The sequence below is a fragment of the Rhipicephalus microplus genome, chromosome 5 (assembly GCF_043290135.1).
Source record: "Rhipicephalus microplus isolate Deutch F79 chromosome 5, USDA_Rmic, whole genome shotgun sequence".
Lineage (NCBI taxonomy): Eukaryota > Metazoa > Arthropoda > Arachnida > Ixodida > Ixodidae > Rhipicephalus > Rhipicephalus microplus.
In genome coordinates, this window is record NC_134704.1 from 92,582,698 (window position 1) to 92,726,876 (window position 144,179).

General features: G+C 46.1%; 1 protein-coding gene across 1 annotated transcript; it reads left to right on the forward strand.

The window, feature by feature from the left end:
- Positions 1-11,507: 11,507 nt before the first annotated feature.
- Positions 11,508-59,456, forward strand: LOC119173796 (uncharacterized). The gene is made up of 7 exons (XM_075894537.1): positions 11,508-11,665; positions 13,078-14,007; positions 14,584-14,640; positions 26,622-26,799; positions 51,911-52,050; positions 56,615-58,819; positions 59,306-59,456. The coding sequence occupies exons 1-7, from the start codon at positions 11,629-11,631 to the stop codon at positions 59,359-59,361; spliced, it is 3,603 nt and encodes a 1,200-aa protein (XP_075750652.1). The 5' UTR covers positions 11,508-11,628; the 3' UTR covers positions 59,362-59,456.
- The last annotated feature ends 84,723 nt before the right edge of the window (positions 59,457-144,179 follow it).

The following is a 144,179-nucleotide window of genomic DNA, read 5'->3' on the forward strand; positions in this document are numbered from 1 at the left end:
ATCGTGGCGGCCACGCAGAATCATCGGTCGTTATAACTTTCATGAACACTATATTGCTGTCAGCACTACTTACAGAGCGTGTAAAACATCAAGTGCGTCTAGCGCGAGATGCAAATGCTGCAAAGGCAGTCGCTGTCAAATACTACTGAGGAAACTGAAGCTTGGAGATGTGCTATTGTGCAGCTGCCCAGCCCATTTATATCTCGTTCAGTGCTTTGTTTTTGGTTGTTTTCAGAAAAGCTGTGACTTCTACATTTCATTTTTCTCAGTGGAGTAACACAGATTAGTTCTTTTCTCTTTTCGTCAACGTTATAATAATGTGTCTGTGCTGAAAACTTATACATGACTTCTAGCACTTTTCTAACAAAAAGCTTGATGATTTTTATAATTTTCCTAGTAGCCATAATATGAATGTTTTATATACAAAATTTTGCTTCCTTGGTGCGATAATGTTGCTACAGTTCGTGCTATAGAGAAAGAGGAGCAATGCGAAATGGTTTTCATCTAAGCATTCATTTCCCCTTTAGCCCTTGCCCTTTAAGAAATTTACAGGCGGGTGCAGCCGAAATTTATCGCTATGACTACAGCAGGCCATTTTTCACTTGCGATTTGGATGGTTACGCATGGAGGATTGAAACGTGAAACTTCCTCCATTCCCCTTTTATAACGTCATCTCAACCAAAGGTCATAATCACACTTACAGTTACCTCCACTAACTTTAGATACGTCATAAGATAAGGCATGACATATAGATCATCTTTTTTCAGCCTGGCAACCTGGGGTTTCACTAGCCTTCTGTATTTTATGTGTACTGCATGTGCGTATGTACACCCGCACGTCTGTCTTCATGAATACATGAAAATATTTAACGCGTTTGGTATTATTGCGAAATCATCTCTTTTAAAATGAGTTAATTACTCTGCCACTATCGCGAACTTCTCAATGTTCTAAGCCTGTGGAAGTTTGAATTCATGCCATTCTATGACCGGCGTGCCTTATTATTTTGTCAAGTGTGTCTGCGAAACAGGTCTGGCAACGTTATCGCGTTTAGGCGAAACCGTTACTTCATTTTTTTTCAGGCAAAGCCTCCCGTTAGGAACGTGGAAGCCTCAAACAGTTTCACGTTAAAAGCTGCCACTTTATCGGCCTGTGAGAAAGCACTGCTTGTGCAATGTGGCGTCACTAACTACTTCGCACTTGAACAAAACGTTAACACTTTTTTCTTCGTGTATAAATCTGATGCCAATGTTTGAGTGAACCTTTTTTGCATTCTGAAACCACAGTGATCATCGGTACACAGGAGTAGCAAGCCGAGTGATAAACCTGTCTGACATCTCTGAGGAACATCTCCAGTGTTATATGCGAAAAAGCGACCCTCTGCGTTGCACTTGCCTAGCTGGACAACCAGCCCCTCATTGGCCTCCAACACGAGCCGCTCTCAGGACGTTGTTGCTGTTTGTGCAAGCAACTGGACTGAGTGACAAACTGAGACTGTTCGCGGACTGGGCTGTTATGAGTACTAGGGCAATGCCCCATTCTCTTCGATGCCATTTTTTTACTAGTGTGACAAACTTTTTTATCTCATCTTTTTGCACCCCCCTCTTCTATTGCTCACGTACAGAGTAGCAAATCGGAGTCTTCATCTGGTCAAGTTTCCCGTCTTTCCTTCATCTTTCTACCTATCTCCGTGGATATAATTAAAAATTTGGAACCCTTCTCCTTTCCCTTTAAGAGTTGAACGCGATAGCGATACTCTCTCTCTCTCTAGTGCGCACTTCAAACGCTTAATGCATGAAATCTTTCCAAGCTTCATATTACGAGGCTTGAAGGGGGAATTAGGGTGCGTGCCTTGTGTAATGGCTGACTGGCTTTTAACGATGAAGCCATTGGGTAACCTAATGTTCTGACGACCGATGTAAATGCACGCTTGTAGCACACTTTATTACGGGAGTACTTTACGTTGTATTGTGAGGCATCTATGCAGCGCGCGAGTGTTTGTAAAGCATGAAAGTTTCTTTCACTGCAGCTCTAAGCGAAGAAAGTTATTTTCACTGTACTGACTCGCAGAGGCGTGACTGTGTACCGGTTAAACTTCACACACGGGATCACGAGGTAAATATATTACAATTACCACACAACAAACATCGCATAGAAGTTACTACAGCCGTTAAGCACTGCTAAAGCACATCACTCCTGAAAATACCTTCTTAATAATCAGGGTTTCCACACTTCCTAACCATGAAGAGAACACATTCTCGTGTGTGAAGTTTAACCAGAAATAAAGAGAAAAGAAAGAGGCGTCGTGTTGTGGTAGATTACGAGCTTGTGACGCAACCGACCCAAGTTTGAATCCCACTACGACCCAGAAGTTTTTATTGTTTATTTTATTCGCATCTTTGTCACTATTTCAGTAATGAAAAGATGACAATTTTTCGCTCACAACCAACACCGGAATCTCTGTAAAACTATCTCTTTATAGCTATCGCGTTATTATTCGTGTTTATCTGCCACGCCGCAAACTTAGGGACGCCAGTGGAAATAACGGGAAGTGCTGAATTAAGAAGCAGTAACATTAATATTACAATGTTTTTTACTGCTGTAGATGTACCAGATATTGTGCTATAACATAATTCTCGAAACACGGTAGGCGTAAGCGTGCAATTCCTTCCCACTTTTACAACTTCTTTGGGGATAGTTTCTTTGTTTAACCAATTTCTTACCCCTCTTTTACTCTCTTGTAGGTGCACTACATTTGCACTATTGAATGCATTGCATTGAATAATGCTGTAATCAATGACTTAAGTTGAATATGTGTTGTTTTTCATTCACTGCTGCCCGAAATTATGCAGTTACGGTGAAATCACGCCGGCCTTCGTGAATGCTTGACTGACGTCTCAAAGCGGCGCTCTGAACAATATTGAACGTCATCTATGAGCTCACTTGTTCTAGATTCTCTCCGAATGATCGAGTGTGCGTGTGGGGAAGTGAAGCTACTCTAGGCCGCTGGCTTCTGTTGGACACCCCGAATAGCATTGTGTGTGAGAGCTCTTCGCTTTGTGTGCGCCTGTGCCGTGCGCACATATGGGTCTTTCAAACATGCCATCCACGGAGAACATACTGGGTGGGTGTTTGAATAAGCCCTCAGCAACATCGCGCAGTTTTCATGATCCCATAAATATCTGCAGCTGTACACGTCATAATGTATAATACACCCATGACAACAAACGTTTCAAGCATAGCGCCTCAACCTGACCTTAGATTCTTGGTGTGCTCAAAAGGTAGGCCGTCTAAACACGAGCATTTTAGGATAATAAGACTATACTCATGGCCACCTTCAAAACCACGGGAACTATAACAAGCATTTAATTACAGCTCCCATTGGTTCACAGAACATCCACAAGTACATGTTATTTTATTTTTGATAATAATATTCACCCAGGTAGAAATGAGCTTCTTTTATTTAGCTAAACTTGGGCACAACGTAAGAAGACATGAGAAGCCCCACTTAGAAAACGTAAACGCGCCAGCTGATCGTGTTCGTGATTGAAGAAGTAATACGGCTTCTTTCTCTCATATTACAAGTATTGCACTATGAAGTGTGAGGCCCGCGGGACGGCTTTATGCTCTCCCATAGTAGAGTACCTAGTACTTCAAATCGTTAGCAATTTTTTTCTAAACACACATATGTTTCGAATGGAATCATCATTCGCCCGGCTCGCCACGTCTCTCCAGAGTAGGCACCCTATGGGCGTAGCCAAGAGTGCTGTTGAAGTGTCCAAACCACCCGAAAGAGTACTAAAGAGAAAAGAGAAAGTGTGCAATGGGGACACCCACCATCGGGAACTAGGTTGCGTTTTTAACACCCGACGTTCGTAGTTAGAAAAAAATCATTTGGCTGCGTTTACTAACTACAAGCACTGAAAAATGTCATTTCGGTACTCATGATCACGCTCGACTACCAACGTACTTGTTTGAATGTCATACGGCATGCATTCCTAAAGTATGTGACCCAACAAAAAGTTGTAAAAAAAGTGGAAAAGGTAGCTTAAAACAAACGCCCGTATTCAAAAAATTAAACAAAGGCTCTCCACAAAGGAGACCTCCTCTCGCCCGCCTCACTTTGCACCTCAATGGCAGAAGTAGCTGAACAGGTAGCGGTGGCTGTGGCGCTACTAGATCCTAAATGCACCCTTGTTCACACAGACTCCAGAGCTGCCATTACAGCCTTTCAGTCGAGTCGAGTCTCAAAATAGGCCGCGAGAGTCTTTAAGGGCAGGTTTCTACAAGATGAACTTCACCGCATCATCTGCTTCCCGGCTCACTTAAGTCCAGACGTTATACAGGGCCATCCGTTTCTCAATGAGTCCTTTCATAATCGTGTGTGACGATTCATACGCCGCAGCTATTGGAGCGTCAATGTTCTTTATTGGTTCGGTACAGCTCGAGTTCGGCGATCCGCTCGTCACCCTTCACGAGATAACCTCGCACTAAAGGGGCACCAGCCGAGTATTTCCATCCCCATACTGTAAACTTAATAGAGCACAATCTATCATGCTGAGAATGCTCAAACAAATTCATGCATCTCAAAGAGTGTCTTTAGTATGGCGCAGGCATAAAAGAACCCAACATACCCCGAGTGCGGAGAAGTTAGGTCATTGAAACACATGCTCTGGCGCTTCCCTGCATTGCAGGATTGCTGTCAAGGAGCCTGGTGGACCTGTGCTACCAACGACTCCAGCTACGACATCCAGCTCCAGGCTGTCCGGATGGCCCGTGAGAGGGTGGAGAGGCTCGGCCTCTCCGTCCCGACATGGGTCTAGTGACGAGTTGGATGTATACGTACCTTGTTCTCTTCCTTCCAGACCAAATGAGTGTCTTCTCTCTCTTTCTCTCTTGTTCGAATCGTCCATAAAATAAAGTTGTAGCCAATGCTTGCTTTGGAACTACCACCAGCGAATGCGGCTGACTAATGCAAAAAAGACTTACGAAAGAAAGGGTTTCTGAACCTATAAGAGGGCTGTCAATGTTCAGAAAATTCTTAAAATGTTCATTCCGCTCACATATATAGCATAAAATATTGTGTGACGAAATGATTTTTCGCTTTGACCACGCATGAAGTGTTTAGACGCTTTGAAATGCGCCTCCAACTGAGGAACAACAAAGAGGACTGCAAGCAAAAAAGTAAAAAGTCAACATTGTAGCGCTCTCAACAAAAAATACATGCTCATCTTCTCTAAATAACCTCATATATTAGAATGACATGTCCATGATCGGGCAAAAATTACAAAGCTTTTGATTATGGAGTCATTACACTTTTAATGTGTGCTAAGAGATGCTATCACTAAATCGTGACAAATTTTATATGGAGGTAAAATGCTCCAGGTGCGTGTGCTTAGATTTAGGAGCACATCAAAGAGCTCTATGTGGCAGAACTTTCTGAAGACCTTGACTGTGGCGTCTCTCATATTTATATGGTGGTAATGGAACATGAAGCTCCAAAAATTATCATTAAAACGATTATTTTCATAAGAGGTTGTGACAAAGTTTGGCATATAAATTATTCATGTTGTCAGCGCTGTGCAATCTAACATATCATTGTAATCACGCACGTACGGTACTCACGGATGGAAACAGTGGTGCTGGTGGTAACAACTTCATTAATAACTCCGGCAAATTTGTGGCCTGGGCCTAGGCCTCCCCCGAGGAGGATGGAAGACACTGTCTCCTCGTGGGCTCGCGGGATGGCCTACAGTTCATCCTGAAGATTGGAGCTATGCAGCTTAGCCGTCCACCGTGACATATCTTTTTAAAGACGATAGTCTTTCTTGGGAACCTTCGACGGTCTCTCTGTCTGTACATTTGCCTGTTTGTCTACCCTTAACGTGAACCGGGTACTCTAAACAGCACGAGCCTACACCTTAAACGGCCGACCCCATCCGTAGCACCCACCAATGTTGCTCAAGGTTCAGCGTTCATACTTGTGCGATTGTCAATTAAAAAAAATGGCAGCATATCCACTGGAGTGAATGATGGAGAGTGGGGCGAAGCATTCGTCCGTCCATTCGTTCTTGGTTCCGTCCGTCCATGCGTTCATCTGTGTGACCGTCCATACATCCATTCGCCCGTCATTGCGTGCGTCTGTTCGTGCGTCCGTCGCTGCGTTCGTCTATGCATCCGCCCCTGCGTCCGTTCATGCGTCCATCCATGCATCTGTCTGTGTGTCCGTTCGTCCATCTATTCAACACTCCGAGTACCACCATCTCGCAGCTTTTCATCATATATTCCTCATATAGAAGCACTGCCATCCAGCGCACATTCCAAAGACTAAACGAGAGGTGGCATACGCACACTTTATTACGGCTTGCGCTTCAGGTCTACTTCGCACCTTTAACCACCTCGAGTTCATTGTATATGCTAGTTCACTGTATTCATGGCACTGTGGCCCAACGCTCACTAAACCTTTCTAAAACCAATGAGGTTACGCCGAGCGAGTATAACGTAGCAACCTTTTCCTGTCAGATAGTGCTCAATGTACATGCCAATGGCTGCTAATGGGAAATGAGAGACAGGAGAATTCGGCTTTTACTTTCCTACGGCTTGCCCTTCGTATCTACTTCCCACCTTTAACCACCTTGAGTTCATGGTATGTACAGGTTCATTGTATTCATGGCACTGCGGCTCAACGCTCGCTAAACCTTTCTAAAACTAAGGAGGTTACACCCAGCGAGTATAACGTAGCAACCATTTCTTGTCAGGTAGTGCTCAATGCATATGGCAATGGCTGCTAATGGGTATCGCAGCGTGCGCGTCAACTAAAAGCCGAATGCTCCTGTCTCTCATTCCCCTTAGAAGCCATTGGCATGTACATTGAGCACTATCTTTTATTGTTGAATAATGCACAGAAGAAATCTCTCACCGGCACCACCTTGGAGGTAAAAATGCTATACTTGATACACACTACAACGGCTACGAGGGATGAACAGGTGCCGCTATAAAAAGCTTCGCTCCTAAAAGCAATCATTGCGCATATCTGAGGCAACACAACGACACATATATATTCTGCACGTGCGGGTTTTACTGGAAAAGGCATACATAAGTAATTCAAAGGACCGTAGCGTTTATCACGCTGTGCTGACCATGCAACGCTTGCACGAAAAGGCGAGTGTTTCCAACGCTTTGATAAGACGACACAATGATGGCAACTACCTGTCGCCTTGCGTTCTACACCTTATCCCTTCGGAGATGGCCGCGCACGCCCATCTGAGGGCCGTGCGCTTCGTTTTCCGAAAAAAAAAAACAGCCACATGGCGCTCAAGTCTCACGTGTGACGTGACTTGATGCACTCGTTCGCCTTCGCTGCACGCTGGAGGCACTCTAATGCAGTGCCTCCGGAATACCATTCACCGATTTTCTTGCGCAGAACATCAAATAAATGTTTCTCTCCACACGCAAGACCATCGTCTTTCGACATTTGCAGATTAACATGCAGATACGCGGACAATTTTTTCAACTTAACTTCTACAAGCAATTGCTCGTGAAAATCATTTCAAGTGCTGCAAATCTAGTCGCTAAGAGCAACGTTGGCTCTTGTGAATATGCTCCAGTAAAAATTACGGAGATATTGAACGAACTGCACATGCTGAAAACAAACGTGCGTGCCTTATTCAGTGCAAAACTTTAGGGTTTTTATTCGTGAGAGCTCTACATGTATGGGTATAAGATTCAAAATCCATTTTTATAGAATACGAAATCCGACCAAATTCTACTCGATGACAGCTTCGTTCTGATGATGATTTGTGGCGTTTGACGTCCCAAGACCTCCATAATATTTTTTGAGACGCCGTAGTGGAAAGCTCCGGAAATTTCGACCACCTGGGGTTTTTTAACGTGCAGCCAAATCTGAGCACACGGGCCTACTACAGCATTTTCGCCTCCATCGAAAAGGCAACCGCTGCAGCCGGAATTCAATCCAGTAATAATAATAATATTAGTAATAATAATAATAATAATAATAGGAGTGTAATTGTCACAGATAATATTTTAATATATATATATTATTATTATTATTATTATTATTATTATTATTATTATTATTATCATTATTATTATTATTACACAACAACACACAAGGAACCAAAAGAGATATGAAGAGCCAGCTTACAGCTGCCACCTAGAGGAGCACATTCCGCCCCTAATCTTGTGGAGGAGGGATCAGGAGATTAGGTAGCGGGAAAAAAACGAAACTAAGAAATAACGAAGGCTTTTTAAGCAATAGGTAAAAACGCGGACAACATCTATAAACAGGTGGTCCATTTCATTTCGTTCATGAAATCGGGCAAAGCTTGACGGGCTGCGCCGCGCCAACCAGCATGCCATCTCATCTCCGACAATGGTAAACGTCAAGGGTCACACACCTAAATTTAATGAGTCTACATTCCGTAACAAACACTCGCGTCTGCCGAACCACTACTGGTACCGACAAATCTTGTAAGAAAAAAAAGTGCGACAGAAACGAGGAGGAGGAAAAAAGGAACGACAGGCTACAGCGCCGACTCGCAAATAAAATTTTATTCCGCAAACAAGGGGAATAAATGGCACCAAGAAAGAAAAACCATCGTGCATGCACAAGGTAAGTAAAGAAGCAACAAAAACCTACGTGCCTGATTAGACACAGACCCGCCGGATGCCCCACCATAGTGGTTTAGTGGCTAAGGTACTCGGCTGCTGACCCGCAGGCCGCGGGATCGAATTCCGGCTGTAGCAGCTGCATTTTAGATGGAGACAATATTGCTGTAGGCCCGTGTGCTAAAACTTCGGTGCTCGTTCAAGAATCCTAGGTGGTCGAAATTTCCAGAGCTCTCCACTATAGCACCTCTCATAATCATATGGTGGTTTTGGGACGTTAAACCCCACATATCAATCAATCATCATACCCGCCGCAAGCCATAATACTTCTTCATCTGATAGTGCCAACGAAGTCTGAATGATACACTTGTCACTTTCCAGGGAACCTCCAGAAATGCAACTCTACCATAAGGTGTTCCAGCGTCTCACAAGAGCCGCCATTTCTACACAAAGGGATGTACTGACGTCCTTGATGACATGGGTGTTCGTGCCCCAACACAGTCATAATGCTCAGGTAAAGCGAGCTGAGCCACGGTCACGAGGAGGAAATGATTCGATTAGACACGCTATTTCGGGCGCTGGTTTAGCGGGTGTCGGTAGATCAGCATAGAAGCGCTGTCTGAGAATCATGAAATTCTTAGGCAGCCACGCTTCGCGATGGGGGCACGAGTTGAAGTAGAGCGGCGAGCCTCCCAGCATTACCTATGTGTGAAGCTTTCCACTGGACAATCAGGGACAACCAAAGAAAACGTTTTGCCAGCAGATTCTATAATACTGCAACAAGTTGGCCTATCACTATTTTTTTTCTCAAGAATATGCTAAAATAAATTCAATCATCTAAGGCTAATAAACTTTAAGGATTTTTGGTTTTTCTTCTATTTTAATTATTTGTTTCCTATTTATTGCACTTATCTCCTATTTATTGCACTTATCTCAGAACATGAGCTATCAAGAATAAATTAGCATATCTGTAATATTTCACTTAACAATTCAATTTATGTGAAACAATAAATTAGCCATGTTGCAGTGAGCAGCGGCTCCTTGACTTGCGAATCCGTTACACAAATTCCACAAGGTGGCAGACGGGTTATTTGAAAGTCAAGCTTGGGATGGTTTTGTGATGCCAAGGCCACTGGTTTTTATTGATGTTTTGCAAGAAGATATGCAGTTTCAAACCACCTACGTTTGTTCACATCCGGATTTTGTTTTCGCTGTACTATGTTTACTGTGGCTGTATTCTGTTTATCATAGTTTTACCACCTGTCATTTCCCCTGCAACCTTCAAGCATAACACAGGGCAGACCACTATATGAGGAAAAAGTTTCAACACAATCTTTGAAAGAAATGGAACACATTCACGCGCTTCTGCAGTTTATACGTTTATTATAGAGTTAAAAAGATACATGCTGCTCAGACCCATTTTTCTTCGAGTTGTCCCACTAACAGATGTTGCTGAAAATGGTTGTGGCACTTAAGTAACCACTAGTTGTGCGTATTTATATTCTTATTTGCAGATCGAAACGTTATAGTACCCAGCCCTTTCCATGCATATCCATGGGGAAAAGAGGTGTGGAAGTTTGAGATTTTTCAACTTTGCATCTGCACGTGTGCACATACAACATGCACGCACGAACGTACACAAAGAGTGGCCGAACCTGCCTCCCCACCCCCTTGACCCCGAAAAACATTTCTGTATACGCCCTCGCACTGCGGATCTGTACAGACTCTGACCAGTTATGAGACTGAAAGCCCCAGCGATTGGCAGTATCTTCCGGCAGTCTATATTTTCATTTTCCTATTTTCCAAAAGGGTAAGTGGAGAAACTGGTGACCGTCAAAATATTCAGCTTCATTTAAACAGGTTGCTCTGTGCTTCGGAAAGTCATTTTCGCAGCACACCTTCCCTTTCAGCACTACAGTACGAAACGTATTAAACAAAGAGGATATGTGGCTTCTGAGGTCACACTTCGCATATCCCCAAACACTTATCTCGCGTAGATGCCAGTCGTCGCAAACGCGAAGCAGAGACAGCCTCAATCGTTCTATCATTTCCCATTCAAAACTCCGCGTTTGCTACGAAGGTCTGTGTGAGCAAGGCACATTGACACGAGGCAACAGAGGAAATTTTTCTAAGGTTCTAACGCTACGAGTAATGATATTTCGGTCCACAGCCAGCCATGACCAAAATTTATTCACCCGTAACTTCCTCAAACACACGGCTAGTGGTATATTAGGGTAGGTGACGTTTCAATCTGAGACTGTATTTACAAAAGCCTTATTGTCTAAGTAGCCTCACTTGCGTACGCGACCCCGTCACTGAGTTATTCTGCTTGGCATCGCAAAGAACATGCAGAGAGACAAGAAAAGCTACTGAGGTCATTTTTACCCCAGTGTATAATATTGCGTGCTTTCGTGCAAGCATTTGTTGGTTTTTTTTTCCTTCGCGATTTTCAATGTGCGACATATTGTTATTTTTGTTTCAAACTATGCCTGCGTTAGTTGGACCAAATATGTGAACAATATTCTTACCTACATGTTTCCGTGCAAGGTTTCTTCTTATCACGCCAAAGAGTCAAGCAAAGAAGAGCACCAAAAAATGCAAAATTTATTTTCCCTTTTGTCTTTCTTTCTACTATTCCAGCATTGTTCAATACGGGAATCATGACCGCTTCACAATGCCTGCAAAGAGCAGAGCAGGCAGCAAACAATTTCATATGCAGTTACCACCTGGTCGACTCGAGACGAGCAAAGCCGAAATCAATAGGTTTCTCAGTTTGTTTTTTCGAGACTTCTTTTCTAGCAGTGCTTTTTGCGCAAGATTGTTCAAGAGAACAATGCCCTGCGATGCTCCGCCCAGCGTCCGATGCTTGACCAACGGGCATCCGTATTGCCGCCAGCCCCAGAGCAGGGGGTACAAAAGGCGCCGGCGCGCTCTTGACAAACCACCTTTCCCGAGCGGCAGCAGTTACACACACCGACAGGAGGTCGCCTCAACAAACCAACCATGAAGGTCTTCGTCGCTCTAGCCCTCATCTCCCTGGGTAAATTTGCTGAGTTCGCTCTTACCGTGCCTTCTGTAGCTCTGCACTACTCTTAAGCGCAAACACTTAGAAGCCTACTCTTGGTTTTTCCGTAACGTCCCAAAACGCATTCCACTTACTCCGAAAGCTGTGAAGCCGCTTTGTACGGCAGATACTCTTCTACTAAGTTGAATGGGATTCAGTAGTTAGTGAGTAAATTCAACCCTCGATAAATTCGTACCAATTTTCTCAATTATTACGCCGAAGAATGTAACTACGTACTGCGGCCGAAGTAAATACGCTCGATATTGCTCTCCACCAGTCACAGCTAGAGCCACGTAAGCAGTAAACCAAATGTTTTTAGCGGCGTTTTCAAATTCCAGCAACTTTAGCTAGAACTTGAAAAATAAATGAAAAAAGCAAGCGGCACTTTTAAGTTCTTTACTTTTTCAACTCGGGAAATCTGTAAGGCAGCTTAAAATGTAAAGTGTTCATGCAGACCTCATGATACGAACGAAGGTGTACTTATACGCTTCTCCTGCCAAAGTAAGCGAGCACAGTGCGAGTACAGTTCAAGCGCTACTGGCACGTTACTGCTGAGTGTTTAGCACTACGTGAAATGTATTTGTGGCTTCCTCTTCTAGTCCCGAATAGCATGGTAAAATCAATGCTCGCTGCGCAAACAGTACATATGCCACTGTGATTAGTTCAAAATCTAGCAGTCGAAGTGAAGTTTATGGAATATTTAATTAATTAAAACCATTTGGTACTTTTGTGTATGTTGCTGCCTATTACAATCACTAATATTCAGCGAAGTTTTCTAAGCGCTGTTTTCTCTTACCGTACCTACATTTACCTAGAACTTGCAGTTCATACCGCCTGATGTTTCCTGCATTTGATGCGATAATTATGAAGTACTGGGTATAGTCTAATCCCGTATGTGACTTTCACATTAACAAGTAACCTTTATTCTCGCTTTTCAAAGCTAATCTTACTGGTGGTTGTTGTGTTTTTTTCACCTCCCCAAGACGTCTTTTTTTTTTTACCAAATGCAGTTATGGTGAGTCAGTGAGATTTAAAAGCTGCGTTAGATATAGAAGAAGGCTATGCGATATGCATCGCTTCTACACAATCAACAGCTTTTCTTGTGAAAAACGATAGAGCATCTGATTTATTGATTTCCATTTGCAAGAATACTTAAGCTCGATACTAACTAGCGTGATATCTACTGCGAACAGCTGCAGAAAGTCGAAAAGGGGCAGTGCTGTTTTTGCCAGAGTCTATCTTACGAACAGTAACTGTTACTGGTCTATCTCATGAGTGCAGTCACTAAATATACTCATCGGGTAAAAGACAAAATCACTTTATTTAACCCTGTTGGACAAATAATTATAGGATTTAATTTGTTTCTACGCCGTATCTATTCACCGCAGGCATCCACGCTGAGGCTTACTATGGCGGAAACTTCTATGGAGGTTTCGGATCCGGCCTCTACGGCGGTGGTCTCTTCGGTTCTGGTCTTTCTGGCTTCTATGGCGGTGGTCTAGGATCTGGTCTCGTCGGTGGTGGTCTCGTCGGTGGTGGTCTCCTCAGCGGTGGTCTCCTCGGCGGTGGTCTCCTCGGCGGTGGTGTCCTCGGCGGTGGCCTTTCTGGTTTCTCTGGGCTATACGGCGGTGGTCTCAGTGGTCTCGGTGGTCTTAGCGGCCTCGGCTATTCTGGTCTCTCTGGCTACCGTGTCGGAGGTGTTCTCGGTGGTTTCGGCAGCCCACTTAGTGGATTCGGTAGCCCACTCAGCGGCTTCGGCAGCCCACTCAGCGGATTCGGCAGCCCACTCAGCGGATTCGGTAGCCCACTCAGCGGATTCGGTAGCCCCCTAAGCGGATTCGGCAGCCCACTAAGCAGATTCGGCAGCCCACTAAGCGGATTCGGCAGCCCACTTAGCGGATTCGGCAGCCCCCTCAGTGGATTTGGCAGCCCACTCAGCGGATTCGGCAGCCCACTCAGCGGATTCGGCAGCCCACTCAGTGGACTCGGCAGCCCATTCGGTAGCTACGGCCCCTTGTCCATGGGTCTCGGAGCCCCCAGGCGATTCCCCGGTGACCTCCGCCTTATCTCTGAGCCCACCTCCCGCCTTCCCCTTAGCGACGCCGTCTACATTGGTGTAGTCCGCCAGCGCCTGGTGCCCGCTCCCTACCGTGTCCCACGCCCAGTCCCAGTTCCACAGCCATTCCCAGTCCCACAGCCATTCCCAGTTGACGTGCCAGTTCCAAAGCCAGTCGAGGTCCCAGTCCCACAGCCACACCCAATCCACACCGTCACTGAGGTGACCAACACCGCTGTCGTCCAGCCCGTCACCCGCACAGGTGCGTCATAACACACGCTACTTGACTCATGCAAAACCATTTGTTGTTAAAAGGACTCGCGACGAGAAAAAAAATAGCGTGTTGAAGTAGTTAAGCACCGTTGTCAACACGACAAGCTGAAAACGTCTAAGCTCGTATGTGCTTTCACCAGCTCATTACGACAAGAGAATCATTTGCCGCCCGCTGCTTAAAGCGGTGTACATTTTTTCTTACATGTCTCATAAGGTTTCCAAGAAAATTAAGAATGTTTGATCACTGTGGGTATTGAGTGAATATGACAGCTGGTGAAAAACTTATTAATGCTGTGGAATTACTTTTAGAGGCAGAGTACTATTTTACTTATAAATGCATAAGTGCATATTAACTTCCCCAATATCATCACATCATACAAGATTCGTTTTTTTTTTACTTAGTTGCAGGAAAGATTTTTCTCGCATTTAACTGTTCATGGACCAATTTTACAATCACTCGCATAGAATTCCTCTTGATGATGTCACCGCATGTCATTTCAACCTGAATAACTTGGCCCACATATCATGGCGTCATATTAATCTGCCCTTTTTTAATTTCTTACAGTGGTCCACGATGCTGGAACCGCAGTCACCGGACAAGTACAGGAACACGTTCAAATCTAAGCCTTTATAAACTCGCGACAACAACACGTCGGACTTCTTAACACAGTCACCTTAAGCAAATGTATCTAAAATAAAATTATACCTGGTTGAATTGAGTATCTGTACTTGTTTTCTTGTTGAATTTGCTCGACGAACAGTAGGCTTAAATCTTTGATTAGCCTATTCCCGAGTTCTCAACAAGAACTTCTAGAGTGTTAAGTTTACGGCTTACTCTTCCACATACTTGCCGCATATGTATTTTGTTTACTTGATCCATTACAGCACATTACCAACAATTGTTATATTAATTGATAACTCATGCTAACTTAACATAAAAATGAGACCTAACTGACAAGGATGTCAAGGAAAGTACTGGGTATGTTAGACGTAAAGGTAACCATGTACAATAACATTACTACTATCAACACACCCTGTACTTTTCTTGTCATTCTTTTCTGTTAGTTCTCATCAGTATTGTCTCTAACAATGAAAAATGAGCCCTTAGGTTTAATTTATTTACTAACTCAACATAGTCAAACGTGTTAAACATGACTACCAATGCATTTCTTTTCGGTCATCCTACTCCTGATAATACCCTATGTTCCTGAGCACACAAAACAGAGAAGTAAACGTAAAATACTTTTTTTGGAATCTCAGTCAGTAAAGTTCTGTAGCGCTCATAGTCAAAACCCTAATTATGGTCAACTATATGTTCATTCTCACAATAATATATACTCGTTAACGATAATAACAAGCACTGTAATATCAAGTGCGGCTACTTTGAACTACAATAAAGGCGTTACGACTCTGAGTTTTCAGTCCTGAGTACTAGCAGCCGGCAGAATGGCTGGGCAACTCTCATAAACTAAGAAAAACCTTTGTTTTCATGATCAAAGGAAAACTATCTGAACGGTCATCCGTGCCTAGGCAGTACTTTGCAAACTAGAAAAATAACCATAACTTTTACCTCCAACATAGCAGAGAGTTCTCTCCAAGGAGCTTGAAGTTTAATAAAATTGAACACTAAGACACTTTCGCTGACTGCATCATGATATGACTACGGTACACGCTGCAGCAAAAGACGGAAAACCAGGACTGACAATCTGGATTTCTGTAACATGCACGTGTGTGTATATGCACCGGTATTTGTAGATTTCACTTCCAACTAACCTACGCCTTCGCACTTAGTCGCGTAACCACATGGCAATTAGACAACCACACTGGCTATACATATGCTGTCGCCCTCTAAATAGAACAGTTTTTCCGCCTTTCTAGTAGCTTGTGTCTAGTGTTCTGTAAGGAGCCTAAACTGGCCCTCGTGGGCCTTGTTAAGCAGTGACAAATTGTCGCCAGGGCCACAAGGTAGTCGACACTTTGATGGGAAGGCAGACCACATCAGGGGATACCAGGCTAAGCTCAGGAGAATGTTTCAGCTGTACCAATGGAATTATAAGTCCCTCACTATATGTTCCGGTCTGCTCTTGAATTCCAGTTGCGCTTCGAGCAATGAACGCAAGTTGGATGCTTTATGTAAAGGCCTGACCCCACGTATCCTTTGCAGCACGCCAGCGCTTGGCGTTTTGACGCCCCGCTGTGCCTGTGTGATGAAGAGAGAGGGCGTGGGGCTACGTGGAGCTGCGCCTCTTTCTCTCTTCATATAGAAGAGGGCTCGATGCTACGTCAAAAGACACGCGCCGAAGCGCTGCAACGGATGGGTCGTGTCAAGTCGTGTGTGTGCGTGTGCGTGTGCGCGTGTGTGCGTGTGCGTGTGTGCGCGTATGTGTGTGTGTGTTCAATGCTCAAAACACACAATAATGAGCTAAAAAGAGTGAAAACTTGGACAAGTTGGTTAGAAATTACCTAACAAAAAAAGTGCAACAGAAGAAGACTGACAAATGTGGCACACAAAGCGCTGTGCGTGTTACCTTAGGCAGTCCTTGTCCGTTGCGCCGTTCTTATATTCAATATTGAGCTATTGTACGTTGCGCGAGACAGAAATAGGAAATTACTATAACAAACATCCGCAAGTATTTTCACATAATGGTCTTCTTCTACCTCTAAAACCCCCTTCTTTCTTTCAATTCCTTTAACCGTGTACCACGAGAGTCAAGCGTGGGGAATTCCAGTGGGGTAAGTTCCGGTTTGCACTAAACGTAGCGTGACTGCCTCAGCCCTGTTCAATCTTGCGTGTGGTAGTGGGAGTTTCCTACATCCCAAGTAATAATATTTTGTCATGTCGTTGTACGTGATTAAATTTTCTTTATAGTCCCCTGAATGGTAGCGGGCGTCGGGTCAGGTCTGACTGGCACGGCAAGTGAGTGCTCGTGCCAAGTCATTCGTCACCTCGTTAAGGTTGACCCGAGTTTCGTCCACTTGTCGCATATGCGCAGGAAACCATCGAATTTCAGTATCAATAAGATTGACTTTGTTCATAACCACAGTCCCAGTGACATAGCCCTAATCGAAGCTCGTAATTGCTGCTTTGAAGTCACTATAGCTGTATGGCCATTTTATGTTCCTGATAACTAAAGCAATCGTGCCTTGCACCGCCACCATGGAATCCTAAGTGAGTATAGTCAGGGCGTCCCGTTCCTCTCCCTGGCTGTCGGCCACCACAGCCGTGTACGCTTCTTTGCCTTTGACCCAGGCTGCGTCTACGACGGCCGCCTGTCGTACTACATGTTAGTTTTCTTTCAATAAAGCTTTCACTCTCGCTTTTCGCTTGCTGACATTGTGTTCCGGATGCATGTTTCTCAGCAGTGGGTGGTTCTGATTACGTCTCTAAGCTCCACGTTCAGTTCCCCCTCAACTTCCTTCAAGTTCTTCGATCTATTGGGGATTGACTCGATCGCTTTGAGTATCAGCCTACCCGGACGTGTCCTCGTTAGTCTTTCCTACAGCATGCACCGTCTTTTGCGCTTCAGCCATTACTTCCATAGTATTGTGAACGCCTAAGCTCATGGGTTTCTCGTTCGACGCACTGTTGGGTATACGTAGGGCATCCTTCACTAACTTTCTGATAACGGTGTTGAGCTTGTTCAGCTCGGCCTGAGACCATTGGAGGATACCTGCCAATAGGTGAAGACAGAGAGCGAAGGCGTGTAGTAGCCTTAGATCGCTGTCTTCACCGAGGCCCTTGTGTCGGTCGGTGATTCTGTTTAGTAGCCTGAGGACTTTGTCAGTTTTTTTATTATGCTGAATGGCGGTAAGGATGCTTCCTCCAGATTTTATGTAGAAGCCTAGAACTTTATTTTTTTCCACCTGCTTGATCGTGGATCCGTCCTGACAGCGCAAGATAATGTTGGGTTCCTTACCTGGGACATCGCTCTTGGGTGTGCTAAGAAAAAAATGTTTAACAATTTCGAGTACTTCATACTCAATTTTGGGAGAGCACTGAGCCATCCCGCTGAAAGCCCTAGGAGGCGAAGTGTGCCCTTCGACTCCTACCTTGATTTTTTATAACCAAAACTTCCGACTTCGCCGCCGAACAATTTAGCCCCATTTCGCCGAGAGTACTTTCCACGATGTCTACACTCTCCTGAAGTCTAGTCTCCGTTCGGCATATGTTTGCGTTGGCGCTCCATATGGTTATATCGTCGGCATATATTTAGAAGCGTATATTTTCTATCCGCTCCAATTTCCTCGCAACTCTGGTCATTGCTAAATTATATAACATGGGTGAGAGCGCAGTTTCTTGTAGGGTGCCTCTGTTTCCCAGTATCCTCACCTTAGATTTTAGTTCTCCTTGTGTAAGGCTCGCTTGTCTACCACAAAGAAACGACTTGACTATGAGGAAAAGCCTCTCGCCCAGACCCAGCGTAGATAGGACCTCGAGGATGGCCTTGTGCTTCTTCGACGTCGAGACCAACTGGGCCAACCTGTATGAGCTGGTAACTTGATCAGGACCATGGCGTCCTGAGTCGACAGCCCGGGACGGAAACCGATCATGTTATTTGGGATTATGTCATGTTGCTCGACGTAGCGCGTGAGTCTGATGAGAATGACGTGTTCCATAGCTTTACCTAGGCATGACGTAAGCGAGATTGGACGGAGGTTACCTAGGCTTATTGGTTTACCAGGTTTGGGTGTGAGAATAGTATTGGCTCACTTCCATTCCTCCGGATATTTTCCCTTTTTCCATAAGTCGGTGAAATGATCCGTCAAGAAAGGGATAAAGTCATCATCTAGATTCATTAACACTTTGTTTGTAATGCCGTCGGGTCCGGCTGCCGATCTGCTAAAATGACCATAGAGGGCAGCTCGTACCTCACCTTCAGTGAAATCATGATTCACTTCCTCGCACAGTGTTCCAGAGTACTTTATGTGTTCATCACTATCCCCCGGTCATTAAAGCGGCAGATATTTTTCCGTGAGCTGCTGCATAATTACCTCTTGAGTCCTGGACTCACTCGCCTGATGTTTTAGTTTCACTATGGCCATTCGCTTGTTAGACATGGTCTCGTTCTCAATCAATAGGTGTTTGAGAAGGTTTCAACTGCTTCTGTGTTTGATTCTATCGTCTGCCTGGTTGCAAGCTTCGTCTTACTGTTGTTTTGTGAGGGTTTGAGAACGCTCCTCTATCTGTCTATTCCTCAACGCTATCTTTCTCCTGAACCTTTGGCTCAGTCTGTGTTTTTCATTTTTGCAGGAGGAATTTCTTAACTTCGGTCGGGTGTGTGAGCCTACTATCTATGCTCCCTATGCCGTCTTGTGTCGTATTATTTCTAGTGGCCTCATGCAGGTCCTCTCCGAGCTTGTTGATTCAGGTCTGAAAGGGCTTTCTGCCCATTTGATGGGTTCAACTCTAGTTTTTTTTTTTGCTCTAGCTTTTCTAAAAACGTCCCAGTTGGTGCACCGAAAGGTTCTAGTCTGTTGTTTTGGCACTCCTATACTAATGTGTATGATATAGTGGTCGCTACTTAAATCTGTGGCTGAGTTTTCCAGCTGGCTTCATTTGAGTTCTTTACAAAAGTGAGGTTTGGGTGTATACTCTGTGCACGTGGACGTACAACAGCGGGTGGGAAAAGCCGGATCGGTGATCAGACTCAGTCCGACATCTGTGCCGAGGTCTCATAGCCCTCTCTTCTTTGAATTCTAAGTGTATCCCCACGCCTGGTAGGGGCATTAAAGTCCCCTCCTAATATAAGCGGGGAGCTCTTGGCCATGGCGAGTGCCTTGTTGAAAAGTGTCCTGAAGTTCTGCTTCTTGGCGCTGGGACTGCAAAGCAAAAGAGGCTGCGCCCCTTCCCCACTGCCTTTTAAGTACGACTTCTACTAGGTAATACTATATTTTAGTCAATCCGAGGGGGATATCATGTTCTATAAAAGGTAGCTTTCTGTCAACGAGGCTTGCCACTCCTCTTCCCCAACGTTTTCCTCTACATACCGATTTGTAGCCGGTTAGGTTGAACTCGTCCGATAAAGTTTCTTGCAGCATAATCACTTTGGGTTTGTCTCCCCATTGACCTGAATAATGGGCGCAGCGATGCCTTTTTGTTGAGGAATCCGTGACAATTCCACTGCCACACGCGAGAACTGTGGGAGCTAGCCATAATTATTGGATGTGTTTAGTCTGCTGTTACCCACTGTCGTTCATCTTGGAGTACTCCCTGAAAGTACAGAGAGAAACTTTCCGAGTCTTACGGCAACAACACGTGATCCACATCACTTTTTCTTTTTGAATGTCTTTAATTTCTTTTCTGCCATATAACTTCATTTCTATGGCTTATCCACTTTAAAGTTACTTTTTCCCTTCATCTTTTTGTTTACTTAATTACCTCTTTCCGTTGAATAAGGACTGAGAAAACCGAATGACTTTTGGGGCTAAATGCTCTCTTTTTAGTAGCAGGGGAGCAGTCCCCCTCAAATGATTCATTATTTTGACTTACTGACCTGACTCATGCCATGCTCGCAGGGCATGGCTGCGCCTTCTTTTTGAGTTTGATTACCTCTTTGGTCAGTTCTTCGTTAGCCTTCCGCAAAGAATTTACCTCCCTAAACAATTGATCTATTCTGGCATCAGTGTTGCGAGTCACCGCTGGCGCGGCAGCGCTACCAGTGATTCTCACGGTACCTTTTACTTTATCGGCCCAGGTGGTTCCAGTAGACGGCGTGGCATCAGGCGCTCTGACTTCTGAGCTCTTCGGCACTCCTCTCTCCTTGAAGCGGCTGTTCTTCTTGGATAGCGAGCGGCGTCTCGATCTCGAGCAGCTCCGAGAACGTGAGCGGTTTCTGGGGCTCTTGTGTAGGCTCGACGTCTCCATGGGTGCCTTTGTGGCCGATCACGACTAGTCGCATTCCCTTACGCGGGCCCATGCCATATAGGGTACTTGAAACCGCTTCCTACACGCTTTGTCTCCATGGGGTGGCTTCCTCCGCAGAACATGCACGTGGGTGTGCAGATGTTCTCTGGCGGGTTTAGGGCTCCACGCCTCCGACACTGAACAGAATCTGGTGTTGGGCACACGCCCAAGTGATGTTTTACACTCCCACAAGTGAAACACACATCAAATTGTTTCCTGTAGAGGTAGCATCTCACCAAGGGCGATCCGTGGCGCACAAACTTTGGCACGTGTAGTCCGTCGAAAAGGACGATGACTGTGCCCGAAGCCTTGATGCGCTTCACAGTCAAAACGAGCGGATTGCGCTCACGCACAATATTGGTTATAGCGGACTGGGAGTCCCTATACTCCGTTTCCACGATCCCACGATCATGAAGGGCTGGATTCTCAAATACTTGCTGCATTATCTGGTTCAGGCGTGCTAACCACGACGATATTTTGCGTGAAGTGGGGGCACACCACGTCTTCATTTGCTTGCTCGGCCGTCAGGCCGGAAGCCTAGATCACTGCAGTTCCAATAGCCGTGGTGCTCACTTTGCTCAACTTCTGTCCTCCCCGTGGTCGGATTATGATCTTGTGATGCTCTTCGGGCAGCTGGGGCATCCTCAAGGCTTTGTAAATACCATTCTTGAACCTCTCTTACCACCGCCGATGGCGGCGTCTCCACTGGACGCTTGCGAGTTGCATGGCATTGCGTTGGCCGCTGCGCTACTCCTCTTCTCAGCATGGGATCAGCGGCCGGCAGACACTTGTCAGCCGAAATCCTCCCCGTTGTTCTCGGATACGTTGGAAGCCTCATCGCCCATACAAGAGTTCGTCATGTCTGAGGGGCACGTAGGCCAGCGAGGCCAAGCGGGCCCTGCTCCTCGGTATGGATTGCTCCGCATGTAGTGGAGTGAACAGGAAAGGTTCAGTAGTATTGTCAAAAACGTTTCCCACCATGACACTTGTTATCAGTCAATTCTCAGCAACTTCACGAATCGGATGGTGTGCTGGAAATGGTCGAACCATGAGAAGGTGGCAAGCGCAACAACGAAAAATACGGAGCCGATGTGAGACACGTCTGCTCCCATTGGCGACTGCAGCACCTCCCTCAATAGGATCCATTATGCCATTTTTTTTATCTGTTTAGGACTAGATGCATTTTGTTACTTTGTACAGGCCATTCCGAAACGACCAATGGTTTTTGTTATCAACGTACATATTTCGTGGGTATTTTTCCCAGTGTTGCACGGACGGACGGACCGACGGACCGATGGACCGACAGACCGACGGACGGACGGACGGACGGACGGACGGACGGACGGACGGACGGACGGACGGACGGACGGATGGATGGATGGATGGATGGATGGATGGATGGATGGATGGATGGATGGATGGATGGATGGATGGATGGATGCATGGATGGATGGATGGATGGTGTCACACAGTCCCGTTAATTAGGGAGGCGATCGCCGGGCTAGTTCCAAGGGCCGAAGTATTGGCCCCCGAACCGCACCACGAAAGCGTGGACAATTTAGATGTGGTCCTTTTTGGCGCGCCAGCGGACGCCGGTTGTGGCCCAAAGAACAACTCAGAGCCGAGAGTTGATAAACAAAATAAATATTATATTCTCAAAAATGGCAGATCGAAAACAATACACAAGAATGCACACTCCACAATAGTTACATACAATACGTCACCAATCAAACAACGTATTACACAGTACAATCAGCCACACTCAAAACAACGGACACAGACAACGATACGCACTACAATGCAGTCGCATGCATTGAACAACCAAGACACTTAAAGACTAAAGAGATAGAAAACCTATCCAGTCCAAAGTTCTTGGAACAAGTCTGGATGATACTCTTCCGAGAATCACTCACTCAAAGTCCAGCGTTGTTGTCGTTCCGCGCCCTCGAAGTTTCTCTTCCAGGAAACCTCGCGTCTTCAATTAGCCACTCTCCAAGCTTCAAACTTCTTCGCCCGAACACGTCGGCTTCACACACGCAGCTGTCGCCACGCGTCTTCGCTCGATAGCGGTAAACACACACACTCTTGCCTGTAGCTCGAGTCGTCACCCCTCAGGTGGAAATCGTCTTCTTCTCCCGCTTTGTCTCTACGGACAAAACCTTCGCCGACTACACGGCGGTATAGCCTACGCGCTCTGGCGCTAACTTTCGTCTTCTCCTACTCTCTCGTCTCGGCTGCTCGATTAAATACCTTCCACGCGAGATTCCAGAAGGTTCTCGTCATTTCGTCGGCGCGATATGCATCGAAGGCTGGGGAGGGGGCGAGACGGTTGGAATGCCCTCCGCGTCGGATGACTCAACTCGGCATGACCACGCCTCTTTCGTTCTAGAAATTTCGCGGGCTTGCTCGGCCGCCGATGTGGAGTGAGGAGGTTCGTCGGCGAAGCCACGCTTCCGAGGGGAGAGCGCGCGCCCGGGGAGCCTTGGATGTTTGTTTTCTTTTTTTTCTTTTGACCTCCCGGCGTCTCTCCCGCGCGTTATCGCAAGAATTTGGCGGCGCGCCCATTTTCAGCGCTCGTTCTGTGACACTGCCCCCCACTTTCAGAATATTATCTCATAATATTCAAAACCACACAAACGAGCGCGAACAGTCACCACACACTCTGAAAGACTGTAACATAGTCCGTCGCTCATGACACGTCACATTCACAATAGATTGCTCAATACAATCGTACATTGTAGTTCAATTCCACAACACATGAAATATAGCCACAGGTACATGACTACAAAACTTCATCACACATTCCAAACAATACAAATGTACAAAGTTCTCTCATTACAACAATTATACAATACTACACATCACATCACCGTAAAAGACATTTTGACTCGCTCGACATCGGATAACACAATAACAACACAGCTTATTGCATTCACTGCTATCAGGCACTTCCAAAACATTCAAACTCGGCTAAGGTAGTCGGCACCAACGTTCTCGCTTCCCTTGATGTGCTCGACTCGGAACTGATACTCTTGCAGAAGCAAGCTCCACCTCAACACTCTGCTGTTGAGCTGTTTAGCCTGTTTTATGTATTGGAGAGGCTGGTGGTCAGTTTGGACCAAGAAAAGCACTCCGTAGAGATAAATATTAAACTTCTGTATCCCCCACACCAGGGCTAGACATTCTTTTTCGATGGTGCTGTAGGATGATTCCCGGGAAAGTAGTTTGCGACTGGCGTATGCTATAGGATGGAGGGTCCCTTCGTGTGACTGCAAGAGCACAGCCCCGAGGCTGGTGTCGGAAGCGTCGGTGCGGAGGATGAATTCCTTGGTTAAGTCTGGGAGGCGAACCACGGGAGGGTTCGAGATGCATTCCTTGAGTTTCGCGAATGCTTTCTCGTGTGTCGTCGTCCATTTTACTAAGTTGCTTTCACCCTTCTTGATCAGTTCTGTGAGAGGGGCGCTGATCTCGGCATAATTTGGAATGAACTCCCGGTAATAGCTGGTCAACCCGAGAAAAGCGCGTACCTGTCGCTTCGTCTTTGGGGCAGGTGCAGCTTGGATTTTGTCGAGAGTCTTTCCCAGTGGAGCAAGCTTGTTTTGTCCATTGTGATGACCTAGGAAATCAATCTCATTCATTCCCAACTCACACTTTCTCGGTCTCACGGTCAACCCGGCAGCCTGAATTCGAGCGAAGAGTTGTCTGAGAGTGGATAGGTGTTCCTCCCAGGTCGTGCTTGTTATGAGTACGTCGTCGTAGTAATGTTCAACGCCCGGGATTCCCTAAGTGACTAGTCGCATCAGCCGGGCGAACACGGCGGGTGCCGTTTTGATCCCGAAAGGCATGTAGCAGAACTGGTAGAGACCGGATTTAGTCGAAAACGCAGTCTTAGGTTTCGACTGCTGGGAGAGTGGATTTGCCAGTAGCCCTTAACAAAATCTAACTTAGAGAAGTATCTTTTGTTTGTGGCACTGGCAAAAACGGCATCTGCTCTAGGCATGGGCTCTGCATCTGCTATTATGAGGTTGTTCAGGCGCCGGAAATCGACTACAAACTGCTTGGTTTTGCCCGGTTTGTCCACAAACAACACGGGGGAATTATAGGGCGATTTCGAGACTTCAATTATGCCCAGTGTTTTCATTTGCTGTACCTCGGCCTCGATGTCTTTAGTCGTAGCAAAAGGTAACGGGTACTGTTTGACGTGGACTGGGGACTCCGTCACTGTTTCGAGGTGGCACTCCACCCAATCTGTCTGGCCCGGGACATTCGAAAATATTTTAGAGTGCGCTGTCATGGTTTTCTCCAACTCCTCCTTTTGTTGGTCCGTCAAACTTGGGCAGATCTTGACGTCAGTAATCCCTTCTGTCTGCACGAACTCCGGCACCGGTAGTTCCTGTTCATCTCCATTGTCAATAACTCCTACGTTGACTTGGCATTGATGCGGCACATCTTGGTTCGTTTCCCGCTCCGCATACTTCTTCAGCAAATTGGCATGGAAAATTTTCGGCCCGCTCGGCGTCTTTATGGAGTAATCTAAGTCCCCAATTGTCGCCTGCACTTCGAAGGGCCCTTTCCAATGCAGCAAGAGTTTATTTTTGTCAGTTGGGAGCAGGATGAGAAACTTATCTCCTGGTTGGAATACTCTATCCCTTGATTTTCGATTGTAGTGCTTAGCGTAGCGTGCTCCCGCCCTTCGGAGTTCTTCGTGAGCTAGGCGGCACGTCTCTTCTAGACGATTTCGGAGATCCAATACGTACTGGTAGGTTGTCTTCAGCTCATCGTCCAGCTCTTGGTTCGTCCAGACTTCCTTTAAGATCTCCAGGGGTCTCCGGACATGTCGGCCGTACAGTAGCTCGAACGGCGAAAAGCCGAGACTTGCCTGGGGAACCTTTCTGTACGCGAACAGCAACGGACCGAGGAATCTGTCCCAGTTTTTTGGTTTCTCCGCACACATTCTTTTGAGCATAGTCTTCAGGGTGCCATTAAATTTTTTCACCATCCCGTTGGTCATCGGGTGGTAAGGGGTGGTATGGAGTTGGCGCACCGATAAAAGTCGTGTCACTTCCTTCATTAACTCCGACGTGAAATTCGAGCCCCGATCACTTAGGATTTCCCTCGGTACACCAAAACGGGAGAACATCTCAACGAGGGCTTCTGCGACTCGTTCGGTCTCTATGCCAGGTAGTGCAACTGCCTCCGGATAGCACGTGGCGCAATCGACGAGAGTCAGGATATATCGGTTTCCTTGACCAGATGGAGGTCGGATAGGGCCTACTATATCAATAGCTACCCTTTTGAAGGGGATGTCTATGACGGGGGACTGGCCGAGTGACACGTGTGGCACCCTTCCTTTTGGCACAGTTCGCTGGCAGATATCGCAAGACGCCACGAACCGTTTCACGTCGGCTGTGACACCGGGCCAGAAGAATTCTTCCTGAATCCTGTCCTTGGTTTTTTCGGCTCCCAGGTGCCCAGCCATTATCCCATCGTGGGCTAGCTTCATAACAGCCTCTCGGCGGTTCTTCGGCACCAACAGCTGTCGTATCCGCCGACCACTCCTCTCCGTATAGTACCTGTAGAGCAGTCCATCTTCCTGCTTGAACATTATCGCGCATTTACTATTACGGCATCTGAGGTCCTTGTCGATTTGCGCAAAGCAGGGTTTTAACGACTCGTCCTGTATTTGTTCCTCGGCATAGCTGAAGCTCGGGTCCACCTCGGAATCGGGTGCAGGGAGGGGCTGGAATGGCTTCGACTGGGCTTTGGTCTGTGCTCGGGTCGCAACTGCGACTACGTCCTCATCGGCTGTGGCTGGTTGGTCGTGAGGGTTTGCAATCGATGGTGGATCAATTTCTGGGCCCTCTTCCAGTGGTTCGGGTTGGTCTGGCGGACGGGTGCCCTCCATGTTCCCCACGATTACGTCATACAATGGATCATCCATGCAGAAGGCAGAAACAATTCCACTGTAGAAGGGTGTCTCGATCTTGACCTTGGCCTCAGGCAGCCTCATGACCAAACGGTCGACGGTGTAAATCAGGCTGGTCTGGCCCGTGAGTTCGTCGTCGCGGACTAGGTCTCTTCGTACTATTACAGTGGAGCACCCAGTGTCTCTTAAGACGTCTACACGCCTTCCCGCCACTTTCCCAGCCATCACAGGCCTTCCCTTCGTAGCACCTGTTTGTTGTTTTGTCAATACCGCACCCACAATAGGGATTTTCTCCCCATTTTTCAACTCTACGAATCCATCAGTGACGTCATCAACGGTTTTTGGTGCCACTTGTGCACAGGATACCTGGTGAGTTTGGCTCGCTCCGTTACGACATGCGTCTGCCTTGTGCCCAGTCTGACCACATTTGAAACATTTTACAACCGTGGGGCTCGTGAAGTTAGTTCGGAAGTGGTTAGCACGATGACCCACTCGGTTACACAGAAAACATCGCGGAATGCTCTCCGGTGCACGCTTCTTTTGTTCGGGTGCCGAATTTTTAGAATCTTCGGGACACTCCTTCTTGACCTTGGCCAAATTAGTTCCACCTTGCGCTTCCAAGAATTGATCAGCCAATTCAAGAATGTCTTCAAGTGACTTAGCTCTCCTCTCTTTCAAGTACAGCGACAGGCTTGGGTGGCAACTAGTAAGAAATTGTTCTCTAATTAGGAGTTCTCTAAGCTCATCGTGCTCCTGCGCTGTCCCTGAAAGTTCAATCCATCTGTCGAAATAGTAGCAAAGTCGGGCAGCATACTGCGTAGCCGTCTCACCATCAGCTGGTTTTCCTGTCCGAAATCTGTCCCGGAATCCTTCCACAGTAAATCTAAATCGCGTCAGCAAAGCAGCTTTCACCTTTGCATAGTTGGCTGCATCGGTCGGCGTCAGCCTACCGTACACACTGAGCGCTTCACCACTCAAGCAAGTACTCAAAGCAGTTGCCCATTGATGCTCCGGCCAATTCTGGCTCCTCGCAATCGTCTCAAATCGGTGAAGGTACGCGTCAAGGTCGTCCTTCCTTTCATCAAACGCTACGAGCAGCTTGCTTGGGTTCAAGCGGAAGCCGTGGTCCTCCCGTTCGCTGCTTTCAACTCTAGCTTGGACGGGAGTTTCACTTCGTTGTTGCAAACGGAGCCGCTCGAGTTCCATCTCATGCTGTCGCTGCCGTTCCCTTTCCTCTCTTTCTTCTTTCGCCCTCTCAGCTGCCAGTCTTTTTTTCTCCAGCTCCAACTTCAATTGCAGCTCTCTTTCTTCTTTCAGCTGTCGCTCCTTTACCTCTCTTTCTTCTCTCGCCCTTTCAGCTGCCAACTTTTCTCTCTCCAATTCCAACTTCAATTGTTGCTCTCTTTCTTCCTTCAGCTGTCGCTCCTTTGCCTCTCTTTCTTCCTTCTCTCTCGCAGCTGCCAACCTCTCTCTCTCCAACTCAGCTTCTTTTTCCGCTTTGGCCCTTTCGACCGCCAGCCTTTCTTTTTCCAGCTCAGCTGCCTTTTCTTCTTTGGCCCTCTCTTTTTCTTCTTTTTCCTACTGGGTGACCCACTTCCGTTGTTCGGCGCCAGAAAGACCCATCTTCTCCCCAAGAGCGACTAACTTTTCGAGATCCATTTTGTCTCGCAACTCGCAAATAAAACCTTGCCACGTGTAAAAGGTATCTGCCTAAATCACTCTATCGGAACACTCCCCTGCACTCGTTAGGAAGAACACTGAACAACACACAAAATCGTTCCGATACCGCTATCAACAACTTGAGGCTCTTTCTCACTACTTTGGACACACTGTGCACCAAAAGGTCCTGTCGCGGACGCCAGATTAATTGTCACACAGTCCCGTTAATTAGGGAGGCGATCGCCGGGCTAATTCCAAGGATCGAAGTATTGACCCCCTGAACCGCACCACGAAAGCGTGGACAATTTAGAAGTGGTCCTTCCTGACGCGCCAGCGGACGCCAGAATAATTGTCACACAGTCCCGTTAATTAGGGAGGCGATCGCCGGGCTAGTTCCAAGGGCCGAAGTATTGGCCCCCGAACCGCACCACGAAAGCGTGGACAATTTAGATGTGGTCCTTTTTGGCGCGCCAGCGGACGCCGGTTGTGGCCCAAAGAACAACTCAGAGCCGAGAGTTGATAAACAAAACAAATATTATATTCTCAAAAATGGCAGATCGAAAACAATACACAAGAATGCACACTCCACAATAGTTACATACAATACGTCACCAATCAAACAACGTATTACACAGTACAATCAGCCACACTCAAAACAACGGACACAGACAACGATACGCACTACAATGCAGTCGCATGCATTGAACAACCAAGACACTTAAAGACTAAAGAGATAGAAAACCTATCCAGTCCAAAGTTCTTGGAACAAGTCTGGATGATACTCTTCCGAGAATCACTCACTCAAAGTCCAGCATTGTTGTCGTTCCGCGCCCTCGAAGTTTCTCTTTCAGGAAACCTCGCGTCTTCAATTGGCCACTCTCCAAGCTTCAAACTTCTTCGCCCGAACATATCGGCTTCACACACGCAGCTGTCGCCACGCGTCTTCGCTCGATAGCGGTAAACACACACACTCTTGCCTGTAGCTCGAGTCATCACCCCTCAGGTGGAAATCGTCTTCTTCTCCCGCTTTGTCTCTACGGACAAAACTTTCGCCGACTACACGGCGGTATAGCCTACGCGCTCTGGCGCTAACTTTCGTCTTCTCCTACTCTCTCGTCTCGGCTGCTCGATTAAATACCTTCCGCGCGAGATTCCAGAAGGTTCTCGTCATTTCGTCGGCGCGATACGCAGCGAAGGCTGGGGAGGGGACGAGATGGTTGGAATGCCCTCCGAGTCGGATGACTCAACTCGGCATGACCACGCCTCTTTTGTTCTAGAAATTTCGCAGGCTTGCTCGGCCGCCGATGTGGGGTGAGGAGGTTAGTCGGCGAAGCCACGCTTCCGAGGGGAGAGCGCGCGCCCGGGGAGCCTTGGATGTTTGTTTTCTTTTTTTTTTCTCTTGACCTCCCGGCATCTCTTCCGCGCGTTATCGCAAGAATTTGGCGGCGCGCCCATTTTTTGCGCTCGTTCTGTGACAGATGGTTGGATGGATGGATGGATGGATGGATGGATGGATGGATGGATGGATGGATGGATGGATGGATGGATGGATGGATGGATGGATGGATGGATGGATGGATGGACATGCGCTTCGCCGCACTTCTCATTATTCATTCTGTGGATATGCTGCGATTTTTTTCTATGACAGAGTCAAGAACATAACCACACTTGAGTAGATGTAGAAAAAAACCTCTGCAATCGAGATGATATATATCATCGGCTGCTTTTGGAGCTATAAACGAACGTTGCTCAATTTTTAGGATTATCAGTTGACCATCTGCGAAGCTTTTGACATTCGGAAGTCGCAGCTATGGCTTCCTTTTCAATCAACATAACGCTCTTCCACATCCGTCAGCAGTTGTGGTGAGTAAAAGAGAGAGGCACAAGGCCCATGCCCAACGCAAAAGCGCGGCGATGGTGCGCAAAGAGAGAAGAGTCACCCGAGTGCACGTGCACCAACCACGTAGATGCAACAGACTCCTCAGAGAAAAGCTCGTGGCCCGCGACCAGAACTGACAAGAAAAATTCCAGAGGATGAATTGGCACTGTGTGTTGGGATGCCGAGCTGCGAAGACGTGGGAAACGAGCGTCACTACGGCGATGAGATCAGCATGACCACCTGAATCTGAGGATGTCTGCGCGAGGAGCTCGGAATGTTGCCATCAACCTCGGAGATGTTCCTGAATGAGGCTGTCCGGACTTTCCGCATCCTGCCCAGCCGTTCCTGGTGGACTTGCAACTTCCCCGCATGGAATAAGGAAGGCAGCAGCCCACACCAGTCAAAATTAAGACAAGGACTGAGACACCGGTAATGCGAAAAGTGTATCGTCAGGTGGACGTGCGCCGACGAAGGCGATGGCGACGCGGTGCCACTTCGTCGTAGCGCCGAGGGTGGAATTAAAACAGTGAGTATGTTCCACTGTTCGCCACCGAGTAGCCACCGAGATAAATTGTGTACGTGCATGTTTACTTTTGTTAATGAATTCTGAGTGTCAGATTACTGCTTGCCCTTTTGTTTGGTGTGAGAAAGTGTTTGTCTTGCCACAAGACCGCCTCTCCCACGTCGCTTTCTCAATGCAACCTTTTGTAAGTGCCCTCGATATACAGTTCCTGACGGCAGTCTTGATATGTACGCCACAAAGCGCCATTCGTTTGCGTGATATACTGTATGAGAGCTAAACCCAAACGATGCATGGATACGTTTGACGTCACTTTCATTCATTTCTGAGGTTGAAGACTACAAGGTAGCAGCTAAGTGGCTCAGCGTGCCAATGAGCCCAGCGAGTTGGCGGAGACGACAACTTTTCATGTGCGGCACACTGGCATAGCCAGAATTTCAGCGGAGCGAGCTACCTGCCCGGTCTTTTTACCTCCTCAGCGAAGCATGCGCTGCGCACGAGCGTGCTAGTGTTTTTCATGCAAAGCCTGTGCTCGATTGACGATAACTTAAACCTGGAGAGACAGTTTTGCGGTTGTCTTCCTGACCCGGCGCGAGACGCCAGCATGCCGCATGAGACGCGAGCATGCGCAGTGGGAGTGTGGACGGGGCCGCCTACGACGAAGCGTCACATCGAGCGAGTAAAAAATGCTTCGCATGCAGTGCGCTCCGCTTAACCTACCTACCAGTGCATCGGTAGGTAGGTTAAGCGGGGCATCGTTCAGCTCTATTACTGGATACATTTAGCTAGATACATTTATTTGGAACGCAACGAGTCGAGTTGAAACTTTATTGCAGAAAAATTTAGGACCTCCCTGGCCCCCTGTGTCCCTGCGCGACCACACCACACTCTAACGTTCATGTGTAATAAGTTCATGACGCTGGCAGCACGGCTGACGGCGATCTTCTGCCTTGCCGGGTCCCAGGAGCGTAGCGAGGTCTCCCAGCCCTCCCAGGTACGGAGTGGCACCGGCCCGCTGGGAAGAGGAGAAGACGAACAGGCCAGGAGAACGTGAGGTAGGTTTGCCCTCGGTGCATTGCACAGAGGGCAGGAAGGTGGGATGGATCGGTAGTGGGAGAGGAGGAAGGCGGTTGGTAAGGCCAACGCGCGTTTTCTGTTTTAGCTAAGCATCATCAATCAACGCAATCACAACGCCACCGGTGTATGAGAATTATTGTAAGGGAAAATAAAAATTGTTCTTATCTTTCAGCAAGATAGTAAATTCTGTTTTAGAAGAGTGTGAATTTATTTACTGTTTGACGCATGAGCATTTATTTAATTTTTTTTGTCACCTTCACTTGTTGCTGGACTACAATCGAAGCCTTCAAGGCAGCCCAAACGCCTTTCAAACGTCCTGTCCTTAGGCAGCGCGTTCACCACGTTTCATTGCGACAAATCAAACTAAAGAACTTTCTGAAAAGATGGATGAGTGGCTACTATTAAATACTAAACTGTTACTATTTTTACATAAAATCGCTTACTATCGAAGATTCGCGAAGTCCCTTTGATGGAACTGCCAAAGAAGCATCTAGAGACGCTCCTCTATGGTCCGAAGTGTCAGCTCTAGATTGTTTCGTAGAACTTCACCTCATATGCGCGGATCCTCGAAGGGATTGCATACGACGACTTTTTGGAGGAGGCACAGATCCTTGTGTGTCATGAAGTGCCGTCGGTGCTTGTGTGCTTGCCGAACAATCACTACGTTTCCCGAGCAGCGCGGACTCACGGCACAAGAGGCTATAATTTTGGTCGTTTCTCCTCATGTCACGCAATCCTTCCCTCGCTTCGACGGTCCACTCACACGCTCAGCGCTTCACCGTCTAGCGCATGCACAGTATTGCAACAACCGACTGGCTTAGCGGAGTGAGAAACAAAATACGGTCAGCTAAACGTGCCTCCTCTTATTTTAGATGCGAAGCATCTTGTGAGCGAGCTTGATCCCGTGGCATCAGCGCTCCTCTGCGAATGCACCTACTCTCTCTCTCTCTCTCTTTCCTCTCGCATGCTCCCCCTTTCTCACCTCGCAATGTCGACGCAGGCAGCGTCCGCTAGCCTACTCTCGCTCCCCCTCTCAGTCCTCTAAGCTTCCCTCTCAGCATTGTTGGTACCGACCGCCAGGGATACCAAGAAAATGAAACACTCACTGAACACATTCAGACGCTGAAGTGCCAATGCCCTTTTTTGGCGTGTTTTCAAAGAAGGCTTCCTGGGTACTTGCATGATCAGCCGTGGCCCCCCTGCTCACAAATAAAAAATTGGCAGACCCCACGTACAGTGGGAATCAATGATATGCGAAGCACAAATAATAAATAATGATATGTCACTTTAAGATCAACACAGCATTACGAGGTGGAAGTAAATGATGCCGTAAATGAGTTCAGTGTCATGATTATCATGTTTGGACGTGTCGTACATACAGTTTCCTACTATACACTAGAGGGAACTCTGGCGCAAGTGTCTATGGGAGCTGCAACGCACGGCGCTTCAGTGAGCATGGGAATGATGGGTAGTACACACACTTGTGTAAACTTCGTACTTTTGGCCCGCTTTTTGCTCGGTGTGTGTTCGTGTGGCTTGAAGCTGTTTTCTCGGCAAAAATCAGCAAATGTTCAGCGATTGCGCTTTACCGCCCTATCTTTTTTTCAAATTACCTTTCCAAATTGGGACAAGAAGTTCAAAAGGATTGAATCTTTCTTTCAAAACAAAATCGAAACACAGCAATAAACGAAGCCACAAGTACGATCCGCCGCCCGCAAGTACGAAGACTAGGAAAATGTGTGTACTACCCATCATTCCCATGGTCTCTGAACGATCGCAGCGCCAGAGTGCCCTCTAGTTATTTGGAGAAACTCTATGGTGTCGTTTACCTTCGTCATTTATTCACACCACGTGATACCGAATTTAGTATATATGGAGCTAGCGAAACTGCCGTGAGCACGTTATGAGCGTAGTATGTTGTCATTTTCATGACGCACGTGTCATGATTATCATGTTTGCACCAGTGATACACCTTCGTCATACATTGACGTCACGTAACACCAAATTTGATAAATGTGGAGCTAGCGAAATGGCCTTGAGTGCATCATGAAGGGCGTCTCTCATAATCGTATGGTGGTTTTGGGGCGTTAAACTTTACATATCAATCAATCAATCAATCAATCAATCAATCATTGCATCAGGAAGGGCCCAATATACAACGTGACGTTGAGGCACACGCATGCTGGGCACAGCGACTCTACCTACGTTAGCAAAACGCGAGCACTCTATAGTCTGGCGCCAAGCGCGACCGGCGCCTGTCGGCGCAGCCCGATGGCATCCGGTGCGACATGCGATGCTGGATTTCACGCCGATGCGTTACCCAGACAGCACTGCGTCTCTCTATTTTCGTGACGGAGGGACGCCAGATGAGCTGAAATGCGCATGCGTCAAAGCAACGCAGCGCAGCGTGCGTCTGCCAGTATATGGCAGGACCGGCGCCTGGCGTGGCAACGCCGGCGTGACGTGATGAAATGAATGCCGGCGAGCACGCGCACCGCGTCACGTCGAAATGTATTGGCGCCTTGACTGTGGCAAGTAGTCATGTTCTCACATGACGTATCTCATGATTATCAGTCACATACCTTCGTCCCCTATTGGTGTCACGTATCACCAAATATTGGCATTGTGAAGCTAGCGAAACGGCCGCGAGCGCATGATCAGTGTGGCATGTAGTCACGTTGTTACATGACACGCATCTCATGTTTATTATGTTTGCACCAGTCACATACCTTCGTCATCCATTCACGTACAAATTTGGTATAAGTGACGCTAGCGAAACGGCCGCGAGCGCATCATGAGCGTGACATGTTAGTCATGTTGTTACATGACACGAATGTCATGGTTTTCATCTTAGGGTCTCCGCATTTCGCGGGTTCCAATCCCGGCTGCGGCGGCTGCCTTTCCGATGGAGGCGGAAATGTTGTAGACCCGTGTGCTCAGATTTGGGAGCACGTTAAAGAACCCCAGGTGGTCGAAATTTCCGGAGCCCTCACTACAGCGTCTCTCGATCATATGGTGGTTTTAGGACGTTGAACCCCACAAATCAATCAATTCATCTTAGGGTCTGTCGCTTGTGTTCTCCATGCAATCGTGCCATACCATACCAGTTTTACAACATGCCATGTGAACGAAACCACCGCAAGAGTTGCAGGACCATGAAATGTAATTATGACATTCATGACATACATGTCATAATTTTCATGTTTTGACTCAATAAATATGTTCTTCATACAGTCATGTTATGCCATACCAAGTTTGCTATCGATACCATTATCGAAACGGCCAGGAAAGCTAAATGTCGTATGTGGATAGATAGATAGATAGATAGATAGATAGATAGATAGATAGATAGATAGATAGATAGATAGATAGATAGATAGATAGATAGATAGATAGATAGATAGATAGATAGATAGATAGATAGATAGATAGATAGATAGATAGATAGAGAGGTAGATAGATAGATAGATAGATAGATATATAGATAGATAAATAGATAGATAAATAGATAGATAGATAAATAGATAGATAGATAAATAGATAGATAGATAAATAGATAGATATATAAATAGATAGATAGATAGATAAATAGATAAATAGATAGATAGATAGATAGATAGATAGATAGATAGATAGATAGATAGATAGATAGATAGATAGATAGATAGATAGATAGATAGATAGATAGATAGATAGATAGATAGATAGATAGATAGATAGATAGATAGATAGATAGATAGATAGATAGATAGATAGATAGATAGATAGATGGATGGATGGATAGATAGATACTCTCCCAGTCGCCGAAGTTCACTGAGAAATGCTTCGCATTTAATAATATGCACAGGCAAGCCTGGTTTTGCTGTGTCTACTCGCTAGGCTGAGCATTGGAAAACTCGGTTTTGCTGCGCCTTCTCGCTAGGCTGTGTATTCTGGTGCTACCATCAGATGTCGTAAACTACATTGCCGGGTGCCTGTAGTGAACTAGAATATCTATATATAGACACTGGATCTTCCACACCAAAGTAGTGCCGGTGGGAAAATTCTTCACTGCGTTGTTGTGACAATGAAGATTCGCAGCGTGTGCGTTAACTAAAAGCAGATGGCGGGTCTCTGTGTCTAATCAGAGTCCTCTGTCTGTCATTGGCGATTGGCTAGTTCCAGTATGAATCGCCGGCCCATCACTGTGTATTTTGCACCTCCCCAAGTTTCTCTCCTGCGCAACGTGACAGTGAGTGCTAGCGTCACTAGAGTAAGCTTTAGCACCCACTGCTTTGTATCTACGCATGGCTCCCTTTAGCGGGAGATGGTATAATTTTTTTGTCTTGTGCTTCACTGCCCCACCCTCCCCTCCACTGCTCCCCTTATCCAATGAGTCACTTAGCTATTACTTATTATTGAAAGCAGTGGCTGCTGGCTGAGGCTACCACAGATACTTCGTCAACCATGCGTCATGCATTAGATCAACGGTCAGTGGGTCTTTGTACACATTTCGAGATAAAGGCCCCGAAAATTCAATTTCGTGAAAAACAACGAGGCGCTTCACTCCTTTCAGACATTCGCTGCAAAGATCACCCTAAACGCCACATGCTTGTCCCAACAACTTCAAAGCTTGGCGCCTACAAACTGCGGAATCTCAACCACCGCCGTGAATACCGATACCCCCGTATTCTACGCGGTCATTGCCCCTGGTTCCTCGGGCTTCTCACTCGACCTGCCAGGGACCTGATGTGGGTGACATCCCTGCTTGCCCAAGAGCTATAGCATTTCACGGCGCCAACTACCGAGTCCTAGCACATTACCATCAACAGTTTGCGTCTAAACTACCAGATTTCCCAAGATTCTAGAATGATGCTGTCCTCTGCATAAAAACGTTAAACGCTCTCAGCACCTGCTGTGCGCGGCTGGACCACCGAAAATGGCTGGTGATCATCTACCACCTTCCCGAGGCTGCCAACGCCCGGCACAACTATAAAGGTGTACAAAACCAATCCTTGCCTCAATGATGTGCCAAACTGACTGCAGTTTTCCGGCCGATTTCTTACGCCAATGCGGCGCTCAACACAGACTCAGTCTATTCCACTGATGGTAGAAAGGAGATACATGACATCGACGGGGCCTCTAGACCCTCTGCCACCCTGCCTCCCCTCGGTGAACAACATCATGAAGGGTATGTTGCAGCTCTCCTCTTTACGAACGAATCCTCTCCGGGACATCAAGTTCACGTGGAGCATCATCCCGATGGTTCATCAGAACCATCCAGCTCCGAGTCTTCTCTGACTGCTGTACAACTGACATCAGATGCAGGTATTGTATCCCGCTGCTGGTCTCAGTCACTCCTCCCCTACCCCATCTCCTGGCACCACCAAGGAGGCTCAGATCATTACTTATTTATTGCAATTGGAGGAACCGGCCCCGTATTAGTCTTCACTTTAGCACATTCAGACACCAGCTCCTCTCTTGTTTCGCACCTACGGCGAATGTGCCAAAAGAGCCGAAGCCATTCCTCTCTGTGCTCGGTGATGAAGATAATGAAGAGCATAACCTCGAAGAACATGAAATAAACTTTATTTGACCCTGTAGAACCGGATTAAATAGCCCCCGGAAAGGTGACCACCGTTGTTTCTGGCAGCACCCATGCCATTAAGGGAAAACCATGGTCCTCTACCTATTCGCAGGCCTCCTGAACTGCGGCGAGCTGTGCTTAGAGCTTAAAACGTTTAGGAGCCATCTCCCAGTCATGTTATGCGCAGAACTTTGCGTTACGTTACGCCGCACAATGCCAGAGCATGTGAGTGAGTGTGCAATTATCTTTTCGCCCGCTAGGCTATTCCGGCCTTCAGCAGTGTGACTCAACGTGCTAAGAGTCGGGAACGAACCTGCGTGCAGCGTCTGAAGAGCTGACGACTTTGCTCTAGTGAGCTTAGAGTTTGGGAGGGGGTACTTCAGCTTCACGGTTGGTAGTGAGAAGTAACCTCTTTAAAAGTACGAAGTGGATCCATGAAGCTTTCTGCAATCTCGTGGCGCATACCCTGCAGGTTATGCGCCGCGAAAGCGGAGTTACGTTTCCCATTCCCGCGGGTACGCAAGCATTTTTCCGGGTCGCTAATAAGTCAAGGATAGTCACGATTTTTTGGATCTATGTTGCTCTTGGTTGTCCCTCCTCTGTGAGTGGAAATTCAAGCAGGGTTTACTTACCGTGATATTCCCGCAACGACGCGTTCGTGCGCCCGTGCGCTGGGGGAAACGAGGTCAACAAACGCTTCCGCGAGCAGACGACACTCCGCACGCACTCCGGGTTCCTATAATACTTTGCAACCGCCACAGGTGGCACGTGCCCATTTCTGGAGAGGTCGATCCGGTCCCCAAGAAGAGCTATCTGACGGAAAATACTTGGAAATTAACCCCCGTATTCAGAAACGCTCCTGGACTCGAATTCCATCCTTCACTTGACTGAGTTGAGCACTGCGCCGCTGCTCAACTGAAATTGACGCTGCGCTTCTCAATAATCACTGCAGAATATTGCCGGTAAGCAGTGACTTGGTCTGCTAAGAGAGGGCGCTCCCATCAGCGTTTTCAAGTTGAGGACAGCTTTTGAGTGAAGGAGCGTTTGTGAATGTTGGGAATAGGGGGGTCATACGCCAAGAAACGGTTGAATTCTTCCATCAATCAGTATGAGGATAGCCGGCGGTAGTTCTTGCGAACGACACGACAATCGAAAAGGAGTACGTTTACAACTTCGCAAATGAAGACACGTCTCGTATTGCTCAGAAGTTCACGTGGTGTGCCGTAAGGGAGTATGAAGTTCCGCAGGAGGAAAGATGATGCGTCGCGGGTCAGGGCAGCAGGCAAGGAAGCAGTTTCGGCGTATCGCGTCAGATGGTCAGCCACGACGACTAATACCCGTGCCACACGGGCAGAAAAAATGGCATTTACCCCCGAATGCCTTCAGATTTATTGACATTCGCGCGGTGCCACACGGGCGAACAAAATGGCATTCATCCGAATGTCATTCGAATGCCATTCGCCACCAACTGCCTTCGCCAGAACTCAGTTGACTGAGAAATGCCTACTCTCGACGACACAGCTCGTGAAGTGCGATTTACCTGAAAGTATATAAAACAAATCATATTGAGCTAAAAATGAAATTTCCCGTCTTTTATTTGCACTAAAGTCCTAAAAAAATGCTTTGAACGTTATACGAAGAAAATAAAGTATTGAAAATGAAACGCTTGTCAATTTTAGTGTCTATGTACGCTGTGGATCTGACTAGTGTTCGCTTAGGTTGATACGGTCGGCTGCAACGTTGTAAAAGAAAGCAAGAAACTAAAACTTAGTACAGCGTAATACGCTTATTTCTACATTTGATGATTATCTGATGTGTATGAAGCTTGTAAATGCTTCTTAATTTTTTTATTGCTATTCACTCAATGCTCACTTGGAAGGTGCTGTGATCGACATCATCAAGTCAAATGTCATTCGCTTTGGACGTGTAGCAGCGCCGGCGAAACGAATGTCATTCGGGAACTGAAGGCCTTCGCCACCAAATGTCGTTTTCTATGCCCGTGTGGCACGGGTATAACCAGTGGTTTCTGGAAGCCGTGCGTTGAAGGGGTCCATACAGGTCAATGCCCGTGTGGTTGAAGGGCCTGGTCGGCCACTAGATTGGCTGGAGCGAACCAGAGGCATGTGGATGAGGAGGTTCTCGTCGTTGGCACAGTTGATAACAAAATGTACTTGCACAAAAAGGTGTACATGCTTCGCCAATAAAACCTTGATGCAAGATAAGAACATGTTTTGAAGACACCCGCATGTGTGCACTGTGGGTAAGCGCAGATGGCTGAACATATTTGAACACGGAGATAGTGGGGTTTTGCTATAGTAACCACTTGCGGCCATAAAACATGTAATTCCGGTGATGGAGGAGGCCATAGCGAATCTCAAATTGATAAGCTTGTCGGCGTAATGCTTGGAGCAGCTCAAGGTAATTTTCATGGATCGAAAAGGAATGCATGCATGCTCAAGGTGTTCTCGCACAGCCGTCAAAGTCCTTTCTTTTCCCGCATCTGATCTTCGTCCTCTAGCTCTCAACATGGCATTGAGATGGCGTCATCATTATAATATTCTCGTAAATCTATTGACGTTATACGGTCGTAGACCAGCACCACTGTTTAAGAAACGTCATTATTTCGGTGTCACCATATCACCTTCGTCGTTACGTTGACGTAATACCTGCCAATTATTTCGTTGTACTGTCGCAAGTCGTGCTTATGCTTATATGCCATCCCATTAACGTCGCGCCATCGGCACGAAGTAATTGTTAATCGTATTCATGTCGTTTTAAGAGTGTTGGTTGCTCTAACGTCGTCATTCCGACATCGTCCACCTGATGTCGCAAGAGCGTCATCACCATATCCCCGTCGTGGACTCATCGTCATCCCATTGTTTCCGTGCATTCGTTGCGAATGCGATTGTTATTCCACCATCACATTCATTTTTACAATCGTAATTCCATTCTTGCTATTCCATGAAGGTTAAGCATGTGGGCTGTGAGTGCGATGCGAGTGTGGTAGCAAAATTGTACCGGCTACTGAGACAATGCATGTCGCATATAGGTCGAAGCAGTAAGTTAAAAATGACTACTATGGATTTTTAACCTAAAAAATGGTGCATTCGGTACACGTTGTGCATTGTCTTTTCTTAACTTTTTTGTTACCGCGTGAAAATAGTTACTTACGCGTTATAGCATGAAAATTATTATTTTTCATATGTTTCGGGAGCATAGAAAGTTTGATTGATATGTGGGACTTAACGTCCCAAAACCACCATATGATCATTACAGACGCTGTAGAGGGCTCCAGAAATTTCGACTATGGGGTGTTTTAACGTGCACCAAAATAAAAGCACATGGGCCTACGGAATTTTCGCCTCTATCTGAATTCTGAATTGCAATCACCGTAGCCGGGATTTGATTCCGCGACCTGGGGGTCAGCAACTGAGTACGTTAGCCACTACACCACCGCGGCAGTTCTTGCAAGTTCAGCTTGAAACGTACTCCAACACGCATTGAAGCATACCAAGTTTTGCACAATGAAACGATCCTTTCAAAAAAATATATGTTGTAAAGCAACAAAAATATTTGGAATGATAATATTGTCAAAAGTGTCTAATTTTTTGTTGCCAACCAGTAAACAGTGCAATAAAAACACAATATAATAAAAATATACAAAACAAAGACAAATCGTAATCTACATTTTAAGAATAAATAACACAGGAACAGTATGAGAAATAGTAATAAATGTTCCACGGTATGTTTCTATTTACATAGACAAAGAAAATCGAAACCAAGGTGCTGCTTCGTGACTCATTCCACGCATCAAAGCATTGCTTATGTTTTTCGTGAGACACAAGTTAACTGCCACACCTTTCTGAGTACATGAACAAGAGGAACTTCTCATTTCCTCACGCTCAGCTGAACATATCTAAAACGGTGACGGTTATTGTTACAGACAAGAACTTACCCAAATTCATACTTCATTAACAAAATATATCCAGACAGAGAGGTCTAAATCAATTGCGAGAAGTGTAATAGCATTATGGCTCTGGACCATATGCTTTGGCAGTGTCCTGTGGCTTTCACAGACATGTGACAAGGAAAGTGACAGGTCACAAAGAGTCGTTCACAGTGAAGCTCTCTAAAATCAAGCATAGGCCTTCCAGAAGGCCTGCAATACACTATTGGAAAAATAGCAGGGGAAGAGTAATATGTGGTGAGACGGTGTGCAAGCTGGTATAGGAAAGCTTGCCGTAAGCGCAAGCATCACACCAGCGTCAACACGCATCACAACTCAGGGAAGCGCTTTTTCGAATGTGCGTCCAAGTCGCCGACGGCGGCAGAAGCAAAAACAAGTGAAGGATGGGATGAGGCGCCACCGATGTGAAAAATATCACAAGGTGTAATGTGGGTATGTCACCATCGTAGTTCCGCACGACGGATACCATGACATAGAGCTGTGGTAGTGCGAAAAAGAGAAATGCTTTTATTTATTGCTGCTTAATTCAATTCGAGGGTCTCACTAACTAGTGTTGGAAGTTAGAAAAACAGCACGTCAGCGAAAATGTACTCTATTTCGGAAAAAAGACGTAATTGTATGCCTATTCTATTCCTTCTATCTGTGTTACCATTCTCTTCCCATTCCATTTCGGGGTCACGAAAATGTGGAATGATTCCGGATTCATTCTGATTCCGGATAGGCAACACCGCAACACCGCTCCCTTCAAGCTTAGCGCCACCAGTGCGAAGCTGACCTTTCAGTTTACTTCCATGCGTTTTATAAAACGCCGCCCAAAGGCATCTCTCCTTCAGAGTAATAATAACGAAGGCACATGCCTTGCAAGAGTTCTACGATACAAATTTGGCAAATTCCAGTTCTTCTGGAAGTCTGTGTAATGCGAAGCAGTCCGCGAGTAGTTTGCCTGTGCTTTACTTTTTGGCATAAATCAAGCTTTAAGAGATGAATCAATGTGTATTGTAAACTAACGGTTGTGCGCTCATCGCGGGCTCACCAGAAATGCTCTATACATATGTGGGGTTTAACGGCCCAAAACCACCATATGATTATAAGAGACGCCGTAGTGGAGGTCTCCGGAAATTTTGACCACCTGGGGCTCTTTAACGTGCACCCAAATCTTAGCACACGGTCCTATAACATTTCCGCCTCCGTCGGAAATGCAGCCGCCGACGACGGGATTCAATCCCACGACCTGTGGGTCAGCAGCCCAGTACCTTAGACACTAGACCACCACGGTGGGGCCACCAGAAAAGCTGACTACACTGGACTTTAAACAGTGTCTTACCACCTGACGCAAAGTCAGCACTCACGTTAGACCCCACACGTCAGTATTACTGAATTGGCGCTACAACCAGAAGATCATACGTAAATTTCATAGGCGTATTCCTCCGCTCCCGTTAGAATAGTTCGAAAAGACAAAATCATCACAGTGGATGCAAAACTGCAAAGGAAGTGATGACGTGCCTTTCACAAACCCGTCTTTGGCCCCGCCTTGCCGGGGGAAAAAAAGATGAAATAAGCAGCTCTTATCATTCAGTATAAGTAGTCCTCGGCTACTGATATTGCTATGCCTGCAACTATCACTCAAAAAGCGTCATGGCCATTATTTTGCACTGTAAACAATAATGGAACCGGTACGTCAAAGCAAACATATGCATCAGACTTAGCGCCCTCTCAAGTTAGTCATCCCCCACTTCCTGCGCATGCTTTGGCCGAGCAGCACCAGCTCCCAGCCACTGCACGCAGTCAAGAGCTGACCCCCTCCAAGACCGTAACCACATGGTGATCAAATTACCCCCAACAAAAGAGGCAATAAGTACGAAACAGTCGTTCACGTTTTATAATGTTTAAGCTTGGCTGACTTTTTGATGCGAAGAAAGAGAAGGAGGGGGGAGGACAAGCACAACAGGAGAGAAGGTAGGAAGGTTAACCAGGCATATACCCGGTTTGCTACCCTACGCCGGGGAAATGGGAAGGGGGAGTATAAAGATGAGACAGAGAGAGGCAAGAGAAGGTGCTCATTCGCAGTATGAGCCGAGGGTGAATAGATATCAACTGTCAAATATGCTTCACTGTCTGACGCCTTAATCAGGGGATACAGATCATGGCATGTCTTTCACACTGGCACGTTGGTCACGCATGTATGTATATACAATATATTTTCTACCCAGCTAATGAAACATATATTAAGGCCTATAAATGCATCAGTTCTCTTTTATGTTCACCATACACTTATGTGAAATCATACTCATTTTCATATAAATCACGTTGATGACACAGCCGAGTGCACCTAAGAGTGAATCGCGTGGCGCACATGACGTAATTGTCATCAAATTCATCTCAGGACATTTCAGTTGTGCTTGTAATACACTCATCATAGCCATAGCTACTTTAGCGTATATGCAGTTGACTCACAAAGCAGCCTCTAGTGCATCAAGACCACGTCATGGAAATCGTACCGTGTGTGTTATGCACATCTGAATTTTCATGCGTGGCACAAACAAATGAATGCAACATACAATTAAGCCAGCGAAGTCTTTGAGACCAACAATTGTTGTCTTCAACGGAAGGGCAGTTAAAATGACGGGTATCAAATTAATTTAGGTGGGCGAAAAATGATCCTTTCTGTCGGTGTAGATGCCCACCCACAATCTTTGCATTACGCCTCCGATGTTTTACCAACTGAACTATGACGGAAGACGCTTCCCCGTCCATCTTGCTGGGTATTTTGGTATCTGTATTCCTGCATGTGATAGCCAGTGACGGTCGTAGCAGCGGTGGCAAATGTGGAACATTTTTTTTCAGAGGACGTCACGGGGCACTTGATCTTTGCAAGAGGTTACAGCTGAACAATAGACATTCGCATGCTAAGTCATTGAATCAGCTGGGGCGAGGACCTCACTATGATTGCCTTTTTCCTTCCTCCATCTTACGACTTGCAGTTTATGTTCGTCTTACAGTCATGTCATGCGATACCAGTATTCATATACATATCGCATTGTTGAGGTGGACACGTTCGCATCATGACCATGCCATTCATATTATGCTGTGTATTAGACGAATATCGTGATTTTCCTCTTACAATCTGTCATTTATGTTAGGCACACACTCAAATCTCGCCCTGATATTCTTCGTATATATCCAGTCATGAACCCTCCGCTTGCCAACCAAGGCTGTGTCATGTAAATCATGCTATACATATAATGCATTTCATGATTTTCAGGTACCAGCGGTAATTCATGTTCGTCATATACTTCATTTCGTCTTACTAATTGCGGCATAAATCCGCTTCAAGAAACGACACGAGGGCACCAACGTAGCGTCATATAAAGCACGCCATACCAGACATCCATGTTAATATTTCCATGCTACACTGCGTAATGTGTGTTTGTCATACAATTACGTGATGCCGTATCAATTGTGGTTATATCAAGTAACTAAAACCAGCGCAAGCACACCAAAACCATGTTATTTAGGTCATGTCGTACATTACATATATGCCATGATTTTCAGGCTACAACATGTGCCCTCTATTCGACATGCACTTCAGTATCACCATTCCAGTTTTGGTATATATTCACCCAACCAAATGTCTGCCACTGCATCAAGACAACGAAATGTAAATCACGCCGTACATGGCATACACCTCACGTTATGCCTGTTAGAGCCTTTATTTATGTTAGACATAAACTAATTTCACAAAATATCAGTTTCATATGCATCCAGTTAACGAAACAGCCATGAGAGCAGAAAGTCGTAGGCACTCCATTCTCCTCAATAACGCTGGCAAAGCGCTCGAGCCCAGCGGTCCCTCTTGAACGTTTCTTTCTCAGTTCTAGGGATTACCACACTCGATCTTTGATAAGGTCCTTTGACGTCTGACTCTTCGCAGGACCACACGGTGACGGTGATGGTGAATGTCTTACTGAAGTTTTCCTATAGCAGACATCGCAAAAAGGAAGTTCTGAACTGTAAGGACTTCGTCATACTCCCCAGACATGATTCGCATGCTAGTATGATTCCACTTGCAGAAATTTTGCTCAATTCATAGTTACCGCGAAGATTCGCTCGTCTCTCTAGTTTACTGAAGCACCGGTGGCTCGCAGACGACTGTGAGAAACTTTGCACGAGGGCAAATATCCCAAATAGCTTTAAGATGCTATGGCTGGATGCAAAGACCAACGAACAATAGAAATAGTCTGGGCAACCGGTCACTCCTCCTTGCACGGCAATGAGGCTGCACACCAGACAGCTCGAGGACTTACAGACCGAGCCTCTGGATTACCCTGGTCGAACGGGGAGGACGATGAGAGATTTGAGCGGACGACCACTTATAGAGATATTACGCAGTATCACAGGCTAAGCAGGGAAATTTATCCTCCCGCACACTCGTCAATAAACAAAGGACAGGTGGTGGCGTGGCGCCTACTCCAGACCCACACGTTTCTTAGTCCGGTAACAATGAACCGCTGCGTGCCGGAACTTCATTCGGACAAGTGTAAATTTTGCCACAACAGGGCGGACTTGCGCCACATTTTATGGGCATGCCCGCAGGCCCCCATGAGAGGCAAATTTCCAGACGGGAGTGGATGGGATACCGCGCTCCTCAGCTCTGACTCTCATTTACAAGCCCATTTAATACGGCAGGTCGAGGACGCCGCCAGGGCATGACCGTCGTCTAGGTTTGGTCCTCCCTTCTCCTCTCGCACCTTAAAGGGGAGGAAGATCTTTCTGCTAATTAAATAAAGTTCGTTCATCATCATCATCTTGTAGAATTGATGAAATGAGCTGATAGGTATTATCGTAAGTCGAATAGTAATTCATAATGAGATGAAAGAAAATCTTACATTTTGTTTACCATAATTAGTACGTATACTGGGTAGAAGAAAATTGTTTATTGCAAACCAGGTATTACTATATATCATAAGACCAGAAGGCGGAAAAATGTAAGGGGAAAGTTCATTATTAAGAAGTCTGCAGGATAGGTGCCAATGTTGTATTTAGTGAGTTCAGTAAGAGCATGGATGTTATTTTTGTCTAGTAGTAACTTATCATTGAAAAGACGTAAGCTGGATGTAATTATTCTAATAGCATGACTCTGAACAAACTGGATAGATCAAATATGAGTATTATAGGTATTACCTCAACCTATCGTACCATAATATGTCACTATTTTATTCTGACGACCAAGCTAGGCGCTGTAAATAAAAGACTAGTGCAAAACAATTTGATATTTAAAGACTGCGTTTTAATTTGTATACTTTTACTTGACCTGTTATTTAGGTAACTTGTTAAGACGCTGAATATTTGAAAAAAAGCGTTAATTTTAGTATTTTCATGTATGTGGAAGATTACATATTTTGTATAGTCTAGTACCTGGTTTTTCATCTCATGTCAGTTTTTGCTATTCGGCATCATGTTTACATGCGCAAAGCTTCACACAGTACTCATACTGTCACAGCCACATTCTTCAACTGCTGTCGAGAGATCAAAGGACGCCTGGTTGTCCTCAAGCTGCGTGATTCAGCTGTTCGTCCTATCCATTTCTTCCCTTTCTACTGTTTAATCATGGGAGAATATTCATGTCGTTTTACTTCATCATTACACTGCCGTCGTAACGACTTCGTGTTCGGTGGTCATAAACCGTTCTCAACAATCTGTTGTCATTATCGAGCGCATCATCTTCATTATCTATCGCAGAAACACTATCGTCCTATAAAGCATTACCCATCGATAATACATTCGATTTGCTCAGGAACTGCACCTAAGCAAATAGGCAGTGAACAAGAAAAGAGCTGTCTGCCGCTATCATTAAAAGTTTCATTGGTCGCAATACAGCCCCGCATGGCACGTAGTTTTTGTTTCATGAGCATGTGGTTATAGATATGACAATAATTATAGAATGAATGCATTTCAGTGAGAATATTTTAGCAATAAAGAGGGCTTTGCTTGCACGCACATAGTACTAATAAAGAGCCCGAATCATTTTACGGGAATGTGTCATATGAATACCGGTCTCACATTGTTTTCAGTGTTGTTCACAAATCACCAATGTGCTTGTGGACCTTAAATTTAAATATTATTTAAGTATTGTTACCGAATGTATTTACTCATTGCTATACTTGTCAAAAAAGATTCACTTGCAAGTACACAACATTTCTAGTGAAGAATTCGATCATTCCAGTAATGAAAGCGCGGCGTTTTCAGCTTGCTTTAAAGAGAAACACCCGTCAAATACGCCTAAGAAGAACATGCCTTTGTGAACACTTGCACACGGTATCGCAGCGCCATCAAACATTCACAATGGGAAAGCAAGCTCTCCACACGGAAATCAAATATGTAGCGGCTCGTTTGAACGGCGCGCGACTTGCCCTAAAGATTTCGGCTAATCGGAGCACCTACGCACAATGCACTTGCTCGGCAACAACCTATTTGAAGCGTGGCCACATAATGCTTGCGATAACGGCAACATATTTGTAACCAGTTCCAAGAGTGCCTGTCTTTCTTGAACTCGAAAAAGAACCTGTGTGGGGTCGAAACAATGTAGAGAAGCAATGGCTTCGTAACATCATACCTCCAGCTGCTTTTGCTTGTTGCATTATCAGGCCCGTGTTGCGTGACTCAAAAGCATATGCTTAAAACTCAGCGGATGATTTCTGGGGCCGGTAAGGTACTTTTCTCCCGCAAAACTAGTGCCAGTCTGTCCTACAGCGATTATTCTCCTTAAGAGGACAGCAGTGGTGCCTTGTTCGCTCAAAAATATTATGCTATGTTTTTCTTATTGATGAGTAACTTGTTCTAAAACAACATACGTTATCCAGAAACTAGAGCAACTTATATTTGGGAAGGAAGATATATTAGTGTTAACGAGACCTCGTGTTTTACGTCCGAATACCATGACTTCATGACGAGGGACGCTGTAGTGGAGGGCTCCGGAAATTTCCACCATCTGGAGTTCTTTAACATCCTCTGAGATCGCGCGGTACGTGGGTCTTCTAATAGGAGTATGTACAATTTTGTCAACACTTGAGGTAAGATCGCACCCAGTTGGTGATCTTACCTCAAGCGTTGGTGTCTTTCATAGCCTTCATCCATACAAAAAAAATCACAGCATATCTATGGAGTGGATGACGAGTGCGGCGACGCATCCGTCCATCCATCTGTCCATTCATGTTTCCATCCGTCCGTGTGTCCGAATTAATCGATGGACGGATAAACGAATGGATGAAAAGAGGCACGGACGTGTGGACAGACTGACGGTTGCATTGACGGACGCATAAACGGACGCACGAACGGAAGCACAAACAGGAGCACGAACAGAAGCACGAACAAATAGACGGACGTAAGAATGGACGGAAGCATGTACGGACAGGCAGATGAATGCACGGACGGATGGACGGACGAATGCATGAACAGACAGACAGATGGATGCACGTCCGGACTCACGGACGGACGGATGGATGTACAGAAGCATGGACGAATTGACAGAAGCATGAACGGATGGACGGAGGGAAGAAGGGATGCACGGACGAATTGACAGAAGCACGAACGGACGGACGGGGGGAGGAAGGGAGCAGAGACGAATTGACAGAAGCACGAACGGACGGACCAAGGGAGGAAGGAAAGCACGAACGGACAGACCGAGAGAGGAAGGGAAGCACGAACTGACGGACGGAGGGAGGAAGGGAAGCACGAACGGACGGATGGAGGGAAGAAGGGAAGCACGAACGGACGGACGGAGGGAGGAAGGGAAGCACGAACGGACGAACGGGGGGAGGAAGGGAAGCACGAACGGACGGACGGGGGGAGGAAGGGAAGCACGAACGGACGGATGGAGGGAGGAAGGGAAGCACGAACGGACGGACGGGGGAGGAAGGGAAGCACGAACGGACGGGGGAGGAAGGGAAGCACGAACGGACGGACGGGGGGAAGAAGGGAAGCACGAACGGACGGACGGGGGGAGGAAGGGAAGCACGATCGGATGGATGGAGGGAGCAAGGGAAGCACGACCGGATGGATGGAGGGAGGAAGGGAAGCACGAACGGACGGACGGGGGAGGAAGGGAAGCACGAACGAACGGACGGGGGGAGGAAGGGAAGCACGAACGGACGGACGGGGGGAGGAAGGGAAGCACGAACGAACGGACGGAGGAAGGAAGGGAAGCACGAACGGACGGACGAAGGGAGGAACGGAAGCACGAACGGACGGACGAAGGGAGGAACGGAAGCACGAACGGACGGACGGGGGGAGGAAGGGAAGCACGAACGGACGGACGGGGGAGGAAGGGAAGCACGAACGGACGGACGGGTGGAAGAAGGGAAGCACGAATGGACGGACGGACGGACGGACGGACGGATGGATGGATGGATGGATGGATGGATGGGTGGATGGATGGATGGATGGATGGATGGATGGATGGATGGATGGATGGATGGATGGATGGATGGATGGATGGATGGATGGATGGATGAAGGGGCGGGTGGGTGGATTGCTGGATGGATGGATGGATGGATGGATGGATGGATGGATGGATGGATGGATGGATGGATGGATGGATGGATGGATGGATCGATGGATGGATGAATGAATGGATGGGCGAAATCGATGGGAGAATTGACGGACGCACGGGCCCTTCGCCCCACTCATCATCATTCACTCCGTGGATATGCTGTGAGAACTACTAACGCCATCTAGTTATAATATTCTCCAAGATCTATAAAGCAACGTTATATATTGAGCAAGCCATATACAAGAGGTGGCTACATACATGCATACGGAGGACAACGACCTATGGCCTAAAGAGCACCGTCCCCAAAAAATACCTCTGGAACACCTAAAGCAACGCGCCCTATTCATTTGTATGTTATAACTCCACGTTCACCGCTTACGCTTGCCGTGTCGAAAAAATGCAGCCGGCCAACAGACAAGACACAACGCTCGTTACGTTTCCCTCTGGTCGAGCCGTGGCATTCAATAACTCCAACGTGACCCGAGTTGGTGACCTTAGCCCAAGGTCGGCGTCCAATCATCGCGTTCTCGCTGCCACATCGCTTCCTCTGGTTCCGCATTCATTTCTTACAAGAGTTTGTGTAATCATTATTGATGGGTGTTTGTCATCGGGATGGAGATGTATGACGAAGCGTTAACGTGGGTGCATCCACGTTAAGCAGTGTTGTACTTGTAGAACACCACCAGACATTGAGCAAGCTCTCTTATATCAATGTACGCAACTATTAAACTACTTCTGTAAGTATATGATTTACTTTCATATTTTACCGGTTCCTATGACGGAAGGATAAATTTGTTTGTTCTTTTCTTCATACTGACTCCCACGCGCTTATACATCCTTTGAGCAGTAAATGAATTGGCAACGATTCCTGGACAATCAAACCTCGATTCTGACTCGGCTCGTTATCGCCTCATGCATGAATTATCTTTTTTTCTATAATGTTTAGACCATTTACTGAAGCTAATAGCCTCTTTAAAATCTTAAGACGATGATCACATTGCATTTATTTTTCTTCTACTTCATATTCCAGGTGACAGGATCTCTTCGCATATCACACGTGAGCAAACACGAATTCTCATTGATTGCCTACCAGCCATTTAGGAAAGGTACAATTTCCGAAGTAGATTGTGTACTAGAATGACCACAGTATTAATACTAAGTCATCTTAGAATAGCTTCCTTCCCAAGTCAATAGAGGACTGGAACACAATTCTAGATTCGGTCATTACGTCGCCACACTTTGTCCAAGCTCTGGAGGAGCATATTTTTTTTGTTATCTGTTTTTTAGTGCTAATGATATTTTATTTCTCTATGTATGAGAATTATTAATTTTATGCACCCATTGTTAATGCATCCTATTTTATGCACCCATGTTCAAAAATGTATCATTGCATGTATTACGCCATCCTTGCATTTTGCTCTTTCATGTGTACTGCCCCTCTTGCCAGTGCCAAGCTAGCTTGCATTATATTGAAATAAATAAATAAATATGAGACCCTTGCGTTCAAGCACGAAAACCCTACTCGCTTTGTGGCATTGTTGCCTTGGTGAATGTTCTACGAAGCACAATGGCATCAGTGCAGTGCGAAGCAAGTGAACAATTTTTCATACACCTGCCATTGTAATATTGAATATAATACCTCAAAAGAATAAAAAGTACGCGCATTCAATGTGAAAAGTGCAACGCAAGAAGAAAATCGCCATCTGTCGTATTTTAACGTTCTTTTTTATGTATTCTTCTTCACTGCCTACGCGAAACCACCAATGGATTATTGGAAAAACAATGCCTATATGTCACCTCTCTTAAGTTGCTTTTCTCAGCCAAAGCTAGTACGATAAAAAATAAGACGACAGCGTATATATAAGCCACAGCTAGGTTCTTACCGACCACCTTTCGTCGGCGACAGACAAAACACATCCAACGGCCGGAGGTCGCCTAACTGCGGCAACATGAAGTTCTTCAGTGCTGTCGCACTACTATCACTGGGTAAGACGACTTTGGTCGACGTTAGCACGAGAGCAACAGTTCATGCGAGAAGTTGAGCATCGCAACGGAGTCACGTGGTGGACGGGTCCTATAGGCGCGGCTATCGGACCGACAGCAGGCGCAACGTGCAGAGCTTGAACAGATTATTGAGCAATTGGGCTAATCTTTATGCGAGTTCAATTGCTGAACAGCTCTACCCTTGTTATTTTCCGCATTCTAAGGGCTACTAGGTAAAGTTTTTTTTTTTAAGTCAGCGAATCATACCGATAACCACCTTCAAAATCCACAAGAGCGAGAGAGGGTCTTTGTTCTAATTTCCCTTTAGTTTTAGTTTATTCATGATCTTATGATTTTAAAAAAGCTTATATGCTGATGCGATAAGCCTTAAGAAAGCGAAAGTAAGGCCTCATTGAGAAAGGGTGAATGCTATACAATGGTTAGGGGCCCCTACAGTTGAGAGGTCGAGTGGTTCGAGTGGCTCGCTTGGCTTGGTCCAGGAATGCCAGCAACCGTCCCTTGGTTAAAGCAGCCCGAAACGAGGGCAACACGTGACCACCAATGGCACATGCAGGCGTTGATCACCGTTGTCCGGTGTCGTTTGTACCACGTTGCCGTCTTTTTCCGCTGCCTTTACCGCGACAATCAACCGGCCATCTCAGTTTCGCACACTATCATTGTCGTGTTCCTTGTCCGCAAGCCTTGCCTCACACTGGTTTATAAAATGTTGCTTTGCAAATTCGTGCGTGCCCTTTCGTGGTGGTTTTCCGGCGCGTGTGAATGTAATTGGTCACATTAGAGGCTTTTCGCTAGACCTCAAACTTTGTCTTACGTTCTCTACAGTAGAGTGTATTATTCGAAGCCAGCCCCTCGCCCACCTGCTGATCATTTTTTAAACTCATTCATTTTCTATCTGGACTGTTCCAAAAGTATAGCATGCAAGCCTTTTAAGATCAGCGCGTGACTTTTCTGACTCTGATATTGAATATATTCGTGTTATTCGAAATACATGAAGCCTTAAAAAACAATTATGCGACAAGCAGACCCACATTAACTCCACTACGGAACTCGGAAAAGGTATGCCAAGCTTTAAAACTTTTATATGCGCCTTCGAGAGTGCAAAAAACTACCTGTTATTGTATTGTGTTCACCAAATTAAAGCATTTTTATTAGCTGAAGAAATTGACAGGAACTAGCTAAAATTATTGAACTCTTATTTTAGCGCTTTTATTGTTTATTAACTAATGGTAGACACTGTCAATTACTGCCGAAACAATTTGCTTCCGTGATAATATCTAGTGTGACTTTACCTACTACTGGATTCCCTGAATCATATTACGAACAGGCAATCAATACTGCCGGCAGACAAAAAGTGTGACTAAGTAACGAGCCAAAACGACATGCGCTGGCCGCACCTTTCATTTAGCGCTATTCAACGACAAAATCTGCTCCCCCTCCACGTTACCCATCTGCATAATGAGGCCAACATAGCTTATAGACTATAAAAGGGCCGCTTATAGCAATAACCATAGCCAAGCTTAGTTGAACGCTTCAAGTTTCAAGAGACAGGCTATCCAAGTAGACTAAAACGGCAAAATCAATACTGTTAAATTCTGAAGTCCCTCGATGCGTTTGGCCCACCTACATAATCGATTATTTCTTCGCATAATGCCTAAGAGCAATACTTTTGCCGAGCCGTAGCACCTGTTCGTCGGGTGCTTTCTCAAGTCTCGAGCGCTTTTTAAAAAAATCTGGAAAAATGAAAATCACTGTAGCCACATTTTCGAAATTAAGTCATGAAATTTAATTATTAAATTGTAAACTTATCCACAGAGGAACCTGAGCTCTAAAGAATAACTTGAAATCTCACTAAATGTTTTCAAGAAAGGGTGTCAGCCATTTCCTAATTGCCTTCAACTGTGTAAAGAAGACAGCAGTCAGTTCTGATTTGTTGACGTTTTCGTAAGGTCCACGTGAAGCTTGGGACGAATTGGTTGAAGGCCCTTGTATATCAAGAGCGGTTCCTGAAGAGTTGAAGAAAGTACTTGAAAGATATCGCACGCGCCATCGAGGCACTTTCAAATGTTTTTTTTTTTGTTTGCAACGAGATCACAAAACGGAATAATTGCGTAGCGCAAATGCTTAGCGATATTTGGCGACAGTGAGGCAGGTGAAGGCCTATCAGAACAATCTTTTGGTATGTATAATGAATAATCAAGTTATGCGTTGAAATCAATCAACCATGTACGCATTATGAAAAGTTTCTTTTTATTTTACCAATCACAGCAACAGTACATAAAGAAACATGTGGGAGTGTAAGTTGATAATGTTATCGTAGCCCTAAATCCCGCGTGTTGCACAATACCAAGAACCACACACTTGCTTACAAATTAGGAAAATGTAAAAGCTTCTTCGATATCTTAATATGTTTGAAATAATGAACGGCCACCTGCGGGAGTTTATACAGAAATAAAAGACAGCAACCTGTACGAATTCTCGCTTGGAGAGCAGGTCAGCAACGGCAATAAAAAAATTTTTCGCAATATGCAATAATTCGCACTAGGCTGGGTAACTACAGAGCTGATGGGGCACTTGAAACTCGCGCTGGCTCGGCTGGGCTTTCAGCCTCTCAACCCTTGCTATACCATACTATTAATGGGTACGTTAGATCACATGTTATTCTCTACGTTTTTTTTTTTTCTTTCCCGGTCTATCTGTTCTTCTGCCCTTTCGTTTTCTTTCTTTCTGTTTCTTATTTTTCCCTTTCTATCTCTCTCTCCAAAGCTGTACTCGCTCTGCCCTCCTCAAGTCGTCCTTCTAACTTTCACTCCCATTTTTTACTTGCTAGCTATACTATCATAAGGGTGTGCTATGCTCTACTAGCGTGTTTGGGTAACCAATGGGTATCACGCTAGCCTCCGTGTCGTGGAGAATCAAGCTCGAATACCGCCTCTAAATGTCTCCCTACACGGTGAAACTCGATTATAACGGCCACGCTGTATAAGTCCTTAGCGCGTATGCGCAAAAAAAAAATATAGGCAAATCTTACGACGCATCACAACGACATACACATAACAAGGGAACATACAGGCGGCTGATACCGATCAAGATTACTGTCGAAGTTAAACCATCGATTAACACAGGAGCGGCACGTTTCAACTCACATTTTTAACCATGTGTACAGAATGCTTGCGTGGTGATTGAGCACTCGCCAGTTCAGGGAATTTTCTATTTACGATAAACGGCAAATATTGATAATGACAGCTCCGCTATAGAAACGTAAAAGTCCGTCAGCCCGAATGGTTACTACGAGAAACTTGCTACGTTTTTTCTCATAAATACATCCTTCCGGGCGCATCTTTCCTTTATAATTCAAAGCTACAAAATATCTACAGCAGCTTTCAGCTGTTGAAGTTTAGCAGAAAATGTTTCCGGTTGAAGAAAACAAAGCTGAGTACAACTAATTTAACATGCGAGGTGTCAGTGCTCTTACCGTACAACTGCCGAGTGACTTTCGATCAAGTGTCTTTCGTTTTTTTTTTACGTTACGTATTATTGTTATTATGCACACGTCATGCTGTCGTTCATATGAAAAATCTAATATTGTCGGAAAATTTTGGTATATTCAAAAGATATTGCGCATTTAGAACAATTAAACATAATGTAAAACTCAAATTCAGGAACTGCGTTTCTAGCCAAATTTGTCTTCTTTTGCATGTACGTCAAATGTCTTAATTTAAATCAATTGAAACAGAGTTTTCCAATATGTAACAAGCCTAAATAGATGAGAATCAGCTCTGCTTAGAAAGACATGACCATTTGTGAATCCTAAAATCTACGACATACGGTAGAAGATACACATATCATTATGAACAGCTTTAATGGGGTAATGGGAAAGTTGCATGTAAGAATCGCTGTTGAGACGTACTTGTTAAAATTATCAGTAACAAAGGCAGCCTAAGGGATGCTAAGGGATGATAAGAAAACTGGCCACTGATCACAGTCTATACAGGCGGTGGCCTGTGGGTCAAATTATTTCCAAATACTAGTCTGTCTGAATCATTCTGATTCATGCAGACTAGTATTTGAAAATAGTTTGACCTGCAGTCTTTGGAAATAATTTGATTTGGAAGCCAAATTTCGCAAAGTTAGAGGTCACCTGATAATAAATAACTTTCCCGCGGCAAGAACACCCAGTTCTGTAGTAGAACTGATGGTAATTTACTTTTTATGCTTGTGGATTGTCGACGTATTTATTGAGATTAGTTGATTATTATATTAGTAAAGTAAACTGAACCTCGCTTCTTCACCTATATTTATGTGCTTATAATCAGTCAAGCATGATGCTATTTTACATAGTAGTTAAAGACATTTTTCTTTTGGTCAGTTCCTGTATTTCTAATAATAAAATTGCACTCATTAAATACGTTTTTTTTTTGTTTCCGTCAGTCTGTGTTGCTTCTCCCGTCTTTCAACCTTTGCTGTGCCACAGTATTGTTAATACAGTGTGAATCAGTTGGCCTAACAATGGGTACTATATTGTTTTTTTTTTTCGTTTTCTCTACAGCCATTCCGGCTTGCCTTGGTGCCGGAATCAAAACAATTGTCAGAGGAGGTGCTGCCCTTCCAGGAACAGTAGCTGCTGCTCCACTAAGCTCACTGCCCGCCATCCCTGCAGTCACCAGTGGGGTCAGTTCTGTAGTTACCCCAAGCGTCACAACTGGGCTCACCGGCACTGGCCTCGGAACCGTGCCCGGATCCGTCACCGGAACTTTGGGTGGTCTTACTGGCTCTTACCCTGGCTCCCTCAACGGGCTCGGCGGTGGCCTGTGGGGAAGCTACCCGGGTTCCTGGGGTGGTTCTCTGGGTGGTCTCTATGGCTCCTACCCTGGCTACCTCGGTGGGTTCGGTCGTGGACTCTATGGTAGCTACCCAGGTTCTTTCGGTGGCTCTCTTGGTGGTCTCTATGGCACCTACCCTGGCTACTTTGGCGGGTTTGGTCGTGGACTCTACGGAAGCTACCCTGGCTCCTTCGGCGGATCTCTGGGTGGCCTGTATGGATCCTATCCCGGTAGCTTTGGTGGATACCTCGGGGGTCTTTCCGGATATTACCCTGGAAGGTTTGGTGGAGCTCTGAGTGGTCTCTATGGATCCTACCCTGGTAGCTTTGGTGGAATCCTTGGTGGCCTCTCCGGATCCTACCCAGGAAGCTTTGGTGGAGTTCTTGGTGGTCTCTACGGATCTTACCCTGGTAGCTATGGTGGATACCTTGGTGGTCTTTCCGGATATTACCCCGGAAGACTTGGTGCAGTTCTCGGTGGTCTCTATGGATCCTACCCAGGTAGCTTTGGTGGAGTACTAGGTCGCCTTTCTGGATCCTACCCAGGTAGCCTTGGCGGAGTTCTTGGTGGCCTCTACGGATCTTATCCCGGTAGCTTTGGTGGAGTCCTTGGTCGCCTTTCCGGATCTTACCCAGGAAGCTTTGGCGGAGTTCTCGGTGGTCTCTACGGTTCCTATCCAGGAAGCCTTAGTGGAGTTCTCGGTGGTCTCTACGGATCCTACCCCGGTAGCTTTGGTGGAGTACTAGGTCGCGTTTCTGGATCCTACCCAGGAAGCTTTGGCGGAGTTCTCGGTGGTCTCTATGGATCCTACCCCGGAAGCTTTGGTGGAGTCCTTGGTCGTCTTTCCGGATCTTACCCAGGAAGCTTTGGGGGAGTTCTCGGTGGTCTCTACGGATCCTACCCAGGTAGCTTTGGTGGAGTCCTAGGTCGCCTTTCTGGATCTTACCCAGGAAGCTTTGGCGGAGTTCTCGGTGGTCTCTACGGATCCTACCCCGGTAGCTTTGGTGGAGTCCTAGGTCGCCTTGCTGGATCCTATCCAGGAAGCCTTGGTGGTGTTTTGGGTGGTCTCTACGGATCCTACCCTGGTAGCTTTGGCGGATACCTTGGTGGTCTTTCCGGATACTATCCCGGAAGATATGGTGGCGCTTTGAGCGGTCTGTATGGATCCTACCCCGGAAGCTTTGGTGGATACCTTGGTGGTCTTTCTGGATACTACCCCGGAAGATTTGGTGGAGCTTTGAGTGGTCTGTACGGATCCTACCCCGGCAGCTTCGGTGGATACCTTGGTGGTCTTTCCGGATACTACCCCGGTAGATTTGGTGGAGCTTTGAGTGGTCTTTATGGATCCTACCCTGGTAGCTTTGGTGGATATCTTGGAGGTCTTTCTGGATACTACCCCGGAAGTTATGGTGGATCACTGAGTGGTCTCTACGGTTCCTACCCCGGAGGCTATGGTGGATTGGGTGGCCTCTTCGGTGGCTTCCCTGGCTACGGCGACCGCAGCCTTGCCAGTCTTTTCGGCCGAGGAGCATATCCTGGCTTCTACGGAGCTACCACCTTGAACCTCATTGGCAACCGCAACTTTGCCCTTCTTGGACGATTCCCCCCTCCACATGGTATTGGGGCCGTCGAGCGCAGGGGGCGATTCCTACCTCATCCCGTTGACATCCGCACTACCACTGACCCCGTAACTGGTCACCCCATGGTTCAGGCTGTCTACTTTGGAAACCTGCGTGAGCGCATCGTGCCTGTGCCAGTCCCAATCCCTACAGATGTCCCATACCCAGTACCAGTCCCCGTGCCACAGCCATATCCAGTTCCCCGCCAAGTTCCCTACCCAGTGCCCGTCCCTGTGGCCCACCCAGTACCAGTCCACACTAACACTGAAGTGCACAAGACCGACGTTGTCGCCGCCACTCCACGAGGCGCAGGTACGTCATGAGTACTTTGATAACGGGATCTATTTGGTAATTCATCTGAGCAACATGAATGTACACTGAAAGTAATTTGTACTTAGGGTACCGTACGTCATAGAACTGCAATAAATCTACACTCAGTGCAGCATCTTAACGATATTACTTTCATGTTTAACTTATACCACACGTACAAAGATATTAGCTTATTTTTTACGTTGATCCAGGCGTATACACACCTAAAATTTGTCCGAAAAGCTTGCATTTAGGCAAAACTAGGGCGTGTCAAGGAAGCTGCGCTGTCAGATAATGATGATTATTGTGTAATGCATTCGCTTGATCAGACTACACCTTCTACCGGTATTTGTACATTCCCAAAGTCTCGGCCTCACAGCTCACGGTAGCTGTGTCTGTCCGCTTTCTATTGGACGCTGTCGCTGTCTTTTCAAATGCTTATCAATGAATGTGTGCTAACTATTTCTTTCAATGTTTCTTCAATTTCAGTTCTCGTCGACAGTGCTGTAACTGGCGTCCAACCAGGCCCAGCCACCGTTGTGTAAAGAACGCCCAAGGACAAAATCAAGTTACTTCAGCTCATTCAACGGATGGACCAATAAATGTGCATTTAAAATAAACAAAATTTTATCTGAAGAAAGTCGACATCTCGATTACAGATTATTAACGTCTTTTATGTGTCACGAAGGTGCTATAATGAATTTTTTCGACACACTTGCGAATATAGATCAATGCACTGGTGAAGAGTACGTTTTTTTCCGCCATTGCAGCAGTACTACTGTCTTGTTCCGACCTTACAATTTTAAATGCAGAAATCCACCTTGCAATTTCAAATGCACAAATATCTTCGTTACATGCTTATGCAATTCATTTTTATTACTAATATCTGGCGTTTTACGTAATGAAGTGACCATGTCATTATGAGGCACACTGTAGTGGAGGGTCTAGTATTTTTTTTATATTAAGTGATTACATCGCACGATACACGAAGCTCTAGCATTTCACCTCCCCACTAATGTGACCACCATGGCCGGGATTGATTTTTCTGGTGGAAAACCGTAACCACCGCACCATTAGGGCGGGCCAGTCGATTGCCCTTGTGCTTAAACTGTTACATTGCCCAAGATTGATGTAAGTAGTTTTCAGTACTAACCCAATATTCAAAAACTGGGCAAGTGCCTAACAACACATTTTTTTCACTTTCAGACGTTTTAAAGGGATACTGAAGAGCAAAACGATTTTTCCGGTATTCGTAAAGTACAATTTCACGCTCACGACAACAACCCTATAACCACAACATGACGCTTAGTGAGCGTGAGAACGCGTGTGACTTAAGAAATTTTCAAGGCATCTACTGGGTTTTACGTAGCTTCCAATCTGTAAAAATGAAGTGCATTATAATCTGTGAGTGTCATAAACTTAGCATAGGAAATTTCACAACATTTCATCGAAACAATGCCCCGAAAATACGAAAAATGCATTTTGAAATTTCTCACGTTACACGCGTAGATTCTGGTGCAAAATTTAAAGTTTAAACTTCAACGTTTTACTTTCTCTTCTAATAATGAACCTATGATAATTAAACATATGACATTAAAGTTCTGATTGATATTCAAGATTTAACATTCCAAAACCACCTTATGATTATAAGAGACGCCATAGTGGAGGGCTTTGGAAATTTTGACCACCCGAAGTTCTTTAACGTGCACCGAAATCTGAGCACACGGGCCGGCAGCGTTTTCGCCTGCATGGAAAATGCAGCCGCTGCCGCTGGAATTCAATCCTGTGACCTACGAGTCAGCAGCTGAGTACATTAGCCACTAGACCACCGTGGCGGGGGGCATTAGAGTTCTCAGTGCAATTCGTCAATCTAAACCAAGTCATGGTTCCTCTTTAATGTCCCTTTAGCATCAAGAAACCTAATGAATAATTGTTTTGCAAAAAAAAATAATGCCTCAATGGTCCCCAGTTTTTCTGTGAAGTAAATTAATTAAAAAAAACATGCGGGCTTGTAAGTTGAAAAGCCCCTGATATATTTCAAAAAGAAAGAACAAACTCAGCGAATTTCAACAGCTGTTTGCTTGGAAATCCTTCGAGTCTGCCAACACCATTTCCAGCAGTGCAACTGTGCCATCTTCTTTTACTTCCTTTTTGTTGTTATTTGAAAAATTACATTTACTTATCACTGGAAACTGGATTATAACTTCGCGGTTATGTGGTGCTTTGAATGGTTGAAGGAGCGTCATCAATAATAACAAGCAAAATCAAATCAAATAATTTTCCCAGAAGAAAACAGGTTCTGGAGAGGTTCACTGGCTCAAAGCTGTTTATGGACAGCTTGACGAGGCCAGTGAACCCTATACAAGGCAAGTAAGACAATGACAAAGATGCGTATAACGATAAAGACCATAAGCTAACATTACCATAACAAATACGGTGTAAGAAATATATATATATATATATATATATATATATATATATATATAAATATATATATATATATATATATATATATATATATATATATATATATATATATATATATATATATATATATATATATATATACACATATATATATATATATAAATATATGTATATATATATATACATATATATATATATATACATATATATATGTATACACACATTAATACGAAACAACCTGATACCAGCATAGCACAGAAGATTGCATGAACGCGAGCCAGAAAACAAAGAAAAAAATACAACAGAAAAATTCAGCAACCATAACACTATTATTGCCAAAAATGAAATAATAAAAATAAAAGACAATGATGAAATCTCGGAGAAGATATATACAAATTTGCTTCTTGTGTATGTCCTGGATCATACAATGTACATCACATGTCGGACAAACAAGATTATACAGACACAGTGTTTGCTATATGTTTTTAATCATATAACCGATTCAGTACAGCATGGATACATACACTGAAAGAAAAATGAAATCGTACTATCGTACAGACAGTACATTTTACAACGTCAAACAGTTAGCCTACATTTACAAAAAAGGGATCGTAGTTTTTTTTAATGAGAAACTGTTTACGTGACTGTATCGATTGAGAATCATTGGTAGATTGTTATGCAATGTTTGAGATTTGTAAATATTGCGAAACCTCAGAACAATCCAAACATCATTGCTTCTTATTTATAACAAAACATTTTTCTGCAGTAAGACATGCGGTATTTTTAATGTATTGTGTAATCAAAATATAGGAAAAATAGTAGGATCTCAGAATGCGAAAGATACACATATATTTCACGTTAATAATACCGTACTCGCGACACACAAGTTGTGTTGATGACAAATATTCTAAATCAGCAACATGTCCAATAACTTTTTCTGCGTAGTCTGAAGTTTCATTATGTTAGTTTTTTGTCGTGTTTGCCCACACCAAACTGCAGTAATTTATGTTGCAAGAAAAAAAGCATGGTATATTTGCAGTTTCACCTTTGAACGTGCTAGCACACCCACTACACTAGTGGCTTTTTTTGCAGTTCGCTTCCCAGAGCACAACATTTAGAACAGGTAAATATGATGACGTATGAGTGCTTAATTGAACGCATTGCTGTCTATTTTGCAAGTGTGACTTTATCAACTGAAGTGACGTGCCACGGATTCCGTATGATTCTAGCTTATGCAGTAAAATGGTACGATTAATGCCATTGAAGGCCTTGATGAAATAATAAAACAGATAACGTGAAAAGATTTCGTTCAAACTTTTCAGGTATCATTTCTTTAAGTATAATAGGGTTGTCTCCGTTGACCTTCCTTTCCTAAAACCAAACTGAAAGTCAGTGGTTATATTTCTGGTGCAGAATATGCGCATAATTTTTTCTAATTCCTTAGGAAACACAGGAATAATAAATATAGGTCTAAAATTAGTCACCAGGTTACTGTCACCACCCTTGAACAACACAGTAATTCTGCTTGTTTTCATATCTTCTGGAAAAACACCCTACTCAAGTATCGAATTAAAAATGTGGCTGAGCGCAGGAGTAATGCAATCTAAGACATATTTTATAGGTTTTATTTGAATGTTGTCAATGTCTAGAGCCTTACTGTTCTTTAGGTTAATAAATGTCTTGTAAATTTCTCGTTCATTCGTTGGTGCTAGAAAAATACTGTCGGGACGTTTATTTCTTGTTGTAGCCTTGAAAGAGACCGCCTGCAAAGGCACATTTGCTGATACACCCACATTGACAAAATGATTATTCAAGTGATCCGCAAGTTATTTACCCGCAAGCTCGACATTGTCAACGATATTCTTAGCTGGTGCGGAGTCCCGCTTACCACGACCAAGCACATCATTAATTAAGCGCCAAACAATGACCGGTGATTGCTGGGCACTTCCAGCAAACATTTTCTCGTAGAAAGTTACCTTAGCTCGCTTAAGCTCCATATTCAGCTTGTTACGCGTTTTTTTCAACTCTGCCAAATCTGTCAGCACTCTTGATTTCAACAATAAGTTGTAAAGTTTATTCTTAAGTCGTATCATACTAGCAGAAGAGGGGGTCACCCATGGTTTATGTATATTTTTATAGTTTACCTTGCTTGAATGGGAAGGGCTTTGCCTATATATGTACAAAGACAGCAAGAAATTTTTGATAGGTTTCGTCTGCACAAGTTAAGTTGAAAGGAAACACCAATCGTGTTCGCTAATATTTTTATTAAAAGATTCTAAACTGTGGTTTGTTGCAGTTTGAATGGTGCACGATTCACGATACATCTCCTAATATTCGGCTTGTGGGAATAACACATAAATACCGGGCAATAATCACTTATATCTGATGAAACTTTTCCAGACTGAAATACAATGGCTTCGATATTTGTTATTAAGTCAAGGCACGAGAGAGATAATGGTGTAACACGTGTTGCTGTGGAAACGACATTCCTAAATCCGGCACATTGAAGCATGTTCGAAAAATCCATGGTAATAGGGTTATCATTCAAGATATTGATATTAAAATTTTCACCACATACCAGTGTAAAATTATTGGACGATACGTAATGCAGAAATTTATCAAAAAAGCTTTGAAAGCTCAAAATATTGCCCCCTGGAGGACGATACACAGCAGCTTTCATGTCTGAATTGTGCCTGAGTGCCAATACCTCATAGTCCTCACACGTGACACAGAAATCTGATACTAAATTATACTTCCAGTGACCGTCCACGGGATTAGCAACGCCTCCACCACGCCTGTTACGAGAGTCAAGGAAAAATGACTCATATTCATTAAACTTCTGCCGGCAGCTTGCACCGTCATACCATGTTTCAGTTATCATGATGACTTGAAACTTGAACTGGAAATCATTGAGAAGGTAGCGTATGACGTCACTCTTAAACTATGCAGATCTGGTATTGAAATGCAACACAGTCGTATGAAATCTGTTTCGAGCACTAAGCAAACGAGGTAATATGAACTCGTGGTATTCCGTCTTTCTTGGAGCAAACAGTGAGACTTTACGAACTCGAAGTCACCTTAAATAAAGAACTTTCATCATGAATCTGAATTACAGCTGAAAGCTCGCTCTGCTTCGCGAAAATCTTGCCATTCGCTGTCCACACGAATTTCCAGTTACATTCATGTTTTTTTTTTCCTTATTGCCTTTCCAAGTAGCCGTTTCAATGTCAGCAAAGGTGCTCATTGATGTAGATCGGGGTCGAGATATCTAGCCCCACGTCTTTGTCTGTTAGTCGAGCCTTCTTTGCCTTCCACAGAGTTGCGTCACGATTGGCTCTTGCTTTGCATTGTACAACGATGTTGGATCGCTCAGGGTTTCGCGTAGGCACTCTGTTGCAAGATTCCGTGTCGGTTTCTCTGATTAGCTCATTAATGGCACTTCCGATCATTGACAAAATATGCGGCACACTTTCATTTTCTTGTCTAGCAACGCCCTGAATTTCCAGATTGACATTGCGAGAGTACTGCTCGGCAAGCAGAAGTCGCCTTTCCATGTCAGCGCCTCTAGACTCCAAAACTGCGCACTTAGCCCGAAGAAGCTCATTTTGTTTTTGTTGTTCAACATTGACTGAGACTGCAGCGCTCAGCTTTTGCTTCAGTACCTCAATGGCTTGGTGAGCATAGTCAATGCTGTTAGTCATATCCCACTGCCCAGTTCTTAATTCTCGAATTTCCGTTCGAAGATCCCGTTCTATTATATATTTATACTTTGCTAGCTCTTGTTTGAATTCAGCCCGTGGTTCTTCCTTGGGCTTTAAGAGTTCTTTTGCCATAGTTCAGCAACAAGAGTGTGCCCTTAGGCGTTTGTTACAATAGAAAGTCACAAATTTCACAAGCTTGGCAGTGACCGTGAAAAAAAAAAAAGAGAAAAGAAAGCTACAATGTTTAATCACTAACCTGCAGTGAAAAGGCAGCAAGGATTAGGCGATATCGAAGCGTGTTCGTCGCCACTGCCAAGTGAAAGCCGTCCGCAGCCGACGTATTCACTTGAGTCGTCAACTGAGCAAAGGAGCAATCGTATAACGTGGCGTATGTGTTGTATACTACCAATAGGAGAAAAAAGCCAGGTGAATAGCGAGATAGAAAGAGAGAAAGGAAAGGCCGGGAGGTTAACTAGATATAGGCATCTGATTTGCTACCGAGCGCTGGGGGCGGGGAAATAGGGGCAAGAAAGAGAGGGTAGATTAAAAAAAAACGCACGCGCACTCATGTGAAACCGAAAACACACACAGGAAAGGCGTCCTAGCTACAACCGTTCAGTAAGGAGAGCAAAGTAAGAAGAGTACTTAGCAGCCTGGTTCTGTCCGGCTCGCCAACCTAGCCTTCTACCAACAAAGACAAAACACTTGCGGTGGACGTAACAATATATTGCACGCAATGTTCAAAGATTGATTGATTGATATGTGAGGTTTAACGTCCCAAAACCACTATATGATTATGAGAGACGCCGTAGTGGAGGGCTCCGGAAATTTCGACCACCTGGGGTTCTTTAACGTGCCCCCAAATCTGAGTACACTGGCCTACAACATTTCCGCCTCCATCGGAAATGCAGCCGCCGCTGCCGGGATTCGAACCCACGACGAGCGGGTCAGCAGCCGAGTACCTTAGCCACTAGACCACCGCGGCGGGGCGCAATGTTCAAAGGGAAAATATAAACGTTAAAAGCGAAAAATGGCCTATCAGCCCAACCATCTCCCTTTTGGAATCGGTCTCGTGCAAAACTTTCGGGGTATATCTAACGGTTCGTTACTGCATTTTGTTAGCTGTGATCCAAGCATTCAAAGGGAGTCGACCCGTTTTTGTAGGTCTGGTAGTTGTGTGTACATCGAGGGTTTACCAGTCACGTCGACTATATACATGGGCGTTTAAAAGAAAACTTATGGTATGACGTAAAGGCAGCACTCACGATAGAGCACATACGTCAGTATTAACTAGGCGAAGGCCACCTAAATGTGCAATGATGTTAATTATCGTTCGTGACTTTCGTTCGTGAATTGCTCTAGTCTCATGCAGTGCTTGAATATAGCTTACTTAATCATAAGAACACAGATGTAGCCCTTATGTTTACTAGGTCGCTATAAAAGCGGAGCCAGCACCTGAAGCACAATTGAAGTTATACCTCCTCGTGACGCCTGTATCGGATGAGTAAGTATGTATTGTTCACTGCCTTCTTATAAAATTACATATCCTGCAGTGGAACCTCAGTTGACGTTGCGCTGATAATACTCCTGCATAAAGTATTTTTCCTAATCAATTTAGATGAACTTATGATTGATTGATATGTGGGGTTCAATGTCCCAAAACTACCATGTGATTATGAGAGACACCGTAGTGGAGAGATTCCTGGATCGAATCGCGGCCGCAGCCGGGATTCGATCTCGCGACGTTCAGCATCTGAGTACCTTAGCCACTAGACCACCACGCCGGCGCTTTCAAAGCAATCTTGAAACCTGGCGTGGCTCTGTGATAGAATACCTGACTTCCACGCAGAATTCTTGGTTTAAGTTCATGGTGTGGCCTTGATTTCTATTCTATCCATCCAACGTGTCACTGCAAGCTTCCAACGTCGGTTTTCCTTAACGGTCTGGCATTCGAATTACCGATGTCTGAAATCGGCATCATTGAGTCGATAAAAAGCATCAATAACTTTTGGCGCACATCTGCATAACACAGCCCTTGGTATACGAGTATGTGCCACACGTGCCTTGAGGAAAGAGTTTGAAAATGTACGCCCCATGCATTGACTTAGTGGCGGGAGGGGTGCTGCGATATAGCTTGCCCTTCATATCCCCTTATGGGGAGCGCTAAGCTCGCCCATCGTCATCCGACTAATATTTGTAAAACCACGGCTATCTTACGCGTATTAAACGTGGCAAGCCTATATTCCAGCGCGAATTCGGTGGAAGTTGTTCATAGAAGGCATCGCGTACCCATCGATTCGGGACATCGCTTTAAATTCACCGTTTTTCACACCACGTGACATAGAGACCGTCACGCTGTACATCATAACGTACATAACATCTTCGGACTTTTTCTGAAGTTTCACCATGATCAACCTCTACTTTCTTATAGATTTACCGACAGGTGATTTTTTTACCCCTGTAATGCTGCTTTCCTGCACAATAGATTTGGAAAAGCTCTTCAAAAAACAATCAACCCAGCGTAATTCCACGATTTTCAAACACAAAGACAGGTTGTCTTTCTGTACCTGCCAATAGAGTGCCATTAGTGAAGAACTTGTTGTGCTACAATTAGCTCTTTAGAAATCACCCCTTACATTTTCAGTAGATACACAAAACTGTCTCGGGAAAAATATACAGCCACCCAATTAAAACTAATCGCATAGAACAGCATACGGATGTTGTCAACATTAAGTGCCTGAAATGCTATTAGCGAAAAATCAGGCATTGCTCGGTAATCATTTTTGGAAGAACGCTCCCCATAGCGTTACGCCCAGCGCTTACCCTTGGGGTCGGCTTTGCCGCACTTGTAGATGTCCAAGATTGCTGGACATGTATGTGCTACAACGACCTGAATGTAAGGGGACCATCACGAAACCTACAATTTCAGTTCCGTCAATTACAGTGGCCTATGAGGACCCATCTTGTGAGGGCGACCGTAGATTCGTACCGGCCACACCGATTTACCTATTCAGCAGCCTCCGCCGAAGTTACTTGCTGGAAGCCGCCGGTTGTTGTATGTGATAACGACGACAGGGAACTCATGAGTCTATGATGCCAGCAACACCACACCATGGCCACTGAGAAACTACGGTAGGCTGGGAATATGTGGAGTTCAGGCAGATTGATGAACACATATGGCTTGATTGTTAAATAAAAATTAAAAAGAGTTCTATCACTTTTTTATCGTGTCTTTCCGTATACGTGACACTCTATAAGACACGTGTGAACTTTCTTGAGAGAATAAAATACTATTTTTGTAGAGAATAGTGGGACCCAAGAGAGTGTTCTGTGTCTCCTTAAGGAGAGTCATATGGGTGGCAAGGCACACAATGAAACTAATATAGTATTTGGTGAGTATTTCGAATCACCTGGCTTGCTCGCAGTTTTCGATCTTGAAAGCCCGGGCACGCCGATTTACTGTCAAGAATGATCTGTCACACTAAAGGGGCGATTGCTGTTCACGACCTGGAAGTGCCGCAGCCGTGATCATGACGCGAGGAAAGTGCGCAAGGTAGACGACAATTACACTCGAAGAAACGACCGACTACAAAGGGTTCATTTTTGTCCCACAACTATCGTCATAAGTCACGTTCCTTTCCTTGCATTATCGCCGCACGTTAAGGACTTTCAGGTCACGAGCTGCATGCGCGTTATCAGCGTGACGTAGCATTTTTGATAGGAAAGAGCCCAGCGCCGACTTTTCAAGAAAGAAAGCGCAAGCAAGCTGGATGACGATTCATGTTGTGGGACAAGACACCCTTTCTACTCGATCAGTTTTCATAGTGTAGTTGTCTGGCATAAATGCTCCCCAAATACTCGACTGTTTTTAGAGTGATGTACTCGCCCAAAAGAGCAACAAATGCTTGTTTTTATTTTTGTTTTTTTTCTTAGAATATACCAACAAAGGGCATAAAACTTGAATAAGAATAGCACCACGCAGGCGCTGCTGACTGTGGAATACACCATAAAAGTTCGAAGAAACCAGAATTACCGGACATAACACAATTTTCGCTGGATCATGGTTTTGGTAAATCATGAAATTTGAGACATCTGTTCGTCCTCAGCTATCATAAGGAATCAATTACATTCAGGCAACACAAACAAAACGTTTTTGCACTCGCTACACTGCGACTTACACCTAAAGAGCGTGGAAACTGATGTCGCGGTAAACGCAATACACGACCGCTTGTTTTCGTCGTTGCTGCCGCTCACGCTCAGGTTAATAACTTGATTCACTTTGTTCAAAAGACAAAGTTCGCGCAACAAATTGCAAACTAGATGATGTCCCTCATGGCCTTGCAATCCTTCATTGTGGTGACAGCTGGAATGCCCTGGATGCTTAAGTGCAGTATTCAATTCACCATCCCACAAGACAGTCGCACATATCGGGGGTATCGATGGACAGAGTATGAGTGATGCTAGACCCAGCTTATTGAAGCGGCATTGCAGTAATTTAGCCCAATTTTCTTGTTTTTATGCGGGTAGGGAGGAAAATATACTCTCTCCCTCTCTGTGTGTGCGTGTGCGTGTGCGTGTGCGTGTGCGTGTGTGTGTGTGTGTGTGTGTGTGTGTGTGTGTGTGTGTGTGTGTGTGTGTGTGTGTGTGTGTGTGTGTGCAAACCTAAATGATGGGTGTGGTTGAACTCTTTCTACCAGCTACGCCACAACATCCTTGTCTCAAGCTAGCCTCCCTTTTCAATTACCCACATCCAAGCCTCCACGTTCCTCAGCACGTCTTTCCTCATTTAAAGAATGTAATACCAATGAAACATGGTGATAAAAGTGGCAACAGACTTATGCCGGTGTTTATCCTTCTTATCCACCCTCACTCGAACCATTTTTATGCAATTTGTGCTTCCCCAGCACTCAATGTGTTAGGGAAATTTTTCGGTAGTAATAAATGCAGAGCAGTTTCAGAGCCCCGCGAGCAGCTTCCAAGATCACAAACGTTCTGCTGGTGTTTCACAGAGGGCGCGGAAGGTGGCGCCCGTTGTCCGCTGATGACTAAAATTGGGTTCGTGTTTGGAAATTACGGTGGTTTTTCTCCATCATTTATGGTATAGGTACTCCTGAAAATGTCATTTCGGACAACAATCTTCAAAATTTCAATTAGGACTCATCCTAATAATACTTAAGAACAATGTCCTTGCTATAATTACGCACAATGCGCATGGCTACATTATTTTCAGTACGAAAAACACCACAGTCACTTTTAGGTTGATTTGGAATAATCTATTGCCGGGCGTTTTTTAGCGCTTTTTTTTTTTCTACAAAGTACGCGATGCACGAGCGCTTCGTGAGGGGGTGGAGGACGCGATGCCGATCAAACACGCGAGCTTCTAAGTACCATATTCCACCCTATCAGCGAAACGGGTGCTCCTAGCATCACGAGGATTTGTTGAGCCTGGGCTTTTTTTGTTTGTTTGTTTGTTGTGTTTCAGTACCCTGTGCTTTTTTGCTTTGTTTTGTTTCAGTATAATACAATTCTTGTACGTTACTTTTATACGGGTGATTCTGCATTACATATCACGTTTACTACCCGTCATCCCGTTTTTTTCTGTTGATGTGTTGGGTCACTTTGTTTAATGATAATATTGTAAAATTTTTGCGCCACAAAAGCCTAATCGATTCACTCTCCTCTACAATGGGCCGGTGATTCAGGGTATGCAAATTAAATAGTTAGGTAAATGAATAAATACATAAAATAAGCTCTCCAAAATAAGGCTTTCTTGCCCAGAAAATATATAGGCGCGTGCAAAGTCCCGTAGGGGGGGGGGGGGGGGTACCTACGAACATGCACCTTAGTGCACTCGTTTGTTTTTTAGGTGATTTTGCGAAACCAACGCGACTCAAACTACAAAAGGCGTTAAAGCACGAAATTTTTAAAGCTGTGTGAATGTCGGCTAACACATTGTAATCTATTAAGCCAGAAATGTGTACAATCACGGAATATAACTGCGAATCAGTGCCCGGGAGGACGCGCACCAGTGCATTCCCTCAACGAACAAAAGTAAAATGGTATACAAAAATTACGAGTCATTCGCGGTCTGCATCTCTTAATCTTGGTTTCACTTTTGACACTTCGCCCGCTGTTAAGAAAATGTGTGAAGAGTTGAATCAATCCCTCTAAATTGCATCGTATGTTCTCATATGTTTTAAGGCTCAACTATAACATCGCAGTCTGACATTTCTCGATCCATCATCTCGTTAAATGAAAGCTCTATAACATTGCTAGCTTTCTTTTTTTCCGCCTCAGGTTATGATTCAGAGATTTCACTGACATAACAGGCTGCCGACAAAGTTAAAATGCTTTTGCCAGGACAAGGATAAATGCGGTGGCGCTTGCAGGGGGGGGGGGGGCAATAGTGGCTATCACTGTCCCTAAAGATTCTGTCAGCACCCCAACCCCCTCTTTTCAGTGCCTATCGTTAACATCTATCTGCTGTTAGGACAAGTGATAGTGACGAATTAACAGTATTTATGCTGCGATAGAGAAAGGAAATGATAGTTACTACAAAACACCAAAGTGTGAGCACCCTGCCTCTCTCCGCTTTTACTTCAAGTGGCTGTACCCCCCCCCCCCCCTAAATTGAGGGGTTGGATCTGCTAATGGCAAGCCCGTAGCGAGCATTTTCTTCGGGGGGGGGGGGGGGGAGGATTGGTTGCAGGCCTTGATTTATTTATTTGTGGGGTTTAACGTCCCAAAACCACCATATGATTATGAGAGACGCCGTAGTGGAAGGCTCCGGAAATTTTGACCACCTGGGGTTCTTTAACGTGCACCCAAAAGGTTGCAGGCCTTAAAAACATCTGTATATACTGTATTTCCCGGTAAAACACCAGCTTGATCCGAACTTCGGGATGGGGCCTCTAGCGCGAATAGCCCCCCCCCCCCCCCCGCCCCCCTGTCTACGGGCTTGCTGGACAGTGGTGGAACAGAAAGGTCCACTAGGCGCGTTCGGTTTGCTACTTTCTTCCGAGGGAACGGGATGCAATGCAAAAAGATAGCAAAGTGCTATTGACGCGGTAGATGTGTTCCTGTTCAGTACGTGTCCACAATTAACCACCAAGACAAGGAAGTGCTATCGATAAGGCCGGCTTAAAAAAACCGAAGCAATGTCCCCGTCAGTTCGCTGGCCATGTGACTGCAGGGCATCGACCGACACACGTGTCCATGTACGCCTACGCACGCAAAGCTAACGCCTCGCTTAGTTGATGACTGTGGTAATCTTCTGCAATGCCACAGCATCTTAGATCCATCTACGTCATATGATCGAATGATACTTCCATCTAAACACTACTCTGGGGTTGAAGCGGCACGCGTCAGCGTCGACCATATAAGAGACAGACGGTCCATGCAACCCAATATTCTTCGTGCTGAGCTTTTCTTGCGTTATATACACTCTGCCCTGCAACCAGTATTTTCGAGCTCCTGAGCATGCCACATGCATCACGTGTTGTTCATGTTATTTTTCTTAGTGTTTTCCATCCGTCATTAATCATTGTGCCATAAGGCACCAGTAACATCACACCACTACCCTTCGTCCTCTAAGCCTTCAATCTAACGCTATAAAAATACAATACAGTCATGTTTCATTTTTCACCGAATTAAAGGAGCCGCCGGCCGAGCGCCGATGGCACTATAGTTCTCCCGTTTCCAGCATTCAATCTACACTTTCTCGGATCGAACACGATCGTCCGCCATCGAATCCCGCCGGTCATTCGGTGGAGACCTAAGGCGTCACCGTACACCTCCAGCGTCTAGAAGGTTGCAAACGCGCAGATGCCCGGCGCCAGACACGCCACGCGCGCAGAAGCGACGCCGGCTGTTGTAACACAAGCGCCGTGTTGTAGATAGATGAAGCACAAGTCGTAAAACACTTGACGCGATGTCAAGAACAAGGGGCCGCTCGTTCGCACCAGGCATTCTGCGGCCCCTCTGCTTCAACGCTTCCATGCTGTCTCGGAGACCACGTGTCATCCGCACGAGAAAACAAGGCACCGTGCATGCCACTATAAAACCCTTCGAACGGGGCGGCATATGGCGATCGGGCGTTCCTGTCCCGCGAGTAGTCAAGCTGCGGATGCGATACGGCCACGTGTTCCCGATCCACTGCATGTACGAACATTTCGTCCGACAGGAGTGGGCCTCGAACGAAGTGAATCGAAGGAAGCAACAGCTGCAGCGGTGATGCTTTGTCAAGAGCGCCAACCATAAGTCATGCCGGCTCACACCGCGAAAATAAGGCAAGTTCCTGTATTGCGTCACCAGGGGCTGAGCGAATCTTGCACTATATGCACCATCGGGTTAATTATGCGTAAAGATCGTAAGCGCGATCACTAGAAGCACGTGACTGCTGGAGGAAAGGGTCATCATGTTGAGATCGTTCGTGACACAAGGTGACTGCATTCTGTAGACAACCGTTAAGCCAATGGCTATGTGGCTAACGCTGACGGACCGTGTTAAAAGGGTAACAAAGCTCCACCAGATGAGCCGAGAACTACAAACTGACGGCTGCTTACCGTATACAGCCACAATTCATCATAAAAGCTCTTGGCCTGGTCATCACCTTAAGCGTCAGCTGGCTCCGAGTATCAAGCTTCAATCGCGAAGTGCTGTGCTTATGTCGCCATTCTAATTTTTGGTGCAGATACTCTAAACAAGCAAATTTTCTTCATTACTGCTAGAGCACCAATTGAGCTTCAACGTCCCAGACGCGCATGGCTCTAAGTGGTCGTTGTTATCGATGAATAAGAAACATATTTGTTCGAGTCAAAACACCGAGAAAGAGCAAATTCTTATAAATTACTACACCTATAGCGTCACGGGTAACATGAGTATTCATGTAAGCATGATGCTCCACCGTCGCATGTGAGCATAGCGGTGCATGGTCAGGGCGAGAGTCAAGCTGGAATGAAAAAGCAAAAGTAAAAGTAAAAGCAGACTCAATTCTCGGATAGAGATTCCTGGTGGTTCATGATTTGGCTAATATACAGTGCACGCGCGGCAGCGGGGGGTAATAACATAAACGTCATATTTTTCGTGGTTGCCCGCACTTCATCGTAAAGGTCACCGCAGGGCGGGAGGTCAGAGCTTCAACTCCGTGGCTGGGCACGAATCGATTAACATTCCGCCGATTTTTCGGTCGGACGCAACATTCTTCGGATGATATGATGCCGATATGAGTCATATATACCCTGCAATTTGTACACCTTGCATGCGGCGTCTTTTGAGTGACAAATGGCACGCGGCAACCGAATGACTGGCATGCCGGCAAAGAGGGAGCATTGCGTTACCTGCAGCGCGATGATCATGGCCTCGGGTCGTCTCGCTGAGAGCAGCATCAAAGCGCATTCCAGGAAGAAGGACGAAAACTCATCGATGAAGCCATAATTCAAGGAGCGAAGTTTGTTCGACAAGTATACGCTGTTTCGGCAACTCGAAAGTATTCACCGTCGTCTTTTCAACAGAACCGACACACGGGGGAAAATGATCCACATTCCAACGCGGCACAGGACGAATCGTGATGGCGGCATACGCCGATGGCGTAAAGGGAAGCGTCCCATCGATGAATGCATGGAACACTGAATGGTTCGATCACGTATAATATGTATTAAACACGCTTCCGTGCCGACTGCAGAGCATCGAACGTTCGCGTAGTGCAATATGGCGGTCAATAAACATTTGCCGCGAAGTGCGGGGCGTATGGAACCGAGAAAGGCGCTTTTCTGACTGAGGCTGACGAAGCAGTGGTGAGCCCGAGGACTGTGACCGCGAAATCAAAAGGTTTGGCCAGTAGGCGTGCAAATACACAAGCAGCCAGAATAAATAATTAAATAAATAAAATAAAAGTAGTGCTTGAAAGTATGAACTTACGAGTTCGTGAGGCGTTTCCACTGCTTAGGCGGTCGTTTGCGCATGCGCATTCTAAGCTGATTGGGTTCCTAACCTTTTTGAGCAACGATTCGCTTCACAATTCATGACAAAAAAAAAATAAACACCTACATGTATTTGTTTAAAGAAAACGGCAGCAAGGGGAAGACGGAAGCTTGCGAGGAAACAAAATTGTGAGCAGGGGGTGTGCACATGTGCTCGAGCCGACGTTTGGACAAGCGGACTCTTCTTTCTCAAGACTTGAACAGAGCAGGGTTGATTGATTTGATTGATTTGTGAGGTTTACCGTCCCAAACCCACCATATGATTATGAGAGACGCCGTAGTGGAGGGCTCCGGAAATTTTGACCACCTGGGGTTCTTTAACGTGCACCCAAATCTGAGCACACGGGCCTACAACATTTCCGCCTCCATCGGAAATGCAGCCGCCGCAGCCAGGATTCGAACCCGTGACCTGCGGGTCAGCAGCCGAGTACCTTATCCACTAGACCACCACGGCAGAGCCAGAGCAGGGTTCTGTTGTAGCCTTGAGGCACTGAACAGGGTTCTGTTGTAGCCTTGAGGAAGACAAGTCTGCTTGTCAAAACGTCGGTTCTAGCACACAAAAATTGTTTACGGATTTTTTTTCATATCTTTACTAAGTGGGACTAGGTAGTTTCTAACGTCTTTGTGCCGAGAGCTCTCGGATTTTACAGAAAAGCTGGTATGCTCGAGATTTGCTGTGTGTCTTAGAAAATTATCGTCATCAGAACCAGAACGCGCTCTCTTGGTCCTTGCTTGCTTGCTTGCTTGCTTGATCATCTTTTGTTTTTCCGGCTCTCACCTACTAAGGGGGATTTGCCATGAAACCGGCGGTTAGTGTAAGTCAATACCTTAAGATTATCCAGGCTAGAGAAATTGGATTACTTTGTTTTGTCTTAACGTGAATATTTTGGCACAATGCAAAAAAGTGAGAGAAAAGAAATAATCAAATTTGTTGAATAACTGAGGTGTAATTTTATATGAAATTCTTCTGAAGGTTAAGTCATTAAAGTGTAATAGTTACATATTAAATATTAGATAGGCTAGCGAAAATTGAGAGGTGATCAATGGCTCAGCAAGGTAATCTTCTTGTGTTACATAGGAATTCACAGAGAGCCCCACCCATGTTCCTGTCGCTGAGACCCAATGAAGCAGCCCCAATGGACAAAATATTAGGAGTAGTAAGTGATATTCCTAGTTTTCTTAATTAAATTTCGAAGCAATTTTTCTTTGAGTTTCAAAACGATGGCATGTGAGAAGAAAATGGTTGATATTTTCGGGTTCATTGCAGCTTGAGCATAGATGAGATCGCAGCAGACCAGACCTGTTTAAGTAGAAATTAAGAGGTGGTACACGGCAACGTAATTTTCTTATGGAGATTTCCCATTTACGCGTGGGACACCATTTATTATTCCATGCGAAGTGCAGGTGCGAGAAATCTGGATTCAGTGTCGTGATTTTTGATGAGTCTTCAAGGAGGGAAAGTTTTCCGAACCTCGCTGTTGTTACATAAGCTGCAAGAGGCATGATTGGTACAATCGGAAGATCAAGGGATGCTCGCGCGAGTGAGTCAGCCATCTCATTTATAAGTATACCGTGATAGCCTGGCACCCATATCATTCACAATGGGCAGATGTTTGCTCGGATTAATTATTTAAAAGTTTCTAGTACTACTGATGCCAATGACGATGATAAAACTCAACACACGGAATACGAGTCGGTCAATATGATAGAGCTGTATAATGAGTCGCAGGAAGTTTACGAAGAGCTAGCATAACGGCCGTTGTTTCTGCTTCATATATTGGTGTATAATCTGGGAGGCATATTAAATGGACTAGAATAAAGAGAGAGAAAAAATACCCACACCAGCTTTCTCGCCACTCATAGATGCATTCGTTGCAATTACTATATTAGTACCTAATTGAGACAGGTGTTCTTCTAATAAACCAATCAAATATTTAGAGTGCAAGTGTTTAGCGTTTGTTGGGAAACTATCATCAAATTCTATTTGCGCTTGGCCGATTGGTTTGTCAGAGGGTGTGATCTCGAATATATTAGCATTTAAAGCATCTAGAAGTGTTTTAACAAATAGCACTTGGGTTTATATACACGTGACCGATGCTCATTGAAAAAGGTACCGGGCTTGGCAAAGAATACGAACTGTCGCCTTCCTAAAGTGGGTTCAGAAAACTTTAAATAGGTTTTAACAGTTAAAATACAGAATCTGCAAGCAAGGATGGGTACCCGAGCTTCTTGATACAAAACATTGTTAGCTGTGAATTTCGGCGCACCTAAACAACTTCGAAGAGCTTCCCGCTCTAAGAGAAACAAGGGGTTTACTTTGTATGCAGGTCCACCAGAGAATAATACACATCCGAATTCAAGAATAGGACAAACGTGCATGCGGTAAATCATGATCAGCGTATCTCTGCGAAGGCCGGAACGAAGGCGGCCAAGCCTACCTATCATCCGTATAGCACGCGTAGCCTTAATTTTGATATGTTCAATGTGATCACGCCAGCTCAGTTTTTGATCGTACAATACACACAGATATTTAATACAGTTAACTTGGGGAATCATTTCTTGATGGCACTGAAGAGGCATATTAACTGGTACGTCCAATAGAAAAACTATCATAGCACTTTTTTGTTACGTTCAGTTTCATATGAATTTCCTGAAACCAGGTTTCCGGTGTTGTTAAATAAAACTGTGAAGTTGAATGTAGTAAATGAATATCACAGTCAGATGCAAAAGACGCAATATTATCTGCATATATATATATATATATATATATATATATATATATATATATATATATATATATATATACTTTGTAACTTATCACTCAGTGGTATTGAACTAAACAAAAATGTTGAATAGCACTGGCGATAGAACAGCGCCTTGAGGAACTCCTCTCGTTTGGCTATACTTCAGGGTTGAAACACCTCGTTGGGAGCCGTGAAATTTTATGTCTTTTAAAAATTCGTAAATTCAATTTGTTATATACTGCGGGAAGTTTAAGTCCTTTAGGGCATTGATAAGAATAGCATGTTCAACACTATTATATTCCTTGGCCAAATAGAGCGTTACTAGGGCCCCATATTATCGTCTGTGGCGAGCAAGCTCTACACGAACTTCTAAATCAACGTGCGCCCACCATATTGAGTAACCTGGACTAAATCCAATCTGGCATGTACTGAGTATTGCATTATTTGTTATGAAGTTTATAATTCTAATGTAAAATATTCTTTCTATTAACTTAACTACGTGTGACGCTAAAGCAATTGGCCCAATGTTATCTATCTGCATTCCTAATCTCTGTTTTTTAAGAAGCGGTATTATTTTTGCAAGTCTCCAGTCAGGAGGTGTTCAACTATTTCTGAGTAAGTGGTTGACAACGTTAAGAAGGTCTTCAGGAGAGATGTCCAATAACATTTTTAACATTCCTGAAGTGACACCATCTGGTCCAAGGCCTGTGTTTGGCAGAAGACGAACGACGTGCGCAAGTTCATCTCTACTTACTACAATGAAATCATTTCCGAATGAAGGTTTCACCAACTTTATTTGTAGTTGTGATATGAATCTGTTCTGTAATCCTAACGCAATTTCAGATAATATATCTTCCAACTCCTTTGGGGAGAGAATAATTAATTCAATATTTACGGGTGCTGCATTAGCTTTATGATTACGTAGAAATCCGAATATAACTTTGTTGTTGCCGCTCTTGGAAAGATAGCTATAACACTTTTATTCATTGTCGTCTTTCGCTAATGAAACTGTTCTCTTGTAAATATGTAACTATTTTCTTTTTCAATTAGTAGGACATTGGTTGGTAAGCGAGTTTTTTCCATGCAACTTTCTGGCGTCTATAATCTCTAGCACAATCCAGACTCCACCTGACAGATATGGATTTCTCTTTTGTTGAAGATATAGGTAACTGTGATTTTTTAATGTACGCTTTAGAGTGGAACAATGGCTCAAAGCTTTAAAGTTCGTTTCCATACTGGGTAAGGAAGACAACGTTGACTGTAAACCCTTTTTAAATTTAGAGCAGTCTACAAAACTTTGCACCAGGTGCTCTACCGTCGCTAAAGGAATGCTGACTTCAAATACCAGGGGGCAATGATCCCTACTTGTGGCGGTATTAATAACAGTCCAATACCAATAGTCGCATTTGAGCAAGCAAATGTCAAATCTAAGAGGGATGACGAATTACATTGAACAAATATGGGAACCCTGTAATTCAAACAAATAAGGTTATTCTGATTAGCCCAGTCCCAGAACCATTTTCCCGGTGAATCATTGCTGAAACCCCACGACACGTGATGGGAATTCAAGCCTCGCGCAAAGAGTATACTGTTTCTGCAAAATCTCACAGTCACATCAAGGGCTCTTTCATCTTGTATCCCAGCTGGAAAGTATTTATTAACTACATATAGTGGTGCGCATCCGGGAAAGTGAATTTCCAGAAGCAATACTTCGTATTCGTGTGATATTCTTTTGCAAAATAAATGCGCTTTATGACAAATTTCGAATGAAAGGGAATAATTAATCCTCTACCACGTGAGTCTCTGTGTAGTCGAAAGCACTGATAGTTTTTTAGACAGAATTCTTGATCAGCTGACAGCCAAGTTTCTTGTGTCATTATAACGTCTGGAGACTGTTGAGAAATTATGTATAGTAGGTCTGTAGTTGCTGAGAGAATTGAACGGCAGTTCCACTGAAGTACTCTAAGGCACCCTATAATGACAAGCAAGCAGTAGCAGCCGCTTGATTTAAAATACTGTCCTTTAAGAAGTCCGTTTTAGTCTTAGGTTCCTTCACATTGTTCTTTGTTTTGTGATGAAAATAATTATACAATTTGCCAGTAGGTAATCTGGTGCGTTTCAGAAGGCGAGTATCTATATCTACATACCGAAAACTTATTGACTCTGAATCAGGTATACCTTCCTGCTCAGTTGTGTTAGATTGGGAAGGCCTTGCTTCATTATCGATAGAGGCATCTGTCTGATCTTCGGCAGAATTATTGATTGAAGCGCTAGGTGGTTGGATATGCTTAGTTATTCGATCAGATACGCCTGACATCTGTGAATCCATAATATGATTGAGTGAGCCGGAAAGTTGAGTAAAAAGTTTTCTAAATTTTCTAATACTTTTTCTACGGTCTTTTCTATCATAGCTGAAATCGACTGAGAAAGTGATGCATCCATAGGAAGAGGCGGACGAGCGGCCATGCCGGCATAACCCTAATTCATACATGCTTTGAATTTCTGCCATTGCTCCTCGGCGAGAGCATCGCCTCCTTTCAATGATTTCAAGCACCTGAAGTTCCTTTGATCTTACAGGACAGTTAGAATCGTCTGCAGCGTGATTTTCCTTGCACAAACAGCATGTCTTATTGTCTGATTGGCACTCAGCTGTACTATGACCAGCCTCACATATAGCCCCGAATATACGTCATCGAGTGTGCGATCGACAACCTTTAGTACTATGTCCAAAGCGCCAGCATTTAGCGACATTGCAGCAGACGGGGAGCTAGAGATTCGATCCTATAGATAAGCGGCCATGCCTTGATTGCCGAAAGGCGATCTGTTCCAGCAAATGTGGCAATTACAGATTCAGTGGGAACTTTCTGTTTGTTTTCCTGTTTGGCACAGCAATAAACAGAAATAACACCTGCTGGATAAAATATTTTGAAGACTTCTGCTGGACTTAGACTTACGTCTACCCCCCGAACCAATCCTTTGCAGCAATCTAGGTGAGGTGGGACAAAATACCTCACCGGATGTGATTCAAAAGTAGTGCACTTCAGTAGGTCTTGTATACAAGCCTTGTATGGTGACAGCATAGTATCCCCCCGCGTCCAAACTGACAAATTTCTGTTATCAGTAGAGAGTGGGGATTGATCACGCAAAGGTCCACTTAGATTGCCTTGGGATTCTTCATACTGATGAACCCACCAGTGGTCGGCACCAAAGCGATAGGAATGCTACGGGTTCCATTGCGGAGAAACAACTCCAAGGGTAGATTCTGAGGGGGAACAGAGGCTGACCAGATGGTTGGCCTCTGGCCCAGAGAAGAAACAGACATGAAAGAAGGTGAAGTTACACTTAGCAATGCACTCAGGACAGTTGCGGAATAAGAAGTAGATTTAATAAAATGAAAGTAACCGCCGGCTACTTGACCGCAACCCTGAAGATGGAACAAGGTACGTTGGGTCGAAAAGCAAGAACTCCGCCGTGGCGATGTCACCTCTTGTCAGCCTACTTCGCTCCCACAACACGAGTACCAATTTTTGCTCTGCGTGGGATAAAACAACAAAGATAAGTGAGAGAACGTATGCGGGGACAAAGCAGTAGAACGAGTAATAGAAATATAGAAAGAAAGGAATACAAATACAGAGAAACAGAGAAATTCTCGGCGAAACGAAAATTCTCGGTGAGGTAAGATTCGAACCTACGCACCGCCGATCTGAAGGCAGCGCCCTAACCATTCGGATATCCATGCATGGAGTTCTTCCGTGCCTGGCTATCTGAATGGTTAAGGGTTCTTCCTGGTCAACCTCTCTGTCTTTCCTGTAGCTTTTTTCAGGCTCTTTCTTTGTTTTTCCTGGCTAAAGTATACACACCTGACTCTTTCTTTGCATTCTCATTATCGTAATAACTGCGACGTGTGCTTCTTTTTTTTTACACTTTGTTCTCCTTCCCCCATTTGTGATTCCTGGCTCGAGTACCTCAGTTTTCTATTCTAAGGAATGCTAAAAACAATCATCACTACTTCTCTAATGTGAAGCCTCTAATTCAACTTGCCCACCGTTGCATTAGAGTCAGTCAATAAAAGCTTGAATGTCTCAATGTGCGCGGAAATATAGGGTTAATACCTGTTTATAATGATCAGAGCAAATGCATCAACGTAAACAGGTTGACGATTATCGCTTCCGTGATGCCAAAGTATGGACCGCATTGCTTGAGCCAAACTTCGAGCAGCCATATTGATCGCAGTCGGCGATGAGGAACAAAGCAAACAAACCAAATAAACTCCGCGAAAGGAGCTCACCGATGCATTCACACTGCAATAGTAAGATACAATAAAAAAATGTAAGAGGAGGTGAAACGGCACGCGACTTCAAGTGCAAGGAACCGCAAGGACTCAGGCAACCCTGTATATATACCGGGCCACAACCAACTGCGAATGAATGTTAACCGAACAAAAGCAACAAGTACATAATAGGCACACGCATTCGTACAGGGTTCGTTATATGAGCAACGCTTTTATTACACGCATCAGGCATGCCTGTCACGCCTGCCTGTAGACGTCGCACTCGTTGCTCCCGTTCACCGCCAGGGACGCTCTCGTCTATATAGGAGTAACAAGCGTGCCTGCAGCGTCATCAGGCCCATTTCAGGGAGATTCTTCAAGTGTGACGACGGGCCGGTTTACACGGCGATGTGGGCTGCGGAAGGGCCGTTATTACCTCGTCCGTGTCTGATGACTCAATCATGGCCGCGAGAGAGGGCGCGCGAGTGCATCTCTCATCCTAGAGCCAGGACCTAGTCGACTTTCATCATTGTCTTTAATGTTTCCACGGCCATTAAGGGTGATGGAGTATTGGCTCGCCAAAGCGTGTATACGAGTGTACAGTCGTCATCTCTTCTCTAGGCCTCAGCTATAACGGCAGCGATTATTTCTATTTTAGGAGCCATTTAGGAAGGAGACCTAAGCGCTGGAGTGGTTAGGGGTTCAGTAGGAAACCACTCTGGTAGGAAAACAAAGGAAATGAGCTGGGCTCACTACCCGGACTGGCGGACAGAGACCGGTCCTTGCGGGCATGCTTTTCTGACCCTCTCGTTGCAACCACGCGCTGAACACTAGTGCTAATTCTACTTAGGCAAGCACGGTGTGAACATGCGCTCAAAAGAAATACAATACAAGGAATTCTCATCACGGTGTCATCATGGAGCCTCTGCTCGGAACGTTCAACGCACCCTTTTGAGTAACTCGACTTAAGCGGTAAATTGTTTGTCAAGCGATGCACGTGGTTTGGCCAGGGCTGTTCGAGCTTGCCCGCTTCTCAGCTGCGAAGCCCGCGAGCCTGAAAGCACAGAGCACGACGGGAATAGCTCCAGCTCAAAGTGCGATCACTTATGTGCGCGTCACGTGCTACCTAGAATGAAGCGTAAATTAAGGAATCGCACTGTTGACGCCTTAATAAAACTGCACGCAGGTGAGATAAAAGGATTTAAAAAAAAAAGGGGGGGGGGTAAAGCTTCTTTTTCATTTGATGCCGCAGAGGGAGTTGGCTCACATGGGTTCGCACCCACCAGTTTTTTGCCGGCAAGTTGCGCGATAAAGATGATCGAGAGGTGAGCTATCCACGTAGAATCCATCCACCGTATTACGTACTAACTACAGAGTCAGAGCAGTCTTTCTCAAGAATGCTCACGCCCTTTACGATGTCATGGTCACAACATAATGCGCAACACTTAAGTAACAAAGGTGAACACTAAAAAGTATTGAAGCTTGCACTGCATACTTTAACGAAGACTACTGCGCAGACCTACACCTCTGAACTTCATTTGAATTCATTTCTCCGTCTGTATGCGGAGTCTGCATTTGCATGCCCCTCTCACCTTCTAAGGAACATCATGCACTGCTTGTTATTAATAATTGGATAAGAAAAAGAAAAGACAACATCGAGTACAAGAATGTGAAATTTTTTTCCTTAAATGCGATAGTCAGCTATACGACTGCCATGTCCTTCTATGCTTATGCTGTCGCGAAGTATTGGATAACAAGAATGCCACATATCGCACATCTTGAGACTATATGAAGCACGCGGTAATGGAAAGCTCGGCACCAGGAGATCAAAGCAATCGCTAAAGAAACCCCAATGCATGTGTTTGTTAGTTTGTGTCTGTATGTTTGTTTTTTATGTTTTTGCGCTTGCTTTTTTTTTTTGCTTTATGAACGTAGTCAAGAAGGCATTACACATCTCATGACGCGTCAGCCAGAGCTCTCTGACGAACGACAAACGGGAATATTGTAATCTCACCAAACGCATCCTGCACGATATTGAACTTCTCTGATTCTGTTTTACAATTTTATTTCCTTAGCTGTACACTATTTCCTTTTTGAGAATTTTGGTCGATTGGGTTATTTACGTGGCAATTGCTTTAAGTAAGTACGCAAGGGTTTTCGCGCTATTCTCCCTCATGGGAATTTTAAGCTGGTATCGGCCTCAGTGGCTTAATTGGAATACCGAGCCTGGTATGTTGTTCAAAATAATCATTTCTGAAGGTAAATAACGAAATAAAACAAATATAACACAAATAAATAACGCAAGGCAATGTATATGGGTTGTAGTGAGATCAGCGCAGCCGAAACTCACAGCCGCTTCCTCAGGCTTACTACCCGATCACCATATAAACTCTAAGTTACCGCAGTGATAGGTATGCAGTATACGTGTGTGAGAAACCTGCTTACATATGAATTACATTTATTCTATCTACATGGATTAAGGAGTTTCTGGCACGGTTAAGCAGGTTCAGAGAGCGCTGCTGTTACGTTGTAAGTTAAGCGTAAGGCCGTTTAAGTACACGACGAGTAGTCACGCATCGAAGAAAGCTAACTATTCGCAGTCACGCTTTACAAACTTACAACGAGGTGTGTTATTACGCATTCCAATTAATAAAAGCTTCTCGCGTCAACGTGGTTCCTACACTCGCCCTACAAGAGGGCAGGCTCCGCTCGTTCTATGCGCTATAGGGCATTCGTATAGCTAGATCACTGAAAAATCGCGCTGTCAGCACTTCGCCGTAATGAGAAACATTCGCTCGACAAGAAACAAGCTTTGGTGTAAAAAGTAGCAAAGGCACACTGCGAACCAAAAGCACACGCGTGCTGTTCGGGGAGGCGCTTCGTGAGACCAGGAAAGGAGGTTCGCAGGCTGAGAGGTGAAATAGAGAGAGAGAGAAGTGCTGGAGGGTATGTTAGGGAAGTCACGTGGTACCAGCCAGTCTGGATGCGCTAATGGGCTTCGCTACCTGCCCGGAATCGCACGATTGCCTCGCGGTTGTTTGTTCCGCCGATTAGAGTGGCAGCGCCGACCAGATTCGGACCTTTCCTTCTCTTTTGCTTGTCTTGCTCGCACCAGACGCCGCGAAAAAACAATAAAAGTCTCATCCCCGTTTTCTTGCTTTATCTGCCACTATACTCCATCGTTTCGTTCTTCACCTCCTTCTTTCCTTAATTTTTTTCTTCTGCGCAAAAGAGGAACCACACCGCACTGCCCGTGACCTGTACTATCATCCGGTCTGTTGAACGACGGCGACCGAAAGAGCCCAGGTTAGGCTTTAGCCAGCCATCCCCGGCTGTCATCGGCTACGGCAAGCGTTGATACATCGCACTCACAGAGAGTATATAAATGACCATCGATACCGCGATGTTAAATTTCATGTCCGCGGGACATATTTGGCTTCAATGAGGGCCTCTGTTCCGAGCCCCTTGTTTATCTTACCGGTAAGAATGACCTGCGGCAGAACTTTGAAGCTAGCTATATATTCGTTATATCTATCAAAAGCGCCTGCACTGTAATAACTGCCGAAACGCGTAGGTTTACAGCAAAATGGCGGCAAACCGTTTGCGCATACAAGAATGCACGCGTCTTAAAAAAGGAAGTCCTAATAGTGAAACCTAAATTGACGTGGCGAGTTCTGCCGCGGTGGTCTAGTTAGTGGCTAAGGTACTCGGCTGCTGACCCGCAGGTCACGGGATCGAATCCCAGCTGCAGCGGCTGCAATTTTGATGGAGGTGAATGTGCTTTAGGCCCCTGTGCTCAGATTTGGGTGGACGCTAAACAACACCGGGTGGTCGAAATTTCCGGAGCTCTCGACTACGACGTGTCTCATAATAATATGGCGGTTTTGGAATGTTAAACCCCGCATATCAATCAATCAAAATAACGTGGCAAAACATTTCTTTTCGCGCACATGTCTCGCGATTTCAGTCGAGTTTCGCCCCACAGAAAGACGTCTTGTTTTCTGTGTTACACTGTTTTTACGTTGCAATCAGACAGAGCTAATGGCGAAGTAATAAGAAAATATCCATGCAGAACTACTTCTCAAGCGATCGGGAAGCAAGGAATCAAACTGCTTGGTCACTTCCTACGCATTTCCATCTTTTTCTTTCTTTTCCCTAAGATTCATTTCTTAGGAGGGTTAGTGATTTGGAATGCTATCGATAGGACATCTTATGTCTTCAAGTTGAGATATCAACTACTCCGACAATATGCGCACGCGTTTCACCAGTGCCCAAGCCCTTCAGAATATTTGTCCGAACATTTTACGAGGCGTCATTGTCTATCAATTGTGAAATCGTAAAACCTACTTTCAGAGGAACCGCTGCGCTTTATCGTGTCATTTTGGAGCCACCGATAACCCTCACATACGAGCTGCACGCAAACCACAGAATGAGCGCGCGTAGAGTTGTAAAAAGCAGAAAAGTTGCGCTCTCCGCGATAGCGTAACAAGCCAGAACTCAGGTTTTGCTGCATTACTCTGAGGCTTAACTTTCCTTTGATGAATATTAGTGAGGTTTGCTCGACGGCGCACCTAGCATGCTGGCCAGAGGCGACAAAAAAATGAAATTAAGGTGCACATTGCAAACACCAGTGCACTACACCACATAACTAAACAAACATCAATTATTTCATAGCGTAGCTGGTCTATTTGTAAGTACCGTGAAAATGACTGCATTGAACGAAAGGGGTATATAGGTAAGCTATGCTATTGGGTCAAAAATGGGGTCAAGCTTAGCTGGAATATTGAATGCGGACATCGTGGTTCCCCTTTTGTGAAATAACTGGTCAGACTGCGCAGATTAGAATTTCGCACAATGCATGAAGGGTCCCGTAGTGATATTCTTACATTTTAAGAGTGTTTGTCGAAATTATGGTATGGGGATGCATGTCCATTCAGGCATTTGTTAATGCCTCAGGGCCAGCTATAGTCAAACACCAACATTTCATTACAGGGACATATAGGTCCATACTGCTACTCGAGGAGTTGACTGTACAAGCACGCTGGATGTACTAAACTGCGAAAGAGAATGATGAGTGGAGCTGGTTAGTTCTTTCGAGTGAAATGAATTGGGAGTCAGGATCGACTGTGGACTATCAGCAAGCCCCTGAGGCAGCGAGAGGAGGCAGAGCCTCCGACCATCCTCGGGGAGGGCCTAGGCTCACGAGTTTGACGGAGTTTTTATAAATAAACTTGTTATAAATAAACTTTTTATAAATAAACTCACCTTTATTACATGCATGCATACGCCTCTGAACGACAGTTAAATGTCTCATGGGAGTCCGCTATGCGCTTCAGATGGCTACTTAACTTGAAGCGCCCCTCCCTGCACCTCTCACTTCGAAATAATTAAGCACCCATGCTTCCCTCATTTACCATTATATTATTCTTACTTCGAACTGGAGAGGACTTTGTGCCAGCTGACTTGTCATGCTATACTCTACAGTATTATTAATGATTGTTGGGATTTACAACCCAAAAGCACCGAATGATTATGAATGACGCCGTCGTGGAGGGCTTCGGAACTTTTGACCACCTGGGGTTGTCTAACGTTCACCTAAATTAAAGCACAAGGGGCTCAAGCATTTTCGCCTCCATCGAGAATGCAGCCACCAAGGCCGGGATTCGATCCCACAACCTACGGGTCGTGGAATCTAATGTCAGCCCTATGCCTCGGCCATTAGACCACCGTGTAGTGGGTATACTCTGCACCATTGGCGTAGGCTGGAGGGAAATGGGATGGGTAGTCTGGACAAGCCCCTGTACCCATATTTTTTTTTCATTTTGCATGTGTGTACATACGCGCGCACATACAAACGCAGACACGGGTACATAGAGAAGGCAGTTCAACCCTACCCCAAAAAATTAATTCTGGCTAGCAACCCTGCCAGAAACAGAACACAGAAATGGTTCACATATGAAACTATGAGACATCCACCACTCTTCATGGCAAGTCGATGAGAAATCGTTGGAGTCGTGATATGACCTTAGAGTGACACCGGTGCGTCCGTTGTGCAGTGGTTCCACATATCGCTGCCGACCGTCGGTTATCGGCTCTCGATATTGCAGATGCTTGAGCGGCCGGCGGCGTCTTTTTTGTGAGAGTGGGTCGCTATCAGACTCAAAGTACCGCTGAGGGCTCATCCTCATGTCGCCAGCCAAGCATCGGTCTTCTGAGAAGATGCCGAGATCCTCTGAAGAGGAGCACGGCGATATCACGAAATGAAGAGCAGTGCGGGAAACCGTCTTGGGCTTCTTTATCGACTCTGCGCCACAACAAAAGGCTCGCGCTGCAACCTGGCGCCCCGTCGCGGCGGCAATTTGAATTGCCGTTCGTTGTTCGGCAACGGCGAGGCGCAGCACGGGCGCCAAACTTGAAGTTCGCGCGCATCTGCAGGTACCACTGTGACATTACAGGAAAAAATAAAGAAATAAAACGTCTCGCATGTAGTTTCATTCCCTCGTTCGGACAAAACAAGGGAGATAGTCGAGCACATTTGTTGTGGAATGGTTTGTTGAGCCAACATCTTATGACTTTTGATTGACATCTTCGGCTCTGTTATGGTGGAGAAGTCGACTGGACCGGGTTGACTGGTGAAACATGCATGGGGGAGGCCTTTTTCCTGCGGTGAGTGCTGCTGCTGCTGCTGCTGCTGCTGCTGCTGCTGCTGATGATGATGATGATGATGATGATGATGATGATGATGATCACGATGACGACGATGGGGGCGATTAGCAGTTCTCTTGCGAGCTAACTAAACAAGGCTGGCAAAAAACGGAGAGTTGATGATCGCCCGACGACGTTATGAAAGCTTTTATTGACTTGTATTTGACATAAATCCAGCCCACTTCATCGGAAACTTCTAGACATAGGCGTAGCCAGGGTGTAAAGGGGAAGTGAACCTTTCAACTTCTCTCCGATATTTTAGCAGTTTGTGATCAGAAAAGTGTCCGGCCTCAGGGACTGACTAACTGTACATCTTTGTGCGTGAAGTGCTCTCTTTTTCTGCTCTCTTTCTCTTTTTAATCCCCATCCCCCTATCCCCAATACAGGGTAGCAAACCGGATGCTCATCTGGTTAACCTGCCTGCCTTTCCTCTTGTTCCTTACTCCATGTATATCTATTTACAGGGGCACGCCTTTATGTAGATATATGTATATACAAAGGCCAACGCACGTACAGGAATGAGTGTCAGAAAATTTTCGAAACACGCATCCCGAGCATGGCGTGCGTGCCTTGGCGACACGTGGGAAAATTCTTACGTGCACGCGCTACCGCTCCCCACTTGTGCGTAATACGTTCAAGTGGATTTCCCATCCGCCCCCGCTGCCCCAATTTGCGTAACTCCAGCCGAACTGTAACTCCAGACGAACAACGCTGCCCTCTGCACTAGACGTCGCAACATTTAGCAGTCCTTGCAACGTCAGCGGCGCGTCTCGCCGTAAATACCTGATATTGATAGATATAATGTTTTCCGCCGACAAACGGAAGCCGTGCCGCCGGTATACAGGAAAGAATGAGAAAGAGAGAGGGTCGTGATTATAGGTGCGTGAATGCTGCGCCCAACCTAAAGATGGGACCGAGCGGTCAAGGCTTCTCGGGGCTTATCAGCGTGGTAGGCCTTGTCGCCTCTTACAGGAGCAGGCGACGGAAGCGAGGACCAGCGCGCCACAAAAGTGTGCGGCTTCTGGGGCTGTGGTCGCTGCCTCAGTGGACTCCGCCGTTGTGAGGAGATAAGGCGCGCCATTTTCACCCTCATCACCTCCATCCGCTGCAATCACACGAGCGGCAGAGCAAACAAGGAGCACCGAGAGCTCGAGAGCAAGAAAATTAAGAAAGAAAAAAAAAACAGGAAGACGGTCTCCGTACAACCGTTCCTTCTAGCCACTCGAACAGCTTGCCGGCTGAAAAGGAATCGCGGGCGCTGATTGGCGTGTTCGCTGAGAGTTCTCGCGCAAACGTTTTTGCCCTGCCGCTCCAATTTTTTTTTCTTTTTGATGCGACACGCCGCGGCGGAATGGCAATGAGTGATGAGGAGCCGCTGGCAGCGATATCTCGGGTGCTCCGTCTTAGATAACGGTGTCGTAAATTTATGACGGCGATAAGCGGAGGCGAGGAATACATTCATAACGGCCGTCCACGGGCACTCTGAGACTCTGTCACGACCGTGGCGCAGATCTTGCGACTAAGCGAGGAGATTCGATTCGAGATTACACTAACGATTTGTCAAATGCAGTTTCGGGTGACAACCCGCACTGAGCTCAAGCAGCTGTGCGTTTCAGTTTATTGCTTTATGAAATCATATTCGCGGCTAGCACTCACATTCCTTTATCCATTGCACAATCTCCTTTGATGTCGACTATTTATAGATTACTATGGCTCGTCTGCCCCTAGCCTTTGAAGAAGACGAGGTGTGAGTCTGAATACGGCGTAGGGAGGGGACCAATAATGAGCAGGTGAATGTAGAAATAGCGGAATTCATGTACACTTGCTTGCAAAAGCATAAGTATCACGTGTGCTCGAGTCCAAATATATGCCGTCTGTGACGAGCCGTCTGCTGTTGAAAGCATTGCTTTGACTGAATTGGTCGGAAAAACAGCCTCGACAGCAGATGACTCGCCACAAGACGGCACAGACGGCAAAGGTGGATGGCATTGGTCCATGTATTTTTTTCTTGTTGTTTTTCGCTGCAAACCCTACGTTTACTACAAACCCACACGTCCTCGAACCCCGACAAGCTTCACGTTTCCGATGCGTATTCCAGCGACACGCACCCCTCGTGTGGACACACGGCGATGCTCGCCCACATGCTCTAGCATATAGTGTGGAAACGCTCACCTACCTCAGACAAGTGATAGAAGCTCACTTCTCGCTGACCAGCAACGGGCCTTCCAGCAGACGCACGAAGCAGCCGCTAGGTATTCTCTGTCTGCCTCTATGGGAGACGCTCTAAGTGCGCCCTGCAGGACGTAAAGATTTTTTGTCACACCACTCCACTGACAAGTGTACGTGTACTTTGCGTTAACTTCGTGTTCACTCCTCCTGTTCGACTATGTGGTTAACGCTTTGAACTTTGTTCCTTGTGTCTGCTGCTAAGAATGTGTTTCTTTAGGCTTCATTCCAGTTACCATCCTCCAAACAGACTGAGCAAAGCGCAGCCATGAGGACAGGAGCAAAGCGCAGTCATTCTCTGTTTTGTAGTGTTGCGTCAGTTTTGTTTTCTGATTCCTGCGAGCTTGATTGGAAGACCTATTTGACCAAAAAAAAAAACGTGATATGCACTAAAAACTTGCGCACATAACATATTGCGTATTGTATATGCTAATTCGTTAGAATGGGTTAGATTTATTAAATGCCAAGCATTTCTCGGTGAACTTCGGTGACTTTGAGCGTGTCTATCTATCTATCTATCTATCTATCTATCTATCTATCTATCTATCTATCTATCTATCTATCTATCTATATCTATCTATCTATCTGTTTATCTATCTATCTATCTGTTTATCTATCTATCTATCTATCTATCTATCTATCTATCTATCTATCTATCTAGCCACCTATGACTTTTAGCCCTCCTGGCCGTTTCGATAATGGTGTCGATACCAAAACTGCTATGGTATAACATGACTGTATGACGAGCGTAAGTGACTAATCACAACACGAAAAGCATTAGAAGTGTGGCAGCTTGGGCTAGTTGGTATGGCATGACGATAGTTATAGCGCGAGAACAAAACGACGGCACAGAGACAAGAAGGACACGAAAGACACGAGCGCTCGTGTCTTTCGTGTCCTTCTTGTCTCTGTGCCGTCGTTTTGTTCCTCGTGTCTTTCGTGTCCTTCTTGTCTCTGTGCCGTCGTTTTGTTCTCGCGCTATAACTATCGTCACGAAAAGCATGTCATGTTTGTCATGAATGGCTTGATTTACGTTTCGTGATCTTGCTGCTCTTGCGGCGGCTTCGTTCACATTACATGTTACAAAAGTGGTATGGTATGACATGACTGCATGGCGAACACAAGCGACACACCCTAAAATTAAAATCACGACATGCGTGTCATGTAACAACATGACTACATGCCATACTCATGATGCGCTTGCGGCCATTTCGCTAGCTTCGCATATACCAACTTTGGTATTACGGGATGTAAATTGACGATAAAAGCATTTTGCTCATGCAAACACCATAATCATGAGATGCGTGTCATGTAAGAACATGACTACATAATCTACATGCCGCGCTCATGATGCGCTCGTGGCCGTTTCACTAGCTTTACCTATACCAAATTTGGTATTATTGGAAGTGACTGGTGCAAAAATGATAACTATGAGATGCGTGTCATGTAAGAACATGACTACATGCCACACTCAAGGCGCCATTGCACTTCGACCTAACCCGGTGAGTGCATGTGCACGCCGGCGTTCGTTTCGACGCGTCACGCCGGTGATGCCACGCCAGGCGCCCATCTACGCCGCGCTCCGTTGCTTTGACGCATGCGCGTTTGAGCACGCCCGGCGTCCCTTCGTCACGAAGAGAGGCAGACGCGTTGCTATCTGGGTAACGTCGTCACGCCGTTTATCGCCGGTTTGCGCCGACAGACGCTGGTAGCGCTAGCGTGGCATCACTGCACCCAGCGTGCGCGCGCGTCAACGTTACGTCGGAGTATATTGCGTCCTTCATGATGCGCTCGCCGCCGTTTCGCTAGTTTCACATATGCCAAATTTGGTATTACGGGACGTGAAAGAACGACGAAGGTATGTGACTGGTGCAACATGATAATTATGAGATGCGTGTTATGTAACAACATGACTATATGCCACGCTCATGATGCACTCGCGGCCGTTTCGCAAGTTCCACATACACCGAATTGGGTATTGGATGACGCAAACGGACGACGAAGGTAAACGACACGTCCGAATTTGGAGTTATTATATGCGTGTCATGTAAACCATGACTACATTCTACGCTCATAGTGCCATTGATTGATATGTTAGGTTTAACGTCCCAAAACCACTATATGATTATGAGAGACGCCGTAGTGGAGGGCTCCGGAAATTTAGACCACCTGGGGTTCTTTCTCATAGTGCCAATATATATACCAATTTTTTTATATACCAATTTCAGTGTTACGTGAAGTCACTAGATTACGAAGGTATACGACTGGTGCAGAAATAATAATCATGACACACGTGTGATGTAAGAACATGAACACATACTGTTACGACTCGCAGCGCCATTCACACAGTTGCGTAGGGCGCCGAGGTCACGGGCCGCCAAGGTTTTTCGGTAGCGCGTTTCTCAGCTCGCGGCAGCTTCTGCGCAGAGCTGATAGGGCGGACAAGACAACGGTTAGTTAAGGCAACATTTATGAACGGCATAATATAGAGTCGTTACATATTCGGCACTGTGGCTGAGAGCTTAGGAACTCGAAGTGCCGAGATGTCTTCGGACGCTCTAATGCTGTCGTCTCCTTCTGACGCATAGGTCGGCTGCTTGGCGACGCGCCGCTTGGCTTTTTATAGGCTTCAGGTAAGTCTTTACGTCAGCAGCGTGCAATCAGAACCACCGCTCACGTGGCGTCAGAATCCTCCTGTCAGGAACCGCCTGTAGGTTGCACCCATGGACGAGTGATGTTTCCACGCATTGTGTAATACTCACCAGACAGGATGGCGCCGATTGCATCATCGGGCTGCTATCGGGCCCGTGGGTTGAGGGAGCTCGCCATGCGTTATGTAAGAAACACCGGCGCCGCTGGGTTAGATGACGTCGTTGAGATGATAGCGTCAGGCGGGCTCACTAGCTGGCCTTGACATACACTGCCTTTGCAGAGGCAATGGCGTTCCGTCGGAACTCGCAGACATAACAATACCACGCTCATGATGCACTCTCGACTATTTTGCTAGCTCCACATATACCAAATTTGTTATCACGTGATGCGAATAGACGACGAAGGTAAATGACACGTCCAAACATGATAATCATGACATGCGTGTTACGTAAAATATGACTTCATGCCACGCTCATGACGCGCTCTTGACCGTTTTGCTAGCTTCACACACACTAAATTTAGTGCTATATGACATGAATGGATGACTAAGGTATATGACGGGTGCAAAGATGATAATCATGACACGTGTGTCATGTAGGATCATGACAACATACTATGCTCGTGATGCGCTCACGACCGTTTCGCTAGTTCCACATATACCGAATTTCGTATCACGTGACATTGATCGACGATGAAGGTAAATTACACGTACAAGCATGATAATGATGGCATGCGTGTCATATAGAACATAACTACACGCTACGCTCATAAGGCGCTCGCAGCCGTTTCACTAGCTTCACATATACCGAATTCGGTATCAGGTGACGTGATTAGATGACGAAGATAAATGAAACATCCAAACATGATAATTATGACATGAAGGTCATGTACGGCATAATTTACCTCCGCCTCGTAACGTTGTGCCGATTTATAAGGCGACTTATTCTCTTTCCTCATTCGTGCTTCACATATCATCGATTCCCACTGTACATGGGATGTGCCAATTTTTAAGCTGTTGCCATTTCAATCCGGGTGCAACCTGGTTAACGTCCGTGCCTTTTCATTGTTTCTCTCTCTCTCATCCTCTCTCTCCTGCAGTTAGGATCAAATCATTTTATGAACTGTTCATCACCTTCAGATACCTGTCAGTATCTATCTATCTATCTATCTATCTATCTATCTATCTATCTATTTATCTGTCTATCTTTCTATCTATCTATCTGTATATATATATATATATATATTGCCACCATCGATAAACGAGCCACGGTGGCTCATACGCGTTTTTGGGGGCGAAGAAGAAGAGAACATCTTCGTTGCTCTGGTTCAAGTGAACTCCTGGCTGCGGGTATTGTTTTGTTCGTGACATTACTGGTGGAGTTGCTGGGTACGTGTACTTCGGCTGTGTCGGCCATCGTGGAGACAGCTACATCTCCCAGAGCAAGAATCAGCCGCCGCCTGCGTGGGTTACCCCCTGAATTTGGTCCCTTGGCATCGACACCCAGAAAGATGGCAACTGCGATGACAAGCCAGGTGGTCCAAACCAGCGATGGCCATGATTCGCTTCTCGCCCATGTTCTCCACGTGCCAAGGACACCAAAGCCGTTCCATGGAGACATCTTCGAGGATGTTGATGACTGGCTAGACCACTTTGAACGGGTTGCCAATATCAACGAATGGGACGATGTTCGCAAGCTGCGCCGAGTTTATTTCTACTTGGAGGATTCTGCGAAGACGTGGTACGAGAACCACGAGGGCTCCTTTGCAACATGGCAAGAGTTCAGCCGACAGCTTCGTGACGCCTATCGCAACACCGAAAGGAAGGAGAGGGCCGAACAAGCCATATCCAGCAGAAACCAACGGCCGAACGAACGTGTATCCATGTTTGTCGAGGACATGCTTCGACTCTTCAAGCGCGCGGACCCTGCCATGCCTGAGGAAAAGAAGGTGCGCCATTTAATGCGCGGAGTAAAAGAACAGCTTTTCGCTGGGCTCGTGCGCAATCCACCGACGACAGTCGCCCAGTTCATCAGTGAGGCGGCTACGATGGAACGTACGCTGCAGCAGCGGTCGTCACAATACGAACGCCAGATACCGGCCACCACATGCTCTATCGGCTCTGACAGCGAGAGACAGACCCTCGCAGACTTCATTCGAAGTATCGTTCGGGCAGGCAGTGGGATCCCATCCACCCGTGTCAGCCCTCGCGGATGTAATCCGACAAGAAGTCCGGCAGGCCGTCACACCCCTAGCCCCAATCGCACCGCGGATTCCCGAGGCCCCAGTCCTGACATACGCAGCGGCATTGCGATCCCCTGCGCCACCGGCTACAGATACTGCTATGCGGCCATTTCCCGACACTGCTTCAAGCCCACCTCTCGGCTCAAGGTTTTCGAGCCCAGCCACCTATCCGCTGTCCATCTCAAGACAAAGTGGTAGCAAGACAAGCACGTTGCGCACCTCGGATAACCGTCCGCTCTGCTATCACTGTGGCGAAGCGGGTCACGTATACCGGAACTGTCAATACCGGCAACTAGGTCTCCGCGGCTTCCACCCTGATGCTCGATGTCCGCGCTACGGTGAGCGCCCCCGCGAAATTGAAGCCTATCTCACGGGCCAACGTACTCCTTCGACTATTCGGCACCACCAATCGAGATCACCATCGCCTCGCCGGTCTACGTCACCCAGTTTGCCCTCATCGTCTTCCGCTCCTTTCAGGAGCCGGTCACCAAGTCCCCGCAGGGGAAACTAGGAACAGCGACTTCTGAGGGTGAAGTCGTGGCCCGGCTAACTGTAAAAGACCCTCCTTCGACGCAACGACCAGACGAGGGCGATTCCGGTTTTGCAGTGTTCTCCGACAGCAAAAAGATTGTTTCTGCCGAAATTGCCGTCTTCGTTGACAATCATGCTGTTAACGCCCTCGTCGATACCGGTGCCGACTATTCAGTAATGAGCGCAACACTGGCATCTGAACTGAGGAAGGTTATGACGCCTTGGCAAGGACCTCAGTTGCGCACGGCAGGTGGCCATCTGGTGACGCCTACTGGTATGTGCACGGCACGCATTCGAATACGTACGTCAACATTTGCGGGCTCTTTCCTCGTATTGCGCGTGTGCTCTCGGCCAGTCATTCTAGGAATGGACTTTCTTCGTGAATACGGCGCCGTCATCGACCTCCGTGAATTACTTGTGTCGTTCGAGGATCCTTTTTGCGCTGCAACTGACAGTATGCAATTCCGGAAAAGAGCGCTCCGTGTTACCGACGATTCTCTGACTCTCCCACCTCGAAGCAGCCTCTTTGTCAAAGTAGAATTGGGACAGGACTTGTCTGACGCGGTAATTGCAGAGGCCAATTTGTCTCTCCTTATTTTACAACAAATCTGTGTTGCCCGAGGAATCATTCAGCCTAGCAATAGGCATGCTCACCTGCTGGTCGCGAACTTCAGCGACGAATATCGCCACCTAACGAGACACACTGCCATTGCATATTGTGAAGAACTTGCCGATGCCGATGGTCCATCTACGTTAGCTTCATTTTCATCGAATGGCCACCCTGACGAGGCCTTCGTCAGCACTCTCGACGTAAACGAGAGACTACCTTCGGCTCAACGAGAAAGCCTTTTGCGTATACTCGGCTCATTTCAAGACTGCTTTGCCACTACGTCAAGGGTTAAACAGACACCACTTGCTCAACATCGTATCATCACGGAACCTACTGAGAGACCCATCCGACAACATGCCTATAGGGTGTCGCAAAAAGAGCAAGATGCTATACGTGACCAAGTCCAGCAGATGCTTCAGGACGACGTCATTCAGCCATCGACCAGTCCCTGGGCTTCGCCAGTTGTGCTAGTAAAGAAGAAGGATGGTACGTTGCGTTTTTGCGTTGATTACCGTAAACTGAACAAGGTCACCAAAAAGGACGTTTATCCTCTACCCCGGATAGATGACTCGTTGGACCGTATACGCAACGCTAAATATTTTTCCTCCATGGATTTGCGTAGCGGCTACTGGCAAATCGCAGTAAACGAGCGCGACCGCGAAAAGACGGCGTTTATTACTCCCGACGGTCTGTACGAGTTTAAAGTGTTGCCTTTCGGTCTATGCTCAGCGCCAGCTACTTTTCAAAGAATGATGGATACGGTTCTCACGGGGCTCAAATGGCAATCATGCCTTGTTTACCTTGATGACGTCGTGGTCTTTGCAGACACGTTTGAACAACACGTCCAACGCCTTTATGCAGTTCTTCAGGCAATTAGAACAGCGGGGTTGTCTCTCAAACCCGACAAATGTCATTTTGGATATGAAGAACTGAAGTTCCTTGGTCACGTTGTGAGCCATGCTGGGATCCGCCCAGATCCCGAGAAAACCCGCGCCGTTGCCACCTTTCCCGTGCCCACAAATAAGCGCGACCTACGCCGATTTCTGGGGCTCTGTGCGTATTACAGGCGCTTTGTCAAAAATTTCTCGAAGATTGCTGAACCCCTCAACAAGCTTACAAAAGACGGTGTCTCGTTTGTTTGGGGTCCCGATCAGTGCCATGCGTTCGACACCCTCCGAAACCTCCTCCAGGCTCCGCCTGTACTAGGTCATTTTGACGAAAGCGCTGACACGGAATTACACACTGACGCCAGCAACGTTGGACTAGGAGCGGTATTAGTTCAGTGGCAAAATGGCATAGAGCGCGTGATCGCTTATGCGAGCAGAACGTTATCCCCAGCGGAGAAAAACTATTCTGCAACCGAAAAGGAATGCCTCGCTGTTGTCTGGGCCATAACAAAGTTCCGCCCATACTTGTATGGCCGCCCATTCAGGGTAGTTAGCGACCACCATTCCCTTTGTTGGCTCGCGAATCTCAAAGATCCCTCAGGTCGTCTAGCACGATGGAGCCTTCGGCTACAAGATTTTGATGTCACCATCGTCCACAAATCTGGGCGGAAACACACCGACGCCGACTGTCTCTCACGTGCACCGGTCGAAAATGCCAACACTGACCTTGAAGACGACGACACTTTTCTTTCTGCCGTATCAGCGACCAGCTTAGCGGAGCAACAGCGTCATGACTCGGAGCTCATCCCGCTCATTGACTACCTGGAAGGACGCCATTCCCACCTTCCCCGAAGCTTTGCGCGCTCACCATCTTCCTTTTGTTTCCGTGATAGAGTGCTTTATAAAAAGAACTTTCATCCTACACAAGCTATGTATCTGCTTGTTGTGCCAACTACCCTTCGTGGTGACATTTTACGTGCGTGTCACGATGAGCCATCATCCGGACACCTCGGCTATACGCGCACGCTGCAACGGATTCAACGCTCCTACTACTGGCCACGTCTCGCGAAGACTGTGAAGCACTACTTTCGCACATGTCGCGACTGTCAGCGACGTAAGATTCCACCTTTACGACCAGCGGGACTACTGCACCCAATTGGCCCACCAAAGGCGCCCTTTCATCAGATTGGCATGGACTTGCTGGGGTCATTCCCCACGTCTTCGTCTGGAAACCGGTGGATTGTTGTCGCTACAGACTACTTAACACGCTACTGTGAAACCAAGGCACTTCCAAAAGCCACCGCAGCAGATGTCGCCCAATTTTTTGTTAACAGCATCGTCTTACGTCACGGTGCTCCAGCTGTCGTCATAACTGATCATGGGACAGCTTTCACCGCAGAGATGCTGCAGGAAGTCTTGCGATTAAGTGGCACGGAACATCGTAAAACAACGGCTTACCACCCGCAAACAAAGGGGCTGACTGAACGACTCAATAAGACAATTGCAGACATGCTGTCAATGTATGTGGACATCGATCACAAGAACTGGGACACCATACTTCCCTACGTAACTTTTGCGTATAACACTGCTGTTCAAGAAAGTACCGGTTTCACGCCATTTCGCTTAGTCCACGGTCGTGACGTCACGACGATGCTCGACGCCATGCTCCTGCCCGATAACTTAGGAATATACCACACGGATGCCGCCAAATTCGCGCAGTGCGCAGAAGAGGCCCGTCAACTTGCTCGTCACCGCATTCAACGTCACCAAACCGCAGACGCGCGCCGCTACAATCTTCGCCACCGTGAAGTTATTTTTAAGCCAGGTGATGAAGTCTGGGTGTGGACCCCTATCCGACAGCGTGGACGTTCCGAAAAGCTTCTTCGCCGCTACTTCGGCCCTTACAAGGTTGCGCGACGTCTCAGTGACGTCACTTACGAGGTTCTCCCACAAGGCAATTCGAGACGTTCCCGTTTCACCCCGCAAACTGAAGTCATTCACGTTTCACGTCTCAAACCATACTTTTCGCGCTGTGAATCGCCAGAGAGTGACTGACTTTATTAGTAACTTCGCGTCTTTCTTTTTGTTTCGTCCTTTCCTTACATTTTTCCTATTTTTCTTATTTCTCTAACTTTTGTCCCCACAACCAACTACGTTATTCCGCCTTACGCCATTCATTTTGCTCGCATGCTAATTTTCATTTAATTTTCTTTTCTTTTTTCTTGCCTTCATGTACAGCATCGAGACGATGCTTCTTGGGAGAGGGGGTAATGCCACCATTGATAAACGAGCCACGGTGGCTCATACGCGTTTTTGGGGGCGAAGAAGAAAACATCTTCGTTGCTCTGGTTCAAGTGAACTCCTGGCTGGCTGCGGGTCTTGTTTTGTTCGTGACAATATATATATATATATATATATATATATATATATATATATATATATATATATATATATATATATATATATATATATATATATATATATATATATATATTCTATCAATTTCTTAAATTGGAGGTGACTGGTGGACAGTCACCTTGCACAATTCTATGTTTTCCTGTTGAACGCTGAAAACTAATCCAAGAATATTGTAGGGTGCTATCGATCATAATATATGATTCATTCTGAGGCTATAGTTGCTTGATTCCGTCTGAAAACGTTGCCCCAGCATCACCCTATATTTAGCTATGACAAATGCGGGGAGGAAAAAAAAAGAACTAATGAAAAAACTAAAACTCGTTCGCCAAAGAAGGAGGAGTCATTGTGCTCAATGGCTGAATTCCCACGGCCAAGCCACGTGCACTCATTGGCGCCTGCGCCTGGGGTTTAAGCTAGCTTTATCTTCCTCAAACTAAGGACATGCGGACTGAGAGAAAAGCTGCAGCAGCGGCGGCAGCAGTAACACTCCATCACCTCGAGCCAAGCTCGAAATCTTCCGTTCTGCTGTCGGCACTCAAACACGCGATCTGGCGGATTAAGCGGCTCTACCGACCCAAAAAGAAGAAAAAAAGATAGCAAAATACGAAGTGACGAGGAACCTCTTTGCCGCGTTCCCGGCTTTGTTTTTTCCTCCAATCAGTATTCGCCTGTGTACGCTCTCAGTCGAGGTGTCACTGCTGCCCCCACGTTGGCGCCAACGAGCGCTCCCATCAATCGTGTCCCGTTCAACGTATAGAAATATGGCGACAAAAGAGACATGCGCCCATCTTCTTTTCCTGCCTCTAGTGCTGCGAGCTTTATTTATTCGTTCTTCTTTCCTGTTTTCCTTTTCCTTTTTCAAACAGCTAAGGCCATGGGCTAAGCCATGCATGGCGATATTGTGCCATCTATTATAGGTCTCCGTTTGCGCGTGTTTTTAACCTTTGTTTTTTCTTGTGAATGGAAGTCGTGCGGCTGGCGTATATGTAAAGGTTGACATCCTGCAATCATTCGGGATATTTTTACGTCATCATCGGGATGGCCAGAGTTGTAAAGATCGTGGGCACTTATACACGTTTAGAGTTCAGGCTTCACAAGGGTAAAAACACGATTCAAAATGAGATCAATTCTAGCATTTACGTAGACACACAGAGAAGACAGCAGCCGAGAGTCAGTTTCTTTTTGGAAACGCAATTCAAGCAGATATTCAAAGCAGGAAAGGGAAGTGCGCGATAGAAATAAAGAAAAGTAAATCCAGGTTATTAAATTATATTGTCAGCCATTCAACGTGAAACAAAGTTCTTAGTCAGGTATTCAGATGCCTCCAAGAGTCAATGGACGCGTGCGCAACAGCTATAGGCCAAAGATAGATAAAAAAAACTTTATTAAAACGAAGCACTTTATAAGTCTCGGCTTGTCGGCGTGTAATGTGGTCGTCACAGCCCATCACAAACGCGTATGCATCAAGAGAATTGGGCAAGTTCCACTACTTGCCACCCGTTTATACCGTGCATATTATTAGTTAAAGAATTGTCGTTACTCACTAAAACATTGTGTTTAACTGAGCCGCGGTGTCTGAATTCCAGGTTAAATTTACCAAGACATTTAGGTGTCTCATGTAAAACCAAAGACGCATACGTGCATGTCTATATATGGTGAAGTCGTCTCTTCGAAACACCACTTCTTGCTTGAAACACCCGCATAGGGGTAATGGTAAGCTGCATTCTGACGAAGTATTGCGATAATTTTAAGAGAGCTGGAACACCCCTCTCTACATGTCCCCACCAGTGCCTCATCGAAGAAATCTCTCTAGGAACAATGTGGCGAATCACCTCGGTCAGCCCTTTGTTTTATTCTTCTGTTTTTCACTGCCCATTACCAGCGATTTTGCTGCCGGAAACACCTGCGCACACAGCTTCGCCCCTCCTTTTAAATTTCACGTTACGTAATGAAGCTGCGACCCATACAGGCAAAAAGTCAACGCTTGGAGTGCGATGATAAACTCTACAAGGAGGGAAAATTAAGTTGTGCGAGCAAATCTAAGCCCATCGTTGCATTCGACTATGACGAGCCACAGAGGGAAGGAAAGTTCCCTTGAGTCATCTTGAAAAGCCTCCATGCTCAGACTGGTTACGCTGCAGTGTTCTGCTGCATCCCCAAAGAGTTTTACTCATTCAGTAGAGAGTACATCAAATAAAACTATTACGTTTCCATTTTATTCATTATTCAAACACCCGCAAGGCGTTGCAAACGCCTGGAATTGTACCGCTTAATTGTATTCTACGGATCCCTCGATAAGCGACAGATGGACTTAACCAGAAGTATGTATGGCGATAAAGAAAATGTATGAACCACAGAGAGCTGTCATGCATTCATGTGTGGTGGATAAACAGTGTGTTAGACTGTCGCACTATTCAAGAACACTAAAGAGTATGACGCATACGAACGACGAACACCGTCTTTTTCCTGTGTTTGTCGTTGTTTAGGTCCTGAAGGAATCCACCACTGTTTTATAGGAGTAGAATCGCAAGCCGTTCCGGCGTAGGGATGTGGAGCCTCACCACTGCGTCCAAAAGAGAAAAAAATTAATGACCTGTTTTTTGCACTTAGCTTTTTAGGGGAGAAGCTCCTCTTAGTCTAACCTTGTCACTGGCACGCATAACTGAGAGAAGAAGAAACGAGGAAGAAAAGAGGGAATAAGAAATGAATGATCATTTCTCGTCTCATTTGCTAGATGGTGTTATTCTGCCACTACTTCTCGTAGTGCCGCTACTCTCCTATTGGCTGCTGCGCGCGCTTTGCCTTAGTGCGCGGAGAACAAGTGCCTCTCTCAGTCTCTTGGATAGTCGCCGTACGCGGCGGGTTGTTGGTGGGGCACGGACTAAGCAGAGCGGCGGGTGCGTAAAAGACACTTGCGCTCGGCTTCCTTGGCTCGCGTCCCGTCGGTGTTACCCGCGCGCCGTCTGCATTCCCGAACGCGATCGGACGGATGGACAGATTGACGCTTCGCCCCACTCATAATCATTCAATCTGAGGATAAGCAGTGATTTTTTCCTTAAGCAGCTGAGTACTTCAGGTATATAGTACGAGATGACATTAGCCACAGAGGTTTTCTTAGACCTGTTTTTTCTCCCTCTTTTTACAGAGGTGTCAAGCGAGGTTTTTCGCTGATAACTGCGTTCGATGCATAAAACCAACTAGGTAGTCAGCACACTGCGAAATTCTCGCTATAAGCACACGCGACGGAAGAGTCAAATCACTGGTTGCATCGTGGGCACGCTTGACTTCTCAGCACTGGGGTAGATCGAATGAACTTTCGATGGTCAAACGTAGCAAATGTTTGTTCTGCTTCTTTTGTTAAACTTCTTAGCAGTAACGTATTCTTTGTCCAGGTTTAAATCCTCACTTACGTCCCTCATCCCCCCTTCCTAGTCATGCGTTCGGTCCTTTGCAGTGCAATAATTTTTAATTGAAACCGTTCATGCAGGTTTTTCTTGAGCATTTGAAAGTAGTCGGCTGGCTTAATGCTGATTTTTTTTTTTTGCGCCATCATGGTGGTCTGGCGATTTTGGTGAACAGCTGCTCTCCAGAAGTTCATCAGATCTAACTCATGGGCTGTGGTAGCCACATTTTGATGGAGGCAAAATGCCATACACTCGTGTACTCAAAACTTAGGAGCGCATTAAATAACCGCTGGTGGTCAAAATTTCCAGACACATCCACTGCAGTGTCGTTCGTCATCACGTCGTGGATTTGTGGCTTAAAGCTCCAACAGTTGTATCGACAAAGACCTTTTTTTTCTTTCACGTTTGGAGCACCGTGAACACGGCACATTTGTGTAAAACCACGTGAAACAGTCGTGTTGGACAGCTGTAAGAACAGAAAAAATGATCCAGCGACGATGATAAAGTGCTCGGGCGACGTGCGAGAAGCAAGTCGCGGCGCGTCATCTATTATTTTCTTTCCCAGAGCCCTGCCTCGGCCCCAAGGAACGTTGCTTCATCGAGATGTATACACACAATGCGTGCACGCCAGAAATCGTCAGCCGGTGCTCCGTGATTGCGAGTGCGTTTTTGTATAATAGAGACATCTCGTGACTGGAGTCTATTATACGGGAGACCTGTGTGAGCGGCCGTGTATATCGGTTGAGCGTGACAGCTGCGGGGTACGTGAACTGTTTGGCGGCGAGCGTTCTGAGTGATTCGTGAGAAAGATAATCAAACAAAAGAAAGAGCGTGGCATGGCACGCAGCATTATGCGCCGTAAACTGATTACACGTTAGGGCAATTATGTTCGGTCACAACGTAGCCTCTCGTGTTTTACGTGCAGGTCTGTGAAAGCCCCTCTTCTGTCATCTTGGCGAGGATCTTTTGCCTAGAATCAAGATGGCTCACACGATCAGTTATTTGTCGACGAGAACACGCGCTCGTTTAACGTCGCTATGGTTCTGCGGTGCCCTGTATCATTGTTTTATTGGGCACTTCTTTCTGTAATTGCTATTATCGTCACCATCACCATCATTATTATCATCGGCCTATTTTGCTCCACCACAGGACGAAAGCCTCTCCAATGATACCCCTATTTCTGTGCGAGGATATTGTACACAAGGGTAAACCCTAGTTTAGCCACTATTTTCAGTGTAAACCCTAATTTGGCTGGGGTTTACTGTGGTGGCCCCAAATATGGTAGCAGAGTTAGCAGGCACTTAGCCTAACCGGAAATAGATGCGGTTATAATCTTTCCGTTGTTGACAGCGATGACGGAAACGAGGGACCTAAACGGCTACGTTGCAGAGGACATGCTAGCTTCTTATTGAAGGTACTTAATTTTAGAGCAACCAAATAAGCTGAGTATTCACAAAATTAATATATGCTTTTTCTGTTTCCAGCATACGGTAGAATTTGCTGAGTTGCAGTGCATTTCGGGAAGTGTTGTCCCAATAATAAGAAGAAATCGCAAATTCGACAGACTGAAATTATGTCGCTTCAGTCCCAACGCACTCATAAATCAGTCTTCTTAAAAAACGAAATCATCAAGATTTTATTACGCATTCGCATACGACGACTTAAAGGTGAATGCCACCTCCTTCTTCTTTTTTTTTCTTTTCTTAGTCGATCTGCATCTGACGTGGTTTTGTACTGGCTTCACAATAGGAGGCACTGCAACCTTGTCTCACCTCAACTATTGTTTTGCCCCTGCCTCTATGATCGGCCAATCATTTTGACAAAGCGATGATGTTGTGTCAGTTGTGCGATGAGTGTCGTGTCATGATGCCACTAAATTTTGAGATGTGGTTACGCCATCACGGAATGATGACTCTTTGCATGGCTCCTGTTCACGCCCCCAACGCCGATGGTTGATTCTAGCATCTAATAAGGCGTTTAGAGCTTTCGCCTTAGCGAGCGTTTGGTACCAAGCTGTTTAGGCAGCAAACAAGGGCCTAGTGGTCATCCACCTGTTCCTAGAAGTTAACCACGAAACGGTAACGTCGTGATTTTACACGGGGACAAAAATAAAATGCGGCTTTATTGCACACGAAATGTGTATATGTTACGACAAATCTTATTCTTTATTCTTTATTCAAAAAAACCTTACAGACCCCAGAACAGAGCATTGGGTAAGGGGGGGGGGAGGAATCGGAATGGTACAGACAGGTAACGAACAGTTTACAGGCAGGATCAGCGCAATTCTTTCAGCGACAGATGCCTTTCCGTGACAGACATGATGAGCCTTTACGACATTTTTTGTGGTAAGAAGAGTCATTCCTAGAGGAACACGTGTGGTTATGCCAAGAAATCATGTTGTGCTTTAATGTTCCTTTTGACTGAATTTCCCGTAATATTTCAACATTTGGGGCGCAACACAATTTCAGGTCAAAGTCTACGCTTGTCCTTGTCGTTTTATCTAGATCTCGTGTAAACATCGCGCCATTTTTTTTTTCGCAATGCGAAACCAACTTTGGCCTGAAACATTCAATTTAGAAGTTCACATATACACTGCGTAATGTGTCGAGGCAAAAAAAAAAGAATCGCAGCATATATGCACGGAGTGAACGATGATGAGTTGAGCGAAGTGCTGGGGGGTTTCATCGCTAAACCGTGAACCATCCGTGAATATCCCCCACTACATCATCAAAGACGTGACAAACACTGTATATATTTATACAAGAAATTTTATTATTCGTAAGTAGTAGCAATACGTCGCTTCCATTCCCCTTTAATTATAACGGCTTTATGGTCGGTGAAGTGGTATATCGGTAATGTGGCGTAGTGGGATGTATGCAAGGACGAAGCATGGGGCAGTTTGCAAAGGTAGAACTATAGGTGGTCCCGTACAAACAAGGAATGGACACAGTGGGACAATCTATGGTTCTTTAACACACACCTAGACGACAATCTGGCATTTCATATTGGCTACTTCTCAACAGTATTTGCTTTATGGTTGGCGAAGGAATCGATCGGTAGTGGGGCGTAGTCGAATGTTTGCCAGGGCGAAGAAGTGGACAGTTTGTAAAGTTGGAACTTTAGGTGGTCACGTACATACATTAAAGGGATGAACAGATCCACGCCTTTAAGAGCTTCACCCCTAAAATGATGTTCCACACTCACATATTGACTACGAGCGTGACTGCTAACATTCCACATATAATGCCCATTCACATATGGCCAGAAAGGTGGGCGAGAAAAAAGTCCCTCCGGGACACAACTGCCTTACGCGAGATGCGAAAATGGGAGATGTCTTTGTTACACGAGATGTGACCGTCGCGGGATCAATTCTTGTGGACGGAACTTTGCTTCCCTTCATATCATTATCACTCCACTTTACAAAAATACACATACGTATGTGCTATACTTCCCTGGCACCTTCTGTAAGCCTTCATTTGATCACGAGTGTGCTTTGAATGATTTTAAAGTGAGAGAGCCATCGCCTGTTTAGGTTTACGTGCTAGGGCGACGTTTCTACAATTAAATCAAGTTTGTTTACTCCTGGCAACTCGTGTATGTACTTGTTCTTGTTTTTGTGCCTTTTCAATGAGATCTCGTAAGCTTATTCCGCTTTAGTCTCTTCCTTTGTAGTAGCGAGAAAAATTAACAGTAATTGTGGTGACAAACCAGGCCTCATATTCATTATCGGTTACTTACCTCAATTATTGTGGCTTTCATGTTAATTGTTGTTCGTGTGACGACAATTTTTTCCGCTACAAATACTTATTTTTTGCTGTTGTTGTTGTTGTTGTTGTTGTTTCTTCTGACTTCCATTGTTGGCAGTGTATAGCTGAAACCACGTGGGAGCTCTCCAGTTGTCAGTAGCTCCCGCGCTTTTCAAGAGAGAGAAATATAAGAGGTAGTACGCCGCTAATTAAACTAATCAGCCTCCATTCAAGCTATAATAACAATACCTACCACATGCACGCACGAGCGCCAGTGGCGTAACTAGACGTTGCGAAAAATTCGCAATTATATATTCCTACGTAAGCACACAACGCACATAATTGCTGAGCACACCACCCTTGAGACAACACAGCAAATTGTGCATGAACACACGCGCCTGGTTTGGCCAACTAACAAGGCGGTGCTTACCCCCTTCGCATTAGCATGCACGGAGTAAACGGCAGGCTGGGATATACGTCCAAGTTGGACGCGTAATCGTTCCGAGATATATGCGCTTCGCAAATAGAGGGGCACTTACTAGTAATCATAGGTAAATATGCATTAGTAAATTACGTCTACACTGAAGTATAACTATCACTCATACACCATGGGACAGCCTTGATTAGCGAAAAAGTATGCCAAAACAAAAAATTGAAAGGTACGAGGCAGCGCTGCTTTGAAGTTTTCGCGTCAGCTCTGCATGCGGTGGTGTAAACTTCGAAAGAGTTCTCTCGATTTACCCGTTTCTTTCTGTGATGGTTGGATACATTTAGCTTTATAAACACCAAAATGTGGCGTTTCGCTTGCCGAATGACGATAAAGTTATGACGCACCTGATGAATTTTGTACATCTGAGTTTCCTTGAAGTGACGCCAAAGTGAAATAATGAGAAAGTTTGGAATAATAAATAGTACTCTTAGAACTCTAATGTCGTTAATCATCGCGCCGAAATTTCCGCTCGTGATGTCGCCGATATGAAAGCGTATTTTTTGTATTTTGACAGACATTGGCCCAACGAAAATTTCTCATCTCGTTGAGTCAATGGCTTCCTCCGATTTTTTTCTTTTTTTTCGTATTGGTTGTTAGTATGATCTAGTTGACGCCGTCGAAATCCATGGGGTCACGGTGTTTCGTCCGGGAATTTCGAAGCAGTCTCACCCCCCAGATTTTGTTCTTGAGCAGATCCTCGCCAAACAACTGTGATCTGGCGGCAGGGGTGGTGATACTAGCATTGCGAAAAACCTGAGGTGAGGCCTGAGCAATGATAATACTAGCATTGCGAAAAAAGTGGTTTGTTGATATGAGATAGATTTTGCGTGCCTTTAGTGTATACCTATATCTATGTACCATGCCTTGTTCTTATTATTCGCATTTTTTCTTACACGCAAGGAAAAGAAAAGCGACTTATGGAAGCTTCAAGGACTTCTGCTGCCCCAACACAGTCAAGAATGTACACAAAGCGTTGCAACGCTGCTGATTGGCATGCGTGTTTAATTTAGTTCACTAAAGGACACGCATTTGCTCGAGCGCAGCTCTCTATTCTACAGGCGATCGAAACTGATAATGGGGAACTTGTTGATTTCAATTGACTCGGGCGATTGCAAATACCGCAGCCGTAACAATCTTCAGCCCACATCTCGTATAAATTCGTGTACCTCTCGAACAGCCATTACACACAAGCGTGATCTTTTGTTCGCACGCGAACAATGAGTCCCACTCAATCGTTTGGTTAAAAACAAAAGTTTAAGGCTGGCACCGATTCTGCGCACGCAGTTTTGTCGGAGCTGAACAACACTTGCGCAGGACGAGACAATGAAGCGCTATAGCCGTTCGAGACGCTCGTTCTGCTTTGTTCTAACGCGAATCCAGTCACGTTTTCTCGCTAGAAAATGCGGCCATAAATTTTGCTCGTATAACGCACTTGCTTGCACCTACAGGGTCTCTTCTTATCTCTACACAAGCGAAGCGCAACATGTTTTTTACAGATGCACAGCGTGCGGATGAAATCGAGCGTGAAATAATATTGCTTGCCCGACCTCGCCGGTCCCATACGAGTCCACACAATGCACACAGCGTGACGGGAACAGACGTCATAATAAGATAACATTGATTAGAATACAGCGTTTTGAGAGACCGTGTGAAGCACGAAGTGGTTGCATGGGTCTTGGAGATAATAACGCCGGTCTGTTATCACACCGTGACGTAACTTGAAACAACTATACATGACCTAAATCTCGTTGCATCTCCCATTTGCTTCAGTCCCCTTCTCGTGTGCGCTCGGTCTAATATCTGGAGATTTTCTGCGTGTAACTATTGTTTCATTGACAATCTTGTAATGTGAGTGCTTGATAAGCACGAAAAAAAACTTCTAATCTAACCGAAAACACAAGTTTGGGTTTACAAATCAATCATCTGTAATGCCCAAATAAGCCGCCTCCAGAACGAGGTGACTCGGGTGGTTCTGGCAAACGTACGCAATACACCAAACTTTATCTCTACAATGTCTGAATCTGCTGCCTACACCACTTTTTGTATTATATTTACAGAGAAGGCAGCTGCTGAGAGATTACGTGGTACAAACTTCACACACCTCGACAAGTACATGATGGTAAAAAAATGCGAAAAAGGAAATACATTTGCGCAGCTCATACAGACCGATATTCCACACGAAGCGCCCAGTAGAACGGTCACTTACAGTACACTATATAATAGTTATTGCCAAATATTGAACAGCCAACCCAACCAGATTTACGCCAAGCCACTAAAGAACATTAGAAGAGATTACTGAGTACAGTTGAATACATAAACACCTCCTGAAAGTGATGTGAGCTAACATTTTCTTTGTGTGTCTCAAGGCTTGAAGTTCAACGCAGTGTTACAACTCCTATAAGAGACCATAAGCTTATTTGTTTAACGATCAACGAAAAGCACTACTCTGGCGCAAGATTGGTTTATACGTCGAACCGGTTAGACTGACGTGCCGCAGTTCACAATAAAAGAAGAGAACTGGTAACTTGTTGCCGATGTTACGGTCAAGCATACTCATATTAGCGATTTCATCTGACAGCTAGGTGTTCTAAGCCTCACACTTGCATACGAGCGACATAAAGCACCTGCGTAGGAACACTGTTCAGCCAATGAAACAGTCTCTTTGAAGGGGCGCTTTTACAATTTTGAAAAAAAAAAAGAAACTGAATTGATTTTCATGGGCTATTTCTGCTTCGCTCCTCGAAAAATGCCGAGATGGCTCTCACAATTCTTCCTGATCTCTTTGATCGTAGCAGCTACAAATATTTTCCTTCCCCTTGCACAGCGAACCGATTGCACCAATTAGCTAAGCGCTCTCAGGGGGCTCTTGGCCACTGCTTGATTTCGCTGCTGTTAGAACCTCTGAAGCGCGCGTGATATACCCTGCCTAATCGCTACTGTGATTAGCAATGCTTGTTGGAAATGCCAGAAAGGCAGCGAAGCCACCGGGCTGTCTCGACTGGTTTGCTTACTCGCTGTAGCATAGTGACAACTTTCGTCCGGGGAGTGCTTTTTAAGCTAGCAATCAGTGGTTATACTTAAACGAAACAGAAATAATAGATAGATAGATAGATAGATAGATAGATAGATAGATAGATAGATAGATAGATAGATAGATAGATAGATAGATAGATAGATAGATAGATAGATAGATAGATAGATAGATAGATAGATAGATAGATAGATAGATAGATAGATAGATAGATAGATAGATAGATAGATAGATAGATAGATAGATAGATAGATAGATAGATAGACAGACAGACAGACAGACAGACAGACAGACAGACAGACAGACAGACAGACAGACAGACAGACAGACAGACAGACAGACAGACAGACAGACAGACAGACAGACAGACAGACAGACAGACAGACAGACAGACAGATAGATAGATAGATAGATAGATAGATAGATAGATAGATAGATAGATAGATAGATAGATAGATAGATAGATAGATAGATAGATAGATAGATAGATAGATAGATAGATAGATAGATAGATAGATAGATAGATAGATAGATAGATAGATAGATAGATAGATAGATAGATAGATAGATAGATAGATAGATAGATAGATAGATAGATAGATAGATAGATAGATAGATAGACTGCTCAATGACTTGATTGGGCAGGGGGGTGGGGGTTGTTAGCGTGAACAATTGTTACCTAGTACCGAAGGCATTCATGCAATGTACTACCCCTTAGAGAAATGCTCCAGGAATTATTAGCTCTCGGTGGGAGGTCGGGCGTGCAGCCCGATTAATGGGAAAGCAGCTATGAGAACAAGCAGAGTTTTCTGCCGGAACGCCGTAGAAACCGAGGGCGACAGTGCTCCTGACTATATATACTGCACGTCAGGCTGCACGTGAATGTGTAGCATGAACACTGTTTTTTTTTTTTTTTCTGGACCATGAAGCACAGCCGCTGGGTAGGAGCTGTGGCTGGACATATCGCGTGCGTACCGTATTTACTCGAATATAGCGCGATTTTTTTCTAAGCGTTCGCTATCTAAGTTCGACTCTTGCGTTAGGGCCTACTACCGAAACGTCAATTTTTTTTTTCTTCCTGGAAGTCACCCATCACAGTACACTCATGGCCGCGTCGTGAAATAAGTATTGCTCGAGACTCTGAAACACAAATGTTTTGCAGTAGAACGGTATTCCCGCTTGTGTAACCATTATAGGTGCTATAGGTGTACAAATGTTTTAGTAAGTCCGTGTGTTTTATTCGCCCGTGGTAGCGTACGTGCACTTACTTGGTAGGCGTCCACGGAAGCAAAGACTCACGCCAATGGCAATTTCTAGTGTGATTATTCGAGAAAGTTTTCATCTGTCTTGTTCATCTGCCGCTTCGAACCAAGTATTAGTGATCCATTCGAATGCTTGCCTTTCATGTGACGCCAACGTGTAGGTAGTTAAGTTCTCACAAGCTTAATCACTTTTTTTTTCGTAAAATAAGACATGTCTCTGAATTTCTCTGCTTTAATAACAATAATAATAATAATAATAATAATAATAATAATAATAATAATAATAATAATAATAATAATAATAGCCAGATCCCACGTACCTAGGAATCGATGTTATGGGAAGCATGCGGAGGTAAGGTGCCCGTGTTGCAATTTTTTTATTGAGCGACATGTCATGAAATGACGCTAAATATATGTACAAACTTTGCACGCACAGACATATGGTGAAGAGTTGCAGATGTCTATATAACCTGTTGTTTGCTCTTGCGCGACGATGCCAACTGGAACATGCGTATTTGCTGCACTAGGAGCTGATATACGAGGCGCTGATGCTCGCGAGGATGCTGGCCCTGGACACTGCCACATAAATCAACTTCCACTCGTGACAAGTAACCACGATTGACCTTAACCCGATGTGACGGCTGCATCAAAGGAGTACATATGTAATGTTTATTAAATTAGGTAGGCAGCACTGCAACCATCATTGACGTTTTACAAAGATTAGCGTCTATTTGAAAAGTAGTTCCGAGACCTGGCGTAGCTTTGTGGTTAAACGCTTGATTGCCACGCTGAATGCTTGGGTTCGATTCCAGCTGGGACCCCTACATTTAATCCTTGCATTCGCCGGGTCGACGCTATATCGACGTCATGTATTTCTTAACGCTCGTGCGTTAAAATGTCCTATGTGTGTGCTCATCGTTCCTGGGTAAATAATAAGTGTCGATCACCTGTGGCACATACCCGCATAACAGCGGCTCATACTTACCCATGGGTATGTGCCACTCTCTAGCGGGAAGTATTTGATGACATGCGCGATAGGATTGTGACCTTTTCATGTCTTGACTAGCGCGTCATATTCGTCAAACCATCTTACCCTCCCATGCTGATTTTAGTTCACCCCAAGGTAAGGGGGTGACCACGAGAGCACCGGAAATTCTGGCCATCTGGAAATTCTGGCCATCCGGTACTCTTCAACGTGTTCTGACATCACACACTACTCGGGTCTCTACATTTCTCTGCTTTTAAAAAGATGGTGAAGCTGTGATTATGTTCTCTATATTAAAATACAAGGTCTCCTTGCTTTTATATATCAGTCGGCAATCAGTTTCAATTCGCATGTTGGCCACAGTTTGCAGTTCCCAACAACATGTACCTAAATCACCTTGGCGATCGAAACATTCCACTTTAGGATGCAGGCTGCACATATTCAGCTGCCTCCACTTAGACATGATATTCATATAATCTAAACCAACGTACACTAGCTTAGTCTGTTCTGATCACTTTATTACGTGTCAGTTTCTTAGAAAACCACGATTACCTAGAAATACTAATAGAAGATAGCTGTCACTTTCAAACAGGAAAAACCAGCCCTTCTTTCTTTTTTCTTTCTCTCTTTCTGCCTTTATTCTTGTGTTGCTTTCTTTCATAAGCGCCTTTCCTATTAACCATCCCCGAACCATTTAGCACGCTTTAACACTATTTCATTCTGAACGTTTTGGCTGCCATACAATGGCTTCGAAACCACCTGTGGCACACTGAAAAACAGTTTCCACGAACACCACTTGAAACCTGTGTCAAGAAGGTACATTTAGCGTTTTTCTTAAATGCCATTTCTCGCGTCAAAGTGTCGTAATCATGGGTGGTTGCGAGTGTGAATCACAGCATTTTTCTTTCGGCGTAGGCTCTTTTTTTTTCTGCCAAAGAAAAAATGTACAAAACATGAACATTCGGCTGTCACAGAAGAAACTAACGGAGCCGCTTAGAAACAATCGACCGAACCGGTGGCTGAGCGCACTCGCCGGTCGATCAAAGGCAAGGAGCTCTTTGGCGGCGCTCGCAACACATAGCCACGTTTCTGGAAATGCCGCTATCAATTGACTGAGCGCCACTTTTGTTTCGAGTGGGCCGCGGTAGATGCTATAGGTGGGCCGCAGTAAGCAATATCAGCAAAGACGGAAAAGATGAAACGTATTACTGCATCTCTCTCAGCAGAAAAGAGGAGAGCCTCTTTTCTGCTGTCGATGCTCGATCTAGGTTTTCTAGCAATTTTCGTATATTCGATACTTCAACGGCCGTGGCATGCTTACTGTCACAATCAGTCATGCTTACTGACATGATACGTCCAGTGAGTGTTCAAGTATGCGGGTAGATCGGTCCTGAATGTGATCTACGGGCACATGCAGGGTTACACTCCACGACAGCGCGATATCCTTCGTAGCTTCACTCGGGCCGACAGTGGCAAAGATGCCGAAAATTGTGTCAAACGAAAAGCTTTCCGCCTTTTCAGTAGACTGGAAAAAATCATTAAGGAGACGGTAAGAGAAGGACACCGCGACTCTGAAAAGGTATAGCCTTGCGTGAATTGTGGAGTTCTGAACGAAGACTTGAATGCGTGCGTGTCTTGTACTCGTCGATGTAAACCGTCTGAATGGATCGTAATAAGCATTAAGCTTTCCCGATGACTCGTGCCACAAAACCTGTTTCGCATTCACAAGCGAAAAAAAAAAACTCCTTGTCTGACATTGAAAACAGTGGCAGTTTACGAACGTGAGATGCTTTAGATTAATCAAAAGAGAATCCATGTACAAAGATACTACTAAGCTCGCAAATCTCAGCACTCTGCCTTCGATATAGTTATAGAAGGCATCGTTGTTGACAACATGAAGGCAAAGCTTTGGTTGAACAGTTTACGAGAGGTTTTCCTGCTTGTTTTTTTTTTTGTGACAGCAATCCTACTGATTGCATTTTAAAAGTACGCAGCCACCACTGAGGATCTGGGAATATTTAGGCAGGGTTTATTCCCGGGTAATCAGCTTCATGGTGCCACGTCATTGCGTAGTGAAATAGACTCGAGTCGTTGGCATAAACTTAATCTATCAGAAAGAAAGACAACAGAACATGCGAAGGCAATCAGGTTAGGCAGGACTGATCCCGATTCGATACATTGTGGTTGAATGAAGGGTATATGAAAAAACAAAGAAATTCGGAGGCAGATGAGCAATTACGGGAACTACACGGTGAAATTTCGGCGCTCTATGACAGATGGTCGCTCTGCATGGTTGCCTTGAAAAAATTGCAGCAATACTTTTCTGAGATATTTTATGGCTGTGAGCTGCTCTTTTTTTAACGGTATATGGTTCCTTTCTGGGTAGTTTTCAGGTAACTAGAGAGCAAGCATTACATTTAGAAAAGACACTAAGTAACACGTAAGATTTTGTGCTTTTTCTTTACCTCCATGGCTTTGTATTTGGCGGTATAGACCATTGCAATCAACAAAGAGTAAATATCAGCGTCCTGATATGAGGCTGACTGTAGTGAACTTTCACTTCCAGAAAAGGCCAGTCTACAGATGCAGTCGCATAAAAACACTGGCTGAATGCTACACCTGCTTTAACTAATGCTACATTGCTTAAGCCCTCGATATATGTTTTGTTGATAATGTTACTTTGGAGTGGTTTTATCGGCAAGATCAACGCCTCGGACGTTGTAATGACCCCGGTGGCCATGTAAATATAATATGTCCTTTATAGTTACGCCGTGGTAGAGCTCTTCTGGAAACTTGAACAGCGGAGCAGTGTAAGTCAGCCGTAAAATCTCTGGTGTGATCAATGCGTGCAAAAAACAAACATCCTCTTGGACTCGCCGGCGCTTTCTTCTTTCTCTTTATAGTGATGCTGCCTGAGCTATCTCTAACTTGTGCTCCGTCGTTCAAAACACCTCTGGGTAACGATGACAGGAGTTCATAGCACTATTAATCCGCGTCTACACTGCTTTTGTGGAGATCGGAGGTATCCAAAGCCGAGGCAGCATTTGAAGCTTGAGAAACAGCTCTTTATACTGAGATCAAACGAGATGCATTTGGCTTTTCTGCCACAGAGATGTAACAAGGTGACAGCACTCCAAGTGATGCGAGCTTTCGGGCATGTAGTGCGACACTCTACATCGCGACCTACCCTTTCTTAAAAAAATAATAAATGCGATGAACAGATGTGTCGCGATTGACAGGAAATCAAAAAAATCTGTGGACTGGTGCGATTCCCCAATACGGGAATAATTGGGCGCTATTTCAAAGCCCCAGATTTTCTCCAAGCTAACATCCACTTTGAGCGGCACAGTGGAAAATGCAGAGAATGCATGAACAGTGGTCACTGACTTACAGGAGTTACTCATCTGATAGATGAGGCACACTATTCAAGTCATTTGAAGTAGAGATATATTTAAAAGAAATTACTTTATCCACCTGCCCCTCCATCTATTTCACGATCCCTGCTAGAAAGGTTAAAAGAAAGGTTATGACCCGTGAAAGCGTCGGTGTTTCCCCGTTGTTCAGCTTTCTGATGAAGCTGAACATCATCCGGACAAGCGTAATCACGATTACAGTTCGTATCTACATCCCCTGATTGGACATACGGCGCTTATTCACGTTCTCACATGCAAAAATATATGACGCTATCTCACCTCAAAAACAAAGTAAAGAATACACTTTTGCGAAGCGTTCTGAGCCCACTACGCCTGACGGCATACAGGTGGCGTCACTCACAGCAGAGCGCTCCATACGCCCAGTCTGTGACCCGAGTGCTATCGCTTGTTGACAACGTTCAACCTTTGAACAATCAGAAAAACACGCGTTTCTGTCTTTCAATAACCTCTCACCAGCGGTCCGCTAGAAAGCGTCACTGCGGTGCTCACCGCAAAGCCTTTGATTGATACACGCAATCAAGGGACGAGTGTTAACGCGAACGCAGGCGCGAGACTCGTGTGTTAGCACGGGAAGAAAGAAAAGCTATTTCGTTTTTGTTTCTTTTTTTCTTTATCATCAATCTCTCTTCCTAGTTTCCGCGTTCGTTAGTATTGTGATTCACGCCCGAAGCTCGTGCCTTCTCCTTCCTGTTTCCTCTCTTTCTCCCTGGGCTACAACATGAGTTGCCGACGGAGGTCGTCCCTTTACGCCCCGCAAAGTAATTACAGGCGTCTATCTATATGGATATACGGGACCACCATTCTTCAGCGTCTTGACCTCCGTTTCAGCACGTCCCATCTCTCTGCAGCCCGTTTCCCAAACTCAGGCGAAGTACTTTTAACGTCTTCGTTCCAAAGACAGCAGAACGCTGCCGACCTCGCACAGAACGCATACCGGGTTGTGCAACGCGCTTGCGCGTAATCCATTCCCCCGACGAAGGAATCCAGCCGTGACTGCGCGCCCTACCCACCGCTAATTAAAACGTGAACGATTCTCGATTAGCGTCCACGTGCGTGTATATACATATGCTTCGGCTCCCGACGATGGACGGGAGAGCACGTGTACATGCCCATATGCCGCCTCGTACACGTCTCCGAAACCCCCGGCACATCTGTGTGCGGTATACCTATATGTACGCATATGGTTCGCCCGTATGGGCTCCGCGCCTACCCTCATCAGTTCTGTGGTCATGATATGCGAGCTCTCCCTGGCGTGCCTCGGCACGCACCACACGAAACTCGGCTCTCCCAGCGAACAACTTACACCGCTATCGTCAGGATGAAGAGAAGAGACCTGAAAAGAAAAAAAAAGGCAATTAGCGGGTGCGCGAACTTGATTTGCTTCTGCCCATAAGGCCCGGAGAGCTAATGCAAAAGTTGCTGACTGAGCGTTGCTCATCCATCGTACCGGGCTGCAGCGCGTATACGTGCTATGCAATACGGAGAGGGGAAATCATTTCAGCGTGCCCCTCGAGTGGTCACTCTTTCCTGGTGGCAGTGGCGCAGGGCCTCACCACACCACGGCTTCGCACACTCGTTTTCCTGCCGGCCGTCGGCAGACGGCGATACCTACATCCCCTCTTCCCATAGAGTTTCATACAGTAATACCGTATGCCTCTTCCATTTCGTTCTCTCCGGCGCTGCTTTAGCGGCCACGCTTTGCCTCTCCCCCAATGTGCGGATGGCTCTCTGACAGTCCGGCAGGCGCGTGTTTGGCGCCGACAGCCACATCCGTCTAAAACAAACAAGACTCTCTCACCCTCTTTCTTCCTCTCTCTCCTACAAGCAGACTTCTCTGTTTCTCTTTCCAGCCTAGCCTCTTCAGACTCTTCTCCGCCTCACGCCCTGGCCAATGCTCCCCGAGCCGGGGTGCTTTCCTTATTCAAACCTTATTAATGACGCCGCAGGCCTCACTGCTACACCTCTCTCCATCCTCTCCTTCAGTGTTATCCATTTCCTTTGTTTGTTATGCGCGCAACGCTGGTACGCGTCTCCCGCTCCTCCTCTCTCACATTTACCTTCTGCATCTTCCTCTCCTCCTCGTCGTCTATGGACTCGAACCGGTTCTCTTTTACTGGCTTGAACTTATCTGAACCATTTTTTTTTTCTTGTTTATTCTTTCACGCGTACACAGCACAGCACGCGCTGCAGACCGACTGCACCTATTTATCTTTCGGAACGGACCGCTTTGTCTTCAGTCCGGTTTCTCCGTTCGTGGCGTGTTTCTGTGTGTACGCGCCGACTCGTTCATCGTCGCTATTTTTCTTTTTACATTCGTTGTTGTTGCTGTTGTTGCGCTTCTTCGTCTTTTTTCTTTTATCATGGTTTCCACCACCGTGATGGCTTTAAACTCTTTATGTATCTTTTGCTTTTGTTTTTTTCAGTGGAGGCTTTAAGTTCTTTGCATTGCTGACACGCGCAGTCCTCTGACAATCGGCCGTTTTTGACACATCGTAGTGCCCATGCGAGAGAATACTCCTGTGCGCGCAAATGACGCACTCAATTTCGTGCCTCCGAATTCAGTTTTTGTCGATATGTACAGGGAAGTACATTTATCGGGACATGCGGAGAAACAAATGCAAAACACTGCAATAATAATATTTCTCTCGCGAACCTTGACGCTTCTCGCTCGATTAGTGTTAGTGCGCCCAAGCGCATCGGAATGGTAACGACGAGCGCCCTTAGGACATGAACGCTTTGCATACGGCTGTATGAACGGAGCACGCGGGTGTGATGCAACATAAAATTCAAGAATGTACCTAGACGGAAGGGGAAAGAGGGGGTATTGGGATGTCCTGATATCCCCTTCTTAATTTTTTAACCCATAATAAGAGGACCTCTCTGGTTTTTCGATGAGCTATCCCGCACTTCTCATACAGAGGGCGTGGGTTCACATTCCGCTCGATCCTCGAATGAAATGGAATCCAAAACAGCGCAATTGGGTCTTACGAAACGCGACTGGGTCACTCAACATTGGATATCTATTTCCCATTTCATTCTATAGCGCTTACGGGCATCGGTGGTAGTCGTGGCGACGAAAGATGGCTATACGGTACCGAAATTGCTGCTGTTGTGACTTCATAACAACCTTCTCTAAGACAGATTCTCTGGCCATGTGCGTGCAGTTAGAGCGCGGCAAGAAGCAATCCCGGAATCCCCCCTCCCCTGCTTTTTTTTATAAACTCAAAGCAAGTGGAACCGAAGGTGGAATTGAAGTGCACAAGGTTAAAGTGCATGCCGAACTGAAGAAATAATACACGGAATCAACCTGCTAGGTGGATAGGCAAAGAGTAGAGTGACAGACAAGAGGATAGAAAAAACGAGAAAGAACGACAGCGAAATTAGCCAAGTTGGTGCCCGGTTGTCTATCGTTCCCTCGGAGAAGTAGCAAAGTAAAGACACAGAAGAAAAAAGGCATATTGTTACGTGTTTATGTACATTCGCTGCCAGCTCAAAGGTTCGAAATCGCGCACGGTGACCAGTACCGATGGGAAAACACGACATACTTTTTTTTAACGTGGTAGAGCGCTCGTGTCGCAGAAATCCCGCAATCGGTGTCGGCCCCATTGGTCGAGAGCGAAAAATCGTCTGTTCGTCTGTGAGTGAACATGGCCTCAGAGATCACGGGCGCGCGGCTGCAATCTCGCCGTGGACCGCTACTTGTCCACGCGTGCGCACGTGATCACACTGAAAAAGCCGCGCATTCGAAGAAAAAAAAAGTGTTCAGGGTCAAGAGGCGCTGTAGTTGTTTTGCTCCTGCCACCCCTCCCTGCTTAGCTTCCGGTGCTTCTTGTTGGGACGAGAGAAGAATTATAGCGCGATTGCAGCATGCGACAAACCATAACTCCACTCGCACTAGAAGGATTTTAAAATATTTTGCGGCGTTGAATTCGTGAGGTAATAAGCTCTTCTAGTGAGTTTATTCCATGGCTACTTGAAAACGTGCTTCAGGGCCCCTTTAACGCGTTTTGTTCGACAGGTGCCACGACGAAAACGAGCCCATTCGGCTATTTGTAGGTGCGTTTGTTAAGCCTCAAACTATAGTATACGTCAAAAAAGGCTGGAATAGGGCCAGCCATCACCGCTAAAAACACACAGGAACTTTCAAACAGCTCTAAAAATGGACAACTATGTCCATCACGCCTTTCCAGAGGCGTTGATCAAGCAAACAGCAAACGCTAGATAATGTGCTGCTATCTGTGAAGCATTGCGAGAGTCTTTATGGCCTCTGAGATGGCGAGCACGCGGCGTGTATTTTGAAGACCATGTGATTCTTTCTATAGATCAAAAACTTGTAGGTACCATTCGCGCGCGCGCGCTGGTACGATCTTCTGTGGGTGCGTGCGTGTGCGTGTGTGTATGCAACAAACTATAATAATAACTATGCACTTAGCGGTTGAAGGGCGCACTAGGGACCGGATTTCGCTATCGCGTTCAACACTTAAAGGCGAAGCTTAAGGGTCCCCCAATTTTTTGTCCGCTTTTTTCCTTTGCAAGCCTTTGTTTAAAAACGAGCGTTCTGTGCCAAGGAAACGTAGAGGAGAGTATAAAGTGGACATATATCTCATTCGAAACGTTTTAGTGACTCTCAAGAATACGTTAGAAACGCAAGACAAAATCCCCTCCAATCACACGATAGAAAGCGGGCACAGGCAAAAAAAAAAATGACCTGTGGGACACAAGCAGTAAGGTTAGAGCCTAAGCAGCAAGAGTGGCTTTTAGGGGCTCATCGTAGACTACACTTGAGAATGGGCGAGCTTGAGATTACTAAGAGAGGCCTCCACCCTGTGGTGGGGACATAGAGTACGCTCACTTTAATGGAACTGTCTGATGTCAACTGCAAGTGCTGAGTATTCAAATTGGTATAGTTTAGAGTAAACGCATGTATCAGCATACATTCACGTGCGCTTTGTCGTACGAAAAGCACGTTGCGAAGGACATGCCGTATAATCTGACGGCAACAAACCTTGTGTTCTGTAAGGACAAAGAGTGAACAAACAGCCTTATTTATTTATGTATTTATTTATTTATATTGTAGGCACTTAGTATACGCATCCTCTTCACCGGTACATTATCATCATTATCATGTGTGGCTCATGCATCCTCATCGTTGTCGCGTAGCATCATCATCTTGGCTCATTCATCGTAGCTGTCGGCTGCCGGTTCCTCGGGCCTAATAAAAGGTAATCCAGACCAAGACTTCATACGTGGTGGAGAGTGCTGTTAGATCCCTCGTCATCCTCTCGACCACTCTACCCCCTGGAGCTACGTTCAGGTCGCCGCTTGGGCCAGGTGTCTGGAAATATGTCGCACCAAGATGAGGTCGGTGCTGCAGCCGTTCCCACTCAACCACTGCGTGCCGCGCCTTCTCACGTCATCAACAGCCTCCAGCGTGAGCCCCATCGCTTCGCTGGTATGCGCGGGGAAGATGTGGAAGAATGGCTGAATGATTTCGAACGTGTCGGCGCTGCTAACCGGTGGGATAACGCCTACAAACTCGCTCACGTGTCATTCTACCTCACGGGTGTCGCGAAGACGTGGTTCCTCAACCACTTCATCGACATCCCCGACTGGTCAGCCTTCAAAGATCAGCTTCGCCATGTCTTTGGCACACCGGCTGTTCGTTCGGCACTCGCAAAGAAAGCTCTCGCGACTCGGAAACAGCACATCGGGGAGTCGTACACATCCTACATCGAGGATGTTCTTTCACTTTGCCGCCGGGTTGACACACCAATGACAGAATCAGACAAGGTGCGCCAGCTTCTTAAGGGGATTGCACCCGTCGCATTCAACGCCCTAGCGATCCGAAATCCGGCTACCGTTGCTGACGTTGCGACAACCTGTCAGCGCCTCGAAGAACTTGAGTCTATGCGCCTACAATCAGACAGTGACGCGGCCCGTATTACGACTGATCCAAACCTGCGAGACACGATAAGGGCGATTATACGTGAAGAATTAGAATGAATGGGATTCACACTACCTTCAGTGTGTCCCGTTCAGTCCTCTTCAACGTCATTGCGGGATGTCATCAGGGAAGAGCTCACGTCCATGACCCACATGGCCAACCTGCAGCCCATTGTCTCTCGTACTCTACCATCGTTCCCGCACACCGCCGCCGCACCACCAGGCACTGTCAGCTCGACGTCCCCGCCACGAACGTACGCGTCGGTTGCTGCCGCACCTCCCACAAGCTTTCCCACGAGCTTTTCATCACCACCGCGTGAGCCAATACCTCTCCCCCTGACTTCTCTCTCTCCTGGTGCAGTTAGCGCAAGCTACTACCCTCCTCATCGATCGCCTCGGCCAACGTGCTATTATTGCGGCTATCGTGGTCACATTGCACGCTTTTGCCGCAAGCGCCAGCAAGACGAGCGCCGAGGGTATGACATACGCGAACGGGACTATACCGCAGGAGCCTTTTACCAGGGTCGCCGTTATTCGTCACCGCCGCGTCGGTCTCCATATCCGCCAGCATCGGGTGAACTGCGCAGTAGTCATCGATCAACCCGACGCCGTTCACCGTCGCCTTACCGGCGCTCTTCTTCTCCTCTTCAGCCTGCTTCCCTTACTTCTGATCGGCGTCCGGAAAACTAAGCGATGCAGTTTTTGGAGGACAAACTGCATTCCAACACAGGACTCCAATTCCTCCAGCGCGCCCCTACAATATGATTGCGGTCACAGTTGAGGGAGTGGACGTTGATGCTTTGGTGGACACTGGGGCTGCGTTTTCTGTTATTCGTGCTGATTTGTGAGCACGTCTTCGAAAAGTCACGACGCCTTATGATGGACCGACACTGGTTACAGCCCAGGGAACAATGATTCGCCCTTCCGCTCTCTGTACTGCCCGTGTACTAATCGACGAAATTCTTCATCATATAGAATTTGCTGTGCTATCCCCGTGCTCCCATGAACTCATTTTAGGCTGGGACTTTCTTTCCTCTGCTTCTGCGGCTATTTGCTGTGCACAACGTGTCGTCCATCTCACTGACACGGACCACTTGCTCAACGACGAAACCTACACGCCACTTCGACTCATCGCTGCAGTAGACATCGAGTTACCACCAAACGAACATCAATTAGTGACAGTTTTGTCCAACGACGTCGACTCTGGTGACATTTTGGTCACTCCGTCACCGTGTTGCCTTAATAAAGGCATAGATCTGGCATCAGGTGTGGCTCGCTTCAACAATGGATCAACTGTCCTCGCTGCTACCAACACCACACAAGATAAAATTTTACTACCACGGGGCACTACTGTCGCCTGCGTTGCCGATCTGCAGCCTGTGTGCGTTGTGCCTCTTACCCCTGTCTCCTCTAAAGGCCATCCTGCAGATCATGCTGCTCCCTCGGCCTTTACAGCAGCCATCAACAAAGACTTGAATGACTCACAGAAGCAGCAGCTGCTTGATTTGTTGGAAAAGCATGCAAACTCCTTTGACGTTCATTCATCCACCCTGGGCCAGACAACTGCTACAGCACATCGTATTCAGACCGACGGAACATCCATTGTGCACCGCCGTCCGTACCGCGTCTCCCTAGCCGAACGAAAAATCATTGAGGAAAACGTAGACGATATGCTGCAACGGGAGATAATCCGACCCTCAACCAGTCCTTGGTCGTCTCCAGTGGTTCTGGTGCGTAAAAAAGATGGTTCCGTACGATTTTGCGTCGATTACCGAGCACTCAATAAGATCACTAGGAAGGACGTATACCCCATGCCACGTATCGACGACGCCCTCGATTCTTTACAGGGTGCTGAATTCTTTTCAAGCCTCGACTTGCGTTCCGGCTATTGGCAAATCCCCATGCACGAAGATGATAAAGAAAAAACTGCGTTTGCGACCCCGGACGGCCTATACGAATTCAATGTTATGCCGTTCGGTCTATGCAATGCGCCCGCAACTTTTGAGCGCATGATTGACACCGTGCTGCGTGGCCTGAAATGGAAGACTTGCCTATGTTACCTCGATGACATTGTTGTCTTTTCATCGACGTTTCCTCAACATCTGCAACGCTTGGACGAGGTCCTGACTTGTCTTGCGGGCGCTGGTCTTCAAATTAACACCAAAAAGTGCCATTTCGCCAGCAGATCTATCAAGATACTCGGTCATATTGTGAGCAAGGACGGAATTCGCCCAGACCCTGATAAAACTGCTGCAGTGCTTCGCTTCCCTCGCCCTGACAAACCAAAAGATTTGCGAAGTTTCCTTGGTCTCGCCTCTTACTTTCGGCGATTCATACAAAACTTTGCCTCCATAGCCGCACCACTTCATAAGCTACTTGCTTCCGGTATGCCCTTTCAGTGGTCTCAGGAATGTGAATCGGCTTTCGACAGGTTGAAGAGTGCCCTCACGACCGACCCTGTACTTGCTCATTTTCATGATGATGCACCGACCTTCCTGCACACAGACGCTAGCGGCCGCGGTTTAGGAGCCGTGCTCCTGCAACGCGACAACTCTTCGCGAGAGCGAGTCGTTGCATACGCCAGCCGCGTCCTCTCCGCAGCCGAGAGGAACTACACGATAACCGAGCAGGAGTGCCTCGCCATCGTTTGGTCAGTACAGAAATTTCGTCCATATCTGCATGGCCGCCATTTCACCATTGTGACCGACCACCATGCTTTATGTTGGCTTTCGACACTCAAGAACTTGTCGGGACGCCTCGGACGCTGGATTCTACGCCTCCAAGAATATGATTTTGAGATCGTGTACAAGTGTGGCAGGAAGCATAGTGACGCCGACGCTCTTTCTCGCTGCCCACTACCAGCGACTCCACTCGGGGTTTCCGCCATCGATTTGCACAACACGCCCTCGGAGTCCACGTCTACGGCGGTTTCCTCTCTCGCCTCTATGAACCAGCTGCCTTCGGACGACCCGCACGATTTTCCTTCTCGACAGTTGGCTGACCCATACTGTCGACGTATTATAGACTACCTCACTGGCAGTTCCCGTCCACCTAATGCAAGGCTCCATCGCCAACTCTCGCAATTTAAACTGGACAACTTGGTGCTGTACCGCAAAATTTACCATCCTGACGGTCAGCGCTGGGTTCCCGTTCTACCCCGATCACTCCGGTCCGAAGTCCTCAGGGCACTTCATGACCATCCGACTGCTGGTCACCTTGGTTACCATAAAACCTACGATCGCCTTCGAAGTCGGTTTTATTGGCCAGGCATTACCACTAGTGTAGCTCGGTACGTCGGGTCCTGCACTACCTGCCAATGTAGAAAACTACCAACATCTGCTCCCGCCGGTAAACTACAGCCTCTTCCGTGCCCAGCCACACCATTCGAAGTTGTAGGCGTCGATCTTTATGGCCCCCTCCCAGTCAGTGCTGCTGGAAACCGATGGATAGTAACAGCCATTGACCATTTGACGCGCTACGCCGAGACGGCATCCGTTACTACAGGTTCAGCTTCTGAGATTGCCGATTTCATCCTCCGAGCCATTATACTGCGTCATGGTGCTCCACGTGTGTTGCTCAGTGACCGTGGAAGAGCCTTTCTTTCACAACTAGTGAACGAACTTCTTCAGGCCTCCGGCACAACTCACAAGACTGCCTCTAGTTATCATCTCCAGACTAACGGCCTCACTCAGCGATTCCACCGCACTCTTGCTGACATGATCGCCGCCTATATTCAACCAGACCACAAAAACTGGGACGTTGTTCTACCATTCGTCACTTTCGCCTACAATACGGCCATTCAGCGAACAACCGGCTACTCGCCATTTTACCTAGTTTATGGACGCTCCCCTACTTCTTTCCTGGACGTCTCCTTCTTTACCTGCCAAGCGAATTCATCTCCATCCTCTTCAGAGGAATACGTTTCACGACTCGCACAGTGCCGCCAACGAGCTCGTATAAACACTGAAGCCCGCCAGCAAGACAGAAAGCTACTTTATGATGAATCGCATCGTGATGTATCCTTCCAACCTGGAGACGAAGTGCTCCTTTTGACGCCTGTTCGCACACCTGGTTTGTGCGACAAATTTCAGCCTCGGTTTATTGGGCCGTACACCGTTCTTGAAGAGACTTCACCAGTGAATTATCGCGTGACACCACTTGTAGCCCCAGCAGATCGCCGTTATCGAACTACAGAGATCGTCCATGTCTCCCGTATGAAGCCCTTCATGCGACGTTCTTTGTCCCCTTGACTTGCCGCGGCCAGGCTGGCCGCTTTCACGGGGGGGGGGGGGGGGGGGAATTGATGTGGGCACTTAGTGTACGCATCCTCTTCACCGGTACATTATCATCATTATCATGTGTGGCTCATGCATCCTCATCGTTGTCGCGTAGCATCATCATCTTGGCTCATTCATCGTAGCTGTCGGCTGCCGGTTCCTCGGGCCTAATAAAAGGTAATCCAGACCAAGACTTCATAATATATTTATATTTATTTATTTATTTGTACACACGGATATAGGACACCGAGAAAAGAGAGAGAGAGCAAGCTGGCAACTGCGGCCTGGAGTAGCATAACGCCAGCTCACTCTTTTGGGAGGAAGGCAAGAGAAAGAAAGATAGAGAAGAGAAAGACGAAAGAAGAGAGGAACGTAAAGAAAAGTGACGAGAGCTCAGACAAGCAGAAGTAAACAAGAAAAAACTTTATAAAACAGGTGCCAGCTTCATTCAGTTCATAGGAGTCTCTAGAGCACTATAGACCCGGTCGCGTTGAGAAACGCCACCACTCGGAAAGAGCTAATCATATATGTTCACTCACCTAAATGCCTGGAATTTTTATTCATTAATCTACAAAGCCCACTGAGATGCAAATGCGGGACAGTATAGTCTGTAAGATGGGCAAGTGTTCCACAGGAGCCGCAAGCTGCGCCCAACGGACTGTTGAAACACCATGGACCTTGACGGTAGAATTCTTCGCGCACAAGCACAGAGCCTACTCTTAGTTTATATAACAGCACTCTGAAATTACGAGGTAGGCCCGGCGCGGCGGTCTAGTGGTTATGGCGTTCAACTGCTAGCCCAATGGTCGCGGGATAGAATCCCGGCTTCGGCGGCAGCACTTTCGATGGAGGCAAACATATTTGAAGCCCTTGTACTTAGATTTGGCTACATAGAGAATCCCACGTGCTCGAAATTTCATGAGCCCTCCGCTACGGTGCATCTCATAATCATATCGCGGTTTTCGGACGTTGAGCTCCCGGCATTACCACGTTATCGAACGACGAGGTGAGCCACAAAACTAACACCGTGGTGGCACGAGCCAAACATGAGTCAACAAGCCAGGGCAAGAGGCGCACTGCTTTCCAAGCTATGAAAGCATCTGGGCTAAGATCTTTCGGAACCTTTTTTTTTTTGTACGTGGTGCAACACCCACAACTTGCACGTAACGTGGGCTTGCAGTGCGTCCAGGATCACAGGCATTGCAAGCTTTCTCACCCTCACCTGGTGTCTAATTGCCCCCGTGATCGGCACACCTTTGCCCAAACAACAATATCATGTATGACATAATCAGCCGCATAACATTACGCGGCGTCATCACGACATCATAATTTATTCCTCTCTGCCTTACGCAATCGGAATATCTTCCGGTAACAATGCAACTTTGACCAAACAACAATATCGTTTAATGACGTCATCAGTGGCGTCACCTTATGTGAGGTCATTACATGATAATTTTTCCTCACTCTGCCTTACACATTCGAAATTGCCTCTGTGATCGACGCACCTTTGACCAAACAATGATAATGCCACGCTTCATCCTCAAGTTTTCTTATCACCCCGTTACGCTGTATTCAGCACCTCCACCGGATGTCACGGGGTCATGACGTCGTGGCTGAAGGCAGGAGACTGCATGGTCAGATCAAACAGTTTATTTGGGCGAACCTGTGCCCGGTAAATGGAATTTCGGGTTACAGTAGCACACTTGCATTAATAGCGGCGAACGCAGCATCGGCCGTCGATCAACTAACAAGCGGCGAAGCGTGTCGGCATTTATACACTCGCCATCGAACATTCTAGCATTATCGCTAACGGTGACGTAGATTTCACAATAATCTGAAATGCTTACTAGGTGGGCGTGATTTTAACAAAATGATCTACTTCAGTCCTGAAGCTTCTAGAACACCGTAGGCACGGTTTGCGGTGACGGACTGGAAAGGGTTATTAGTTACGCTAGCCAGTCACTACCCAAGGCAGAAAGCAGTTATTCCACAACTGAAAAGGAGTGTCTTGCCATCATCTAGGCGACGTCAAAGTTTCGTCTTTAGCTGTATGACAATCCTTTCAAAGTTGTGAGCGACCACCACACCTTGCGTTGGCTAGCTAACTTGAAGAATCCTTCAGGTCGTCTAGCCCAAAGGAGCATGAGACTTCAAAAATACGACGATTTCAAGAATACGAAGAGAAGTCCGGCAAAAGACACTTTGACGCCGACTGTCTGTCGCAAGCCCCCATCAACCCATCACCACCCGAAGACCTGAATGACGACTGCTTCTTGGTAACAATAACAGCCGACGACTTCGCTGCACGCCAGCAGGCTGACCCGGAACTTACAAGCCTAACCGAATACCTCGAAGGCTGGACCTTCGTTGTTCCAAAGGTATACTTACGTCATTTTCGCTGCGAAACGGCCTTCTCCAAAAGAAGAACTTCTCGCCAGTTCGAGCCAAGTACCTTTTTGTGGTGCCTTCAGCTCTGCGACCACAACTTCTCCAGGCCCTGCATGATGATCCAACAGCCGGACAGCTTGGTGTTTTCCACACGGTCGCGAGAATACAAACAAGAAAGGTAGAACTGGCCGCGACTTACCACCGACGTCGCTCGTTACGTGAGGACATGCCGAGACTGTCAACGACGAAAGACACCGCCGACAAGGCCAGCAGGTTTTCTTCAGCCGATCTAACCAGCTCGCCGGCCATTCCAACAAATCGGGATGGACCAACCGGGGTCGTTTTCAACGTCAAATTCGGGAAACAAATGCATCATCGTAGCTACTGACTACGTAACCCGCAACACAAAAACAAAGCCCTTACCCAAAGGTAGCGCCGAATAGGTAAACAAGTTCTTCGTTGAGAACATCGTCATTCGTCGTGCAGTCCCAGCGGTTGTCATCACCGATAGAGGTACGGCCTTTACTGCTGCTTTGACTCGAGTGATTTTGAGACAGCCAGACGAGTCACCTCCGCACCACCGCCTACCATCCGCAGACAAATGGTCTCACCGAGCGGCTAAACGAGACAATCGCCGACATGCTGGCCATGTACGTCGACGTCGAACACAAGATGTGAAACGCCATTCTTCTGTACGTGACTTTCGCATACAACACGGCCGTGCAAAAGACGACGCAGATGCCACCGTACAATTTCGTCTACGGAAGGAACCAGGCAACGACGCTCAACGCAATGCTGCCCAACGTCGCCAACGAAGAAAACATCAACGTCACTCTCTATCTTCAGCACGCTGAAGAAGCTCGTCAACTCGCTCGCCCGCGCATCACGAATCAGCAGATGACCGACCACCGCCATTACAATCTTCGGTGAGGCTCCGTGAAATACCAGCCCGGCGAACGTGTTTGGGTATGTACGCCAATACGCCGACGTGGACTCATGCAGTGAAAAACTTCTGCGACGGTACTTCGGACCACGCAGGGTAGTACAACGTCTCGGCCCCTCGTCTACGATGTTGTCCCCGACGGCATTACGAACTCGCAACGGCGCCGATCGCGGCCTGAAGTTGTCCATGTCACGCGCCTTAAGCCGTTTCATGAACCTTAGCGAACTGAGTTTATTTTGTTGTTAACAATATTATTGCTGTACCGTACTTTATTATTTGTACTTTTTTACATTATTATTGCACTTTCATCTTGTGTTAAAGCATCGGGACGATGCCTTTTTCAGAGGGGGGGGGGGGGGGGGCAACGCCACGTTCCTTCCTCAGGTTTTCTTATCACCCCGTTACGCTGTACTCAGCGCAAACCGCGCCTGCAGTGTTCTAGAAGCTTCAGGACTGCAGTATATCATTTTGTGAGCATTTCAGATTATTCTTGAATCTACGTCGCCGCTAGCGATTACGATAGAATTTTCGATGGCGAGTGTATGAATTCCTACACGCTTCGCCACTTGTCAGTTGATCGACGGCCGACGCTGCGTTCGCCGCTATCAGTGCAAGTGTGCTACTGTAACCTGACCTTCCGTTTACCGGACACAGGTTCGCCTAAATAAACAGTTTGATCTGACCATCTAGTGCCTTCAGCTACGTCACGACCCCGTAACAATATTATGTCATGACTTCATCAGAGATGTCACTTTACGTGACGTCATCACGTGATGATATTTTACCTCACTCTTGTGGATTTCGACACCAACAGGTCAATTTTCGCGTTTGATGAAGCACATAAGGCTTTCGCTCTAATAATAGGCAGCTGTTGAACTCCATCATTTAACGGGAGACCGCAAGAGGTTAGCGTACGACGCATGCGCAGTTGCGGCAAACGCAAGCTGTGAAGCTTTGCCTACGCTATTCTAAAGCTTTCTAATAACCAGGGCTTTTAGTCTGTACGTATACTTCTTTAAGCTAACGTGTTACCGGATGCCTGAAAGAATCTGCGCGTGCGCTGGCCTTTGCGGACGTAGATCGTTACGAAAACGTAAACTACCCGGCGCATAGGCTTAACGTTTGCGGCTCTATATCAAGAATCCACCTTTGTTAGTGGCTTCGTAGTGACATAGCTAATTTCACGAAAAAGTACCCATGCTCGAGCCGGTGGGAACTGGGATATGTTTTTTTTTCTTCTCATAGGGAGCTATAGTATCAGACGTCATGAACACTGGCTGTGCGATCGAGAACGACATCGCCTCCGAAGGGGGCTATTGCAGTGGGCTAATGCGACTTACGCTGTAAAAGAAATGTGTTTTCCGAAGCTTGTCGTTTTTATCGTTCTCACAAGAGCATCTGACATATGCCACACGTGAGACGCTCGTCGAAAGGTCGCGAATGACTGATTTCTTTCTGCGGGTATCCATCAAATGGAACGTTGCACTCGCCTTGGAATCCAGGCCTTTTTACCATTGTATGCGATCTCAGACTTGTCATTTCTCGGGCAGCGCAGTCGTTGAGTCAATCACAGGAGGCGAAATTCACCCAACTATCGTTCGTTGGTCTTCCGTTCGCATCCGTCAACGTGTCGCAAGTAGCTTTCCTGTCAGGGCCTTCTTCGCTGATGGAATATAAGCCTACGGAACATGGTGTTGTGCCACATTTTGATTATGTGAGGCGAATGACACGTTCACGTCCTGCATGCTGCATACTTTTGTGGTGAAATAGGCAAGAATCTGCACATGCCAGTAACCGATGACGCATTTCACTGCACCCCTCCTTTCTGAGTAAGAAGGAACCAATTAAGATTCGTCTTCGTTGCATGGTAAGACGGATGTGGAGGGCTTCGTGAAGAAAATGTGGTGACATTCTCACATAAGGGGTAGATCAGTCATAGCCTTGATTACATTTTGCCAGCCCGGCGTCTCCGACCTGCGTAAATGTAAATGCGAGTGTGAGAAAAGATGTACAGTTGCACTCAATATGAGTTACAACACGCTGGCTGCGGTTAAAGTGACCCCAAGTCTGAACAATGACACTGTGAAAAGTTAAATTGGTTCAGAAAGTACCGCTAAATGAGAGAGTTTATCCCTCCACCTATTTGTTGGTTTTGTTTTTGCTATGTAGGGGCCTATTTGCAATGTTGACAACTTTTTGAGCCCAGACAGTGTGTTGCAACTGATATTGAGCGTGACTGTACACACATGCAGCTTCACAGCGAGCCCAACCTCGAGGTCACAGCAGCCTTGTGCCTCTACGGCGTTAGCACTACACAGTGATTCAGTCTAGTTGGATACAATGTATTTTGGCCATTTTTAATTATGTATTCTTATTAAAAATACTAGGTGTTTTCACAACTTTACTACGCCCTCCTCACAAGCGTTTGGCACCCCTGTTGTGGGACAATGATTATGGCGTTCATCCTCGGAGCTTGAAGTGTTCGGTTCAAATCACGGCTGCCGCACGCAACCATGACTGTCATATTGAAATATACACATTAACAAGGAACATTGAAAAAACAAGTAGGATTAATACTGATAAATTGTTTTTTGCAAACTCTGCTACCATTATTTTGAAATCAAGGTTCATTATTAGAAATAAAATTAATGTCGAAGCTTCTTCTTAGTTTTAATTTCACGCCAAAATGGCCAAACGTGAAGGTCAGCAAGGCGTCATGGACATGAAGTTTCCGTCCCCCCCCCCCCCCCTATTTTAGCCTCATTGACTCGAGGGAATTTTCTACAAGTTGGTTGGGCTTCCGGCGAAGTACTGGCCTGTATGAATTATTCTCAGTGGAATGTTTTTGCTTGTGTATGTTCTAGTTTTGCTCTTATTCCCGCTTTTTATCTCTCTCTCTTTCAACCCCTTATTCTCCAACGCCTGTGCAGGGTAGCATACCATATCCTAGCGTCTGGTTAACCTCCCTGCTTTATTCTTTTCTCTCTTTCTCTCTCTTTCTCTCTCGTTCCTACAAGTTGGTAATCACGAGCGTGTGTGAACAAACAGCGTGAGTTCGCGTTGTGTGTGTTCAAACAAACTATTCATTTCGCTTTTTTTCGTCTCACGTACTTTGACACCTGTCTTAACTATTATACCCCCTTCTCCCACATATTTAGGGTAGCCAAGCGGGCCAAGCCTTGGTTAACCTTGATTACGTGGCTCGTAATCCTTGCGCTAACAAGCCCACCTAATGGCTGGTAATTCTTGCGCTTACAAGCTCAAGAAGTCACCCAAGCGTTCCCTTGGTAAAGCTGGCGATCGCACTGACTTTGAAAAACGCTATTATAATTTAGGGGTTATGGATAGTACTGTTTTCTGAGGGAATACATATAATTTTAAATGCAAGGCATTTCTTAGCGAACTTCGGCGATTTGAGCGTATCTGTCTGTCTGTCTGTCTGTCTGTCTGTCTGTCTGTCTGTCTGTCTGTCTGTCTGTCTGTCTGTCTGTCTGTCTGTCTGTCTGTCTGTCTGTCTGTCTGTCTGTCTGTCTGTCTGTCTAGCTGCTTACGTATGGGTGCTCTCGTGATCACCCCCTTAACTTTGCGTGAACCAAAATTAGCACGGGAGGGTAAGATGATTAGACGAATATGATCCGCTGGTCAAGACATGAATAATGTCACAATTCCGTCACGTGCGTCGTTAAACACTTCCCGTCAAACAGTGACACATACCCACGGGCGGGTATGTGCCGCTGGTATGCGGGTATGTGCTACAGGTGACGGACACGTAGTATCTACCCAGAAACGACGAGCGCACACATATGCCATCTTAACGCCTGATTGTTAAGAAATACACGACACCGGTAGTGTCAACCCGGCGACTGCAAGGAATAAATTTAAGGGTACCGGGTGGAATCAAACCCAAGCATTCTGCGTGGCGATGAAGCATTTAGCCACAAAGCTACGCCAGGTCTCGGAACTACTTTTCAAATAGACCCTAATCTTCGTAAAACGTCAATGATGGTTGCTGTGCTGCCTACCTAATTTTATAAACATTACATATTTACTCCTTTGATACAGTCATCACGTCGAGTTAACGTCAAGTGTGGTCAGTTGCCACGCGCTGAAGTTGATTTATGTAGCAGTGTCCAGGGCCAGCATCCTCGCGATCGTCAGCGCTTCATATCAGCTTCTGGTGTTGCTAATACGCATGTTCCAGTGTGCTTCGTTGCGCAAGTGCGAACAACTGGTCATATAAACATCCGCAACTCTTCAGCATATATCTGTGCGTGCAACATTTGTACAACTACTTAAAGTCATTTCATGACGCGTCGATCAATGAAAAAAATTCTACATGCACGGTATATATAGTCTTCCCTCTGTATGTTTTGCATAACGTCAATTCCCAGGTACGCGGGATCTGCCGAATTTTTCTACTTTTATTACTAGGCTTACCCCACGTATCTAGAGTGGCGACATTAATGGCAAAACTGGAAAAAAAACGACAAATTTTTGGCGACGTTTTGCTCGTCGTTTGACGACATTCACTCGAAAGTCATTGCCAATTGTGCGTGTCAGAGAAAATGAACGAAACAAAATGAAAAAAAAGTTTACCTTCAAAAATTATATGCCTATGTTTGGGCGCTTCGATGTACCCGCGTCGATATTTGCTACGCATTCAAATTTAGCAAACCAAAGAACACACCAAACTTTCCTATGTACCATCAACATCTGTTGCGTGGTACCTGGTTCTGCGTCACCACCTGGGTGCGCGTACACTTGAACACTATATTACTGAAACTTACTTGTATAGTTTTTATCTTCTTTACGGGGAACATTCCAAATTCTAGCTTCATTTTTCATTATTATTATTCTTGTTGTTGTTGTGAATGGTAAAAAGAGCACCAAGACATTACAGACAAATCATATACGGATGCTAATAATATCTAGGTTCTTACGTGCCAAAAGCGCTCTACGATAAAAAAGTATGCCGTAGTGGATGAATTATTCCAAAACTATCGGCCATCTGGTGTTCTTTTAGCTGCACTTACATCAGACGGTACACGGGCTTCTAGAGTTTCACGTCTATCGACATGGAACTACCGTGGCTGGGAGCGAACCTGCAACCTTCTGATCAGAAGCCGAGTGACCATCACCACTGTTCCACCTTGGCGGACATTCACGGATACGCGCTAAGAAACCTTGACGTACCGAAATTTCGTGTACACCCTCGTCACTTATACATATGAATTCGCATCAAGTTTAACGTAATTTGCAATACCATGACTCGCACAAGAAATCCCATGCAAACATGGACAAGCTAATTCCCAGAGAAACGCACCAGCAGGCCTTCGACACGCATTCCGTGGCTTGGCGGTTGCCAACGTGTCGAGTACATCGAGCCCGTACGGTGGCGTCAAGTGCGTCATTAACGACTCCAAGAAGGGTGTACATAGTTGGCGTCTCGGGAGCGAACGGAAATAAAATAAGGCACCATGGTCGGTATACACACGCCCGTTCGTGATATACAGCAGGGAGGAGGGTCTATAAACAATGAGCGGGCCGCCACGTCCTCGCATGCCAACGTCTTATACCTCCTCTTCAACACGTCCCCTAGTTGCCTCGAAGCTTTCCGGTGCGCAGGAGAAACAAGGGCAACGCCGCCAGTGGGGAACTCGGCGTCGCTGGCGAAGTCGACGCGTGGGCCTAGGAGACGGCGCACGTCACCGATGATGTGTTTATTGGTCCACCCGGCTGCTTTAGCGGTCGGGAAACAATGGGGAATCCGTCGGTGCGCTCGACGCAGCGACATCTGGCGGACCCGAGAGAAAGATTACAGTAGGCAACCGCGTACATCGTGCTGACTCCATGCACCCCAGCAGCACGCAGAGCCGCTGCCGCATGAACGATCGACTGATGCGCTCCGCCTAATTCGGTAACCGCGTAGGTTGGCATGGCTCGTGGCGAGCCCCATGCGGCCGTTGGTTAGAGGGTCTCATAGCTGCTGGCTATGCGTCGCGGCATCTTGGAACCAAATGCGACCGAGCCGGGAGATGCGACAAAAGAGACGGTTGGATGACTTGGGTGCCAACTGTCCCGCATCTGGAGTGGCGTGTATACGGCCACGTTCGCATACGTTCGTCAGCGCTCGGGCTGCTTGCGAGTGTCACGACGCGAGAAAGTGGGCGCACGAGGAAGCAGCGCAGTATAGAGGGCTTGTAGCTTGGCTCACGAAAGGAAGAGCGAGCAAGTACGCCTGTGTGGACAGGCGCACCGCGTATACTGCCGCTTCAATTAAGTCATCGCGACCGTTTCGTAAGCACCACGGTCCTTGCACATGTGCTCTCTTCCTGATAAAATAAATAAGCAGTAGCCACTTGTTAGAGTTTGTAGCTATGCTAGTCCAGAAGTTCAACGTGAATCTAAATCGTGCACATTGCTTGTTCTTTTGTGAAAACAAATGCACGTATTTTGAAGGTGTCCACAGCTCGTTTGACAAACTAAACCTAGGTGGGAACTAAGAGGGAAGGGGGGTTAGCGAGAACCCCTAATCGCGTACTAAAGAGCATAAATAACGGTTGCTTCTAACTTTCCGTAGATGATTTCTTAAAACGCATTCGAAGTAGGCTAGATTTACGTCTTCTTGTTTAAACATTCTGCGTACCGAATTTTGTCTCTCTCTTCCTCTCTCTCTCTCTGTGCACCCCTCTCCCAAATGAGCAAACGTCAATACGTGCAGGGAGCCCCTAGCGACTGCAGTGAAGCTTCAATCCCTTCCGTAGCTTGTCCTTTCACGTCAAAGTTGGCCTCGAATGATACCCCCTCCAACGTCCTCAATACCCTTACTATATATGCCACGCTTCATGCGAGTGGTTCCAGGTTACTTCCTGAAAGACACACATCATACGGACTATAAGCTCCCTCCTGCAGCGGTTCTTACGCGAAACCGATGTCTCAACCTTTCGGGCCCCCAATACCGGAACCATATCGAAGAAGGGGGAAGGTGAAGAGAGAAAAGGCTTCGCAAGAGCAAGAGCCTGGGCCTCGCAGCTGCGCTAACGCAACGAGCAAAAAGCCGCCGCTTATAAGCCGAGACAAATCGAAGCTGCAGGTGATCGAAACGAGCAAGAGAAGCACCGCTGGGCTCCCCCCCCCCTCACCCTTCTCGCACTTACGAGAATATACGCAAGGGTCTGGAGTGTGTCACCAATCTTCCTTTCTTTCTGCGGTCGCGGCCTTTACCACGACGAGCGCACGTCTAGAAGAAGGCAAGCGGCAGCGACGTTGTTGCACGTCGTTTTCTTTCCCGCGCTCCTTGAAGAACTGGCAGAGCTGGCCGGGGTGGACGTTGATGGAGCGATCCCAGTACGCCAGCGCATAGACGCCGCCCAAGGCGCCCACCGGCGCCCGGTGATAGATGCGACCGCTTCACGCAGTCCGACAGCCACGGAGAAAACGCCACATGCTCGGACCCGCGGAAGATGGGGGCCTGCGCATCGCGCGAGCTGCACGAAAGACTCCGAGCACGCTGTCTCTCTTCTGGCTGGCTTCTGCCGAAGAACGAGAACCAGAGGGATAGAAACCATGTACCTCCCCCCCCCCCCCCTCCCTTCTCCCATATTGGTTCTCACCGCGGGGAACCGCAGCTTTCCGACAGGCGCTGCTGAGCGGCCATCTTTCTTTTTCGGGGCAACGGCACCGCTGTTCGTAGGTTGTGGGTCAGGCCTCGCCTGTCTGTGTATGTATACACGGGCGTCCTTCGCGGAGATGTGTGTCTTGCCGCTCACGTCCTCTCAATTTCACTTCCCTCTTTTTGTTCTTTAACCACATTTCGCATTCGTTCACCGCCTTCCTGGTAACGGATGGAACTGCTTTTCTGGATGCCAACCAATCTTGCACGTACTTCTTGCTTTTTGGCTCTTAGTTATTAACAATCCCGCCCCACCTCCCCTACGCGTTTCCGGCGTACACGTCAACTGGGAGCAGAGTACAGAATACATCACCGCTGAAGCTGCGGGGCGCGTGGAATCTGCCCACCATCGACGCTAGGTGGGTGTCGGTTTCATTAAATCCTGAAGGCCTCCAGGGCCGGAGATGCAGGTGCCGCTGAGTATTTTGTCTTTTCAGTAGCGGATTCTTTGTTTTTTATTAAGACTTACTAATAAATTGAGAGGAGAAATCAGCTCAATGCAATTCTTTCCATTCGTCCTGAAACAGCTGCAGAGGACAGAGGACTTTCGTCCTTCGCATTGTTTGAAAATGAACTCAGACCAACTATCCTTTTTGCTCATTACTTAGTTTTATTTCCGCACGAACAAGGGCCTTAAGGGTTCTTCTATTGCTCTATTTGCATAAACCGTTAAGTCTCGCAGGATGCAAAAAAAAAAGACCAACCTGGTCCTCTTTCATCAATCTGAATCTGATACTTTTGCTCCAATAGTAAAACACCCCAAGCTATCTCCCCCGAATCCCGACAGCTGCCAAGTCCCGTGTCCGCGATCCGCGGCGGTATATACCGCTACGCGCCACCTCTACATGTCGCTCCTCACACACCGGTACGCCTCGTACGCGCATTCCAGGACCTCAGAGAGATAACCACAGCAGAGCATTAGAGTATACACATCGCTGCGTCGCTCTCCCCTTTCCCCGTTCACAATACGGTTCGGCGGGAGGCTCGCGAAGACCTCCGCAAGATTGGATCTCCCAGCACACCGCCGAGCTGTCCCGGAAGATAAATTTTCGGTCACCTGCACGCACCACCAGGCTCTTGGGCCGTGCTTGTGTGTTTCTATGTTTGCTTGCCTAAAACAAAATTTTTCTTTGCTTTTTGTTTGCTTGTCTCTCTCAAGTGAAGGAGGCTGTGTAGAGGCGTGCCGGCCGTGCGCACAGAGTGACGCGACGCCCGCCCTGGTTGTGTCTGTGGGCAAATTCGCCGGAAAAGGAACAGCGCTGGGATGCCGCTGGGAGACCGAGCGGGCGACTGTTTGTTTAGCCGATAAGCGAACCGCAACGATGTGCCAGAGCAAATGAACGACGGTGGTGCCGCATGTGGCCTGGAAGAGCGAGCAGTATAGGCAGGGTGCATCTGACCTTTTACGCACGCTCTCCGGGTGGAGGCCTTATCCCTGGCAAAGGTGCCTACCTCCGCCTGCAGGGCCTCGAGTTATACGTGTGTGCGTTAGCATTTTTGACAGGTGCAATTCGTCGCGGACGCGCTCTCGGCGAGAACAAATTAATGTAGAAGTGAACTTGCGTCTTTAATTTTTTTCTTCTTATCGCATGTCGATTTTGCTATCATGCGCATCACTGCCAGATATTCTCTGTTTGACGGCGAGAAATATAACAGTGCTGGGCGATTGTGAAGATGAAGTATAGACAGATGACGAAGGGTCGACGCGATAACGACTCCGATGGGGACAAGTAAACGAACGAAAATAACCTAGCGCGGATTCTTGATGCAGCAGCGGTCATTTTCGTCAACGCGTTCATCTTTTCACCACTCTCATACTGCACGTCTCTTATTGTGGTAGTAGTATATCTACCCTGCCTGTGTTCGACTATCATCAATGAACACACGAAGAAGATATTATTATCAGGACAGCGTGACAATGTCCGAACAAGAGGAATTTTTCTAACCCCGAGCCGACGCCCAGGCGTTGTGCTGACAATTACCATTAGATGTCGCCCGCGTCGTGGGATAACGGTAACCACTCGCGTCAATACCTGCATTGCTAAAGGAGCAGGAGTATCGCAGTGATGACGAATCTGAAATAATATCTTGAATGGCAGTTATAGGTATCCAAGGCTGCCTGTTCGACACTTCGAAGTTTCGGCTGGGCCATTTTTTTTTCTTTAATAATTGTTTAAACGTGGCATGGCACGCGGGAAGAAATGCAATAAATGGCGGCTTTAATAAATCTTTTTTTAGACCTACATGTGGATATCGCACAATGATATCTGCCACAAACGGCATAACAATTCTGTGCTTCAGTCCCCACAAAGCTTCGGCATCATCTGGAGTCTCCTTTATCGTTCCATAAAAACATGGCATGCAAAATTACCCTTATAAGCCGTTTTTTTTTTTCTTTCGAGGATTAAGGCATTGCACGTTTCAGCGCCCCGCACTCGATTCATTCTTGGCATGGGGAAATTTTCGCCAGCTAGACTTGCCCGGTAGCTAAAAAGTCACGGCTTTAATTTGCCGCAAAAGCGTAGCAATGAACGTGATAGCAACAAATAGGAAGGTCACGCGAAGAATGGCAAGCAGATCGAAACGTGTCCCCCGTTTCTCACGCGCAAATGACGCACGCAACGTAATCAAAGGTACAGATGAACGCGAATAATTTATGACAAACGGTACAAAACTCGCAAAGCGTGCATAGCCACTGGATACCTAGCTGTGTTTTAAGAAGCTTTTTGGGTGGCTGTGAATACTCGTGCACATGTTGTCAAGTGCAATTCACGACTGTAACAGGGATGATTGCATAAATGTAGTTTCACTAAAAATGTGAGGCAATAAATGTGATAGCGACAAATTGCAATGTTACACGAAGTGAGGCCGGCAATCAACTCATTCAGATCTGATCTCACGTAAATGTACAAAACTTTGGGTGCACGTTAAAGAACCCCAGGTGGTCTAAATTTCCGGAGCCCTCCACTACGGCGTCTCTCATAATCATATGGTGGTTTTGGGACGTTAAACCCCACATATCAATCAATCAATCAAATGTACAAAACGCTGGTGTAAGAGACACGGCCGGCCCCTCCCGGTACACTCTTTGCACCGTTTTTTTCGCGTTGAGAACGAAGCCCGTAGAATCTCCCGCCTGCTGTGGGGGCACAGGGCGCGTGGTGACTGTTGCCGGCAACCATAAGTGCCCCTCCTCCCCTTGTTCGCTCAATAGACAAGCGCGTGCGCATACGACCGTGGCCGTAAAGGTGACGTTCGTTCCGCAGAAAGAGGAAGCTAGCGCATACTTCATTGTACATACAGGGTGTCTCACATAACTTAAGCCAAGAATTTGAGCCCCGCCGCGGTGGTCTAGTGGCTAAGGTACTCGGCTGCTGACCCGCAGGTCGCGGGCTCGAATCCCGGCTACGGTGGCTGCATTTCCGATGGAGGCGGAAATGATGTAGACCCATGTACTCAGATTTGGGTGCACGTTAAAGAACCCCAGGTGGTCGAAATTTCCGGAGCCCTCCAGTACGGCGTCTATCATAATCATATGGTGGTTTTGGGACGTTAAAGCCCACATATCAATCAAATCAAGCCAAGAATTTGAAAATGAAAGACACTTCAGTGGCGAATTGAACCAAACGCGTACTACTCGCACTAGCCTGTATGTACTCAGGCTAGTTTTTTTTTTATTTCTCCCCATACTAACTAATTAATAATTCTGGATTACCTATTTTTTAGTTATGGGCTGGAAACTCAAAATGTGAACACTGATATGTAGAGCCCCTTCAGAAACGACCGACTGAATTGTTGTAAAGAAAGCCTATAGCAGCACTATGGCAGTGCGTTCGCGGTCCATCACACGGCTTCTCTTCGCATTTCGCGGGCTTTCTTTACAACGTGAAAAAAATAACAGTGCTTGACGTATCGTACAGGAAACAATTTAGTCGGTGGTTTCTGAAAGTGCTCTACATCTCAGTATTGATATCTGGGTTTCCAGCCCGTATTTAAAATATTAGGTAATTAGGAATTATGAACTAATTAGTATGAGAAAAAAAAATGAAAAATAGCCTGTGTGTCTACAGGCTAGTGCGAGTAGTATGCGTATGGTTCAATTTGCCTCCTAAGTGCCCTGCACATTCAAATTCTTGGCTCAAGTTATATGGGACACCCTGTATATAAATACATATACGTGATTAATGGCAGTGGTGGCGGCAACAGAAAAAACAAGCCTATGCTGTCGATAACATTGCTATCTCAATAAAAAACTACGCTTCAAACTTCGGTCCTCTCGCCCAACCAGAAAACCCAATTGGACATTGACACAGCCGTGGTCAAACCTACCTTGGTTGCCCGCTTTTCAAAAATCAACTCTTCGTATTTGTTAGTCCTTTCTGCAAAGAAACAAGCGAAGGAGATTACAAAGCCACTATCTCCTCATGCTAGCGCAGATATTCTGAAACGGCAAATATATATATATATATATATATATATATATATATATATATATATATATATATATATATATATATATATATATATATATATATATATATATATATATCTGATAAGGCATTACGGCGCCTTCGGTTTACAGTGTACTGCCAATACGGTGACGCAGTGCATACTCGAAAACTTTGGCGAGATTGTACAGTATAGTACGAAGAATTTTAAGGATCCGGAGAAGTGCTACACCTTAGGACGACGTACATCGTGGGCCCGTCCCACGTGGGGACAGTTAGGCCTATAGCCTAACCGCTGCATCGCGGGCTATCTGGACAGCCCAAAGTTGATGCTGATATTCCAAGCTCTTGAGGGTCGAGCTGCATTTCTGCTGCTTGAGGTCCCTATCCCTGCGTAACGAGGGCCACCACCAAAGCATGTGCTTTAAATCACACACATCCCCGCATCGAGGGCACTGCGAGCTGAAGTAACTTGTGAATAGGCAGTGCATGAAAGTGAACATCATATAAGAATTAGTTTATAGCATCCTAAGGGTCATCGCCTGTGGTCTCGTGAGATTTCCGTGTTGTTGAAGAAATACTCCTCTTTCCGGATAGATGGGAACTAAAGAAAGTTATGTGCATTGCTCAACTTCTGGGACAAACATCACGTGCCTCTGATGGACACTGCTACAACGACTCGCTTAATTAATGCGAAATACTTATTTCGCATTACACGACATTGACCTAAATAAGAAGGGGGTGCCGGAAACCCAACTTTACTAGCAAAAATCTTCAAAATAAATTGTGGAATAACTTCCATTGTTTTGGGCCAACTTCAGGAAAATCGTGCATAAAATTAATGATGTCATTAGAGAAGCAACAAGGCTAAAGCAATAAAATGCTGATACTGCACTGCCGCAGCGGAACATAGAAATCAAAGAATAGACAACAGGTTTTGGAGGATGCTTATGAGTCTCACTGTGCGGCATAACACTTCTTGAACTAACTGTATAACAACGGTTTGCCGCTGAGGATATGGAAGTCTCTAGCACGCGAAAAAGGAAAGGGAAACTGACATATTCGCGCGTTTACATCGGCAACAGGAGCGTTGCCAGAAATTGCTTTCGGGGGGAGGGGTGGGGAGGAGTTCAACCAAACTTTATATATCTGCATGCATGTGTTTCTAAGTGTGCGTGTACGTAAGCAAAATTGAAAATTTTAAGGGAATCTTGAACGTGCAAACCCACTCTTGGCTACGCCCATGGCGAGGCCGTATAGCATATCTTCTGTCATCTGCTGCCTTTCCACCTCTTTCGCGAGGCCAGACCACACGGGCGAGTCGAGACCCCGACCGGGACGTCTCACATCCCGTGTTGGACGCAGATTCTTCGATCGACGTCACACGACCACAGCCCGGGGTCACACGACCACAGCCCACCCAGCGACAGGCTTGCTTTGTTGAGCTGGCGTGTGAACAGTATGACTAAGACGTAACCTGCTACAACACCCCTCAGATTCGAACCTGCCGCCTGCCGACCAGAAAATATTGTGGTTTTTGACCACTCACCTACTTGTCAGGTCATTTTTTAATTCTTTATTCAAGAATTACCCCGCATCGCCCTTGGGCGTTACAGCAGGGGCGTTTACAACGGAGATACAAATAGATCTTCATTTACACAACAGACTTGTTCTTCAGAGAGCTTGTTCCATTCGGCTACACACTTCGGAAAAAAAGAATTCGCAAACATGCACGTCCTGGGCCGGTATTCAGGGATTTTGTGTTTGGGATCATTACGCAAACAAACTTAAAACGGTGTATTTAAATAATTATCTTTTTTTATGCCTACCTAGTTGTTATATATTTGAAAAAAAACAGTTGTAGCCTTAACTTCCGTTTTTGTGGAGACAAAATTTCCCAATTCACTTCTTTTTTCATCATTGTGACATTGTCAATTCTACGGTACCT

What these genes read in the sequence shown, in the direction of transcription:
- LOC119173796 (XM_075894537.1), top strand. Translation starts at nt 11,629, where the DNA reads ATGAAGGTCTTCGTCGCTCTAGCCCTCATCTCCCTGG. An exon ending in TCTAGCCCTCATCTCCCTGG is followed by an intron (nt 11,666 to 13,077) that starts GTAAATTTGCTG and finishes TATTCACCGCAG; the next exon opens with GCATCCACGCTGAGGCTTAC. An exon ending in TGTCGCACTACTATCACTGG is followed by an intron (nt 52,051 to 56,614) that starts GTAAGACGACTT and finishes TTTTCTCTACAG; the next exon opens with CCATTCCGGCTTGCCTTGGT.